Below are 144,179 nucleotides of genomic sequence, written 5' to 3'. Positions count from 1 at the left end.
TGAAGTTGTGTGTGCATTCCTGCAACCCTAATTCCAACAATAAAGGCACCAACCCCCTCATTGTAAAGTTCATAAAAAATGGGTGCCTACATGCCTACTCATTACTCAAGGGTATTATGATGGTAATTCCACTATCTAGGTACCCAAGGCCATCAAGGAAAGACCAGTCTTGCCACCAACTTTGGTGCCAAAAAGAAGCACACCCATGTCTCAAAAGGTGTGGTGGGCGGCCAAAGCAACAACAAGCAAACCAAAAGAACCCTCTCCTAAAAACAGAGAAGCCACAAGAACGTGCTTGCACTCTCAACAACAAGGCTATGCACAACAAGTCATCTCATCATATGCATCAACATATGAAGAGCTCCCACTCAAAGCTTCAGCTTCAACAATTACTCATATCACAACAAAGTCATATGGACCCTTAATGGCATAATTCAAACTATTCGTGGACTCACTTTAGGAGTCGTTGCTAGAAGAAACCCTTCTAGATCATTACTCAAGCCTTAAGATCACTTGAATACACTACAACAAAACAAAACAAAAGGGAAGAGAGGACCAAAAAAAAAGAGAGAACAAATAAATAAATAAAATAAGGATTCACCCCTACTAGTCATGCTTGATTCATATGTCCAGGTTACACTAAAAAGATTCTAACAAGTTATGTGGCTGCAATACTTGGTGCAAAAGCCCATCTCATCACAATAGCCATCACATCAATGGGTAAGCTCATTGGCTTTTACCATTCTTCTTTCAATTGGCTATGGTAGTAGAGTAAACACAAATGTTCATCCACTAGTCAAAAATTTGGACCATAGCCTCGTCATCAACATCCTTCCATCTCCCTGGATAGGGGGGGAGAGGGGCATGGGAGCGAATGCCTAGTCGATGGTATTACCCATAGCAAGCACAAAAGCTGACTACACAAGTACCTCCCTAAAAACATTCCATCAAGGAACCACAACATTGTTGTTGCAGAGACACAGATCTGTAGGAAAATCAGCCCACACCAAGTGCAGGCATCCAAGGCTATTGAAGGCATCCATGCTTCCCCACCTCGTCTCATAGAGATCCCATGAATCATTGTAATACTACAAGATTCTTGGAACAACAAAGCATATAAGGTGAGTGCAAACACTATAATGACGATGAATGAAGAGAGTCACTAGCACGAGCTAGAGATCATATACTTGTGTTTTTGCTTTCCTAAAAGCGCGAGACAGAGGTGATCAATGTTGGAGCTCAAAACTAAGTGTAGGGGGTCCACCACAACGAGATGGTAGTCTTCATTGAGACAACACCAAATACATGTTATTACTGTTGATGAATAAATAAACTAATGAATGTTCAAACATGTTAAGGTCTGCCTCATCTTCTTTTAAACTCTCCGACCCCTACCCTTTGCTCTCACCATGTGAAGGGGTCACCCGCTCTTTGCCCTATGTGTGGGACTACTACTCGTCGTCATGCTTATCATCCTTGGACTAGCTATCATCCAATGTCATCCCCTTCCCACTATGGTCGTGACCTTTTTTTAGGCATTGGTGTCTGAGTTGTTGTGGATAATGGAGGCTCCTCGTTTGTTGATTTCTTGTCCTTTTTCTTCTCGGGGGCCGATTTTGCTACTCGGTGTAGGCTTCTTGCCCTTCTTAGCTACTGCATTCAACCAACATTGAAACTTTAAATTCCTGAAAAACAAGGTTCATACTTTATACACATGATCTAAGTAATACACAATAAACCGTACTCTAAAACTGCTTTGCCTCCCCCTCTGGGTAGTCTATCCCCACCATAGGCAAAGTATCCATGTGTCCTTTCCTCAAAGGCGATCCACTCTTCGATGTACAATCCTATCTCCTTTATCTCAGACAGCACCCGTGCGTTTGAAGGGTGCTCGAGAATATATATCCGATCACACACACTACTTCTCCACCACCTAATATAGAAACATTGAAGAAGTCCAAGAAACCAATATAATAAGAATAGCAACTTCTCCACCATGCAAGGCAAAAAACTAAGAGGTGTGCTACTACATACATGTACAAGAGGCATCGTACTGTGCACAACAGGTGTGGTTGCTGGTATGGATCCAAGGTGGCACGCATTTGCCCTTTCCACCTTATGAACGCCTTCTCAAAATGAGACTTCTTGTAAGATTTCAAGGCATCCATGATACCTACTCCAGAGTCCATTGTGGCTCTCTCATGCATGTCAGCTATACAGCAAGTGAGCCCGCCTCCAACTTTGCATACAATTGTAACGTGTACTCAATCAATTAGAATCAGTACACGTGATGATGGATCCACACAAAGAATGCTATGTCAGATGGCAGAATCTGGGTGTCCCTCATAGCAAACTGGCCACCAGCCAATATGTCAAGGATCCTACATTTCCTACGTCGTGAACAAGCATTATGTTTCTACCTACATAATAAATAAATAAATTAATGCATCAAGAGAGTTAGAGATCTTACTCTCCATTTGAAATATGTGCTCGAGCAATCTCTACTAGCTTAGGAGAGTAGTGAATTTGCTAGCCTTTTTACCTCGGCCTTGGTATAAGATTACTTTTTTGAAAAACTCTTTTTCACAATTGGGGTTGGCAATTTGTGCCAACTCATGTCCCCTCTTAGTAAATAGTGCCTCCGTCTCCTTGAGGACATCTCTGTAGTAGTTCTTGTCAAACATTTCTACATTTAGCCGGTATTCTCTACTCCCTCACTCAAGCAAGCCAATGATCTTGGCTTGGTACGTGGCGTCGAACTCCAACTGAAATGTGTTTAAAAAACTTATTTTGAAATCAAAACATGGCTTTAGTCTGGTTTGAGAAAGAGGCATGCACACACCTTGAAAACTAATTGTGATAGAAGTATCATGGGAAGCTTCAGCCACTTGGATCTGTTAGGTCTCCAATGAGTAAGGTATTTCTAAGCCCATGCATGATTAACATCATTAAACTTTGACAACAAGGATTGTGGATCGGCAAGACCCACATGCTACATCATAAATATATCATGTGTCGTTGTGTTCGGCACGTGAATGGTAGTGACCCTGTAAATTTTGCATGTATATAAAACAAGGTAAATGATGACATATACAATGTTTCTTCATTTGATATAAAAAAACAACGTATAATCCACTTACTTATTGATCATGCATAGCACCAATAAGAACTCCGTCTCCTCCTCCTCAAGGAATTAGACCACTCTGCAATTCACCTTAGGAATCCTCTCTCTTTCAACTCGACTGGTATTTGCCCATTCTTGCCAGGCTTTGAGTCAATGGTTGCCATCCCAAACGACAAACATCTTTCCAACCATGTCATGCCATCCTTCGGTCTCCTCGAGTATTGTGTCAAACTCATCTCACAACGATGGGTTGTAATCGATTGCACTTTGATGGCCAAATGAGTCAAGCTCTTTCCTAATAAGGAATCCCTCAATAAGAATGAATGCCACCATTGTCGATTGGTATGTGCTATCCTCAATGCTTTTGATTAACCCCTCGATCGAATCCTCGTTCGTATGGATTGCTGGGTTTTCAAGGAGGTGACAAAGTGGCACTCTAGGAACGTGGTTATGAATATCGACCAAGTGGTGCTCCACACAATTCGTGGAGATGTGTCATTCAACCACTTGGCTGAAACTCTCTTTTACAAACTCCTCTTCTTTAACAATTGTGGCAACACTGCTAGCCACATGATTGTCAATGGTGTTGAAGAACCAGCCCCCAGACTCAACTGCAATTAAGAGGTGTTCGTTACCTCGCTTTATGTGGCCACTTGTGAAAGGCCCACGCCTTGTGATAGTGAGACCTCGTCTTGATTTTCGGTGAACCCCCCTTTGATTGCAAATGAGTTCGGGGAGGCATTTTGTCTTGAAAGTCATGCGCTTGAAAGATGCCACCTTGAAAAAATAAATATGAGCTTAATCAACCATATTCTTTCTTTTTTTAAATTAAATTTTAAATATAATTAGTAATTAATATACATCCTTTGTTTATTGATATGTAGCCATAATTAAGAATAGTGCTTAAATTAGTCCTTATTCATGATTCATTATTGATCCAAGAAATCCATTCTTTTAAATAAGATGTGATGTAACTCTGTAAATTAACTTTACATTAAATATGCACAGAATTTCTTAATATTTGGTATCTATTATGCCATTTATATTAATCACAAAAAGAATACCTCGAGAATTTGAATGATTGAATTAGCTTGGGCAATTCGAATGTGTTGTTGTAGTGTGGAGGCGCACTTTAATCCATCACCGGCACTACTTAAACATTGTTAGATTCCTCACTTGGATTGATGTGTTAGGGACGAGTTGAGGGAAGAGAGGGGACGATTTAGGGAGGAGAGGGAGCAAGTTGAAGGATGAAAGGGGCGAGAGAGCATTGATGGGTGAGAGGGGCCGCGAGAGGGGCAAGAGAGGGGCGAGGGCGTTGAGGGGAGATAGAGGGTGAGGGCATTCACAGAGAGGGGGGGTCTTGGCAAAGGGCTCACAAAGGGTTTTGAGACCTCCGCTGGCTGTCCAACGGCTTTAAAGCCATTGGATAGCCACATGGCAAGCCACGCAACACACATGTAGCAAGCCACGTGTAATGCCCACACTCGGGCATTACACATGGTAGCCACATGTATTACGCATATAGACTGTGCAGTCCACATGTAATGCACGTGTGTAAATATTGCACGTGGCACCAAGTCATTGGCGCCAGTACGTGCATTACATGTAACTAGGCACGTGGACCGCGTAGTCTACATGGAAGCCACGTGTAATGCCCAGGTGCAAGCAATTCACATGGCAGTGACATGTAGCGTGTGTCGCGTGCCACGCATGTGACACTCACCACACGTCATTGCCTACATGCCACAGGCCATGCCGCATTGGACTATGGACTATGGACTATGGCCCATGCGGCATGCCACAATCCAAGCAACTTGCGTAGCCTACATTCGACAAGCCATGCAACATGGCCTGTGGAGGGCTCACAAAACCCTTTGTAAGCCCTCCACCCAAGCGGCCCCTCCCCTCTCTATCCTTCATTAGCGTGCCTCTTGCCCCACCTCTCCTCCATCGATGCGCCCGAGCTCTCCTCTATCAATGATTGTGTGCCACAAAACCTAATGAGTGTGTTTCCTAAGTATTGAATGTAGTAATAATGCTGGCGCTACTTTATAATGCCAACTTCTTCAATGTAGTAATAATGTTGGCACTACTTCGTAATGCTAACTTCTTCAATGTACTTGTCAAGCTTTTTATAGCTTAATGATGATTATGTTTCTCGATGTTCATCTTGCAAACCATGATGAGGGAGAGAGAGGAGGGCAGGGGGAGAGTAAAGGGGAGAGAGATTGAGGAGTGATGGAGAGAGAAGAGAGGAGCGAATGTAGGGATGCTTTTTTAAAAATTAAATTTTTTGTAATTTTTTTTTCAAAAATAATAATTGTTTTAAAATGGTCGAATAAAAAACGACCAACTTATTTAAGGGTGTTAATCACCATTCAATACTTGTGTACTTGGTACCTGTTGTGTGTCATTCTTTATTGTTCTTGTGTACTTCTTTTTTGTTCCTCTTTATAATGAGCTGTACAATCACATTCCCATCTTCTAAGAAGAATCTAAGTTTTAACACTAGACAAGTTCTCATGAGTGCAAAGTTTTTGTGGAAACAAGTAGCTCCCCACTTATTCTATGGATTGTAAGCCATATTAAATATTGGGTCTCGAGAGTTGCAAATCCCTCTCGAGATAACCTCTAATCATGAGGGGGAGGAGTTCTATATACTTGAGGAATCTCTTTCAACCAATTACTCCTCAATAATTGATGCTTTGTTGAACTCATCTTGAACTATACTTTATGAATTTTTCACTATGTATTAGCCTTGTGGTATTTGACATGAGACTAATCCTATGTGAAGGATTCCAATGATGGGTGTATGTTGTTGAGGTGTAACAAGTAGTGCCATGCTTGACAACTTTATTATGGTCAAAGTAAAACAAGTGGACTATGCTAGACAACTGCACACGCGGTCGAAGTGTAACAAGTGGTTTATGCAATTGATGTGCCATGCTAATTGAAAGTGTAACAAGTGGTAATACGCTAGATGATGTGTATAATGATTGAGTGATGAGTAGTGCGCGTGTCGCACATAAGGGATCTTGTCTATATCATATTATTTTTTGATGATGAGTGCGAGGATCACCCAAGTTTTATTGTTGCAGTCCATGTTCACCCGAGCTTTTGAGCCATGCCTTTGTGCCTCTGAGCCATGCTCAATCAATGAACCTTTGAGTCTCTTTGTGGTAGTCATGCTTGATCAACCTCTGAGCCATGTTCGGACCTCTAAGTTTACCTTACAGGTTATAATGACAATAGCAACGAGCATGATGTTATTATTGTAGCATTTTCTTCTACACAACTGAGGACAATTGTTTCCTTGAATGGAAGAAATGTTTACATGTATATATTTTATCATATTTTTGAGACATAACAATCGTATAAAAATATGCTTGATTTAATGTGTGTAGAAATCAGCTTAATAAATGAAATGTGCACAAGGTTATTATATGTGTGAATGTGCACAAGGTTATTTTATGAGTTATTTTTATTGGCCACATGCCCAATGTTTGTACAAATTATTTATGCTCGCTTATGCATGGTGTTGCTATATTGTTAGCATATATTTTAGAAGAGTTTTGATTATTTACACTTAGTGTGTGAACAAGCTCTAGTGTTTGAGCTTTTTTGTAAAAGTGGAAAAAGCAAGCCCGATTTTGTATGCACAACTATTGTTAGCTCCTTGGGCTATTTATTAAATACAATTCTCAAAATACTCATGTCATAGAAGTGGAGCTACACGCATTAAGGGGAAGACTGCACCTAATAGTGTCTTGATGGTGATGTTGTTCTTTTTTTTTTTGTTTTATGCTATGCTATGCTCTTTCATATCAATTTGATGAATTTGTGAGTTTTTAACTATGTCTTCACTCAAGAAGTACAAAAAGGTCCCATGATATGAGTATTTTGAGAATTGTATTCAATATATAGCCCAAGGAACTAATAATAGTTGTACGTACAAAATTGGGCTTGCTTTTTCACTTTTACAAAAAATAGCTCAAGAACTAGAGCTTGTTCACACACTAAGTGTAAATAACCAAAACTCTTCTAACATGTGTACTAGAAATATAGCAATGCCACGCATAAGCGTGCATAAATAATATGTATAATCATTTGGCACATGGTCAACAAAATAATACGAAATAATACTAATAATTTGAGATGATATAGACAAGATCCTCCATGTGCGACACACGTATTACTCATCACCTATATCATAAATGTAGTTCCAAATAATTGCTATATCCACAACAATGAATCCTAATATGAAACAATTATAAGCACAAATATAAATATACACTCACCACTTATTACACGATGATGAGAGTATCATTATACACATCATCTAGCATGGCATGTATTACCACTTGTTACACTTCAATTAGCATGTAACATCATTTGCATAAACCACTTTTATTACGCTTCGACCGTGTGTAGTTGTCTAGTGTAGTCCATTTGTTTCACTTTGACCACACACAGTTATCAAGCACGGCACTACTTGTTGCACCTCAACAACATACACCCGTCAAGCAAGGTCTCAAGCTATACCAATAATACTAGGAAACTAGTATTTAATGTGGGTTCACCCACGACACCAATTCACGAGCATGGCATACTAGCATTCGAGCATCCCCATTTAGTTGAAGGGTGGACATTATGTAACATCCCTCTTACGTGATAGCTGAGTGAGGATGCAATTGCGTAGAAGACAAGCTAGTGCACCAACATCTGGGAGTTACATTTACAACTCAAAGGTAAGACCCAACGACACTTGATTCAACAAGGCTAAGGTAATCACTTAACTTAAACAAATCCCAACTTAAGTTATGTAGTCAAAGAGATTAGTTTTCCCAAGAGGCCAAGATGAGGAGATCAAAAGAATCCCTAAGGACATGGCATGGGAAGAAAGAAACCCCCCAAGAGTTTATTGAAGTCAGAGGGCCATGACGAGAGCTAGACCAAGTCCTAACACAAGCTATAAAGATAACAAAAGAGATATGTGAGTATCCATTCTATCCAAGGTCACCTTTAACTTCTTTTTTAAACAGTAAACTCTCTTTCTTTGGAACATAATATTAACTACATGTAATCACTCACCTTCATAAACTCATTAGAAACACATTTGTGCATATCCCATTGAAGCCATGGCTTTCTTCCATGGGGAAATCTCATTAGTTAATCCCAGAAATATCTATTCTTTAGCTCATCATCCCATAGTCCTTAATTTTAGCTCAAGTTGCCAAGTTTTTGTAAGATGATTTCATCCTAAATGATGATAAAGATATCTTAGATATTTTTTTACCTACAATGGTTCTAATCTTAAGGATGGAGAGAGGCATAGTCTACGCACTAGCATCTTGTGAATCAGAATAATATTATTTATAAACCTTGTCATTCTATTATATTGTTGCATCTATCACTATAATCAATAGCCAATCTCAATAAAAAAGCTTCTTATTCTTTTGATACATCTCATGTTTCTTATCATATATGTATTATTACACACACACACACGTGTGTGTGTGTGTGTAATATATTATACATATATATGTGTGTATATACATACGTATGCGTACACATACAAATGATGAGGATGATACTCTCTTTGATGATGCAGCATAATTTTTTGAGAGAGTAAAGCCACTGTTATATGCACATTATGTGTGCATATACTAGGAGGCTAACCCACATTAGGCTTGTGAGCATGGGAGCAAGCTCTAGTGGAGCATATACTAGGAGGCTAACCCACATTAGGCTTGTGAGCATGGGAGCAAGCTCTAGTGGAGCATGGGAGCATGGGAACAAGCTCTAGTGGAGCATGGGTTAGAACTAACCTTAAGGGTTAAGGTTAGGATTAGGCATCCAAGGGTCACACATGGGAAATGGAGAGTCAAGAGTCACTTGAGGGCCCTCCTATATAATAGGGGCATGGGGGAGGCCAAGGCTATGTTATCTTGAGGCTTAGGCTATGGTCTCTTGATGTTAGCTTGAGGCTATGGTCTCTTGATGTTAGCTTGAGACTAGGTTATGTTATGCTCTCTTGTGTAGAGGATCATAACTACTCACCTAAAATTTCACACTATAGCTACATGCTATTGGATTGGAGTTATACCTCTTGATGGTATGGGACATCAAAGTAAAGGTATGATGTATTTCATTATATTTCATGTGTGCATTCCTTGGGCTCAGGGGATGGTGGGTGGATGAGTTTATGCCTGATTTATGCATGTTAATGCATAACAATTATGTAGAGAGATCTTAGGGTTGTAACAGTGGTATCAGAGCAATCTCTAGTTAATTGTTGTTGATTTTTCTTTTTTATTGTAATTTTTGGTATTTTTTGAAGTAAATTTTAATATTTACTAATAAATATGTTATTTTGTTGATTTGTGTTGATGATTTGCACATGGATCGTCGATATGGCGATTGGAACGCGTGTTACTACTATTCAATGGGGATGAATCGATGTTGCGGGGAAATTTTGTGAGTTTAATGCTATTTTTCTCTATTTTTTATGGTTTAAAATAAGCATTAATGGAAATTTTTACAAAAATACCACATATTTTACTATGGATATTTTTGGTAGAATGGATTCCCTAAATTTCTAAAATTTTTAAGAAATTTTTTCTAATTTATTAAAAAAATTTAGCATTTATATGGTTAAAAATATATTTTTTATACATTTTTGCGAGGCTTTCCGCAGGTAGGCAATCAAATTTCCATCGATTTTCTGCTGAAATGCAGTAGGGGGCAGCATGTTGATGCATGAAATGCTCTCCTGTGTGCGTGGGACCCTCTTTGCCTCTCAAATCTGATTTTTCTCGTTTATTTGTCTCTCGCCCATGTGAACTTCTCTTAAAAGGGATTTTTTAAAATTAAATATTAATCATAATTAATATTTAATTATGATTAGGCTTAGTTTAATTAAAAAGATTAAGTAAAGCTTAATCAGCCTCCTCTCTAACAGAGAAGGAGAGGGTGGAGAGAGAAGGGAGTGGAGAAGATGGAGAGGAGAGAAGAGTGAGGAGAGATAATCTCTCCTTCTCTCTCATTTTTCTACGCGCACAGGCGTCGGAGGGGGGGGGCAACCCGCCAGTGGAAAAACGATCCGTCCCCCCAAAAAAATTTCATAAGCTTTTACTAAAGCTTATTAAAGTTGGTTTTTTATTATTTTTTTGTTATTTACCAAAAAATGCTTTCGAAATTGTTTCAAAAAAAGCTTGGAAAAAGCCTAAAAATTAGAGAAAATTTGACATTTGAGAAAAAAAAAATCTCTGGAAATTTCTAATTTTTTTTTCTCTTAAAACGTTTTGGCTTTTCATCTTCCGGGAAACCTTTTGGCTTTCCGCTTTCTCGAAACCTTTTGGCTTTCCGAATTCCGGAAAAACTTTTGACCTTCCGTATTTCAGAAACTTTTGACCCTTCACATTCTGATTTTTTTTTTTGTCTTTTCATTTTCCCGAAACTTTTGGCTTTCCGTATTCCGGGAAAACCGTTGGGATTCCAATTTTTTTTGACCGTTCGTATTCTAAATGCGTTCGGGATAAATTAAAAATTTCAAAAAATTCTTGAAAATTAGTGAAAAATTAGACAAAGGTTATTTTAAATTTCTGAAAAATGTGGGGTTGGTGTTTGGCATGTGGTGTGTCCATTCGGGTTCCTTTAAAAATATATTTTTTGACCTAAAAATTTTAAAAATCTATTAAAATTAAAAATTTTCATTGGATTTGAGAATTGTCAGGTGGAATTGGAAATTTTGTGAATGATGGGATTCTGAGGGAAAATTATGAAAATTTCTAGAAATTATTTTTTAGAAATCCTAAAAATTGGTATTATTAAAAATATCAATGGTATTTTGGCAAATTTAACTGGTAAAAATTTTCTGGAAAAATATAGGATTGGAATGCTATAAGATAGGTTTGGTGGAATTCAAAATTATCATATTTTGAGGCCCTATTAAATTAGAAAAAATTAGAAAAAAATCATGACAATTCTTTTTCTCGAGAATTTAATATTTTTGAGGGTTATTTAATGTTGAAGTAGGTTTTCTCGTGCTTGCTGACATTAGATAGATGCGGGTTATTCGCATATTATTAATATGATTATACCTTGTATTAGTAGATATTTCTGTTTATATTAATTCTGAACAATGTTTTCATAATTTTTTACCATTGTTTAGCCATTCTTTTTGGACATATTCCTTACTTTCTTCAATGATGGCTAGAATTTGCATTCAAAGTGTGTTTTACGTTTGACACTTGTCCATGATAATTTATTTTGCACTTGTTTAAGTGTGGTCTATGCTTAATTTTCTAAGCCTAAGACAAATTCTATCATGGGTCAGTTGATCGGTTTGTTTTGGTGGATTTTATTGGATGTTTTCCAAGTTTTATATAGCCTCATCAGGTTCTGTCTAGATCACTTGTATCTAGGGGTTTTTTAATAAGTGCTACACGCATGTGTTTCACTTTCTTACTTTAGAGTTTTGCTTGAACGACACAACATTCATATACTCTGGATTGATGAGTTAGCCACCGATTTTAATACTTCTTTTGGCATGATTAATGACCATTAGATGGCATGCATTGATTTTTATGATCAACTATGGTTTTAATGGATTCGAGGAGCTTTTATGCTTTTATCCATGGTTTTATAAGGATCTTCTGATCCTTTGGATAATATCATGTGCTTTGAAGGTAGCATTTGCCTTTATTTTTTGCATTCATTTTGGAGTATATTGCTTGTACTTTTGTACATATTCCAACTTGGATACCTAGTTGCTTATGTATCTAGGTGAGTTATTTTTCTACCCTAGTTTTATTGTGTTTTGGGTAGTTATCATTTTAGAAAGGCGCCAATAATTCAAAATTCTTTTCTAATGATGTACTCGAAAAGAGTTATTCCTTGATGTGGTCTCAGGAATATAGAGACAGATTTTAGTATGTGAAAGTCTAGGATAAGGCCATCTTATTCCTTTTATATAGGATTTTATTCATTTTTCCTAGACGGCATACTAGGGAGTTTCAAATTGTTAAGGTATGTATGGGTGGTATCATGGTAGTATGGGACGCTAGTGATCCCTCACATATATTATCTTATAGGATAATTTGGGCTCAAGATTATTGCTTTGCTTACATCACTTAGCATGTTGACCTCAACATTAAAAGACAATCTCATTTTCTAAATTCACTAGAAGTTATAGTGTCGGCATTCTCTAGATAAACTTTTTTTATCTATAACCTGCATGTATTGATGAGTGTAATCTCGTCGACATTTTCACTTGTTGAAATCTCTTTCTTTAGAGTTCAGTGAGTTTATCTTGTTGTATTTGGATTAAGGAAATTTGGATTTGTCCTTTGTTGGTATTTGTTTCTCTAATTTCGTACTTTAGGTGATTTATACAATCAACCTGATGGTTTACAGATGGACATATGTGACTCATCGAGACACTGATGACTCTCTATGTTGATATGGGTAACTCGGGACGTCGATTATTTCATGTGTAGATGTGGGTACGTCGGGGCGCCAATGAATCCCTCGTTTTTGCTGTTATAATGCCATGTTTTCCTACTTTATTTTTGAATGGTTTACAACAAGGAAATTACTTTGAGTATAAATTCCTATGATTATTCGCACTCTGATGGAAAAACAGAGCATATGAATCAGATTGTAGAGGATATGCTTCATGCATATGTCTCCGAAAAAGCATCAAATTGGGAAAAATATCTTCCAATGATGGAATTTGGCTATAACAGTTTTAAATATACGGCTATTGGTTTTAAACCGTTCATGCTTATGTATGGGTATCAACCCATGGCACCTATTGATGTCGGTCTTAAGGACATTGAGCTTGATGCATCGAGGGATTTCTTGTGTGATATGTAGGAAATGCTGACCGAAGCTCGGGATTCTATCAGGAGTGCTCAGGATAGGGCACAGTTCTATGCTGATAGAGGACTCTCTATTTGGTCTTTTGAACCAGGAGCGTTGGTTGATTTAAAAGTTCCTAAAGATTTTTAGACTTTGTCAAAAGAAAAATGCTTGAATTTATCTCCTAGATATTGTGGTCAATTTTGAGTTATACATCGGATTGGCACAGTTACGTCTGAATTAAAAAACTACCTCCACATGTTAGAGTTCATCCAGTCTTTTATATCAATAGATTGAAAGGGAAACTGGGAGGTGAGGATAACACAGTTACTCCTCAAGAACTCGTTGAAGTCGAAGAATTATCTTATGTTCTACATGAACCTGATAAAGTACTTGAATTCAGGGAAAGAAAACTTTGTAGTTGACTAATCCCTGAGGTTAAAATTAGGTGGAAAGATAGGAAAATAGAGGATTTGAATTGGGAGTCGGTTGATATTGTTCAGTGTAGTTCTCTTTCTTTTCATTGCAAGAGTGCAATGTTTTGAGAGAGGGGAAGTATGTTATATGCACATTATGTGTGCATATACTAGGAGACTAACCCACATTAGGCTTGTGAGCATGGGAGCATGGGAACAAGCTCTAGTAGAGCATGGGTTAGGACTAACCTTAAAGGTTAAGGTTAGGGTCAGGCATCCAAGGGTCACACATGGGAAATGGAGAGTCAAGAGTCACTTGAGGGTCCTCCTATATAATAGGGGCATGGGGCACACTCAAGGGAGGCTTGGGGGCTTGGAGGCCAGGTCCTGTAATAGTGGTATAAGATCTACAGGCCAAGTACAAGATCTTTTCACATGCTTAGGGAAAGAAAATCAAAGATATGGGTTATGGACAAACCTATTAATAATTGGACTATAGTGCTTTTGCTATTTTGCTGAACATCATTGCAATAGAATCTATGTAAGGTGCTACCTTTCTACTCTTAACTCAATCTTATGATTGCCAAGTTTTATATTTATCATTCAAGTTTATTTTAACTTCAAATAGGAATTAATCTTTTCATTATTATCTCCTTTGACATTAAGGTAAGCACATATATTTAGACTTGTTAATTTGAGCCATTTGAAACCTAAGAATTGCTTTCCTCAAATTTGAGTGATTATTGCTATAAATATATTATAAAGGTATTTATACAAGCCTCATTGAAATTATGCCTTACATTTTGTATAAGTTTATTTTGTTCGGCTTAATTTGACCTATCTTTCTTTTATGTCTTAAACTTTCTCATTTTTCATTCATAAGAGTGAGTTATTATTCAATAGTTAAATTCAAGTTTTTATTTTATTAATCAAGATTGTTAAAATTGTTGCTAGTTATTCATATTTATATTTGTATTTAAACTTTCAATGTATTGAAAAGTCATTTCTATCCATTGTTTATTTATAATATCACATCCTCTCATATAACTTTTCGACACTCAAGGTTAGTATCTATTATCTTGTATCCATAATCAATTTATCTTTCATTGTTATGATGTTAAGTTTCTCACAAATTATGTTCAAGAATTTTATATTACTTATTCATAGAAACCATAACCATTCACATCTCTTGGAGTGTTAAGTTGTTTTGACAGATAATTTCAATCACACCACAATAATGGAGAACATTTATACTCTATTTGTCAATTCTTAAATGGATACCTGAACGGTTTTGTCCCACCTATTCCAACCTCACCCAATCTTACTTTCAAACACGGGCCAGTTAATATGATGCAATTGAGGACAATTGCTATCTCGAGCAGCAGGGATATCACGGTTTGCCCATCCATCTTTTTGTGGTTAATTGGGGATGCCTAATTACCACTATGTTCGTAGCATAGCACTTGGGTGATTCCGAATATTCCATGTGTAGGACATATGAAATTAGGGATAGCTGGAACTAAGTATTGGATTTATTACTTATGTGCTGTCGTGGACTTTTAGCATGTGTTGCTAACTTGTAGTGTGTTTGAATGAATGGACAACCTTGTGTAGGTTGGTGAGATTGATCGGCTTTATGCTCGTAAGTCGGAATGGCTGGGACGTGATGGTGGTGATATGGTGTGAGTAATTACCGAGAAGGGTTTTCTTAGCCACACAGTTGCTTTCTCGCGAAAGAGACACTGATTTGATGTGTTTGATCACCCTCTGGGATCATTGGGGATACCCATGGCTTAGAGAAAACTGGACTTGAGTACGGGTTAATACTCATGATTGCTGTTGGTGTTAGTAGTTGTGTGAGCCGCTAACATTGTGTGATGGTGGACAACTAGTATAGTTGGAGACAGTGTGAGCATGTGTTGCTCATTAGCCAGGGTGAATATAGCATGAATATAAGATAATGGATCGAGATGGTTGATATCTTAACAACCAACAATATCGCGCTTTTGGTATGACGTGTATGCTTCTTATCAAATGTTATTATTTTTTTGAAGAAAAAAAAAAGAAATGTATTTAACAATATGCATACTTTGTTATTGATGGTTTTGGTAGGACTTGCCAAACACATTTTATTGGTATTATCTTGAACTCTGTTATTTTTTATTCATAAGAGAGTTATTATTAAATAGTTAAATTCAAGTTTTCATTTTATTAATCAAGATTGTTAGAATTGTTGCTAGTCATTCATATTTATATTTGTATTTAAACTTTCAATGTATTGAAAAGTCATTTCTATCTATTGTTTATTTATAATATCACATCCTCTCATATAACTTTTCGACACTCAAGGTTAGTATCTATTATCTTGTATCCATAATCAATTTATCTTTCATTGTTATGATGTTAAGTTTCTCACGAATTATGTTTAAGAATTTTATATTGCTTATTCATAGAAACCATAACCATTCACATCTCTTAGAGTGTTGAGTTGTTTTGACAGATAATTTCAATCACACCACAACAATGGAGAACACTTATACTCTATTTGTCAATTCTTAAATGGATACCTGAACGGTTTTGTCCCACCTATCCCAACCTCACCCAATCTTACTTTCAAACATGGGCCAGTTGATATGATACAACTAAGGACAATTGCTATCTCGGGTAGGAGGGATGTCATGGTTTGTCCATCCATCTTTCTGTGGTTAATTGGGGATGCCTAACTACCACTATGTTCGTAGCATATCACGGGTGATTCCGAATATTCCATGTGTAGGACATATGAAATTAGGCATAGCTGGAACTAAGTATTGGATTTATTACTTATGTGCTGTCATGGACTTTTAGCATATGTTGCTAACTTGTAGTGTGTTTGAATGAATGAAAAACCTTATGTAGGTTGGTGAGATTGATGGGCTTTGTGCTCGTAAGCTGGAATGGTTGGGACGTGATGGTGGTGATATGGTGTGAGTAATTACTGAGAAGGATTTTCTCAGCCACACGACAGTTGTTTTCTCAGGAAAGAGGCACTAATCTGATGTGTTTGATCACTCTCTAGGGTCATTGGGGATACCCACGGCTTAGAGAAAATTAGACTTGAGTATGGGTTAGTACTCATGATTGCTGTCGGTGTTAGTAGTTGTGAGCCGCTAACATTGTGTGATGGTGGACAACTAGTATAGTTGGAGAGAGTGTGAGCATGTGTTGCTCATTAGCCAGGGTGAATATGGCATGAACATAAGATAATGGATCAAGATGGTTGATATCTTAACAACAATATCGGGCTTTTGGTATGACGTGTATACTTCTTATCAAATGTTGTTATTTTTTTGAAGAAAAAAAAAGAAATATATTTAACAACATGTATACTTTGTTATTGATGGTTTTGGTAGGAGTTGCCAAAACACATTTTATTGGTAATGTATGATCTAATGTACCATGTGTACAACCCTGCTGGTTTGTTGGACTTTCTTTTGGTCAACTTTCTAGGCTAGGTTTTGCAAGCTACGCAACTAAGGACAGTTGCGTAGCTTGCAAAACCTAGCCTAGAAAGTAATGTATGATCTAATGTACCATGTGTACAACCCTGCTGGTTTGTTGGACTTTCTTTTGGTCAACTTTCTAGGCTAGGTTTTGCAAGCTATGCAACTAAGGATAGTTGCTTTCTTAATCGGGAGGACTGTTATGTGAGTGAACTATCTTTATATTTATTTAATAAAAGTTATAGTTAGAGATGAGAGTACATGAATATCTCTAAACAATTAGAGAAATATAAAGAAAATAAATTTTATGCATATTTATGATAAAGATCTCCAAAAAGTAGGTTGATTTTTGCATACGGTTGAATTTAGCAAAACGGCCTGCGGCGCTGAGTTGTAGAGTAGGCCTATTCCTGTAATTTTAAGTATCAACTCGATTATCTGACGAAAAACTAGAGAGATGGGCTGTACTTGTGTACAGGGAGTCAAGATAGGCTGAGACAGGTAAACGTCTACAGGGAGTATTAATTCTCTTATTGTTTTCCTTATATGGTTTAATTATTTCATAAGTGAGTGTGTGTGTGTGTGTGTGTGTGTGTGTGAGAGAGAGAGAGAGAGAGAGAGAGAGAGAGAGAGAGAGAGAGAGAGATTAAACATGGTTTGTAAGAATTGCAGGTTCCTTGGATAAAGCTCTCTTTTCTTTCTATGTTCTTTTTTCTCCTCAGATGAGAAGATGTATGATTGTATCAAATTACTTCATACCTTAATAAATCATTGAAATACTCATATGTGAGACCGCGGGTCTTACTAAGGGGGGGCAGATTGGACCCAATGCTTTTGTTGTCTTGTGTTCATAAATATTTTTTCGTTTAAGTTTTCCACTTAATTCTTCTTCTAAGGTTGATGTATTAACTTGTAGTTAAAGTAATTTGTAAAATTTGTTAAAATCTTGTACTTGGAGAAAAGGTCCTACAATAATTCCATTATGCTAATGCTACAAAGGGCTGAGCCTACATACATGCCCGTAAAGAGGAGATGAACTTGAGATTAGTTTAGAGTAGTGAAAGCTAGAGACACCCATGCAATAATTAACTTCCCACTATTCCAGCCATCATTTATTGATGATACCATCACACAGATGGAAGAAAGAGTCCATTCTTGGAAAGCAATGCTATAAACGATGGTCACCATGCATTTCTTTAAGATACTGGTTCTCCTTATCAATTATTCAAAGGCCTACTATAAGAACAAGTATGTAAGTAACCTAAACTTCGACCTCCAAGAGGCCCCACACTCGCTAGAATCTTATCTTACTTTCAAATGGGTAAGATAGGACATGTTCAATGTTAACTTCTAGATGCCATGCTACTACTTTTTAAGGGTTACCAAGAATGTCTGGAAGAGGAGACTTTGTGTGCCAAGGGCTATGCAGGCATGGCCAATTATCTCCCATATAAGCTTTCAAGGACAAAATCTCCATCAATAAGGAGGGCATGTAAACCAAATTGTGGTTAAACATTATATATGCTTTTTGTTATCTTTTGAGTCCAAGAGTTGCAATTCCAAATATTTATAAGCCCATTAGTCCATGTAGAAGCCTAATTTTTTATATTCTGGGTGACCAAAATGTGGAATACATGGCCAAGTATATAAGTGACTTCGACAATTGTGTGAACACAATCTTATACATAAATCTAAAACACTCATGGCTCAATCTTGTGTATGAATGAGAGAGAGAGAGAGAGAGAGAGAGAGAGAGAGAGATTTTGTGTGAGGAAGTTATGCATTGTGCCTTTCATTTTCTTGCTTCCATGTGTGTGTGTGTGTGTGTGTGTGTGTGTGTGTGTGTGAGAGAGAGAGAGAGAGAGAGAGAGAGAGAGAGAGAGAGAGAGAGAGAGAGAGCTTTTGTGTGAGGAAATTATACATTGTGCCTTTCATTTTCTTGCTTCCATGTGAGTGAGAAAGGATTTGTCTTTGGAGTGAAGCACCTGAGCAACACATCGAAGGAACAAAGGAGGGAGCAACCAAACAAAAAAAGGTATTTTGGATCTCATACGGGTAACAAGTAAGTTCCCCACAATAAGTTATTCTCATTCTTGCCTAGGCTAGTATTGTTAGTAGCACTCTTAAATTATAAATAATCATGTTCTAATGTTACATATATTTTTTTGACTTCTGCCTCTTGTGTACACAATTTTCTTTGAATGTTTGTCTTTGTTTGCATACTTACCTTATCTGCATTTCCTCATATTATCATCACTTATGGCATGTTAATATGGTATTGTCAAAAGATTGACTCATGCAAGGCTTGTGAGAAATCATCAAGATAGAATCCTTCTTAAATAGCTACATTTCGCACACATGTGCGCACATCGAAAAATGGAATGTTAAAACTTTCATTTTTAAGCTCTAAATCAATCATAACATTCCACACACACACACACACACACACACACACACACACACACACACACACACACACAAAGAGATATATAATTAACTTAATGCAATAAGAGAGCCATAAATGTTCTCTCGAGATAGATAATTAACTTAATGCGATAGGAGAGCCATAAATCTTCTCTCGAGATAGATAATTAACTCAATGCGATAAAAGAGCCATAAATCTTCATGCATCTTTCATATCATGTTAATTCTAAAACAATGATGCTTAGACAAATGGATCTATAAATTTGTTTGCTCTTATTCTCTCTCTCTCTCTCTCTCTCTCTCTCTCTCTCTCTCTCTCTCTCTCTCTCTCTCTCTCTCTCTCTCACACACACACACACACACACACACACACACACACACACACACAAGCATTTTGGCACCATAAGGGGAAGGAGGAACCAAAAGTGACAAGATAAGCTGATAAAATATAGCCTTATTATGAGCACCCAAAAAACATATTTTTATTGTGAGCACTCTTATATGAATTTGGTGCAACTTTTTTGTAATAAAAAAGCATGATAAAGTAAATTGTGCCTTTTTCCCATTTTTTAAGGTGTCCCTTGCTCATACATGATGTATTTAAATTGCATTTCTTCCAATACTTGGCACATACATGTAGGATCCTAAAGCTAGCCAAACACTACCATGCAGAGGCATGAAGGAATGCCTTGACACTAGTTTGAAACCTTGTCCATTTATGGTGATGGTAGGGCTTTTTATAACAAGTTTTAACTTACGAGGATGGAAATTTGTTCTTGTAGGGGCTTGTGAAGAAGGGATGGATTTTGTGCGATTATAAGGAGGAACATTGTTCAAAAAATGACAAATGAAAAGTTGTTCTTATAAGGGCTTGCGAAGAAGGGATGGAATTTTGTGCAATTGAGAGGAGGAACATTGTACAGAAAATGATTGTACCTCTTGTTGCTTTTTTAAAGAAGGGATGGATTTTTGTGCAATTAAAAGGAGAAACATTGTACAAATGATTGTACCCCTTGTTATTTTTTTAAAGGTCAAAATATCCTACAATGGAGCTATTCACATTTTAGTCAAAAATATCATTAATGGCTAATGATAGTATTTCAAAAAGAGCTTTTGAAGAAGAGATGGTTTCTTGTGTTACTAAAAGGAGGAAAGCTGTATACATGATTGTACCCCTCATTGCTTTTTTGAAGATCAAAATGGAGCTATTCATCACAAAAGCTAGTAAAAAATATCACTAGCACCTTATAAGCTGTTCCACCTTTCAATTAAAAAAACTATTGATTGAAAAATATGACATGTAAATTTTCCCTCTTTTATGGACATTTTCTTGTACACATCACTTTTAAGATTTTGTTTTTCTCTCTTTGATGTTTCCTTTTAGCCATTAATGGCCAACTGTATTGGGTGTGTGGACAAGCTTAATAAGGAGAATCAAGTTGTATAGTAATTAGGATATTACATACACCCAACTGTATTGGGTGTGTCGACAAGCTTAATAAGGAGAATCAAGTTGTATAGTAATTAGGATATTACATACAATGACATGAATGCATTCATAAAGACAGTGTGTGGTAAGGAGATGGTTTGTTCCTTGCTCATCATAGTGGTAAGGAGATGGTTTACTCCTTGCCCATCATCATCACATGTCTTGTGTACGATGACATGGTGTATGTTTATAGATGAAGTACTAGAGCACTTCTAAAGAAACACATAATGATATGAATGTATTCATAAAGACATAGTGTGGTAATGAGATGGTTTGCTCCTTGCTCATCATAGTGGTAAGGCGATGGTTTACTCCTTGCCCATTAGATCATCACATGTCTTGTGTATAACGATGACATGGTGTATGTTTATAGAGGAAGAACTAGAGCACTTCTAAAGAAACACATAATTTCCCACACTTGGAATGTTTCACAATGGGCTCAATGCAAGGGAAGTTTTGAATAACAAACTCTCACAACTTGGTTTTTTCCACTAAGCAAGCTTGACTCAATGTAGAAAGAGATTTTGTGTCCACATAAACTATACATTCACTTTAATGAAGTGATGTTAAGGGATAATATTTTTATTGATATTAGCATGATGTAAGAAGTCTTCACTTTAAAAACTATCATGTGAGAATATATTTAAGTTGATATTAAATTCCTTTTGAAAGATAAGAACTAAGAGTGCATAAGGTGGGAAAATTCACTTACGCATGCCCTTTAAATTATTAGAAAGGAAAGCATTAGTTATTATGTATGTGACTAATTAATTACACGAATATGTTAATACATTTACCAATATTTTTATCGATTTGGTTGTAAGGTCACAGATTCAAAGTTAGAACCTTTAAAGCATGCCCTTTAAAGCATTAGAAAGTAAACCATTAGTTATTATGTATGTGATAGACAAGAGATATTGGGGATTTCCACCTACTAATCAATTACACAAATATGCTAATACATTTACCAATATTTTTATAGATTTGGTTGTAAGCTCATAGATTTAAAGTTAGAACCTTTATACATACTCATCTCCTCTTTTTCTAAGACGATGTTTGTCCCAATTGCAAACATGCACATCTTAGCAAAAAGACGTGTGTGTGAAGGTTCTACTTTACTTATAAACATATTTCCTACACTTATGCAAGCATTTCACTTAGGTTACAAGGCAAGGAAAGTTTGACAAACCATATCTTAGGCATACTCTATTCCACAAAACATCCACCTAATTTAGATACTTCCTTGATTCAAGTGATGTTGTAATATTAAGATAGAGGTCTCCACACTACTGAGAGATTAATACTAATATTAACGAGAGGTGCATGGCTTGGCTTGTAAGCACTGCCTATTTGAAAACTCCACTTTAGTCAACTACATAACACGCCAAACTTGAACTTTCCTTAACTCAAACGAAAACAATGCAAAAGCACACCTTTCAAACACTACTACTAATAACTATTAAGATGGAACAATCACACAAAGATCTCTTTTAAAGATTGGTGCCAAGAGTACATAAGGTGGGAGAATATACTTAAGAATTTTGTTTTTTGAATAGTTGAAGGGCAAAGTAGTAGTTGTTAAGCACGTGGACACAAAATAGTGTCTCACAAACTTTCGTACTCATTTCCTTCAATGGCTCTAGATATCGACAAGAATATCACTACTAATTATCAACATTTTCATTGTATAGAGATTTTTTATATGGAAAGTAATCCATTTTTATTGAGTTGAAACAACAAAAGTGGATTTCCAAACGGCCTTAGGATGAGCTAAGGGCCAAGGCAACCCTTCCCCAAACACTGCACGAAAAATTAATTTTATACATATGTTACAAACTTGATTGTTTGTGACTACTCTCACTGTGTGTTGTGTAGCACTCAGGGTTGCCTTTGACAGGAGGCTGATTACGATGGGATTATTCCTAAAACCACAAGTTTTTTTTTTGTGTGTGGAATTTCTCACTAATCTTTGAAGGGCAATCAGAAATATTGGCACTAGAAAACGTCCGAAATAATGTCCAAAACGCCCACAAGCATCCTTAGTAATTTGGAAGCAAATTTGGAAGCAGTATAGCAAGGTCAAATTGTGTGGCACCTAGATTTAAGGGGGAAAAAACCCACAAGAAAATATAATTGTATACATCAATCTTTTTTGAGATTGATCATTGGGTTACCAAATCATATCAACATTCCTTTGGAAAAAACCAAAAAGAATATATTGCTATTTGACAAGACAATTTTTAAAATTTTAAATTTTTTAATCTTTTTTTTTTTTGGCGTGTGTGGGAATTTTCAATTCTCACGAGAGGAAATATGTTTTTTTTTTTTTTTTGGGGAAAGAATTTTTGTTCCATTTGTGGAAGTCTGCTTCTTCTCCGCTTCCCTTCCACACTGGCTCGAGCTCCTCTCCCGCCATAGCCGGCAGCAGCAGCAGAGGTTCCACTATATAGTGGATAAAAAGCTCTTTCATTTTTTGAGCTCCGGAAGTCCTCTTCTGCGTTTTCTACATCATTTGCTTTGGATCGGTCTAGCACAGGTGCAGAAATAAAGAGAGAGCTAGGGTTTCATTCTTCCCTCTGCGCGGACCGGTATGTTTCCAGCCACCTCAAAGCAAAGTGAGACAGAAAGGGCGGCAAGAAAAAGCCATATGTAGGGTTCATTTTATCGTCTGTGCAGACTAGGGTTGGTCAAACATGTTTCGGAAGGGAGATTGCCATCCCTTCTACCTGTCAGTACTCTATTTTTAGGGTTTTCTTAACTGGAAAATGTGTCTACGTTTTTACGGCAGAGTTTTTCAAGGAAGGTTTCCATCCTTTGAGCATAGCAGCATTGCTTTGGCCAGTTAGAACACTGTTTTTAAGGGTTAAAGGAAGCTTTTTTATTTATGAGCATAACAGCGTGCAACTCTTTTTGGGTTTTTTTAATTCCCAGGGAATCTTTTGGGGTTTTTTGAAGGGGGTTTAGGAGGTTCCCTGCATCCTTTTCCAACTCAACATGTGAAGACACATCATCACTGTCCCTGTCACTTGCCACAGTGTTCATCACGGTCGCCCTCTCAGACCCCTCCCCCCTCTCTTCCCCTCCTTCCCCGCCCCCCCCTCTCCAGTGGCCCAGAAATGGTGCACGATTTTAGGGTTTGTATGACATTTCTTCCTTTGCCACTTATACATTTGCATGATGGAGACCTATCTTTACTGTTCTCATTTGTTGGCTTGTTTCAGCTGATCCTGGCCTCCATCAACATCGCCCAACAGCTTCGGGGCTTGATGATGGTACCCCATCTCTCTGATTCAACTTGCTTTTGTTCCCTTTTGGCACTTTGTGCATATCTTTGTAGCCCTTTTGTTTTCTTTATTGTTACGGTGCTTCAATCTGATGGTCTGTGTCATAGCACTAAAGTTCAATATAATATTTGGTCCATGTTGTGAGCCTTGATTCATGAAGAGACATTATAGGCTATCAGACTGGACCTCAGACACTTTTAAATCCTCATCACGTAGCCAAAGGGGGTCATGGCTGAATGCGTAAGAGGGTTAAGGTGTAGGGAAGAGTTTTGTTCGAACCTTGGGGTCTGTGCGGCACTGCCTTAGTCTTCTAACTTCTCGGGACATGCGGAGCATGTTAATTGTGGGCATGTGTATGGATCATATGGGCAGGGTCTATATGGAGCCCAAGGGCATGGCATGATGTTTTGGATCTCGAGCAGGGCTTGTGGAGATCTTTGGGCGGTGCGTGTGAATTTCAGGCCTTGTACATGTGGAAATACTATAAAGGCTATTCGTGGTAACTGTATGGATTCTGGTCGTGTACACAATGTTCTAGATGGCAGGTGGAATCTTAGAAGTACAAGAAAGCGGATGCTTCGGCACCCTGTGGACGTGTGTGCACATCTTGTTTGGGCCTAAAGTTTTGTCTTATGGGTTTTGTAGGTGGTAATTGCCCACAAAACTTGATTTACTACTTTTGCCGTTTTATTACTAAGGTTTATGTTTGACAGGACCAGTTTTTTAAAACACGTGGACAACTTATGGCAAATGTATGGACAGGTTCTCGGAAGTGTTGAAAACAGTCCTGGACAGCCCCTTAATATCTGCGCAAACGCTCTAGAAGCCTGTATGAAAGCGTTTTTGTTTCTGGCAGCCTCTGGAGATGTCAACCAGCCCTGAATCGGCCTGAACCTCAGCGATCAGCCCTAAGCCGTCTCCCTTGAAGATTAGCGCTAGCTTTTTCTGCCTCCAAAAGCTCATGCATATTTATTGGTGCTCGTCACAAATAGCACTAAGTGAGCTTTTGCTCATGCAAAAAGGGGCGCCTATTTGATGCATGCCCTTGTCATGTGCATCACACACTTGGATGCTATGTGGACATATTTGATACCAGGGTGCAGGACCGACAGTGGAAACTGGTCCCATGTGAGCCCCGATTCGTGACAAGTCAGCCAAGGTTCCACTCTATGAGTCCAAGGCCAGGTGCACAAGTCCCGTACATGGTCTTGGTTAGGTGTGCATTGTCCTGCACATGAAGCAGTTCCAGTTTGTACTGTGAGTCTCCCTTTGGAATGATGTCAGGTGTCCTGAGTGTTTGGTTTGCAAGTAGATGCTAGGCATCTATCTAGAAGCATGTAGAAGGGGGGCAGCCCTTAGGTCTACCCTAGGAAGGGATATGTATTTCTTGAGTAGGCACGGGGTGGGCCTTAGGCCACCCATAGGGGCTAGGGAGGCCCATGGCCATTGCCCTCCAGCCCATGAAAGGTTTAGGCCCTGGGTGGCCAACCTTTGGGGCTGGGCAGCCTGTTGGACAGCCCATGTTGGCTTGGCTAACCAGTCGGCCAGCCCAAAGGACTGGGCAGCCAGGTGTGTAGGTGGCCAGGGCATATTGGCTGCCCAACAGCCATGCGCAACCAGTCCGGACAGCCAGCAGCAGCAGGCGGCCAACAACATGGTATGAATGCTCATGAATAAATGCATAAAACAAGTTGCGGGAGCTTTTTTCCAAGAGGCCGACTGCCAGAGGAGTAACCCGACCAGCATTACAAAGGGTTATAACTAGCCAAGCATGAATCTTAGTCAGACATCTCATAATTCACAAAAGGTATTCCAAGGGCCAAGACAGCCAAGGTGAAGAGCGCATGTCAAAAACAGATCATCAGATCTATAGATTTGCATTATTGTACATCATTCTAATAAAGCAAATACACCATTCGTGGTGGGGACCCTATAGAGGGTATTCGGGACCCAATACTATGTCCGACACCCTGTGTGTGCACGCGCGCATCTCTCTCTATCTTGTGTTTAATCTTCGTTTCAAAAGATTACTGAATTCTGAACATTGAAGTTACTACTATTCCATCCACGTGCACATCTCTCTCTATCTTGTGTTTAATCTGCGTTTCAAAAGATTACTGAATTCTGAACATTGAAGTTACTACTATTCCATCCACTAAGCTTTCGCATCTTACAACCCGCTAGGCGTGTTTGATGCTCATACAATAAGTGGCCACAGTTTTTAAAATATTGCTTGGTCTTTTCAGTGTCGCTCCAATCCTCTATTGTTGTATTCCAGCTTGTCATGGTCAACCAAATTCTGGTGGTCGTGGTCGCTAGAACTAGAACTCAACGGTTGCCAATGGGTGCTGCTTGTGAATGCTAGGCACGTGTCGTTGTGATTGCAAGGATTCTAGTCAAAGTTGCGCCAAGCACGTGGTCGCGGTCAAAGCATACGATGGTGTAAAACGAGAATTGGTTGTAGCTTCAGAAAAAAAAGATTCGGACAGTAGAAAATTGACAGGTTTACTTGTATCAAGCTCTTATCAAGTTGCAACAAGACATTTCATAGACAAAGGCTCCAAGTGACTAGTGGATATGACAATGTGACTTGTTCATGTGATTGTTTGACATGAACATTAAAGGTAGAGATAATACTTCAATGCTTTATCACGTATAGTCAACATTTTAAACTTATTACTTTTAGATGCTTCAAAAGCCCAATACAACATATGCATGATCATATCCCTTTTTTCATACGTTTACAAACATTTGGATGAGCAAATGAGTATGATTGCAATTATGTTTGCATGTGAGGATAATCAAAACTTGAAGACAACATCATTCACAATACTTATGCTTCAACATGTTTATAAGAATATTTATCAAGCTCAAACAAGCTTTGCCTAGGTTTGATCCCTCACACAAGAAGCTAGCTCTACTTGTATGATTGCGATTATGTTTTCACTTAGAGGATAATCAAAACTTGAACACAAACATTATATGCAATACTTATGCATCACTAGAATATTATTAGGCATGCCTAGGTTTGATCTCTCATGCACATAGAAGCAGCTTAGTTCTAATTGAGATAGGGTGTCATTAGCTCTAATAAGTTGAGAGGTTAGATAATAAGAAAGAGTGAAAATAGCCTAGCATGGCATAGGCTTTATTGATCTTTCCCTCTTGAAATACCCTTGGGTATTGGGCACTTAATTTGAACCCATATTTACGTGCCCATGTCTCCCTTGGTCAGGTCATTGAGTTTCTAGCCATTGGCTATAACTGAAGAACCTAGTCTTTCTTTGTTTGCCCGCATGAGACTAGCATTCACATTCATAGCTTGCAAGTGGTGACATGTAATCTATGATTGCTTATTAGGATTGTTACAAAGGTTTTTTATGAACTCTTCTTCTTCTTGTTGCTACACATATGCTAATTATTGGGCTTTGCTTCTCCTAATTCTAGGCCTCTCTTTGTAAAGGCATTGGAATCACATCTAAGGATTCAAAATTGTTGACGTGGAGTAGTGCGCAAGGCAAGATGTGCAAGTACAGATGCATCCAAGGATACATGTGCAGGAGGAAGGGATAGATCTCCACGAGTTGTTTTTGCACTAACATTGGTAGGGCTTTTAATAATGAAATTCTAACTAAAGCCCTAGACTAAATCAGACTGACATGTGGCATCTAATTTAATCGCTCCAAACACCATACTATAAGTGACATCTTTTGCTATGGAAATGTCACCTAACTAACATTCTAGTGTCTAATACACATTCCCATTAACTTGTCGGACACAATCTCTCTTTTAATGGAAATGGGAATGCATAAAGTAATATAAAGTCACAAAGTGTATCAATCTTAAAACTTTTTGGAAAGCTTTGAACTTGTCATTCGGAAGAGCCTCTGTGAAGATATCTGCCACATTGTTGAGAGTCGGATAATAGATGAAGTCGATGTTGCTTGCGTGAGGTATCTCTCTCATATAATGATAATGAACTTCTATCTGGTTTGTGATAAAGTTGCACAATGTGGAAGCAAATTATAGGAGAGAGAGAGAGAGCAAAGGAGAGAGAGACATCATGTTATGTAGCAAGAGGCTTTTACAATGACAATATCAAAGGAGAGAGAGACATCATGTTATGTAGCAAGAGGCTTTTACAATGACAATATCAGCCAACAAATGGTGTAGAACATGTGCTTGTGAATAGGTTGGATGGAACAAGTGAATATGGGAGGACCCCTTTTATAGTGATGCAAGGGAGCTGGTCGACTGTCCACGACTTACTAAAAAGGAAAAAATGGATAAAACCTCATAAAATAGGTAATATCCTAAGTACACTGAGATGCACAATTTCTAACACCCTCTCTGCAGCTCATAGTGTGCAAGAGTTTGAAGAAGATAAGTTGATGAAGATTCAACCATGGACACTCCAGTATTGCGCAGTACGGGATACACCTCAGAAAGAGCACCTGCCTGTTAGATTATATCATCTCCAGATGGTCTACATCACCGTTTTCATGCTTGTATTGGCCATTTACGAGGCCCTGCATTGGCATATCTTAGTAGATATTATTCATTATTTTTCTACCATTATTAAGGTATTTTATAGCATTGTTATAACATTTTATGCTACTCTCCTATTGTCGGCCTGCTACAACTGGCCGACCAGCACTCTTGTTAGATCCCCACGGATCTCCTCGTAGAGCAATCCTAAAACACGACTCGAAACCTACAAAACAAAGCCAAACAACGTGAAGGGGGTGCAGGCCTGACTCACCACCCAACCATGATAGCCATGGGCACAAGTCCTGGCTGTTCCCACCGAGCCACGAGCTGAGCTAACTAGCAAGATGCATTGACCAATGTGCAAGCTTGGATGTCTTGCAAGACTGAATGTGTGGAATAATAGTCCTTTTCACTGAAAGGGCTATCAAGGACATGGCCTGTGCATCCCTCGAGTTTTATCTCTTCTGCTCTTGTGTGGGAGCAGGTTCTACCTGAGGAGCTCTTTGAGCACCTCCCCTTTGAGGCATTGTTGGATGTATGGTAAGTGGGTGTGTGTCGTCACCACACATGATGCCCCAAAGCCCTTTGGCTACTAGCAAATTATGGACCATGAAACTCGAGAGAGGGAGTAGTTTGATCCATCCAACTTGTCCTCCTGGGTGAGCACACCAAATACATCTGTAGCATTTTGAGCCATGTCCACAAAATACACCTGCAGGCAAACCAAGCAGCGATGTGCACTGCTAGGCAACCAAATGTCCTGAGCAAATTTTTGCTTGCAACCTGAAGCAAGTTTTAACCTGCACCAAATTGTCCAATTACACACAATGTGTATACATATGTGACAAATCACCGCTGTAATCCCCAATTACATGCTCCAATGTGAAATGCCCTAATTTTTATGCACTGCAATTGCTTCAATGTGTAGGCAATTGCCCAATTTTCACAAAAGCCCCAAATTTCTGCAACTAGAAGAGGCTTAATTTATTGATTTTGGACTTAAATTTGAAAAACCCCCAAATTCCAACCAAAACAACATGTTCGGTTTTTGGCAATTCTGTAGCAAATACTTTGCATGCAACTTTGTCTCCTGCAATTTTCCACGCAAAGGGGAATTTTGCCAAACCCCCAAAATTTGTTGAACTTGCACTAGAATGTCTGCAAATATTTGTTATTTTTTTTTGAAATAAAAGTACCTGTCATTAGATGACTAGGTACAGTAGGCTACATGGCGGTTGTCAGACGACCAGGGTGCAGGGTCCGTTGCAGACGGCGTTGACGGAACGGAATTGCAGGCCGAACGGGAACTGGTTGACCGACTGGAGCTTTAGGAGGAGCCGGATGTTGCCGGAGCCAATGGAGCTTCCTGTGAGTACGGGCGGTGCAGCCGGTGGGCGTGGAGGCAGTGCATGGCGACGCAGTTGACTGACAAGCTGCCTGTCGGACGGATTGGTTGGTCGACGGAAATCCATAGGCGTGCTACCCCACAGGTGACAGAAAAAAACAGCTGTAGCGTTGGAGATCTAGTCGGCCACGACTGAACTTCCAGAGGGGGCTTTGATACCAATTGTTGGTGGACTCACACACTCACACACACCAATGTTTCCCAGATTAGAGTTAGGTGCAGATTAGGGTTAGGTGCAGGAAGAAGAAATTCACACAGAAATGAGAGAGAGAGAGAGAGCCAAAACACCAAATGTGTGGTAGCCACAAAATGCAAGTCAACACTTGCATGTGTGTCGCATCCATATAATATAGAAGTACAAAAGTTATATGGATAGAGTGCCCTTTCACACTTGATATCCAAGGGGAAAAACCACATGGGAAAAAGTGCCCTTAAGCCCTATTCACACATAGCACTACCATAAGTGAGCATATGCCTACAAATTCATGGCTTAACCAAGGGCACTTTTTCCCATGTGGTTTTTCCCCTTGGATATCAAGTGTGAAAGGACACTCTATCCATATAACTTTTGTACTTCTATATTATATAAATGAGACACACATGCAAGAGTTGACTTGCATTTTGTGGCTACCACACATCTGGTATTTTGGCTCTCTCTCTCTCTCTCTCTCTCTCTCTCTCTCATTTTTGTGTGAGCTTCTTCATCCTGCACCTAACCCTAATTTGCATGCACCTAACCCTAATCTACAGGAAACATTTGTGTGTGTGTGTGAGCAGAGAGTTTCTTTGTGATCCACCAATGGGCAGCTGAGCCCTTTTGAAATATGCTCACATGGCGAATCTTTGATTTCTCAGTAAACTCCTCGCCATTGAAAGCAATATCAAATTGGGCAATGAAAGCCATTGACTTACTTGCATCATACTCACCATGATAGGCTTCAAACTTAACATACTTGTCACTTGCCTTGAATTCCTTGAGCCTCTTTACATGGTGATCCTCTTCATCAAGCTTTCTCTTACGCTTGTCCAATGGAACATCATTGGGTGCATGCGCATAACCATGATGGAAAACATGTGGCAAGAAGGCATGTGTCCTATGCAGTAGTGATGTATACAAGGGTGGCCTCCTTTCATTTGCATTCACATTTCCATGCTTGCATGATGTTCTTTCACTATGAGCATACTCAGTGGCATGAGTAGCATGTGATACATGTGTATCCTTCGCTGTCCCACCATTAGACTCCATTTTCAACCCATGGCGAGTCTCTTCCCTTGCTTGTTTGAGGGGCAATGTCTTGCTGCTAGGATGCTGTCCATCATCCTCATAAGAATCATGTGTCATATGTGCATTACCCTCATGTCTGCCATTGTCTTTGTCATGTGCATCCTTGCCCTTTCCTAAACGATGTGGCGTAGAGGCTTGGCGGGAAGTCACAAAGGCCTTGTCCTTATACACATAGGACTTAATCTTGCGAGATATGAGTCCACTAGGCTCTACTCGCGGAGGCTCCTGCATCACCAGTGCGGAGAAGATAAGTGAGGACGATCTCCTTGGGCTTTACACCTAACTCCTTTGCTAGGGAGTCAAAGGTGTGCTCTATCATGGACTCAGCCTTCTTGGCTTCAATACATTTTTGCACGTGTGGATCCTCATGCAACAATTTCAACTCTGCTTCTTTGGCATACAACTGCCTCTTGACATGCTCAATCTCAGCCCTTAACACATTAGGGTCTTCCCCATACATTTTCTCTTTCCCGCGAGACTGCTGTCCCACATGTGTAAAAGCCACTTCATGGGCTGAAGGCATGTACCTATTTTGCAAAGCATCTGATGCATGGGTACCACTTGAATGGCCACAAGAATTTGGCACTTCTTGGCTGTCCATTGTGTACGACGGCGATTTCACATGGTATCCCCAATGCCAAATGACCGTTTCGCCACTAAGGAGAGGGAGATAACGGTGCTCTGATACCACTGTAATACACTTGGCTAGGTGTGAACGTTCCTGGATACTGTCTTGTGAAATAGATAGCACATCAACACTTCAAGCAATGGACGTAGGTGCAACATCTGTCCTAGCTGGTGGGCATGTGTCTTCACCAAGCACAATACTCCTAACCCTTTGGCTACTAGCAGATTACGAATCATAAAACTCCATAGGGAGTAATTTGTTCCATGGAGGTTATCTTCTTGTGTCACGTGCATCCCGCACTTGGATGCCACGTAGACATTTCTGTACAGAAGGTGCAGGACCTGGGATGGTGAACTGGTCCCATGTGAGCCCAGTCCGGGACGAGTCAGCCAGGGATCCATCTCGGTCGTCCGAGGTCAGGTGTGTATTGTCTTGCACATGAGTCCAAGGTCAGGTGTGCACTGTCCTGCACATGAAACAGTGCCAGTCCGTGCTGTGAGTCTCCCTCTAGAATGATGTCAGTGGTTCTGTGTATCTGGTTTGGTACCGGATGCCAGATCACTGAGTAGATTAGGTTTAGGACAAGGGGCCAGCCCATAGGGCTACCCCGGATCTGAGTATGGGCACGGGAATGGTGTAGAACCATCCCCATGAGGGCCAGGAAGGCCCAGGCTGAACCCACCAGCCATGGTGGGGCTATAGGACAGCCCTAGGGCACAGGTCAGGCAATCTCCAGGGGATTACAGCCTTTAGATGGCTGTAGGGCATGTATGGGGAGCCCATACAGGCTGCCCAGCCTTGGGATTGTGGACAAAAGTGGTGTCCAGCCAATCAGAAGCAGGCGCATCACTTTCAGCCTGTTAGGGAAAAAAGGCAGTATTTTTTGGGATTTAATTCAGCATTTACTGCTGAATTTCACCAGTCGTGGGACAATAAGCCGTTTTTCAGCTGGCCGACTGCTCCTGAGGAGGAGTATAAATAGGGTAGGCCTAAATCCCATCATTCATCTCAGTTTTCACCAAGTGCTCAAGCCAATCAAGGGCCAGTCAAGCCAAGGAGATTGCCAAGCAAAGGGGTGGACTTCTGAAGGTCAAGAGCAGGATTTTCCAGCCAAGAAAAGGTCAAGTTTTCTGTATTTGTTTTCAGATTTACATCATTCTAATAAAGCAAATACACCAACCGTGGTGGGGGCCCTACAGAGGGTAATTGGTACCCAATACTGTGTCCTCTCCATCTCCCCCTTCTCTCTCTATTTTTTTGCACATCTCCTTTCAGTTTGTGCGTTAATTTCCGTCGCAAAAAGAGTGCTGATTTCTGAGTTTTGAAGTACCGATCCTTCTCTGAAGCTTCCGCATATTACAGTGGTATCAGAGCCTACTTCAAGGACAAAGATTCAGCAAAGAAAACCAGAAAATTTTTTCGCTCGTGTGGTTGGTTTTTAGACACCGGTGGACTACCCCTTTTGGAGTGACTCCTGTCCCTCGAAGGACGGTTGGTTTTTAGCCTCCGGAAGCCTCCGAAAGTCTCCCACACAGATAGTGGATGGTCAGATTGCGTTTCGGAAAGGAATTGCATTTTCCCGCTATGGCGAGTTTCGGCGACGAGAGAGAACCAGAACCATGGGACCAGAGTGCACCAGGCAGCCCAGCTAGGGCACCCGGCTTGAGTGTCACAGACATGTTCCAGCAGATGATGCGAGCAATCGCAGACCAGACAGCCAAGTTGGATGAGCAGAAGGCGCGGATCTTGGCTCTGGAGGAGCGTTCTCGCTCTCCAGCGTCGCGTTTTCCATCTCCTCCTCCCTCTCCTTCCGTATCCCAGATACCAGATCCTCGTCACAAGGACCCTCTTGCTGGGTCACAGCCGGAGCCAAGCTCCTTGCTTGAGATGCAGATGCGTGCATTGGAGATCCGACAATGAGAAGACGACGCCATGCGACGCGTGGAACACGAGCGTTACCTCAGAGCTTTGGACGCCAGATTGACACCGGCCGCGCCCTCGAATCATTTTCCCGAGAAAATGAATTTCAGTAAGTATAATGGTAAACTCGATCCCACAACTCTTTATTCATGGTTACATCAATTTGAAGCTTACTTTGCCGCAGTTAGGAAAACAGATACTGACAAAGTAATCTTAGCTAGTTGGTACTTGGAAGGTGAGGCCATTCCTTGGTGGACTCAGTGGGCTCATGCCCACACCAGAGCAGGTATGGTAGCTTATGTGTGGGACGAGTTTGTCCGCGACCTTAAGCAGCGGTTTCTACCGCCCCACTACCTTGAGCGACTCGAAGACGAGTTCAGGGGAGCGCGTCAGAATGCGCAACGAGTCCTTGAGTTTGCCAATAAAATTTCGACCTTGTGTCTACAATTAGGCTTATCTGATTCGGACAAGAAAGGGTAGTTTTTGTATGGCTTGGACACGCAAATCCAATGGGAGGTGCGTATGTTTAGGCCAGCCACCTTTGAGGATGCACTCTCGCTTGCGCAGAGTGCAGAAATGAAACACAATGGTGGCAAGCCCAAGACTTCCCAGCCGGCTTCTCCCAAGGCTAACGCCTCGGGGGGCAAAAGCCAGAACCAGACGGGGTCTTCCCCAGGACAGAGCCTGGGAGCCTCTGGCTTCAAGAACTCGAACAATGCGTCTAAGCTTACTTCAGACCAGAAAGCGGAGGTAGGCAAGACAGGTGGCAAGTTGAGTGCTGAGGAGCTTTCTCAGTACAAGGAGGAGGGTAGATGTTTCTTTTGTCACACAAAAGGACATACTTCTCGGGATTGTCCGAAGAAGCCTCCAAAGGCCGCCGCCGCCTCCACAGCTTCCGTGGTGAGCACAGCTCCCCCACAGACCCCAGCGGCTACCCCTAGTTCTTCAACCCCCGGAGCTTCAGTTGGAGCAATTATTAGCCGGGAGCTCGATGTTTGACAGCGGCAGCACGGAGGATGTGGTCACGGAACAGGCCGCTAGGCGTGCCCGTTTCGAGCTGACTCCGGTGGACAAACAGGTTGAGGGTTTTAGCACAGGTATGACAACGAGCGTCAAGTATGAAGCTCTAGGTGCTAAGTTAGTAATTCAGGGCATAGAGTTTGTGCGTGACTTTATGGTAGCCCCTCTTGTAGGAGCAGACATAATTTTGGGTATCCAGTGGTTTCACAAGTTTCTTCCTGATGTCAAGTGGGACAAGCACACGTTCTAGATCGATCGGAATGTGTCAAACACCCCGGTGACCATTAAGTGTGAGCCAGGTATTCCAAACTTTTCGCTCATAAGCCACTTGTAGGCTAAGCGAGCAGTCAGGAAAGGCGCAGAGTGTGCGATGATTTACATCCAGACAGCCCAGACGGTGGCCAGTGCTTCCGAGAAGTACTCGGTTCTCCATGAAAAGTTCCAGAAGATTTTTCTTCGAGACAGTCTTCCTCCCCAGCTCCCCTCGTCCAGACCGGAGGATCACAAGATTGACCTCCTCCCAGGCTCGGAACCCCCGAGCAAGTTTTCGTATCGCCTTTCTAAGGCAATGGAATCGGAGTTGGACCGCCAACTCCAAGAATTGTTGCAAGCTGGCTTCATCCGCCCCAGCGTGTCGCCATTTGCAGCACCGATCTTGTTTGTCAAGAAGAAAGATGGGTCTTCTCGGTTGTGTGTCGATTATCGTGCACTCAACAAGCTGACTATCAAGAGCAGATTCTCGATGCCTCGAATTGACTATATTCTCGAGAGGCTGAATGGAGCAAAGGTGTTCTCAAAATTGGATTTAAAGAGTGGGTACCACCAGGTACGGATTGTTGAGGGGGACATCCCCAAGACAGCCTTCTGTACAGAACGGGCCCACTATGAATTTGTAGTCATGTCATTTGGATTGACGAACGCCCCCGCTACATTTAACCGCATGATGATGCGTATTTTCCGGGAGTTGATTGGAGAGTGTGTGTTCATATTTCTGGACGACATACTGATATTTTCAGCTACAGTCGAGCAGCATGACATTGATGTGGAGAAAGTCCTTAAGTTGCTAGAAAGCAACGAGCTCTATGTCAATGAAAAGAAGTCAGAATTTTATCGGTTCCAGGTACATTACTTGGGATATATAATTAGTGCCGAAGGCATTTGACTTGATCCGGCTAAAGTGGCTGAGATTGTTAACTGGGAAGTACCTCAGACAGCTTATGACATTAGATCATTTGTGGGTATATGCCAGGCATATTCCACCCACATTGACAAGTTTTCTGATCTCTCGGCAGATCTCACCGATCTCCTAAAGGGAGTGAAAACAAGAAGGCAAAAGATTCGAATGACTTCACGAGCGTTGGAGGCATTCCAGAACCTCAAGGTGGCTTTGTCAGAAGCGCCTTGTTTAGTCCTTGCCTCGTGGGACGAACCATTTCAAGTGATCACCGATGCGAGTAACATCGCAATTGGAGGTGTATTGCAACAGAATGGTCATCCGGTAGCTTACATGTCTCGTAAGTTACTGCCCGCCGAAAAGAACTACTAAGTCTATGATCGTGAACTCCTAGCAGTTATACAGGCCTCAAACATTGGAAATATTTCCTGTATGGCCGTGACTTCGAGGTTCGCACCGACCATCAGACATTGCGCTGGATTCAGACGATGCCAAGTGCACAGTGGAGTGATCGACAACACCGCTGGAGTCAGATATTCCAGCAGTTCGGTGGCATGATTGAGTACCTTCCAGGAAAGGCCAATCCAGTGGCTGATACTTTGAGCAGGAAGGGACAAGTATCTGCGATTCAGACCACTAGACTTGACCTTGTTGGTACAGGACTAGAAGACATTTAGCACACGTACGCGGATTCCGAGGAATTCGGTACACAGTGAGAACAGGCATTGGATGCCACACGACCATGCCATTTTCTGATACGCGATGGTTGGCTTTTCTACAAAGGCCGACTATGTGTCATGAAGTCATTCCGGGCAGCTCTTCTCCATGATGCCCATGACGCCATTACAGGTGGTCATAGGGGCATGAATTCGACTCTGGAGAAATTAGAACGGCAATACTATTGGCCAAAGATGAGGCGTGATGTGTTTACATATGTACAACGCTGTGACATTTGTCAAAAGGTGAAAGCTCCTCGTGGAAAGAAGATAGGGTTGTTACAGCCTTTGCCAATTCCTGAGGGTTCTTTCCAGGACATTTCGATGGACTTTGTCACAAATCTGCCTCCCAGTCTGAGTAAGCGTAATACGCACAAATCTGCCTCCCAGTCTGAGTAAGCGTAATACGCAGTGTTTAACTATTGTTGATAGGTTTAACAAATTTGTTATGCTTATTCCTTGCAGGGCCAATGTGACCGCCGAGGATGTTGCCCAGCTATTCATTCGGCATTGGTACTCGATTGGCGGGATTCCTAGAACCATAGTGTCAGACCGAGATGCCAAGTTTACCAATCATTTTTGGAGGGCATTGTTTGATAATTTTGGTACTAAGTTGAATTTTTCCAGTGCATTCCACCCACAGACAGATGGCCAGAGATATACAACCAGTTGGCCTTTGATGTGCTGAAGTGTTATGTCCACGATCAGCAAGGTAAGTGGGAATCGTTTTTGCCTTTAGTTCAAGCTGTTTTGAATGACTCTTTTTCTTCAGCTATTGGCAGGACTCCATATGAGGCAGCGTTTGGAAGACCTTTCCAGTCGTTGTTAACCAGGACTTCGTCTTCAGTACCGAAGGCGAACAGAGTAACGGAGTCTTACTAGGAGATCCTAGAGTCTGTTAAAGACAGATTGGCTAAAGCGCAAGAGGCCTACACTCGACAGGCCAATAAAGACCGAAGGGACATGAAGTTTTCGGAAGGGGATTGGGTGTATCTTCGGATTATGAAGCAAAGATTGAAGCAGGTGGGCAAGCGATGCCCAAAGTTGTCTTTCAGGAGCTTCGGACCATTTCCCATCCGGAAAAAGATTAATGAGGTGTCTATGCAGTTAAAGCTACCTCCGAGTTGGACTATGCACGATGTATTTCATGTCAGTTGGTTAAAGCCATATGCAAGTTCATCCCCTTCAGAGGTCAAAGACGAAGCGGAACCAAACATAGTTGATGAAGCATAAGTAATGGTTCCAGAACAGATCCTTTTGCATCGTTTCAAGCATGGCTCAGGCCGAAGACTACGACAGTTCCTCACGAAGTTTCAGGACCGAGGAACTACAAAGAATTTTTCGAAGACTATCCGGCATTATTGACGGATTATTTGGAGGCTATGCAGCTTCCGTCAAGTTAAGCAGAAGGGGATGTCACGTGCATCCCGCACTTGGATGCCACGTAGACATTTCTGTATAGAAGGTGTAGGACCTGGGATGGTGAACTGGTCCCATGTGAGCCCAGTCCGGGACGAGTCAGCCAGGGATCCATCTCGGTTGTCCGAGGTCAGGTGTGCATTGTCTTGCACATGAGTCCAAGGTCAGGTGTGCACTGTCCTGCACATGAAACAGTGCCAGTCCGTGCTGTGAGTCTCCCTCTAGAATGATGTCAGTGGTTCTGTGTATCTGGTTTGGTACCGGATGCCAGATCACTGAGTAGATTAGGTTTAGGACAAGGGGCCAGCCCATAGGGCTACCCCGGATCTGAGTGGGCACGGGAATGGTGTAGAACCACCCCCATGAGGGCCAGGAAGGCCCAGGCTGAACCCACCAGCCATGGAGGGGCTGTAGGACAGCCCTAGGGCACAGATCAGGCAATCTCTAGGGGATTACAGCCTTTAGATGGCTGTAGGGCATGTATGGGGCAGCCCATACAGGCTGCCCAGCCTTGGGATTGTGGACAAAAGTGGTGTCCAGCCAATCAGAAGCAGACGCATCACTTTCAGCCTGTTAGGGAAAAAAGGCAGTATTTTTTGGGATTTAATTCAGCATTTATTGCTGAATTTAACCAGTCGTGGGACAATAAGCTGTTTTTCAGCTGGCCGACTGCTCCTGAGGAGGAGTATAAATAGGGTAGGCCTAAATCCCATCATTCATCTCAATTTTCACCAAGTGCTCAAGCCAATCAAGGGCCAGTTAAGCCAAGGAGATTGCCAAGCAAAGGGGTGGACTTCTGAAGGTCAAGGGCAGGATTTTCCAGCCAAGAAAAGGTCAAGTTTTCTGTATTTGTTTTCAGATTTACATCATTCTAATCAAGCAAATACACTATCCGTGGTGGGGGCCCTACAGAGGGTAATTGGTACCCAATACTGTGTCCTCTCCATCTCCCCCTTCTCTCTCTATTTTTCTGCACATCTCCTTTCAGTTTGTGCGTTAATTTCCGTCGCGAAAAGAGTGCTGATTTCTGAGTTTTGAAGTACCGATCCTTCTCCGAAGCTTCCACATATTACATCTTGTGACAAAACACCAAACACATATGGTGTAGCTTATGCCGTAGTTGACAAATGCACCACTGAACTACTGTATTGCAAGTACTAATGCCCCAAAAATGTGCTCAACTGAAACTGTTTGATGTACCAAATGACCAAATTCCTGCAGAGAGATACTGAAAAATAAACTTATAAAAAGCTTTTGAAACTTTTACCCGGAATGAACTTGAAGCTTCTGAATGCACTCTGTTAAATGCACAACAAGGAGGCTGGTTTACCGTCGTGTGCTCACAGGTCCTTACTCTCTTGGTGGGTCGTCCCCTGTCGGCATTGGCTTCTTTTCTGACAGCGGCAACTCTTCCAGGTGGCGGCCTCTCCAAGCAGCACTGTTCCTCTGATGACGGTGCTCCTCCCTTTCCCTTCTAGGCAGTGCTGGCAGCCCTGTTGAACCAGGGCGGGCTCTTCACGACTGGCGGCTCTAATGGACTAAGCACGCAAGGCGGATGGCAACATTGCTGGTGTTGACAAAGGTCAGCTTAGAGGCAGCGGACAGTAACTATGGTGGAGCTAGTGGGTATCAGAGCTGAGTAGGGGTGGTGTAAAGCGGGTGGCTATGCTGTAGCTATGGGCCTGTTGCGAGCAACTTTGCACAAGATTAGACCGGGCCACCAAGCGACTTTGCACGGCAGTTCTGGGCGGCAAAGAGTGCAGACAATGCTGCTATAGTACAAAAAGGCGATGACAAGGCTATTGTGGGCAATGGTGTAGATGGATGAGATTAACGGCAATCAATGGACGGAAGGCATCGATGGAAATCTGCAGACAGACGGAGCCTCTGGACAGAATCATCTTGGATGGAATCGCACAGCTGAAGAACTTCCCTTAAACATGACTCGGAGCTCTCATACCAATTGTTGGATGCCGAGGTGAGAGAGAGAGCCCATGAACAAGACCACCTGCAGAATGGAAGAGAAGATGGCGTGCAAAAAAAATAAAACACATGCACACAGATGGTTGACCAGAGAAGCCTTACGTAATTACTTCATTAACCATAATCATTTTTCCTAGTATAACCTTTGAGTAAGTGCATATAGCAAGTCTCCAAACTAATGCCAAGTGCCACTAATGCTATACAAGTGAGTACTAAGGTTTCTAACCCTTTTATTTACTAGCATGTGTATGTGCACCCCTAGCACTTATTCCCAACCCCCTAACACATTTACCACTACTAAATGTGCATATTTGTTATGACCTTTGGGGCCATAACCTTACCCTCTTTGAATGAGTATGAGTATGGCCAGCAGCCGCATGGGTCATTACTACATGTTCACCCAGTTGCAGCATGTGTAGCCTGGAATTGTTTCTCAATGTATATTCCAATTGCTTTGTTGCTCCCCATCTTCCCTTGGTTTATGGCAAGAGTATTCATATATTTACATATAGAATTTGTTAAGGTATGTAAACTACTCAAGAATTTTCCATTACTCATAGCTCTTTGTGTAAAGGTTGGTAGCTTGTAGAAGTCATGGAGTGGTATCATCTAACAAATCAACTAGTGATGATAGACTGTGATATCAAGCTACTCTCTTGCATCCATTCCAATTCAAGTTTCTAAACCAACTTTGTGTGGATTGCATACAGGAGAAAAGCCAGGCTGTTGGTGCAGATATTGAACTGGAACATGAAAATGAGCATGTCGAAGATGACTGTTGTGGTACGGTTCTCACTGGGAAAGTCAGTTGTGATGTTCATATTGGTATTGGCTTTCGTTCATCTGGCGACTCAAAGTGCATGCTTGTTTAGCATCTGACTTCGCTATTGTAATGCGTATGTGGTAGCCTGTACCCAGCATTCTCTGTCTTTTGTACCTCCATATCAAGGGTCTTACACAATATGACTGCATTCTTGCAGCTGTATCTTGGACACGCCTTCTGTCAAGAACTTCTTGATAGCTTCTTGATGTTGTCTGACAAGGCAAATGTTCTTATTTGAATCGGTTATATGGGATTACAGATCTGCAGAAGAAGTCAACTACGCCTGCAAGTGGTCAGTCAGATTTGAATCCAAAATCAGCTGAAAGTGTATGGACTTCTGATTTTTCAACAATGCATGTCATTGTTTTTATGTTATTAGAGTGGTGGTCGTTGCAATTTTTTGATGTGAAGTCTCAAAAACACACAGTCTGCCAGACATGCACCAGAGAAAGGTAGAGGAGCTCTACTTGTGTGAATCAGCGGGGTAGCTGAGACATCTCACTCATGTGAAGACCATATCCAGTTTTCACCCATCCTTTGTCCATTATGTTATGGTGCAAATTTCTTTCTTTACGGCCCAGCTGTGCAGTGTAAGCAAAAAAGGGGGTGCCAGGCGTCTCCTCATTGTCTTGTGGATCATGCCATGTTCAATCTCCCTGGTCCCATTGGAGACTCGTGAGAGGCTGGCCCTTCCAAATCCATAACCGCCATAGTCTCTCTTTGGCCACCTTGGCCGGTGGAGGGTCAATGTGCCACTCATGTGCATGAAAACCAATCACCCTCACCCTCTGCAAGGTGCATCCCCTGAAATCGTGTAAGGGGGGTCTCGGCTCTCTCCAGTCTGCCATGAAGCCCAATAGAGAAGGTGAGTAAGGTTTTTACTCTCATTCACGCCAAGAACTGCCAGAGGTATATCGTGCCTGGTGAACACTCCCAGCCACTGCAGGGGAGGAGGGTCCGGTATTGGGGCCAGCCACTCTAGAGGGATGGAGGAGTCTATGTCGAGGCTAAGTTTGTCTCTGCTCCAAATCCCTATAAGGTCCCTCTCATGGGCCTCTGGGGGCAGCTGTCTGAATTTGAGCCAATCTCCAAGTGACCTAGCAGGGCCCGTGCTCGAAGCTTCCCACGATACGTGCGGGCAAGCCCCAAGCATGTGACCACTTGGCAGACAGATCATGGGGTTCCAGATCAGAGGCTGTTGGAGATTCTCCTTGGAGGCTATTGGAGATGACTGCTGAAGGGCCGGCCTAAGATGATCCTAAGCACGCAAGAGACTGGCTGCAAATTGGTCCTCAAATGCTGGGCTAAAGCCATGTGCCCGCATCTCTGTGAAAATCTATCTCGTGCTCTGAGACCAAGGGCCTCCCAGGATTGGGGTGCGGGTGGAGATCCTAGCCAGGAAGAAGTCCTTCCAAGGCTCACCACCTGGAAGTAGACCTCGAACAATCAACTTGCCCAACAGGGCATGGCAGTGGATGGAGGAGATCTGCTTCCGAAATCAAGGAGGAGAACAATCAGATCCTACTAACGCATCCTAGCTAACGCGGTCGCCTCCTAGAAAGTAAAGATGTTGTCTAGATACTCTGATTTTGAACGAAACCCGTTTGTGTGCCATGAATCAAGTCGGGGAGAAAGGGTTGCAGTCCTCGGCTGATGGCCTTGACCAGAATTTTGTAGGTAGCCCTTGGGAGGATGATGGGTCTCCAGTGCCGAATCTCCAATCTGTCACCACCCTTCTTGGGAATCAAGTGGATTAATCCCTCAGATAACCTGTTTGGTATGGCTCCCGCAATCATTATCTCGTTGAAGGCAGCTCTGAAGCCGCCTTCCATGAGATCCTAATGATAGAGAAAATAAGGAGATTGGAAGCCCGTCCTCATCCAAGCATTTACCCCTAGGTAATGCCGTCATAGCCTCTGTGAGCTCCTCAAATGTAAAGGGGCTCAAGAGGAAAGTCCAGAGAGCGCGAGGAACCACCTCTCTCATATGCCGCCAAACCTGCTCACGTGCATGTAACACTTGTGGGGAAATGGGGGCACCCGTGAGAAGAGGGCTGAAGAGATCTATGGCAATGGCTCTCACATGAGGGGGGTCTGTAACAATGGATCCATCTTGGCCTCGCAACCCGCGGATACCCTCTCTCCGCATGTGTGGGCTTGCAATCTCAAAGAAATCCCCAGTGACCCTGTCTCTTGCCTGCCTCCAAAAAGAGGCTTTGGCATGGTATCTGTATTCCACTCGCTGTTGCTCTATGGATTTGAGCTCTGTACGGGCAGCAACCAATTGACACTCAATCCACGGGCTATCTGGTGCACTCTCGTGAAGCCACTGTAGATAAGCAAGACCCTTGCGAATGCTCCTCTCTTGCTCTTGGAAGCCAGCGAATCTACTCTGCACGGCCTCCTAAATAGACTTCTAATCTCTCCCAACCCTGCATCCAAGGCGCTTGCAGCTCCTCTTGAGTACTTCTCCTGTCGGATATGGAGAAACACAAACTCTCGGGCTTCGTCCAAACTTTGGAAGATGCCAAGGGTCCTGTCCCCTGAGAGCCAAAATCAACTCGTCCCAAGCCGAGTACTGTGTACCGGATACTGTGGCCATGCCACCTCCGAGTCTGTCCTCTACCGACTCTAGCATGTGAAAATTCCTGCACATACACTAGAAATCCGCCTGTGTTGGTAGGAACTAACTAACTATACTCCAAAAGGTGGCCTTGCCTGCTGCACTGTTCGATGCGCATACATTCAGAAAGCCCACACAATCCTCTCCAATCCTAATGGTCACCCATTGAGCTTGTCTGGTGACAATGGTGTTTGTGTCGACCACTGTTGGCAATAACTCCACCTTGTCTCCGGAGGGGCCAAAAGAGTGCGACCAGAAGGTGTGACTCTGGCCCTGCAAGATCTTCCCGCAGCGCCGGGTACGTCCCTCTAAAAGATGGTGCCTTTGAATGACGAGAATGTCAATGGGTCCACCAACTGTTGCTCTGTGGAGCTCCTCTCTAAGGACACCACGCCTTTGAAAGCACTATGGGCTCCCCAAACCTTGGATGTTCCATGAGGCAATCCGCATAACTAAGATCGGTGTGGGAAGTGGAATTGTTTGAACTGCCCTCCACTCAAAGAGTCTGGGGCGTGGGTTTCGATGGAGAGTAATCACTCTCAATCTTGGGGCGAAGCCGCGCCAGATGGGCACGAATCTTGGCCTCCATGTGGAGCCATTCTGTTCGAGCCCCGGAGTATGTATACTCTGGACTCCACCTGTCATTATTCAGGTATTTGGAGGAGGGAAGTGGTACTGCCAGTGAAACATGAAGAAACACAAAGAGCAAGACCTCTAGGTTGGAGGAGGACATCTCCCCTGTCGGATCTCTAAGGCCGGAGCCACCCAATTCCATCCAAGCCAAAGGCCAGAGGTGGGTAAGCACATCAGTGATACGTAGGTCATACAAATGGTGTGAAAGCTCTATGGCCAGCCCCTAAATAGCGGTGGACATTGACTCCATGCTCCAGTTCGTCCCCTGTGCTGCACTCAGTGGGAAGGAGAAGATCATCGTGCCACTTCCTGAGGTGGTTGGTTTGGAGTGATACAACACCACACATGCTAATTGGAGCTACCATCTCCTCAAACATACGAGCTCCTTCAACGGAAAGACATTGGAAAAAGCTGTAGTCAATTGGCTGCCCCAACACCTTGGGGGCGCCGCCTAGTGACTCGGAAGGGAGAGCCCTCACTAGAGAGGCAATGATGGTCATCTCTACTGGCTCCGTAAAACGATGTCTTTGCTCTTGGCGAGAGTGCTTTGGGGAGGTGGCAGGGGGGAGGAGGGGGTTCTGGTACAGCCAGAGTAAAGGGAGCTACGCGGGGGAGAGTCGGAGCGGGAGAGGGGGGTGAGGGGTGAGGCAAGGGCTGAGAAGGGGGGGTAGGGGGAGTCGGGGTCGCCTGTGAGAGGGGAGGAGGCGGGGGCTGAGAGGACGGGCCTTTGCAGGCTCTGGAGGGTTTGCAAGCTTCTTGGAAATCTGAAAGCTTGGAGGCGTATCTCAACGAGGTAATGGTCTCTAGAAGAGGGGGGGGGGGGGGGCATCATCGTCGGGGGGTTGTTGAGATAAATGCTCGTAACGGTTCTATGCAACAACCGTATCCTCCTGGATTCAGCCAGCTTGGTGCGCCTGTTGTGGCACCACTCTGCTCTGGAAGTCGGCCGGCCACCTTGGGTTAGTGGTCTGCCACTCTCTTGCGCTAGTCTCAACTGAGGTTGGGTTTTGATGCTTTGGTACTTGGGGACTTGTGTCCCGCCCACCCTCCTAGGGAGGGTTTGAGCTAGGGCTTGGGTGGGGGTGCGGGGGGGACAACTAGAGGCGGCCTCCTGGACTGCTGACGAGGACAAGCCTAGTGAGGTGTCCCATCTATAGGCATATGAAACATTGGCCTGGGAGGGCAAAGTACTCAACTCCCTACAAAACAGGGTCCCCTTCCGCAAACTAGGTAGCGAAATGGTGTGAGGCACTGACTCCGAAGAGGCAATATAGATACGAAGGGATGGAATCCCAGTCGTCCGTGCAAGAACCGAAGTGGCAGGTTGGGGGGGGGATTCCATCACTCTTCTGATAGCACCACCTGTCACCGAGAGGAGAGGAAGGTATTCCTTTCTAAGACGTGGAAAGCAGACTGTCTCGCAGGAACGCCTGAGACACCAGCCAAAGGGTTGGACACTGGGTCGAAGTCGTGCTGCCACCATGCAAACAAGGCCTGGGCCGTATGCAGTGGGATGGGGCTCAGCTGCATGACTCTGTTCAAAGCTGGAGGTGAATCAAACTCAACCTGATAGTAGCCACGCCCCAAGGGATGAATGTCAGTGATCTTTCTAGGCGTGTTGAGAAGGCTTGCATGTAACAGATCCCTGAACTGTCCGTGTGCTGGGCGGCTACCCACAATCTTGCATAACAAGGTGGAGGCCTCCAAAGAAGTGATTGTCGAAGTGAGGAGGTGGAGATCCTCTTCTAAAAACGAGAGGCAAGGGATGGCAGCCTCGATCGGGGATGACGGAGCAGGTGCCATGGAGTCCTCGTGGGGGTTCAAGACTAGAAGATGCCGAAACTTGCCACAGATTAAAAAACACTCGAAAGCTAAAAGCACCTGACTAGGAAGACGAGGGAGAGGGTGGGGGGTGGCAGGCGGTGAAAGCACGGAAGGATTGGGGGAGGGGATGGTACAAGCTGCGCAGGTGCTGAGGCGGAGAAGGAACAAGGTGAGGGGGGGTAAGGGAGGGTAGCAAAGTAAGAGATGTAGGCCGAAGTGAAGGCGAAGAGGGAGGGGAGGGGGATAGCGGCCAAGGGGCGTTGGCGAGAAGTGAAAGAGGGGGCACAGGTGGACTGGAGGAGAGGTGCTGGTGGGAGGGGAAGGAGAGGCTGTGCAAGGGAAAAAGGGGGGGGGGGGTGCACACAAGCGAGGGAGGGTGATGCTTTCTTGACTCTCACACACACATGGGTTGAGATAGGGAATTGGTGGTTGAGGCCCGCCGATAAGGCGGGTCGGAATGAGATTGGGTTGTCCATGAGAATGGAAGAAGTTAGGACACTCATGTTGGCAAGCACATTGGTAAACCGTGAAATATGAGTGGCTTGCTAGACATCGCAAATGGATCAGACTTCCGCCACGCCTTTGAGGTGAAATTTGGGATTGTTAGGCAATGCCGACCTTGGGCATGTGGCTTTGCTTTGACCTTGTGGGCATCTCTACCTTGCTTGAGTAGCAGAAATGTAGGCAAGTGTTGTGTTGTGAGGGAGATGCAAAGCCTGGTTGATTGAATCACCGCTTTGTGTGAAGATCTCCATGTGGGTGCCCAGAGGAGCCCTCGGCAAGACTGGTGGTTGTTATTCTTAGCATAGTTCGGAGGTTAAGTTCAAGTATTCTTTGTAATTACTTAAGTTCAAATGTTCGGCATTGCAAGGTTGATTATTTTAGTAAATATGTTAACAATGTTTTTATATGGTCAATACAGGAAGATGAAGGGCCAGAGGATGCATTGTTAAAGGGCAAGTTGGAATGCTTGCAAAATGAAGCCGAATGTGATTCTGGCCAGGTAATTTTGAAAGGTTGTGTAGAAGTTGGCTAACGCGCTCAAGTTTTTGAAGTATATTTGTTTGTATGTGTTGTTGGTGACCATTACAAGTAAAAAAGTGTAAACAATTCACAAGGACCTTTTATGATGATGTTTGTCGACCAGTTTTAGATTAGACCCCACATGTAGCTACTTACTAGCACAAATCACAACCATAAATGGCTAGCCAGTCTTTGAGTAGCGCTACCATAGCTAAGGCTGAGTACGGCCACCTGAGCTAAGTCCTACACTGGAGAGCTGGTTGGATTACTCCTACACGAGGAGCAGACAAGGAAGAACATATCCAAAGGTGATGCCAACAGAGGGGACCAAGCCTTCTACTCAAGTGGCAAAGGTTGTAATTCCCTCAATAGGGTTGAGTACAATCTTGTCACACACTTAAACTATTAATACTATTAAACAAGATGAGCACAAAACCAAATGAGATAACAATGCTGAAATTTAAATGACATTGCAATAGGCCCGGAAAGGGCTGACCCCCCCTATAATATGTTTTTATTATCAAGGATTTCTCAAGATACAAGCTTCATGGGCATCACATGCCAGATTTCCAATGGCATACATGCAATGAGAACATTTGCAAACATGTTTTGTTGAAGTAGAGGTTGATTCCACAGCTTTTGTCGCGAAGAACCTCACTGCCCAATCTCTAGTGGCTTGCCACAAGCAGCTATGCTCCATTGGCATCCATACACAAGCATGTGTGTGCCAAGCCGAGCCATAGAAGACCTTAATGGTCAAGCACACGGATGTAAAGTAGGTAGAAAGGATTTGTGAAAGCTCTTACTGCTGAATTTTCTGGTTTTGAGAGAAGAAATCAGCTTTTGATCAAATTGTTGGCGATAGAAATGCGCCAAAGCATTTTCAGCATGTAGATATCCATGAAATTGTTACCAGTCATCTCCTGTCTGTACCATATTACTCACTGAGGGCCTCTGTTGTGGGTGTGCCCGCCTAGGAGTTCTCTCCATTTTTCCTCATTGTCCATTTTTCCCTGTTTTCTGGTTTGGGGGGGGGGGGGGGGGGTTTCGGTTTGCTGTCGGGGCTGTAGTATTACTGGCCGACCAGGTGTGCCCCATCTTATTGCTGGCCGATTGGACCTTTTGCTAGTCGTGGGCATTATTGCTGCTGTCGGCCTGTTTTGGGCTGGCCGACCAGCAGCCCCCCGCCCCCCCCCCCCCCCCACACACACACACACACCACATTTGTACTGAATCTTGTGTATACAGCAGAGTTTATACAGCTTGTCTCTCTCTACTACACTTGTGCATTCATTTTCTTTCTCACAGCAGTTGTCTCATTTTCTGCTACGCATTCCGACATGGTATCAGCGCCCCAGGTGGCTTGAAGCTTGGAGACAGTGAGAGCTTGAGAGTTTGCTGTTTTTTGGTGCTGATTGGAGAATTTCTTGGCTATTTGGGACTTGGAGAAATAGGTAGAAGGCGGCCATCACTGATGGACAGCCACCTTGCATAGTGTTTGCAACCTTTTTTCCCACCCACCCTTCACAAGACCTTGTGAACCCTTGAGATGGCTGAGAAGCATGTGAAGATCCCCACCCTCCCCACATTCCCGATGGATCGACAGTTGGACAGGACCAACTATGGCATCTGGAAGGTAATGATGGAGTCTGTCTTGGAGTCTTATGACTTGGCTGATTTCATTGTGGTTGGTTTTCCAAGGCCAGAGTTGGAAGAGAGGGAGCTTTCACCTTCTATAGGAAAGAGCGGGAGGCTCAAGCACAGTTGTGGGATCATGTCAATGCCCGTGTGCGTTCTTTCATCTTCCTTAATTGCACACCCCAAGTGATCAATCACATCAAACACATGACACTGCCCGAGTGATTTGGCAGCACGTGGCTTCTTTGTATAACATGGTATCACCCATGAAGCGGATTTCCTTGGAAGTGTAGATGTGAGTGATGAATCTCCAGCTTTTGTGCACTTGGAGATTATGGACACCGGAGTTTCATCTTCTTCGAGCAGGGAGAGGGTCGGACTCACTGCTAGGGATACTTGGGAGTGGATTCTAGACAGTGGTGCTTCCAGGCACATGACTCCTTTCCGAGAGTTATTAGAGGATCTTCGCAGGCAAATAGGTCACATCCTTATTGGTGATGAATCCACTATCCCGATTCATAGTGTGGAGATCGTTCCCGATGGCAGAGGGGGAAAGCATTTCCCCAGGTTCTTTATGTCCCATTCCTTGGTTTTCATCTTTTGTCAGTGCATGAGGTTTGCAAGACTGGCATACGGGTGGAGTTTGATGAGCATTTTGTTGCTCTCCGAGACAAAACAATAGGTCAGGTTGTTTGGGAAGGTGGAGTGGAGAATGGCATTTACAGACTCTGAGCACTCTGTCTTATAGGCTCTCAGCTAGGTGATTTGTGGCAGTTTCATCATGGCTACTTGAATGTGAATATGTTGCGGCGGGCTTTCTGGGACCAGATGGTGGATGGCTTACTAGATGTTGGCAGCATGCAGGACATTCCAGTTCTTGCATTCGTCAGTCAGAGGAGCCTTTACAGGGTAAACTATGCTTTGATGTCTCGTATCATTCAAGACAAAGAGCCCACTTCTGTTAAGGAAGCTCTTTCCCAGGAGACTTGGAGGAAAGCCATGTAAGTGAAACTTGAAGCCATTGAGAAGAATAACACTTGGGAGTTGGTTCCGAGGCGGTCGAAACGATCAGTCATTGGTGTTAAGTGGGTCTATAAGACCAAGTATGTATCTGTTGGGTTGGTGGACAAGCACAAGGCTAGACTTGTGGCTAAGGGCTATTCTCAGTGGCTTGGCATCGACTATGAGGATACCTTGCACTGACAGCGAGGATGACCACGATTTGGACAGTTCTTGCCCTTGCCTCTTCTTAGCGGTGGCCGATTATCAAATGGATGTAAAATCTGTGTTCCTTAATGGTGACTTGCAAGAGGAGGTGTATGCTGAGCAACCTCCAAGCTTTGAGGTTCCGGGATCAAAGGGTATGGTTTACAGGTTGCAAAAGGCCTTGTATGGTCTTAAACAGGCTCCCAGGGCTTGGAATCAGAAGATTGGTTCTTTCTTTCTTAGAAAGGGTTTCAAGAGATCAGTTGCAGATCTGAACTTGTATCTCTTTCGGGAACGCGGTATGGTCACCTTGATTATCCTTTATGTGGATGATCTTATTCTCACTGGCGGTCATGTGGAGCACATAGCTGTGACAAAGGCTGCCTTGTCAAAGGAGTTTGAGATGACTGGCTTACTCCATTTCTTTTTGGGATTGGAGATTTGGCAGACCGAGAAGGGGTTCTTTGTTTCACAGCAGCGGTATGTTCATGAGTTGTTGTCAAAGGAGTTTGAGATGACTGACTTAGGCTTACTCTATTTCTTTTTGGGATTGGAGATTTGGTAGACCCAGAGCGGGTTCTTTGTTTCACAGCAGCGGTATGTTCATGAGTTGCTGGAGACCTTTGGGATGGAGAACTGCAAGCCTATTTCTTCACCAATGGACCCGAATACGAAACTGACAGTTAATGATCCTTGTGAGCAAGTTGATGTCTCCTTGTATCGGAAGCTTGTTGGTTCATTGATTTGGTTGCTGAACACCAGATTGAACTTGAGCTTTCTAGTGAGGCTGTTGAGCTCATTCATGCAGACACCTTTGAAGACTCATTAGGACGTAGGATTGCGGATCTTGCGGTGCCTGCTGGGTATGAAGGATCTTGGACTCTTCTATGACATTAAAGGGGGAACGAAGGATTGAGTCAGACTCCAAGGTTGGAGTGACTCAGATTGGGGAGGAGATCTAAACACGAGGAGATCTACATCAGGCTACGGATTTACCCTTGGCTTAGGAGCTATTTCTTGGAGCAACAAGAGGCAGCCAACTATTGCCTTGTCTTGTACAGAGGCAGAGTACCGGGCTGCTTGTGGTGCTGCTTGCGAGGTTGTGTGGCTGCGGACGTTACTTGGCGAGATTGGGTTTCCACAGAAGGAACCCACAGTCATCCAGTGCGATAACCAGAGCTGTATATCTATTGCTTGGAACTTGGTCTTCCATGCCCGGACCAAGCACATAGAGATACAATATCACTTTGTTCGTGAGAAGATTTTGGCTGGTGACATGTTGCTTGTTTGTTGTTCAACGGAGGACAATGCGGCGGACCTCTTCACGAAGTCTCTACCTCAGGCGATGCTCCGTCAGCACTCCAGCTCACTAGGGTTGGTTCCACATCTAGGAGCTGAGAGGGGGTGTTAGCAATCATCTCTTGTCTTTACCATATTACTTAGTGAGGGCCTCTGTTGTGGGTGTGCTCGCCCAGGAGTTCTCTCCATTTTTTCTCATTGTCCATTTTTCCATGTTTTCTAGTTTTTTTGGGGGTGTGTGTGTGTGTTCTGTTTGTTGTCGGTTGTAGTATTATTGGCTGACCAGGTGTGTCCCATCTTATTGTTTGCCGACTTGTTGTTTAGCTGGCCGACTGGACCTTTTGCTAGTCGTGGGCATTATTGCTACTGTTGGCCTGTTTTGGGCTGGCCGACCAGTTGCCCAAGGTGGTCTAAATACTTGAACCAAGACATCAATCTGATCTAGGGTCATGATGTGGAAGTCAAGGTTCTTGCGATATTCTCCCATATGCATCTCCAGGTTCAAAACTGTCTTGTCCCAAATCTTCGGTGCCATGTCCGGTGTGAAATTCACTTGGTACGTGTGGTCACTTGCCATTATTGGCAACTAGAGTTTATGCATCAAGCGAGCACTCGCAAAGTTATGATTGCTGCCATTATCAAAAAGTTCAAGTACCTTCTAGCCCTTGATTAAACTCTGGATCGTGAGGAGATCATGTTGGCCGAATGCCAAAGTACCCAAATTGCATCCTCGGCACAACCTATGTTCTAGGTGGTGGATTTAAATAGTAGAGATATGAGGATTACCCGAGATTTGATGAATAGAGACGGACTTGCTCTTGTTCTTCTTGTTTGGACAAGCCTTGGCCACATGCCGTGGTTGGTTGCACTCAAAGTATGCTCCTGTCTTCTTTGCTTCTGCCTTTTGGGCTGCCTTGCGTTCTTGTCAAGCCTTCTTTGTATTTTGCTAAGGTTGATCAATGAATTGTTGGGGTTCAGATGAGCTTAGTGCCACCATGGGACCAGTTTTTATTACCAAATCCCTTCTGGGATTTTTGTGGAGTGTGCTTGTGACCATGGATATTATTATAGATTTGGGCAAATTTAAAAGCATCCTCCATAGACTTGGCTCCATTCTTGGCGACCTCCAACTTGTAATCTGGATCTAACCCATGCGTAAACATCGTCATGGCATGGAAAGGTTCCACTTTACACTGTGCCAGATAAGTACGAAAAGTCATTCAAGTATCGCTTGAACGTTTTCCCCAACATGCTCAAATCTTCCAAAAAGCATCAACAAACCCTTGCCACATCGTGGGCTCGAGCTGAAAGTCACGCCATTAGATATAAGCTCTGTTCTTTAGGAACATTTGGACTTCAGAAATTCTTCGATCATCGGCCGCACCAATCGAGTCGAAGTAAGTCGTCCCCATTGGTCCATCCAGTTCTAAACTATAGCTTCATCACACTCGTTTTTTATCTTCGAAAAAGGGCATGGACTGAAATTGCAATTGGTTTTGAGGGCCAACGAGCCCACTCAAAGCCTATAACATTGTTTCAAGTGCGGCGAGACAATTGGTCATGGTAGTGATGCTAGCTTGCAAAGTATTAAGAATTTTCCCCATCCAAACTTGGTGCCTGACCGTGAAACGAATCTGTGTGGGATGATTACCTTGAGCATTAGGTTGTGGCTCTTTGGTCCTCCATGGTGTAAGGAAGTGAAAGGTTAAAGAGAGGATATAAGGGTGGATGAGAGGGGTGCAATGAGGGATTGAGTCGTTGGCATAATGATAGCCCACGTTAAGCATGCAAGGCTTGTGATTATGAGCAAATAGGATGGGTTTGGTAGAATTTATAGTGTATGGAGCGTTTATAAAAAGCTTGCTTTAATTTTGTGCTTTTCTATAAAAGTTAAGGCTTAAAATAAACGCCCCCCACTTTTAGCACAAGAAAAAGCCCTAGTGCTTTTTTTCATAAAAAACCATCTCCATATCACTAAACATGCCTGTCCTTGCTTTGTCCTATGCGCTCAGCTCCCTTGCATTTTTTTTGTATGTGCAAAATCTGTTCATTTTTCCTTGTTGCCTAGTAGCCGCCCTATACTATGCCAATGTAAGGTCCACCTAGACCCAGCCTTGGAACCATCTGACAAGAAACCACATAGAAGCGAGGCTTAACGCTCACCTCCTAGCCATAGAGTCCGCCAAACTCTCTTGCGAGCTGGAGGCCATAGCTACATCTTTGGAGAAGCTTCCCTGCAGGAAGACCTAGCGTCCCATACCACCGAGCCACATGGTACAGGCGTCATCGCAGTGAATGTTCTCGATGGGCCATGCTCAACGATGTCAGACCAGACAATCATTATAACTTATGAGCCTAGGTTTCACTTATATAGGCCATTGGGCTCACCTCCTAGCCATAGAGTCCGCCAAACTCTCTTGCGAGCTGGAGGCCATAGCTACATCCTTGGAGAAGCTTCCCTGCTGTAAGACCTAGCGTCCCATACCACCGAGCCACACGGTACAGGCGTCATCGCAGTGAATGTTCTCGATGGGCCACGCTCAACGATGTCAGACCAGACAATCGTTATAACTTATGAGCCTAGGTTTCACTTATATAGGCCATTGGGCTCACCTCCTAGCCATAGAGTCCGCCAAACTCTCTTGTGAGCTGGAGGCCATAGCTACATCCTTGGAGAAGCTTCCCTGCTGTAAGACCTAGCTTCCCATACCACCGAGCCACACGGTACAGGCGTCATCACAGTGAATGTTCTTGATGGGCCATGCTCAACGATGTCAGACCAGACAATCGTTATAACTTATGAGCCTAGGTTTCACTTATATAGGCCATTGGGCTCACCTCCTAGCCATAGAGTCCGCCAAACTCTCTTGCGAGCTGGAGGCCATAGCTACATCCTTGGAGAAGCTTCCCTGCAGTAAGACCTAGCGTCCCATACCACCGAGCCACACGGTACAGGCGTCATCGCAGTGAATGTTCTCGATGGGCCATGCTCAACGATGTCAGACTAGACAATCGTTATAACTTATGAGCCTAGGTTTCACTTATATAGGCCATTGGGCTTTATAATTAGCCCCAATGCTTTTATAAGATTTTGACCCTATAATTACTTATAACTATGCCTCCACTTATCAACCTCTTGCCACGTTAGGGATATCTTCCCACTAGGCACCCAATGTTCGGCGTGCAGCTTGACCCCATGCTAGTGTGCACCTGTCCTGGATGTAATAGTCCCCCTGGTGTCACCAAAGAAGATGTGAGAGAGAGGACTAATGGAATGGACTTTGGAGTGTTGAAGGAAAGCAATAATTTATCACTTGGTCTACTAGCTCTGTAGCATTATTTTTTGCAGTGTGCCGTGTTGTATTTTGTAGGAAAAGGCTAGGTATTTGAGGCGAATGATCTGTGGAAGACAAACTCTTTGTGAACTCAAATAGTTGTAGGGTAACTTTGTTAGTTCAGGTTGTTGAGTTTCCCTTCACATTTTGAGTCTTGTAAATTGTTCCACCATCAAAGTTTTACTGTTTGATGACTGGTGATTGTATGATTTTGTACAATATATATGAGATTAGTGGTTATGCATCATGCTCCTTTTTTTAGGGGTTTGTTTCCAAGAGCAGGACCTGTCATTTTTGACCATCACAATTTGAAGAGCCTGTAGTGCTCGTCACGATTTTATCGAATAAGGTGGTGTTCACAAGCGTGGTTTTAAAAGTAGGGCAATAATGATGCAATAGTCAAGCATGTAAGTGCATGCTGATGATGGCTAAGCCTCTTAATTATGTTGATAGGCAACACTCACCGAGGGTATGCTAGTTTATTTGAGAGTGCCCAAGAGTTCTGAGAGGTTACATACGGGAAAGGTTGGGTAGTTATCGCCTAGGTATTGTGCACCTTATAGGATCTTGGAAAAAGATTGATGAGATTGCTTATAGACTAGAGTTGTCTCCGAATGTGAAAGATCATCTAGTCTCTCATGTCAGTTGATTGAAAGAGATGCTGGGAGCTAAGGATAACATTGTTACTCCTCAAGAACTTGTTGAGATTGAGGACTTGTCCTATGTTCCACATGAACCCAAGAGCATAGTTGTCACGGTATGAAAATACAATACCGTACGATACGATACGGTACGGGAATTTTTGGCACGATATGAAATTTTCGGATACCGTACGATAAAATACGGTTTAAAAAAAAAAAAAACACTTACAACCTATGGAGCTTCAAGCTTGAATGTAAAGGAAGGTTGGGAGGGGGGGAGTCCACAGTGCTTGAGGAACCAGAACATGGACATGTGTCTCTCCCAGTTGGATCTCCCGATTGTCTCCAAAAAAGAACCTGGATGGGTAATACAATACCAAAGGTCTCCTAGTTTAGCGTTTATGACTAAGGGACCGTCCTTGCACAAATACGAGTAGTGCATCTAGGGTGATAGGTTTAGGGACTCCTCTCTAGATCAAAATGGCCATGCCCCAATCTTCTCCCTCGTACATAACTTGAGAATCTAACTGTCTAGCCTACCTATACCAGGGATCTCCAAGTGATGTAGCAAGATTCTCTCATCCTACCAATCAAGTGTACACTACCAGTCTACCTTGACAGATTTTTTAGGTCTCTCAACAGCCCCATATGGAATATTGAGTGGATACGAAAGTTGCGAAGTATTGCGAGCATTTGGGATCTTCATTAAGCAGGGTTTCTATATTTTTTTAAAACATTTGGATTTTTTTTTTTCAAGGGAAAAAATTTGGGGGGGGGGGGACTCGTACCGTACGAACCATATGGTACGAATGGGTTCGTACCGGTACAAGAAACAACTATGCCCAAGAGGGTGATAAATTTCAGGGAAAGGCAACTTAGGAACAAGTTGATCCCTGAATATAAGATTAAGTAGAAAGATATGGCTCCCGCCTCCCCTCTCCCTGCTCGCATTGCTGCACAGCGCCTGCTCGCCCCCCCCCGTCTTCCCCTCGCTCCTTCCCCCCCGCCTTCCCTGCATTGCCCGCCGCCTATCTTTTAGCCCCCCTCCCCCCCCCCCCCCCCCCGCGCCTGCTTCCGCTGCTGCGCCCCCCCCCCCTTTTTCCGCCTGCCGCCGCCTTGCTCTGCTCGCCTTCCTCTCCTCCCCCCCTTATCTTCGCGCCCCCCTCCCCTCTGCAGTGCCTCACTCCCCCCCTCCGCCAGCTCGCTTCCTCCCATCCCTCTTGCGCGCAGCCCCCGCCTCCCCCTTTTTTTTTGGGTTTTTTCCTTTTTTCTCCTTCGCCTACTCCCACCCCCCCCCTCCTTCCTTTTTCTTGCTTCCGCCCCCCCCCTTTTTTTTTTCGCTCCGTATCCCGCCTCTCTGTGTGCAACTCGGTTCCAGCAGGATCCCGCCTTCGCCTCGCCTTCGCCGTAGCTTCAGACTCTGATGGAGGCTCCTCCCGCCCCGCCTCAGAGGGACTCATCCGCAGCCCCCTCGCCCGCCCCTGAGGTCACCCCCATCAGGCTTTCTCTTTCGCCGGAAGAGGAAGCGAGCCTCACCGCAGAGGTGGAACGCCTCCAGGCTCATTCCACCATCTGCCGTATAGTCGGCACTCGCCCCAGCAGAGGGGAGATCAGGGATCTTCTTCAGGCCCGCCTTCTTGCAGATGTGGGCAAGATCCTGGATGTACAGCTCCTGGGCCGGGGACATTATCAGATCGAGTTCGAGGCCGCCCAGAGCGTTGCCAAGGTCCTTGCCATGAGTCCCCTTGACATCAGGGGTGCTCGGGCTTTCTTCGGGCCTTGGCAGCATGGATTTGACCCAGCAGCGGCGGAGCAAGGAGAGCGCCTCTTCCATGTTACAGTTTGTTTCCCTGGTCTCCGCCGGGAGTATCTTCCGCTCCTCTCCAGGCTCGGAGCATTGGTGGGCTCGGTACTAGAGACGGGCCCCTCAGCAGCTTCAGTGGTGGCCAGAGCAGCTGGGCTACCTTCGGTCAGAGTGTTGGTGTCTGACATCTCCTCCCTTCCTAAGGTCATTTAGCTACCTAGGATAGGGGGGGTGGATAGATCAGAGAGTGGAGTTCTCGGGGCTCTTGAACCAGTGCTTCATTTGCAGGCAGGTCGGTCATCTGGCCAGGGCCTGTTCTCGCAGGAGACCCCGACCCTCACCACAGCAGCAGGCTACTGATGGCCCGCCCACAGATTCGGCTCGGCAGGCTGCCTCCGGGACACCTGCTCAGGCCACAGAGACCTCGGAGTGGCAGCCTGGACAGGGGCGCCGCCGAGGGAGACAGCCACAGCAGCACGCCCAGAGACCGCTGCAGCAGCAGCCACAGTCTCAGCCTCACTGGGTCCCCGTGAGGAACAGCTTTTCTCCCCTCCAGGAGGAGACCCCCGCGACGACGACTGAGGACCAGGAGATGCCAGCACCCCCACCTTCACCCCCCCCCTCCCCCGTCCCCTCCCACCGCCTCGCTTCCACCATCGCCTCCTCCCGTCTCCGCTCCGGTTTCGGCAGCGGCTCCCTCTCCACCTCCCTCGCCTCCCTCTGCCCGCCTCACCTTCTCGGGAGGCCGTGGCAGTTCCCTGGCGTTCACCTGCAGTCCGGAGAGCGCTGAGCACTGACCTCGCTCGAGCATCACAGAGGAGACCTATGCCGATTAGGGCTTCACGGATTTCATCTATCCGTAGTCGGCTGAGTCGCCTTGGCATTAGACAGCGCTCGGAGGCTTTTGATTATACCTTCACACGGCTTTTTGGAGCAGAGGGCCCTCCATGAGCCAGCACCCATCCGAGTTCATGTAGTGATACCTCCGGCCCGCGGGGAGGAGGCACTAGACTCAGCGGTGGCCTTCTCGTTCCCTCTATGTGGCCCTTGCGACCGGGAGTGGACTCTAGAGCTCGCTCTCAGCACTTTGAAGACTCAGGCAGTTGAGTTTTCTCATCACATGAGCGATCTGGAGGTGACAGATGTGATAGGCCGACTTTGGGAGTTGGCTCATTTTTTCTTGGATCCCGGGAGTGTGGATACCTCAGGGATTCGGCATTTGGTCGTGCGCATAGTGGCAGACTTAGCACGCGACCCTGGATATGTGTGTATACACGAGGTTGCTCTGTAAGAGCGGGAGGCAGTCGCCATGGGCCACAGCCACTGGCGCTTGATCCGGGATTCTTGCAGTACACCGGGTGGGCAGATTCGCAGCCGTTCGGATGGGGACTACTCTCCATCCAAGCCGCTTGCGAAGGCCCGCCGTACGGCTGAGACAACATCCACCTCAGCAGGGCATCCATGAGGATCATCTCATGGAATGTACAGGGCCTTGGCGGAGCACACTTTATACGCTATCGTGGTCGCTTGAGGCAGGAGCTTCAGAGATGCCTGGTTGGAGGCAGCATTGATATTTTGATGATGCAGGAGCACCACTTCGGTGAGAGCAGGATCCGGAGATATGGTTCGGTGATGCCTGGTAGATGGGACACTTTTTGGTCTGAAGGGTTTGGTCCTTTGGGTGGACAGGGAGGAGTATGCATGGTCATTGCAGATGTATGGCGGCAGGCCATTGTGGATCGAGGGATCATTGTGCCTGGTAGAGCACAGTATGTCATTCTGAGGATGCATGATGAGCTATTGGGTGTGCTCAACATCTATGCGCCCAATCATGCTAGTGCCAGAGCAGAGTTCTGGACTCAGGTTACAGATGCACTGCCAGAGGCCGCACATTGGTGTGTCGGGGGAGACTTCAACATGCTTGAGGACCCGGCAGATAGGGTGGGAGGCAGTCATGTTACAGTGCACGGCACGGAGCTTGCAGCTTGGGACCGGTTTTGCATGTCACTGAGGATCACCGATGCATGGCAGCATGGGGCTTTCTCCCGGTCTCAGGACAGTCTTAGTTTCTCTCGGTCGGATCGCCGGCAGGGAGGGACTAGTCTATCACGGATTGATCGCTTTTATGTGGGCGACTGGTTAGGGGAGCGAGGGGGCTCCATCGGCATTCTCGCTGGCACCTCATTTTCAGATCATGCGCCAGTTATATTGACATTGGAGGAGGGGACACGGGAGCCCAGCTTGCAGTTGAGGATCCCAGAGAGGGTACTTACAGATCCCAGTCTCGCTGAGGACATTGAGAGGATCTGGCATGATAGTCAGTGCTCTGACCAGGATGCAGCGGGCCAGTGTGCCCAGGGACTCATCGATCTTAGCTCTTTTCTACACGCTGCAGCTTTGACACGACTGGGAGAGATTCGCGAGCGGGAGCAACGGCTGAGACGCAGCCTTGCTTCGCTATAGCGCCTTCAGGAGCAGCAGCCTGCATGTGAGTGGGTGGCGTCCCAGCTGAGCCAGGCACGCCAGGAGGTTAGAGAGGTAGAGGAGCAGAGACATGAGTTTTACTATCGTCGTCAGGCCTCTCAGTGGACGCAGCTTGGTGATAGAGTGACTGGAGAGTTTTTTGAGATCACTGGACCCCATCATGCACGAGCAGGAGTCCGCCAGCTTGGTAGACCGGATGGATCGGTAGCTACTGAGCTCGGGGAGATCAGAGCCATTGCCACTGCATTTTATAGTGACCTGCTTTCAGCGGAGCCAGCCACTGAGGATCGAGATGTTTGCAGACAGAGTGTGTGGGCCCATGTGCAGAGGAGGGTCACAGACCATATGCGTACAGTTCTAGGTGCGCCTCTGTCAGAGATTGAGCTTGCCGAGGCCTTGAGGGTCCTGCCGCGACATAGTTGCCCAGGGGAGGACGGACTGACGCCGGCCTTTTTTATGCGCTATTGGGACCTTTTGGGGCCAGGCCTCCGTAGGGGCTTTCAGCATGTTTTGGACACTGGGGTGATGCCGCAGAGCTTTTCAGAGGGCTTGATCTATCTTATCCCCAAGGGGGAGGGAGTATTAGATGATATTCGGCATTGGAGGCCTATTACGATCCTCAATACTGTCTACAAGGTCTTAGCAAAGGCCTTGAGTTTGAGGATCGAGCCCTTCCTGGGGGAGTTGATTCATGCTACTCAGACAGGATTTGTCAAGGAGCGCAGTATCCTTGACAACATCTTTACTTTCTGGGAGGCGACGGCCCGAGCTAGATTTCTTGGCGAGGACTTGGTCGTGATGCTTCTCGATTTTGAGAAGGCATACGATAGAGTTGATTGGGGTTTCTTAGAGGGCACTATGCTTCGCCTGGGCTTTGAGCCAGGATGGATCAGAGGGGTGGCAGCTCTGTATTCCACAGCTCGCAGCCAGGTGCTGATTGCAGGAGGACGGGGGCCGAGTTTTGAGCTGACCAGATCAGTCCGTCACAGGGGTGTCCTCTCGCCCCTTTCCTTTTTCTCTTCTTTGCGGAGGCTATGAGTATGTATTTGACGGCAGAGGAGGTTGGTTTGAGAGGACTCCAACTCCCAGTCCGGGGGGAGGACCTGCTTGATGCTGAGTTTGCAGACGACACGGGCTTATTTTTGCATGGCCAAGAGGCCAATCTTATTCGGGCTGAGTAGTCGCTCCAGGTTTTTAGTGCAGCTTCGGGAGCATTGATCAATTGGTGCAAGACAGTGGCCTTTTGGATCAGTAGTGCTCCCACTCCGGCATGGAGCCCGGACCCCGGTTTTAGATGGATTCCTCCAGGCACAGCAGTGCGGTATTTGGGATGCCAGATTGGCCTAGATTTGTCACCTGAGCAGCAAATTGCCCCGCTTCTTCTGAGCATTCGGAAGAAGCTATTGTATTGGAGTACAGCTTGACTATCCTTGGCTGGGAGGGTGGTGGTGGCAAATCAGGTGCTGTTAGCGACCATGTGGTACATTACGTCTTGCTGGATTTTCTCGAGCTCTTGCATCAGCCAGGTACAGAGGCTGATCAGGAACTTTCTGTGGTCTGGGCGGGACGGTCAGCTAGCTCGGGCAAAGGTTGCATGGGCAGTTATTACACTTCCGTTGGCTCAGGGAGGTTTGGGCATTATAGATCCAGTCGATCAGAGTAGAGCCTTATTGGGGAAGCTTATTGTTTGGGGGTTGCTTCCAGGCGCTGAGCCTTGGAAAGAGCTCCTCTTGCAGCGGCTGCAGGCTCGGGCGCCCCCAGCAGGGGGTACTTGGGCACCAGAGATTCGCTGGATCTTCATAGAGATGAGGAGGACAGGCCTCAGTAGAGGATGGGAGGACAGATTTGCTTTGAGTATCCTGAGAGCTTGGGAGTTGCTGAGACCGGGGCTCTCTCAGCGACCTCCTTCTTGTGTTGAGGAGCGGGCCAGACAGCCGCTCATCTGGAGCCCAGCGGTTCGCACGGAGCAGGGTCATATGCTGGGTTCTCGGCCTCGTCTAGCCTGGGGACCTTTAGCGGCAGGCCCAGCTCGTAGTTTTGGAGACTGGCAGGCTTTCTGCAGTCTACCAGAGGAGATCCAGGTGGAGAGGCTGAGTCACTTCAGAGGGGGGTTGATTATGAGGGATGATATTCAAGAGGCACTCACAGAGGAGTGGTTCACGCCTCTCGAGCCAGTGGCCCCACGGTGGATGGGAGCCTTTACACAGTTGGAGATCTTGATTGCTGTCAGAGCTTGCACTGAGGATGGCAGATGCCTCTACTATGAGATTCAGGATGACGGCAGACTCCAGAGAGTGGAGGTGGAGTCGCCTTTGGTTGCAGAGTGCACCTTTCAGAGGATTCGGGTAGTGGCCGCCGCTTCTCGGAAGTGGCATATTGACCCCGACCCTGCTGATGTGCTCCCGGATTGGCGCATATGGGCATATGCAGCGCGCCCCTTGGCCCGGCTACAGTGGGACCCCGGGGAGTACGAGTGGCATGATCCTTATGCATCCCTTGAGGCCACAGAGATCACCTTTTTCCAGTATACTGTTCGGCTAGGGCGGCATATTTTGACGGCGAGGAGGACGGTTTCTCCAGCGGCAGCGGGGCATTGGCGACTACAGGGACTCTCACAGGAGTTCCTGGAGGATTTTTGGGCTCGGCTCTGGGCTAGTCGACAGGCCCGCAGGATCTCGACTTTTCAGTGGCTGGTCGCCCACAGGGGCTCAGCAGTTGGCACTTGGCTTGTTTACAGCGGTCTTCCGGCGGCCTGCGTCCGATGCGGCCACCCTATGGAGTTACAGAGACATTGCCTTTGGGATTGCCCTCAGGCACAGCAGATTTGGCTGCGGATGCTGCGTATTCTGGCCCCCCTCTCTCCAGAGGGTATGCTTACGTGGGGTGCCGCTGCTTGGTCGACTTCGTCAGGGCCTGCTATGGGCTATGAGATGGAGCAGGGCAGTCAGGCCATCAGATTTATTAGGGGCCAGCCTCGCCTGGTTCCGACACCGGATTTCTCGTCCGCCAACTGGACACAGGAGAGGGATTTACGATGGGAGCTCCTCAGCAGCCTCACCATCTGGTTCACCTGGAGGGCCCGATGCTTTACGGCCTTTGAGGGGAGATTGGAGCCACCAGCAGAGACTGTACGGGGGATTTGGCAGGAGTTGATCCACACCCTGCGCGGACAGTACGACCGCATCCGGGGAGACTCGGATGAGGCGATCTTACGGCGCCAGGCCTTTCACACCACTTGGCGCTGTGGCCCTTTCTACACCTTACACACGGGATCCCCCCGTTGGCACTACAGGCCACCTGTTTGGCTCTCCCCCCCCCCTATTGTATGATTTAGCCGCTCAGTTCTTTGTACTGATGCTTGTATTTTGCAGCACCTAGGGAGAGTCTCCCGGGCTGCCTTGCTGTATTCACTGCTCTGTCTCTCTTATGAGCAGGAGAGATCTTTTGTAGCCCTACGGGCGTTTTTATATAACTAATGAAAGGATCTTTTCTCGGAAAAAAAAAAGTAGAAAGATACGGCGGATGAGGAATCAACTTGGAAGTGAGCAACTAGTTTAAGCAAGCGCTTCCTTGATTTCATTTAAGAGTAAATGCTTGAAGAGGGGAAGTATGTTATGTACCTAGACACTAATCTATAGGTTAGGGACCTAATCCAATGGGGTTAGGGGGCCTTAGGATTAGGGATTAGCAAGTAGTTACTTGGCCAGGGTTCCTAGATTTATAAAATACGTGTCATGTGCATGCACATGTACATGCTAATCCCAGTGTTAATCCCTGAAGGGGCAGCAAATAAAGACGAGATTTTGGATCTTCAGAAACTATAAAAGGCATGGAAGGCAAGGTGTTGGACCAGGTTCTTGTCAGCCAGAAAATGATGGATTGATCAAGTGGTGTCAGCTGCAGGAGGATTATTCCTTGTCCAAGAAACTAGTCTATAGTAGGTCGGCCAATCCACATGCTCTTCAAGGGCCTATTTAAGGCAGCCGCTTGGCTCATTGTGATCATCTGACACTTATTTGGTGTTAGGTCTAGACATAGGACCTTGAGGTCATAGAATAGGACATAGATTAGGTGTTTCTACCTTTACATGGCATGGGAGACGTCCAATCAGAGTACTCACCATGGAGGACATTGAGGATATCCGCCATCGACCGATGAGAGACATCTTTGGATAGTGATGTATATGATGCTTACCTTTGTTGCTGGAGTTTTCTTCCCAGATGTTATCCATTAGGAGCTCCTAGTACCTTACTTTTCCTCATAGTTGTTTCAGTTTTAGTTAGTTGTTTAGTTGTTTTTAGCTTTTCTTACATAGACATTGTATCAAATCCACCAATTGTTGTAACCTTTTTAGTCTCATAGGTCATTTTGGCCTTTTGAAGACGTTAATATATCATTTCATTTCTCTCTTCTTTCCATCTCTTGTATGCATTTTTGCATCTATGTGTTCCTAGAAAGGTGTGTAGGGTTGAAAGAAGACATAGAGCTTCCACGCATGTTACAATGGTATCACACCTTTGCCTTTTGGTAAAGAGATTCAGCCAAGAAGAAGAAGATTTTTTTTCTCGCTTGGGTCGTTGGTTTTCAAACACCGGTTGCACGCCCTTTCTGGTGTGACTCTTGCCCTTAAAGGACGGTTGGTTTATAGCCTCCAGAAGCGACCAAGAATGCCTTCCACATTCAAAGGGGATGGTGTTATTGCGATCCGGAAAAATCCTGACCACTCCCACTATGGCAAATTTCGATGATAAGAGAGAGCACCTGATCCCAACAAAAACTGTTTCCTCGACAGAGAGTGCTTCTAGAAGCTAGGTCATCATTGATGACACGAACGCCGTGTTTCGAGAATTTATGCGAGTCATTGTGCAACAAGGGGAACAGATGGAGAAATGCACGGCTTCTGTACAACCCTTGGAGAACCGCTAACAACGGCACCAACCGAAGGTGTGGGAACTTGAGGATCAACGACCTGGTGGGAGGCTCGCTCACCACGGTAGCTATTGAGGCTTAGAGCAACCATGACCAAAAATATGAGCGTAACGAATTACTCAAGACCTTTGGCTACGTAGGTGGTGGTCGTCTTGTTTGACATTGGTAGTACAGAGGATGTAGTCACGGAACATGCTGCTCGGCAAGCCCGGTTTTCGTTGACCTCAGTAGACAAGAAAGTGTAGGGATTTAGCAAGGGCATGACAACTAACATTAAGTTTGAAGCTCGCGGGGCTAAATTAGTCATATAGGGCACAGAATTTGTGCAAGATTTCATGGTTGCCCCTCTCATAGGAGCAGACGTAATCTTAGGGATCCAGTGGCTTCACAAGTTTACCCCAGACATTGATTGGGACAAACGATTACCCGAAATGTGTCAAGGGCCCAGTAGTCATTAAGTGTGAACCCTGGATACCTAACTTTCCGGTCATTAGCCATCTACAGGCTAAAAGAGAGATTCAAAAGGCACAGAGTGTGGGGTGATCTACGTTCAGACCACCCAGACCATGACTAGTGCTTTGGAGAAGTACAAGGCCCTACATTACCGGTTCTAGAAGATTTTTCTTCAGGACAATTTACCTCCCAGACTCCCCTCATCTAGAGCAGAGGACCATAAGATTGAGCTCCTCCCAGGTTCTTAAGTCCCTAGTAAGTTTCCGTACCGCCTGAGCAAGGCCATAGATATTAGCACATATGCTATGAGTAGTGCCACATGTGAACATGGGCTAACCAAGGGCACTTTTTTCCCTTTGGGTTTTTCCCCTTGGATATCTAGTGTGGAAGGACACCACCACTTTTATTGTATTTTGATATTATGGAGTTGACACCCTAGCTCCACACATTCCAATGCAATCCATTGTGTGAGCATCAATCACTATCTTGCTTGTTGCTGCTGATTTTGTGTGTGTGTTCTCTGTGGAACTCTAACCCTAATCTGCGAGACAAGCCCTAGGCTAACAATGGTATCAGAGCCAGTGCATTCCATCCGCCAACTGTGCAACCCGCTCCGTCTCTGGTGACAGGGCAACCCGCCGTTCCATCCGACGCTTTTGCTCGATTCTGGCGCCTGCAGCCGTCTTGGCGTTTCCAGCTCGTGGCCGCCCGTTTCCATCTCCCCTCTCGGCGGCACTAGTGCCCACAGGACCACCGCTGCCCCGCCCATTGACGCCTTGAACCCCACAAGAACTACAAAACAAATAAACTCTCTTTTATGTATAAAGGCCAAGAGCATCTTATAGATGCAGGCGAATCGGGTGACACTATCCCGTTGTATCACATGTACAAAGCAATAAAGCAATGAAAAAGTATGTTTCTTCGTACTTGGTTTTTGTACGTGATGATGTGGAACATAGCAATGTGCATGTAGATTCTCTTACTCGTGATAGGCTGGATTTTCTAAGAGTATAGAGATTGTTTTACCAATGCATTGCTGAGTGAAAGGTCTCCTTCACGGCCAAATGATCACGGTATTGAATTGGTGCCTGGTAATTCACCTCCTAATACACATAGTGTCAAAAGGTGGCGTGTGAATGGATCCTGCAAAGATCCAAGCCATTAAGGATTGGCCTGAACTTAAATCCATACATGAAGTTCGTAGTTCCTTGGTTTATGCTCATATTATAGGAGGTTCAAATCTCATTTTGCAATGACAGCCTTGCCATTGCATGAACTTACAAAGAAAAGGGCTATGTTTAGATGGTCAAAATCTGAAATAGACTTGTCTTAAGCTCAAGAGTGCCATTACATCGGGACCAGTTTTTGTGATTCTTGATTTGCAAAAGCCATGCAATGGTGAGTGTGATGCATGTGGCAGTTGCATAGGATTAAGAAGGACATGCCGTTGCCTATGAAAACAAAAAATTACTTGATGCTGAGCTTTCTCTTGTCATCAATGAGAAAGAGCTATTGGTTGTAATTCATGCTCTTACAATATGGAAACGCTACTTAGTGGAAGCTGAATTTACAGTCAAGATGGATCACCAAAGTTTCATGTTTTTTTGGATGCAAACTAAGCTTCCAGAGAAGCATATGAGAATGGTCGATTTCCTCTTTATGTTTCATTTTCAGATTTTGTACACCCCCTTGTCTCATATGTGATCAAAGAGGGTTATCTTATGTGTGGTGTCAGACATGAGGCAAAAGGTTTTGGATGAGTGCCATGCTCCTCCATATGCTGGTCATAGAGACATAATGCCTACCACACACATGATTGAGCGGTATTTCTTTTGGCCAAGTATGCGGAAGGACATACGGGCACATGTACATGCGTGTATCACCTGCCAAAAGGTGAAATTTGATAGGCAAAAACGGTTTGCTTTAGCCTTTGCCAGTTTCAAACCAGCCATGGAAAAGCATTGCCATGGCAATGATGAATATGGACTATTGTGGACAGGTTTAGCAAGCAAGCTCACTTCTTGCTTGTCAAAAAGACCATAAAAGTTGAGCATATGGTCATAATGTTTATGTCACAGGTGTTTAAGCATCATGTTATGCCCAAGTCAATTGTGGGAAACAGAGATCCCAGGATAACAAGTCTCTTTTGGTGAGCTCTTTTTGACATGATTGACATTAAGCTGAATTTTTCATCGGCACATCATCCTCAAACGGATGGACAAGTGAAGCTCCAAATTCAGCCGTATTAGATTTGCTTAAATGCTATGTGGCCGATCTGAAAAGTTATTAGGAGAAGTATTTGCCATTTGTGGAATCTACATATAACAACACAGTGCATGCTTCTACAAGAAAGGCCCCCTTTGGGATCATGTATGGCAAAGTGGTATTACCACCCATCCTTCGTACAAAGGATGAGATCTTTGCCGCTGCTGAATTTGTCAAGGACCTTGATATTTCCTTTGCACAGGTATTGAGTGTTCTCAAAGCATAAAAAGGCTGCAGATAAGCATAGAAGGCAATTGGACATCAAAGAGAATGATTGGGTATTGCTGAAATTTGAGAAACCTAGACTTAGAAGGCGGCCTGGATAAGAGGGAATGTGTCCTAAGCTCTCTACTAGGTACTATGGACCATTCAAAGTCATTAAGTAGATCAATGAAGTGGCTTTTCGATTTGCTTTGTCCACTCCATAATGCGTTTCATGTAAGCCTTTTGCACATATATGTGGGACCGGAGCCTAAAGAGCCGGTTATGGAAGATCCACTTGAAGTGGATGAGCTGGAACAGGTGTTACAACTAGGGCAGATTTTGTTTCACAAGTAGCATAAGCTTGCAGGTGGCAAACTTCAAAGACGCTACCTTGTGAAGTTCAAAAATTCCTCACCCATGGATGATAAATGGATGGATGAGGTATACTTCCAAGAGTATCCGCAGCTCCTAGAAGCATACTTGGAAGCTTTTGAGTTGCAGTCAACTGTTTAGAAGCCAGCGGTGATGTCACTAGTTGGTACGCTTCCGGACCTATGGATGGGCTCCATAGTGTGTACATGACACCTCGTGGTAGAGGACTTACATCTACACCAAGGGTCATGTGGACTGGCACCTCATGGTAGGGGACTAATGGCTACACCAGGGGCCAATAGGTTGGATATGAGAGGTGGTCCACGTCCATGTCCAGATTACGGTATTCCGGTTGGTCTAGGGATGTAATATCTATGCCCGGAATGACCATTTGCTACAAGCTTAATGAAAGGAAGATTGACCAATACATTCTTATGCATGGCATACTTGCATGCTTGGAACTATTTTCGCGTGAAATGTTTTACTGCCTACAAGATCCGCAAGGGACCCTCGCTTATGAACGGTGTGCTTGAATTTGTATTTTGACCTAGCTTGTGGGTTGTAGATAGGTGGTAGGTGTGCCTCTAAAGTCTATGTTTCTTCATTCAAGAGTCATGGTAAATTTTTTGTTTTGTAGGTCCACACCTCATTTAAGTGTAGACCTACAAGTTATAAGTGAATTTCGTTCACACTTTTTTAAAGTATGGGCGGACAGCTTATAAGCGAGTTTGGGGACTCCGGTCGGTCACACTAATACACAAGCACCCAAATTATTAATGTGGGCAGGCACCCTCCCACTTATGGGAGAGGCATGGCCTATGATGAGGTTGACCGATGGCCAGCCTTTATAAGTTTGGAAACCTCAACTCTCTCTCTTTCTCTCTCTCGGAAGTGGGCCCCAACTTCTAGTGTGCATAAGGGAAGTGGATTGTCAGCAAAACCAGTCCAAGAACTTGCATTTTTGCTTGGTCTCTTGCCTCTCTAGCTCTTGGAACATCCGGCAATGGATACCTCACTGCTTCCTAGCCCTTGGGAGTCCTTCTACACTGCGATTTCGGTCAGAATGCACAACGGAAAATGAGACAACTGCTGTGAGAAAGAAAATGTAGAAGTGTAGAGAGAGAGAAGCTGTATAAACTCTGCCATATACACAAGATCGAGTACAAATGTAGTGTGGGGGGAAAGGGTAGGATAAGAACCTGTAACTATTTGGCCCTCCTAGCTCTATTTCACATGATGAAACTCATGTGCAGACACCAGACAGGTGGAAGAAGACATGGGCACTGGGTCCATAAGGTTTGTTCAAGAAAAAGCATCAATCTTGGACAAAAAGCAAGAAACAACAAAAAGTCAAACTGGGTTGACCACGAGCCAAGGGCACCATTGGCAAGGGGAGACTGAGTCGGACAAAAAAGCAAAAAGCCGCTTTCTCAAAAAGCAGCTCTAGGGCCAAAAAGCAAGGTCCTAAAGCTAGAAAAGCAGAACAAGAACTTTGATTAAAGTTGAGCAATACTTTATTACCGAAAGCTGAAAGAGGAAAAGCAAAGTAAAGAAAAGCAAAAGCCAAAGCCTTATTAGCTTTTTTGGCAAAAAGCAGGACCTCCCTTGGGTATAAAAGAAGCATGAACCCCTCATGTATCATCATGGACTATGTGTGAAGATCATCATAGAGGAGTAAAAGTTTTCGGAAGGTGTGGAGCTTGTCATCTTCTTTGAGAACATGGAGGTGAAAACCATCTTCTACATCATCACCATCAACGAGATTACCATCTCTTTGCACCGCCTGCTGGCTAGAGCTGTGCGCCTCCACCTGCTATCTCCACTTGAACCGCCAAGCGCCACTGTCAATAGCCCGTGCTACCAAGTGATGAGCCACCGCTGTCTTTTGGTCACCGACTGGCTGCTTGAATTGACATCGCCAGTTGTTGACCTGAGCGTCGCCCATTGAAGAACTGCCTGAAACCGGCCTCTGGTAGAAACCAAAGTGCGGTAGACCAACAGTCACCCAATCCAATTGTAGTCCAGCTAAAAAAACAAATAAACAAGAGCTAGAGTGCTCCAAAACAAGAAAGAGAACGACACCTGTTGGCCCCAAAGCTTGGCGCCCCTTTCGGTATTTCTTTATTCAGTTTCAATGGAAAAGATTTAGATGATTACGACATGGCCATCCATGGCTCGTATGACTGCAAGTCCAATCTGCCAATCCTCAGGACCTCTTAGCATAGAGGTTACACAGCCTTGTGTCCCAAGAACACCACACTGTTATCTCCTCTAAGCTGCTAAGTCTGTACATCCATGAGGCCTTAAATATGCATCTGACTGAACCATGCACATAGCCATAAACTCAGCCATGAAAACAGTCCACAAACTCATCCAAATCAGCTCACAGTCTTGTCCTGTTTCCACCCTCTGAACTGCCTAACCCTTCCTCTCACAAAGGGCTAGAGAGAACCACTCTAGAACAGTCTTGAGCCAGTGAAAAGAGAGACTCCATAAGACATCACCTGCAGTCCCACTTGCTCACAGAGAGAGAGAAACTTACAGTCGTTATGTCGCTTTCCTTAAGAGAGAAAAGACACGAGGAAAAGCCCTGTTCTGTCCTGCCCTCTTGTCTTGCAGCCGGGAGAGAGAGAGAGAACCAGTGAGAGAATCTGTAGGCGCCTATATGCTCTGCATCCAGCAGCCAACCTGTTCTTCAAGAGCTAAAGAGAGAGGGAGAGAAAGAAAGGAGACCTATATCCCTGTTATGTAGCACATCACAGCAGCCGGTCTGTGTGATTCCCCTCATGAAACCAGCCCTGAAATCTGCGCTGCCCGCATACAGTCCTTCCAAAAAGCAAGCATAAGAGAGGTGCAGCCCTGCAGCCTTCTGTATGCGTTTCTTTTTTAGAAAAATCCCTCTTCCAACCTGTGCTACCCGCCAGCCTCCTCAAGGATGAAGGCGCCTCAGCGAAATTCTGCAGTCTCTCCAAGAGCAAGAGTCGAAGAAAAAGCCCCACGCCTGTAGCTCTTGCCCGACTGCTCTCTTTTCCCCAAAAGCAAGAGATAGAGAGAGAGAGAGGGAGGCATGTACTCTAAAACTTTCTAGGGGCCACCCAAGGTTATAAACCTTATGAACTTTAATCCCTTGGTCCCCCTTCACACTTGGGGTTGTCCACACATGTTACCTTTTTGTCCGGCCACCCAAGCATGAATCTTAAAATTTTTATCTTGCTCACAAACCACCATGTTCACACTTACGCTGCACCCATTTCATAGGGTCATGACACTGCCACCCGCCGGCGCTGTCCGCTCTCTACCCCGCCATCAGAGCCATTGCTTGGCTGTACTGCAACCGCCGCCACCGGTTGTTTTGGCCAGCTCTGCCTGCACTGTTGGGCTATGGCACGTGAAGCACCGTTTGCACCACCTTCAACCGTCGTCTGGCCATGTTGAGTCTCTGCTCACTCCGTCCAAGCCATGTTTTCTCAGTAGCGTAACACAAAAACAATCCCAACAGCCATGCGCCAGCTTCTGGAAACAAATCTAACAGCTTGCAGCCCTGCAAATGCAGTCGGCCAGCCCTGTAGAAATGAAATGAAATGAAATGTTATATTAACGTCTTCAAAAGGCCATAATGACCTATGAGACCAAAAGTTACATCATGGTGGATCTGATACAATGTCTGGATAAAAAAACCCAGAAAATGAAAAATAAAGATGATACCACGTGCTCGGAACGCGCAAACGGAGCGCGGAACGCCCAGTAAAGTCGGAATGTGGCGGAACGTTCCCCGGAACGCCGGAACGTAGGGCGGAACGCGCGTTCCAGGCGTTCCGGGCGTTCCGGGCTGTCTGTCTCTGCACGGCGGCGGCGGCGACGTGTTTTGTTGTTGCTGCGGCTGTTTTTTTGCCATTTGCTGAAGCTTGCTGCCTGAGTGCTCTCCCCTTTGCGGAGTTGCAACTTGCTCTCCCCTACCACTCCACCCTTCCTCTTGGCTGCCCCACACTCTCCGTTCCACCTACTACTCCACCCTTCCTCTTGGCTGCCCCACACTCTTTGTTCCACCTTGAGGCTTGAGCCTTGGCTGCCCCACGCTCTCCCTACCTCCTCTTGGCCCCTCCTCTTGGGCCTTGGCCCCTTCTCTTGCTCGGTTGGCTGCCCCACAGGTGACAAGCCATGCTACTAACTACCCACACTACCCTCTTGCCACTTGGGCCGGAACAAGGCTCTACATTTTGACGCAATGAACATTGGAATTCATATGTCATTTTATGTCATGCTGACATGTCATATGACGTGGCGTTCCCCGACGTTCCCGATCCGCTCCCGTTCCCGTTCCCGCTCCTATTCTAGCATCCGACATTCCCGAAACGTTCCCGTTTCGCGGTAACTATGCATGGAACACCTGTCATCATTCCAAAGGGTGACTCATAGTACGGATTGGCATTGTTTCATGTGTGGGACTTGCACGCCTGACCAAGACCATGTATGGGACTTGTACACCTGACCTTGGACACTTAAGAGTAGAAACCTAGCTCACTGGTCTCGGACTAGGGGTCACAAGGGACCAGTTTCCACTCCAAGTCCTACAGCGCATGCAGACACGGGGATTTATTCATACCCTAATCGAATAGGGTGTTGTTCGCAAAGACAAGGAACGTTATGTCCACATGGAATCCAAGTGCAAGATGCACGTGACATCCCCTTCTGCTCAACTTGATGGAAGCTGCAAAGCCTCCAAATAGTCCGTCAATAATGTCGACGAAAAATCTTCGAAGAAGGTCTTGTCAAGCCACACCGCTTCGTGTGTCCCTCGGTCTTGAAACTTCGTGAGAGGAATTGTCTTTCTTTTCAGCTGGAGCCGTGCTTGAAACGATGTACAAGGATCTATTCTGGAACCATAACTTCAGCTTCGTCCACTATGTCTAGTTCCTGTTCATCGTGGACATCAGTGAGACTCGAGAGAAGGTCCAATATAAGGCTTCAACCAACTCACAACATGCATGATCCAAGTGGGTGGTAGCTTCACCTTTATGGAAACCTCATTGATCTTCTTTAGAATGGGAAAGGGTCCAAAGCTCCAGAACAACAACTGTGCATCGCTTGCCCACGTGACCGCCCAATTGCGAAATCCAATACAGTCATCTGGGCCATTTGGTCGCAATGATTGCCCGACTGTGAAATCCAAGATGTCTGGCATCGTTGCCGTCCAATGGGTCATCTGGCATCGTTGCCTCCCATATACTAATCTTGCTCCTTGGGCTATCTGGCATCGTTGCCACCCAACTAGAGCATGTCCATGCAGAATAATGATCAATTCTAGTCCAATATATATACAATGAAAGAGAGCTAGAGACACAATCCCTCCCTCTTGAATCTGTCTTGATCGTAGGACGTCCATATGTGTACTTCAAATATATCTGGACTAACCACTTCCTCATAAGCTTGAAGTATATCTGGATAGTCCTTGAAGTACTTCCCTGGCACCTATTTCGCATCTAATAGCGAATAATTCTCGAAGTCCAAGAGAAACTTCCTAACCACTGTCTTTCCTCTTTTTCTCACAAAATGAAACTCAATATATTATGGCTCTTCCACCCCTTGTGGATCCTTCAAAACAAGTTCCTCTGGGGATAACCTGTACATGGTTTCAATAAACTGTCATGGAATGCATTATATATCCTCCAATGATCTGAACGGTCCAAATGATAGCATACACTATTGATCTTCTTGGTAACGTGAAAAGGCCATGTACCATCATTCCTTGACTTTGGCAATCCAAAGATAAAATCCATAGCAATACTCTCCCATAGAACATCCAATGGGTGCAATAATCATGTTGGTGTTCAAGTTGTAATTGCAATGGAGCACTATGGTCGGGACCGAGACCGGAGGGATGATGTGATAGGAATAAGGACATTATTTTCTTTACAGAGACACACCAGAGCCCTTAGAGAGGTCTGCCACGTGTAACAGGATTCCAGTGGGAATCAGCTTTCAAAGGGAGCACATGGAGAGCAAGTAGAGCTAGAGGAACTGGAGGAGTGGCCATTCTATTTAAAAGAGAGTTTCAGTCGAGGATCAGCATTATCAGCAGAGACCCACAAGCCCGTTTTATGTGGGTGAGATTTTAGCTGACAGAGGCCAGGACTATGTACATTGCTATGTGTTACTTTTGACCTGACACCTCACATTATGCCACGAATACAGAGGAGATAGAGGAGGAGGAGAGGGAGGAGACTGGAGGAGCTACATCACCATACAGTGCGCTCTCAGATGAGATTACACAATACCTCAGATTGGGAGAGGTCTTACTAGTGGGAGACCTCAATGCCAAGACGAGGAGCAGACAGTGCATTGCATATAATTTTGAGGGAGATCCCATACAGCTATCTACTCTAGAGGACGAGGACTCTGGATCACGGGGGGTGTCTGCAAATACTAAGCCAGTCAAATACTATGGATGAGAGCTTCTGGAGCTAGGATCACGCCAACGTCTCCTCATTTATAATGTGATGGAGAGATGGCCACAGTCAGGATGACTTACATGCTTTCCACGTTAGCACAGCGGATTACATCCTAGGCTCTCGGGAGACAGCTCAACTCATACATGATTTCTCAGTACCCCCATACCCATCGGAGCTGACATGATCCATAGCACATAGAAACGTGTTTCTGGATTGAGAAACTCCGAAACCCCAAAACGGCCGAAATGCCAAAAACACGTTTCAAAAACGGAGATTTTTTTTCGTATCTAAAAAAACAAATTGTCTTTTTTAAAAATTTTGTCTAAATGTTTTTTTATAAATATTGGGCTCTCTCTCTCTCTCTCTCTCTCTCTCTCTCTCTCTCTCTCTGTGCGCGCGACCTACAAGCCCAAACATCCTCTCTTTCTCTCTCTTGCACACGATCTGCAGTCACCTCTCCTCCTCCTCCTCCTCTCTCCCAATTCCTCACAAATTCCCCAATATTCCCAATTCCCTAAATTCTCAATCGCCCAATTTCTCATAAATCCCCAATTTCTCACAATTGCCCAATTTCTCACGAGTCACGATTCCACAACCCCCAATTGCCCAATTGTGACCACAATTGCCTAAGCTTTTACCATATTTTAAGTGCCTAGCTAGCACTAGGTAGGCCTACAAATAATTATACACACTACAAGTTCTAAACCATTTTATTATATTTACGTAGAAAAATTTACGAAACCTTTGCGTTTCTTAGCTGAAAGACCAAACGTTTTGTCCTGCAACGTCAAAAACCCCGAAACGTTTCTGGTGACTATGCATGGATCTCGCGGCACCTCTGGAGATACTCACATAACAATTGACTGATCTACTCCACTCCTTTGCCATTGCCAGCTTCCCTCATACCACCCATACCCCCTCTAAAGCTAAAGTAGGGATGATGCCTCAAAATGGTTGGTATGACGACGAGTGTCGTGAGACTCGTGCTCGCCTCAAACGATAGAAAGAACTAGGGGAGATTTTTGAGCGTGAAGCTCAAAGATTAAACCGAACTTTGACTTGTCAGAAGAGGAGGAAACACGAAATCGAACAATACTGGGAGTTGTACCAACTATTCTTGAGCATTGAAAGAGGCTTGGAGATGGTTTCGTGAGCCACGACCACCCACACCCATCATTGATCCGACCACCTGCCATGATTATACAAAGTCCGTCTACCATGTCCTAGATCAGTCCCCTGTTACCCTCTCCACCCGAGGATTGTTACCCTCTCCACCCGATCCTTGACCCACCACCTCTCACTTCGAGTATGGTAGAGAAAGCTCTTAAGAGGCTACATCATGGGAGATCCACAGATCATACAGGGAACGAGGTGGGCACTTCACTTATGCCTCTACCACCATAGCTCCTTTTGTAACTGCTCCCTATGGGAGGCCTACAAATCGGAAGACAAAATACACATCTTTTAGATCACTTAACTAATACAAACACTGGACATTATTAGCAACATTAAAACTGAAAATGACAAAGAACACTTGACACCACCATTGGGGCCGGAAAGGGCCGCCTCCCCCCTCAATACAGATTGTATTTCTTGGAGTATTTATATGTACAAGTGCTCATGGGCCTCAAGGCCAGATTTCTCCATAACATGGAGTGAATACAACTGAAAAAAAATAAAATTTTGTCGATGAAGAATCATTTGTAGTAAAGTACCCAACTTGTTATTTCCAACTGTACTCAATTGCTTATATACTGCTACCTGCCTACACTAGTACCAACTGCTCCCGGCTGTTTGTGCTCACTTGCAAGTACTGTACTTGTTGTAGAAACTGTACTTGCCTGTTGTCCTTGCACCCGACTGTTGATGTACTGTACCTGCTACAGAACTGTATCTGCCTGCTATACCTGCATCTATACCAGCAGTTTTTGCTATACCTACTGTATTTGTTGTACAAGCAGTACCTACTATACTTACTGTACTTGCTATACTTGCATCTGTACTTGTACTTATTGTACCTGTTGTACTAGTTGTATTTGTTGTACGTGCAGTACTTGCTATACCGGCTGTACCTCTTTGTACCTGTTGCTTGCACCAATTAGGAGTACATTAAAAGGGGATGATCTTCTCTCCTGAGATCTCAATTGAAATCTTTGCCAGGTACTTGTTGTTACATCCTTTTTAAAATTCAGATAAAATTAAAGTTAAATGTAGTTTTTACAAGTTGTGTGTAGACAAACATCATTCCCAATTGCCTTCACCATGGAAGGCCACCGGGATAGTGAATTTTTCCCATGATTACCCTGATCTCGCTCTCTCGTTGAGAGGAGCCAGTGAAGGTCATGTGGGTATAAGGAAAACTGGGAGCAACGCTGACTTGGGAGCACGAGGTAGTACCCTCCGCGGTGCTTCACCTTGCCAGGTGTTAGTACGGGCATGCCTATTGGTGCACGGTCTCGGAAGACCAGTGAGGACAAGTGTACACCCAGTGAAGGTGGGAGATTACTTTTGATTTGATCTATTCCGACAAATGATTCTTCATCAACAAAATTTTGTTGTTTTTTCAGTTGTATTCACTCCATGTTATTGAGAAATCTGGCCTTGAGGTCCGTGAGCACTTGTACATATAAATACTCCAAGAAATACAATCTGTATTGAGGGGGGGGAGGGGGCGGCCCTAGTGATGGTGTCAAGTGTTCTTTGTCATTTTCAGTTTTAATGTTGTTAATAATGTCCATTGTTTGTATTAGTTAAGTGATCTAAAAGATGTGTATTTTGTTTTCCGATTTGTAGGCCTCCCATAGGGTGTGATTACACCTTTCCTTGCACGTCTCTTCCACAGGGCACTTGTAGAGGGCTTCCCACACACATGGAGTATAAATATCATTACCCCTATTCACAAATCAGGTGACCTGATGGACACCGAGAACTACAGGACTCTCGTGGTTGGCCATATTATGGCCAAGATATATGGATGAGTACTTGAGTCAGAGCTTAGCTCTCTAGCCGAGAGGGAGGGTCTTCGTGCTCCAGGATAGGCTGGGTTCCGTAGTAACTTTTGCACACTGGATCATATCCTCACCTTGAGGAGTAGGCCAAGTCAAGGGAGCCGCGACTCTATTGTTGCTTTGTGGATTTCCGCAAAGCATTTGACACAGTGCCACGGGACCGGCTTCTACAGAGATTGCAGACTCTTGGGGTGCCTTCAGATATGATTTGGGGGATCAGTGCTTTATATGAGAGGGTGACGGGACGAACCAGATGCCCAGGTGGTCTATTAGAGGAGATACATAGTACTATGGGGGTGAAGCAGGGCTGCCCACTCTCCCCAACACTCTTTGGCCTGTACATAGATGAGGTCACGGACTTCATAGACAGGGGAGGAGGGAGTGGTGCATCACTCTCAGGAGTTTTGGTCACTTTACTACTCTCTGTAGATGACATCATTTTGATATCTGACTCGTAGGAGGGATTGCAGCGCCACATGGACACGTTAGATGATTTCTGTACACAGAGAGGCCTTTCAATGAACCTTGGGAAAATCAAGGTCATGATCTTTCATTCACACTTCCAGACGGGTTATGAAAGATACAATGATCACATATAGAGGCAGTTAAGTGGAGGTGACAGAATCATATGTATACTTGGGTATTACCTTCACTAGTAATGGGAGCCGTTTCTCCATGAGACATGCATCACAGGATAGGCTCACCTGAGGTTATGTTGCCCTTGCATTGATGGAGCGACAATGTCATTAGGCTCACTTCCAGGAGCCTCGCACCAGAGGATGGCTATTTGACACCTTAGTCACCCCAGCAATGATGTATGCATCATTGGTATGGGCCCCTAACCTCTCCACATATGATTGGCGTCGGATGGAGAGACCACAGATCCTCATGATCTCCAGGATGATTTGCAGCAAACCATCAGTACCACATGAGATCGTCAGAGCTGAGCTTGCAGCGCCCCCCATGCTGGTAGAGGCTCTACACTAGACGCATCAGAGCCATGGGTCCAGAGAGACTACCCCACTTAGCCATGGAGAGACCACAGATCCTCATGATCTCTAGGATGAATTGCAGCAAACCATCAGTACCACATGAGATCGTCAGAGCTGAGCTTGCACAGCGCCCCCCATGCTGGTAGAGGCTCTATTTCAGACCTAGCCTACACTAGACGCATCAGAGCCATGGGTCCAGAGAGACTACCCCGCTTAGCCATGGAGTCCTCACAGAGTATTTTCATGAAGGGCCATCACCATCATGGTATGCTGCAGTAGATGAGTGGTTCTCAGTACATGGGGTCGACATGGATAGATTACCGCCCTTTCAATATGATGATGACTCCCCATACTTTACACTCTTCCAAGAGGAGAGGAATAGAGTTCTGAGTTTTTGATCTAGAAGCGCACCAAGGAGACTTGGTTTGGTCCCCTTCCCACGAAGATGCAGTACTACAGAGATCATTTCCTTAGATTCACAGAGGATGGACTTGTCAGACGACCAGGCTACATGGATGTACACACATCTCACGCTATGAGGGTGACTATTGGTCAGATCAGAGTTTCCTCTCACACTCTAGAGATTGAGGTAGGGAGAGCAACACGGACCCCTAGAGAGGATAGAGTATGCAGATTATGCCACAAATAGGTAGAGTCAGAGGAGCATTACATATGCAGATGCCCCGTATATTATGAGATCAGAGGAAGATACCAATGCTTGTTTAGAGGGGGTTTTGGCCCACTTACATGCATAGTTGCAAGCATTCTTTGCATTCGTGCATTCGCATTCGAGAATGCCGAGTTTGCAAAAGAATGCATCGAGGGTGGATGCATTCGCATTCGTGGCGGGTAAAAAATTTATTTTTTTGGGCATAAATAGAATGTTCAAAGTCAATGCTTGAAAACACAATGAAAAACTTGAAAGCTTGATACTTAAAAGATGTTAGAATTTAGAACTTAAGACTCAAGACTCAAGAGTGCTGGAAATGTACTCAATACTCATATTATCGCATAAAGAGTGAAGTACATAAGTCAGAGTACTAGACTGTAGTCCCAAGGCAAAGAGCCCAACACACTAAAAGTGTGATGGGGAGAAGGAACCTGAATTAGGGTTTAGAGATCATTCATGGGAGACATACACAGAGAAGCAAGGGAGAGAGAGAGAGAGTTGTGGGGATAAGTCAACTCATGAAAAGCATGAGTGTGTGACTCCCCTATCACACATGTATATTGCACTAGTACACATAGTGCACTTAGTACATTAAAAGTACTAAGTGTACTATGTACTATAACTTATGGGCTTGTACACACTATAAGGGTGGGCATAACGCCTTTACCCCAACAACCTCCCACTTAAAGGCAAAGTGCCCTTAAATGAAGGAAAAGAAAAATCAGCATGTACATGATAATATACAAGGCCATATCAAGGCTGAAAATGGCCTCATCCAATGCCCATCAAGTGTCTGCAATGAGCAAACCGCTCCGGAGGCAAACTCTTCGTCAACAGATCAGCCGGGTTGTCATCCGTGTGAATCTTAACAAGCTGAATTTGCTTGTTCTCTATCACCTCTCTGATGAAGTGATACTTCACATCCACATGCTTTGTCTTTGCATGAAAGACAGGGTTCTTTGCCAACTGAATGGCACTCTGACTGTCACAATGCAACAATGGAATATCCCCTGTATAGCCCAAATCAACCACTAACCGAGATAGCCATAATGCCTCCTTGCAAGCCTCTGTGGCTGCAATATACTCGGCCTCTGTAGTAGATAAGGCAGTGCACTTCTGCATCCTGGATATCCATGACACAGCACCTCCTGTGAATGTAAATACATAACCGGTAGTAGACTTCCGGTTATCTGGATGACCGGCATAATCCGAATCCGTGTAACCATGCACTAATGCATCCTGTTTGCCAAAGCAAATGCACAAATCCTGTGTGCCCTTCAGGTATCTCATGACACCTTTCACTGCTTCCCAATGCTTCTTGCCAGGGTTGGCCATGTATCTAGAAACCACTCCCACTGCAAATGCAATGTCCGGCCTAGTAGCAACCATGGCATACATGAGACTGCCACAAGCTGAAGCATACGGAATCTTGGCCATATCAGCCCTGTCACTATCCGACTGTGGGCTGTCCATAGCACTGAGTTTCACATATGGAGGCAAAGGAGTACTAGCTTTCTTCCCCCGTCCATATTGAACCTCTGCAAGACTTTGCCAATGTATTCCTTCTGAGACAAATACAACACATGCTGATTTCTGTCCCGAAGTATCCGCATACCCAAAATGTGATTTGCATCACCCAAATCCTTCATATCAAAGGTTTCATGCAGCCTCTTCTTCAAAGCATCCATCTCTTTACGAGATTTCCCGGCAATCAACATATCATCAACATACAAAATGAGAATCAATAGACTGCCATCCAAAGCTTTCTTGGTGTACAAGCAGTGATCTATGTCACTTCTCCTGAATTTCTGGGATTTCATGAATGTATCAAATTTGTGATACCATTCCCTTGGTGCCTGTTTTAGCCCATAAAGACTCTTTTTCAGCTTGCATACAAGCTTCTCCTTTCCACTCACTGCATAACCCTCTGGCTGCTGCATATATATCTCCTCATGGAGATCACCGTGAAGAAAAGCAGTCTTCACATCCATCTGAATCAAGTCCAGATCATCATGCGCAACCAAAGCCAACACAGCTCTAAGTGTGGTCATTTTGACCACTGGAGAGAAGATCTCCTCAAAGTCCACACCATATTCCTGCTTGAAGCCCTTAGCCACTAACCTGGCTTTGTATCTTGGCTTTGCATCTGGTGCAACTTTGAGCCTGTATACCCACTTGCATGGCAAAACCTTCTTGCCTGCAGGCAAAGGCACTAACTTCCATGTTTCATTTTTATGCAGAGAATCCATCTCTGACTTCATGGCACGCTCCCATAGAGCTTTGTCTGCCCTCTGTAAAGCCTCTTTGTAACATGAGGGCTCTCCACAGTCAGTAAGCATCAAATAGTCAACCCCTGGAACAAACCTGTCAGGGGCTCTGGAGGGTCTAGTGGACCTCCGTACCCAATGACCATCATTTGCAGGTTGCTGTCCAGCCTGCATATCACCCATTGGTGGCTCCTGTTCCATGCCATAAGGCTGAAAAATCATGCCCGGTATATCCTCCAACTGTGGTATATCCATAGGGATATCTTCTGCCATGTCTGGCTGTCCATTTGGACCATTTTCAGCACCATTTAAGGGCTGGTTTTCCTGCTGTAATGGCTGATTTACAGCCCTTTGTTGTTGTCCATGATGTCCATCATCATCAAAGATGACTCTGCCAGGCTCCTGTTGCCTTGCAGGCTCCTTATACATGCATGTTTCATCAAAAATGACATCATTGCTGCGTATGATCTTTCTATTCATGGGATCCCAAAGTCTATACCCCATTTCACCTCTGTCACCATATCCTAGGAATATGCATTTGTGAGACTTGGGATCAAGTTTGGTGCGCATTTCCCTGCGTATGTGCACGTACGCAACGCAACCAAACACTCTCAAGTGCTTGTATGACGGAGGCTTCCCTGTCCATACTTCTTCTGGCACTTTCCCACCAAGCCTCGTGTTAGGTGACCTATTTATAAGGTGTACGGCTGTCATAACAGCTTCAGCCCAAAAACCATGAGGTAATGCAGCATGTGACAACATAGAACGGACCTTCTCCTGTATGGTCCTGTTCATCCTCTCTGCTGTCCCGTTTTGTGGAGGATCATAAGGAGTAGAAAGCTCCCTCTTGATGCCTTTAGCATCACAAAAGTCCTGAAACTGTTTGGACATATACTCTCCACCATTGTCGGAACGCAAAGCCTTCAGTGTTTTGCCAGTTTGATTCTCAACAAGAGCAACAAACTTCTCAAACACTGAGAATGTATCACTCTTCAAGCGAAGAGGATAGACCCACACCTTGCGTGTGGCATCATCAATAAAAGACACAAAATATTTTGCCCCTCCCAAAGAAAGCTGAGGCATCTCACATACATCTGTATGCACAAGCTCTAACTGAGCATCTTTCTGTCCAAGAGCTTTCTTGTGGGGGCACTGTAGTTGCCTACCATATATACAATGCTCACAAAATTGAAAACTTGAAAACTTGAGAGAAGGCAAGTAACCCAAACGAGATAATTGCTCCATTCCTTTGACACTCATGTGTCCCAACCGGCTATGCCACATAGAAATTTCTGGCAGCTCGGTTGCATTTACATTAGCATGGTGACAAACACCTGCATGCATGAAATAAAGAGTGTCCACCTTAGAGCCTCTGGCAACAACCAGTGAGCCCTTACTAATCTTCCACTTTCCACGACCAAATGTGGTAACATAATCAGCATCATCAAGCTGTCCAGTAGAAAGCAGATTCTTCTTGATCTCAGGCACATGCCTGACATCATGGAGCATAAGCTGTGAGCCATCTGAAAATACAAGCCTCACATCACCTCTGCCAAGAATTTTGCATGCATGGTTATCACCCAAATAAACTACTCCTTCATTGCCAGCAGTGTACCTGACAAACAAGTCTCTGCAACCTGTGACATGAAAGGAGGCACCTGAATCAATGATCCATGAGTGCATACCATGACCACCTGTAAGAAGTGAATGGGCATCAAGTGAAGACATAAAGAGGACCTCATCCTCACTGCCACCTGCATGTGACACATTGATTTCTTCGATCTTGACTCCACTTTTGCCCTTTGGCTTTACATCTTTGGCTTCATCCTTCTCTTTGTCTTTGCCTTTTCCCTTTTCTTTCTGATCATTTTTCCATTTGTAGCATTGCTTTTTAATGTGTCCCTTCTTGCAACAATAATGGCATTCCAAATCCTTTTTGGAGCGAGACTTGCTCCTTCCCCTTCTCCCACGTGCATTCATTGCATTGGACTTTCCCACAGAGTTGTTTTTCCTGTTCATCTCTTCTTGAAGAAGAGCACCCTCAACATCTGCATATGACAGCATAGCATGCGAATTGCTAGTGGCTGTCCTGAATGTGTCCCAACTCTCTGGCAAAGTGCATAACAAAAAAGTGGCTTTGAACTCATCGTCCATTGCCAACTTTTGATTTATAACCTGGCTGACAATACCATTAAACTCATTTAAATGGGCTGTCATAGAAGCCCCTTCCTTCATCTGAAGGCCTATGAGTTTCTTCAACCAATACACTTTGCTTGAGGCACTTTGTTGGGCATACAAGTCCTGCAATCTCTGCCACATTCCCCAAGCTGTCTTCTCTTCACGAATGCTGAAAAGTAATGAGTCTGACACAGACAACATGATAGTAGATCTTGCCAGCTCATCCATATCTTCCCACTCTTCAGCTGTAAGAGAAGCGGGCATCACACCCCTTTCTTTGATAGGCTTGTGCTGCTTTTTCTGGAGCAACACATTGTAGCACTGGGTTTGCCAAATATCATAATTATGCGAGCCTTCAAGCTTCTTGATGTGAAGCAATGAAGAGCTCTCACCTGTGATTGCCAGCATGCAAATCAACTCAATCGGCACAAAAGCCCCTTGATTTGCACTGCAATTTGCTGCAATTTGCTGCGATTTTGCCCAAATGTGCGATTTTTCACATCATACAGCATGTATGAGTGTTTAATTGCACATTTACATCAAAAGCCCCAAATTTCAATGCCCAATTTACTGCCAATTGACTGCAAATGTGACCAATGTCACCGATTTCCTGCCAATTGACGTGGGATGTGACCAATGTCACCCAATTTTGCCAATTTTGCTCAAAAATTGAGCAATTATGCACCTGTACCTGCTCAATTAATTGAATTTATGAGAAATTCCCAAAATTGAAGCAAAATACCTCTGATTTTCTGATTTTCGGGCTGAATTTGAGGTTTGCAGGAGTCGATTTTGATTGATCCTGACTTGTGTGTTGATTTCTGATACTTGCAGGTGAAAGGGGGGGCTCTTGTTGCTGACTCGTTGCTGGTTGTCTGGTTGTATGTTGAGGTTGATGCAGAGGTTACCTGGCTGTACACCCACGCTGCAGGCTGCCTACGACTAGTAGCCTTCGCTTACTTGTAGAAGACCTACACAGCCATAGTCCAGTCAGCGCAGCCCGTCTAGGTGATGTGGCGCTGCCACGTGGCACCTGCGACTACTGCAGAGGCGGCTGATGGGCACAGGCGGCAGGCATGGCACGGGCGGGCAGTCCAGCATGCGCACAAAACGGCGATTAGAAGAGCCGGCGCACAGAACAGCTGCGAACCCGAAAAGTGCTACACGTGATAGCCGTCGACCAACGCAACGCTGCCTTCGTGTTTCCGCCCACCTGCCTGCAACTTTCCTCGCTCGCTTTTTGGACCACCTGCCTGCAACTTCTTCACTCGCTGATGTGCAGCCCGCCTGGCTGCTGGGCAGTCATCGCTTGGCTGCTGGGCAGCTGGGGCAGCCCACGCCTACTGGCTGGGCAGCAGTTGAGCCAGCCCACGCCTACTGGCTGGGCAGAGACTAGAAAAAATACAGCAGCATTAAGAGAGATTCAGCAGGCGACCAGGAATCAGCAAAAGGGGGGGGGGCGGCCAGCAGAGCAGAAGAGGTTCTTCGCGACGGAAGTGCTTCACCAGCAATAGGGAAGGCGGGAGCAGGAACAACAACTTGCTCTGATACCAGTTGATGGGGAGAAGGAACCTGAATTAGGGTTTAGAGATCATTCATGGGAGACATACACAGAGAAGCAAGGGAGAGAGAGAGAGAGTTGTGGGGATAAGTCAACTCATGAAAAGCATGAGTGTGTGACTCCCCTATCACACATGTATATTGCACTAGTACACATAGTGCACTTAGTACATTAAAAGTACTAAGTGTACTATGTACTATAACTTATGGGCTTGTACACACTATAAGGGTGGGCATAACGCCTTTACCCCAACAAAGTGAAGTGTGCTCACACGGGAAAAAACCCTTGTCCAGCCAAGGGAAAAAGTGCCCGTGTGTGAGAGGTCATTTACATGGTGAATCGTGATCATTCATCATCTTCCTCTTCAGAGGAAGAAGACGAAGTAGCATCCTCATCTGTCTCAACAATATCAGCTTCAGCTTGCTCAGTACCAACTGCATGCATGTCCTCTTCTTCCTCATCCTCCATAGACTCACGAGCTCTTGTAGAGAAACAAGTCTCTCATCATCTTTCTCCTTGTTGATCTCGAAGGCTTGAAGGCAGGAAGTCCTTCACTTGGTAGTAGAGAGAAGCTCGGGAGTCGGAAGCTCGCGGGTCGGAAGCCCTGGGCCTCGCCGTGGGTGAGTAGAGACGCGCAAGGGAGCCGAGAGCGTAGGCGTGTAGTGCTGGTCGACAGCGCGTAGGGAGCGGAAGTGTACGCCAGAAGAGTCATTATGTTAAAACTGCCCAAAATTGGCTGAATTTGTAAGTGTTAAAAAAATTGCAGGCAAAGTTTGCAAAGGGATGCAAACTGCAAACGTTTGCAAAGCCTTGCATTCGAGAATGTTTGCAACTATGCTTACATGGGTGATGGAGTATCCTGATCAAAGATGCCTAGGCCCTTTTTCTCCTTGAGATACATCGACATAGAGAGAGGCTTCTACAGGTGCAGAGCCAAAGATCCCAGCCACAGATCACCAGCTTCTACGGGCCTATCAGCGAGCCACATCCTCCTCCCCCTGTATCATCTACCTCCCGATGAGGGCTCACACTACAGAGCCTCGGAGAGATCAGAGTTGCAAGGGGACTGCAACTACCCGGACGCAACCCACCACTACTCCATCAGGCCCAGTCTGCCCAGATCCAGGCCCGATACTCCAGAGCTATGAGAGAGTCTAGAGGCTACACCTGGGCACAATAGATGTGAGAGTCCTCCTTGCTCCATGCCCCATGTATGATGTACTACACCCCACCATCTCCACTGGGTGGAATTAGTAGTATAGTAGTATACCACTTATCATGATTGTACATCTATAGCATGCTAGACAGTGATTGCATAGTGAGCCGCATATGACTAGGATTAGCTTTTCATTTCAGTGATACTCAGGACATGGACTTGTTGTATACAGATTTGTCTCATAAGCCAATGTGGCCTTCCATAGATGTTAATATATCTTTTCATTTCTTTATTTCTTTTTCTCTCTTTGTCTTAATGTTAACTGGTCAGCGGTAAGAACAGTATTCGATGGTGGCCCCAACAATGCAATGGTGGAGATAGAACGCTCATGTTTATTTCATTGTTGGGAGCAGAACCTACAACACACAAGGAAATTTTTGAAGGCAGATGTGAGGAATGAGCACCTAGTAATGTGTGAAAGATGGAGATTATGCTAGACAAAGGAGGAGGCCAATAACCAAAGCAAGCAAATCAGACAATTGTGGCGTGAAATGAGCATCAATGTTCTTAATTAGGTGTGGGGTTGTGGATCATTACAGCAAGGTTTCCACGCATGCAACACCTGTGGGGTTTGAACTCGGGACCTCCCCCTTCACGGTCACAACCCACACTGCTAGGCTGCACACCCATTGTCTACTTTTCTTGATGCTTACATTTGGAAATTTTTATTCTGGATAATGGATAATCTAATGCTCTTGATTTAATGATTATGTTCTGCAGGAGTGGGGATTGGATAAAAACCTACCTCCGATCAAAACCAGACGAGAGGGGCAGTCATGTGATTATTCACCTTCAGATCTGTCCCCCCCGTCACCAAAGCGGATGCGGCAAGGATCTAAGGAGAGGGAGGACCAATGGAATGGCCTTTGGAGTGCTGAAGGAAAGCAGTAATTTATCACTTGGTCTACTAGCTGTAGCATTATTTTTTGCGGTGTGCCGTGCTGTATTTTGTAAGACAAGGCTAGGTATATGAGGCAAATAGTCTGTGAGAGACAGTGACTCTTTGTAACTCAAACAGTGGTAGGGTAACTGTGTCAGTTCAAGCTGTTGAGTTTCCCTCCACATTTTGAGTCTTGTAAATTGTTCCACCATCAAAGTTTGACTTTTTGATGACTGGTGATTGTATGATTTTGTAAAGGATATATGAGATTAGTGGTTATGTTCTTTCTTTTTTAGGGGTTTGTTCCCGAGGTCAGGGAGCTGTTGTAGAGATTTTTTAAATCTGAAGGTCAATGTGAAGCATGCAAAATGTGGTTTATCAGAACATTAATGCAAATGAACAATTGTGCCCGGTCTTATATCCGTTCACTCACCAATTATGGTTGGTCTTGGATCACTAGTAGCCAATGCATGCGTCATTTGGACCACTCAAACTTGAGTGTGTTATGAGCTTAATAATCTCACCATGGAGACTTACGTGAGGCTCGTAAAATCTTTAATTAGGTATTACAGGTAGTCACTCTTGGGATCTGCGTTACAAAAGCTGGTGTTTTGATGGTGTTCACAAGCCTGATTGTAAGAGCAGGGCAATGTCGACACAATAGTCAAGCATGTAAGTGCATGCTGATGATGTCTGAGCCTCTCAATTCACACACAATAGTGGCCTGATGCACACAATAGATTAGCTCGATGTTGGCCGATCCTAGCACACCAAACTAAATGAGTGATGTAAAGGGACAATCCCGTGACACATTGCAATCAATTGTTCTGAATCTTGGGGAAAAACTGGGCTCTAAGAACAGGTGTCACCAGTGATGGTTACAATGTTATGTAGAGGTAGTTGTGATAAGGCATGGTGGTGGTGGTTGAAAGGACAAATGGCTGCAACTTATTAGTAGGGTAGCATCCACAATACCATTTGAACACAAAAATAACAAATCCCTAAACAAAACATGCTTTTTCCTTTATCCCCTCAATTCATAAGCATGTAAAAATTGATGCTTGTCAATGCAAAACGCTACAATGTTGCAAGATCGTTCTCATAAGTAGGATCTTTCACATACCATTTTTATGAGGATGTTCTTTCCCAACATTGGCTTTAAATTTAAAATTGCACAATAATAAAGATGGAGATGCAATGCAATTTTATTTTTGTTTTTGCTACAGATAGATGGTTGTAAGCTCAAGACCCATGTGGTACTTTGAAAGGGGTTGCTATGGTTGATCTCAAATTGCTGAGACCGAGGCTAAATTAGTTGTGGTTGGCCTTGAGACCACGTTGGCCCTAAGACCAACATGTTTGAGCTTGCTTGTTGGAGACCTCTCCAAACATCCAAATTCTAGTTGTGCAAGGAAAAAAGGAAGGGCAATGGATAGAGACACATACCTTCTACTTTGTTGAAGAACAGCAAGGGTGACTTGCAGAGAAAAAGCAAGATGTGATCTCCTTTGCAATGTTATCCTTCTGTTGTATGCTTTTCTCCTTATTTTCCTTTCATCTTGGTAGGGGTGGCTAAGGATTCCTACTTCATGCTCTCCTGGGGGCTGAAGTAGAGGAAGAGGGTGGGATCAATAAATCCTCACAAGTAATACGTCCTTAACTTGTCTTAGCTAACTTTAGTCCACATCTGACAGACACTTAAGACCTCCCATATCACCTATACAAGCATTTATCCATTCATGTTCCCAACATCAGACAATCCCCATAAAGCTGGTCTCTATTCAAATCATACATGCATGCAACACATCTTTACAAGCTTGGTGGCATTTGTCACCATGCCCACGTTTGCAGCTTCTTGTCCCTTATTTTTCACAAGGTCCTCGTAAATATGGTAACTATGACAACTCCTATTCTAAGAGGAAGCCCTTTGAATGATATTGTCTAAAGTGAATTACATGCTTTGTATTCTACCCATGAACTTGCTACGCACCTAACATTGTATGGCTTAGAGAAAGATAGGCTAAAGTAGATAGTCTATGCTTGTATTCAGGAGAATTCAGATTGCCCATGAAAGCACATGTGAAATGTAAGAAGGCACATAGTAGATAATTATCCATACTAATTATTATTCACGCAAATTATTGTAGCTGTATTAATTAAATGCCACTGATGTGGCATTGAATTAAGGCTTAGAGAAAGATAGGCTAAAGTAGATAGTCTATGCTTGTATTCAGGAGAATTCAGATTGCCCATGAAAGCACATGTGAAATGTAAGAAGGCACATAGTAGATAATTATCCATACTAATTATTATTCACGCAAATTATTGTAGCTGTATTAATTAAATGCCACTGATGTGGCATTGAATTAAGCGTATCTTAGTACATGAGCCCCCCTACTCCTTGTACTCCCTCTACTTGTAGAGAATGAGCCCTTGAGGGCGTTTATAGAGAATTGTGAGACCTTAAATAGAAAGGACATGGGTGAATGCATGCAAATAGAAAGGGCAAGGAGGGTCATCATTTCTTTGACTTTTTCAAGCATTAATCATTACATGCTAAAATAAAACCTTAGATAAACACTATTATCTCTAAAAACCTCACATATATTTAATGGAAATGCAAAACAATACTTTGGTAGCCTATTAGTGTATATGATGATAACTAGAAGCAAAGGGTAGCTGGAAACTATAAAATATAACCAATTCACATAAACGTGTATATATCCTATTAATTAAGCAACCCCACAATCTCCTCCTCCTCAAAGACATGGGAGGGTGATGTTAGTATGCAAGGGAGATCTCTTTTGCAAAACAATTGCGCGCGAGCGCGCGCGCGAGAGAGAGAGAGAGAGAGAGAGAGAGAGAGAGAGAGAGAGAGAGAGAGAGAGAGAGAGAGAGAGAGAGAGATCTACGAGCTCTGTCCTCTACACAAAAGCAAAAGTATACTTGCTATGTATGGGAGATTGAGCCTACTAAAAAAACTTTCTCAAAAACCTTAGGAGCTTCAATTTTTTGTGATGGAATATACTTCAAAAAGCTATGTGAACTCCAAACAAACAAAATGGAGGATCTATTAGTGTCTAGTGTGTCTCTACACAGATAGTTAATGTGCGATTATTTTGAAATGGATAATACCACAAATATTTGCCATCATCTTAATTTCGAACATTTTTTCACAACATTATCTTTTGTTTGGTTTGAGGGTTTGGAATTTGATTTGGGCTTCCCAAAATTTATAATCAGAGCTCTGCCTTCTGTTAAGAAAATGAGTACCTTAACAATGACCCTAATTATAGTGATTAAGAAATCCTAATCTTATGGTGGGGTGCAACGTAATTAATAGCATAATGACAAACCTACTGAGCTAATTAAGCTTGACTCAAGCACAATTAGGTTACAAATTGAGACTTGTACTCATAGAAAGGCTCGAGAGCTTGCTTCATATTTCATTGCTTGAAAATGACGCCTTTTATATGAGGTGGTAAATGGGTTTCCCTGGGCTCACTTTATGGGATAATTCCATCTTGCTCATGTGGCTTATTGCTAGGTTTGGTACATGTTTAGGCTTACATATACTGACTCCCTACCTTCCTTGTGCTTAGTGGCACCACATTTCTCAACACGTCCATGGTAGATTGCTCACTTACATGCTTCTCAAGCTTCTCCAACTTTGGCTAAGTTCAAGCACACATGCTACACCCAAGCCATCAAGATTTCTTTTATCCCAAAATTTTGGGAATCTTGCAAGCTTTCTTCCACCATTGAGGTGAACTTCTTAAAATTGGTAATATATGGGGTTGCCAATATCTATACTCGCCAAAAGCCTTTAAAGCTTGTTTGACTCTATATTAAATATCCACTTCCTTAGATATCCACTTTATATGTTATTTTAAAAAATAAATTAGTATAATGCCAAAATATTAAAGCACATAATAGGTTTCCACTTATATGCTTACTTTAAAAATATCAAGTAATCACACAAGGCTAAAAACTTTTGCAACTGCTTTGTCTCCAAAATGAAGCCAACCATATCGTGTCTACTTCTTTGTCCCTTGATGCATGGGCCAAATACTTGGTATTGTAGATGTTTGTGTCCACCTTTCATGTGTGTTTATTCCATATTTCAAAGCCACACCATTTCATATTAGGATGCTTTCCATGTGTCTACTTCTTTGTCCCTTGATACATGGGCCAAACACTTGGTATTGTAGATGTTTGTGTCCACCTTTCATGTGTGTTTATTCCATATTTCAAAGCCACACCATTTCATATTAGGATGCTTTCTCATGGAAAAGAAGCTTGGTGCTATGCATTACATACTCTATGCTTTTTGTGTACAAATTCTACAGCAAACCATGCATTCTTAAATTTTGGTATCCAATATTTCAATTTAGTGTATACATGTTAAACTTGTTTAAATAATATAATACTTGATAGCTTTTGTGTATTCCCTTTATTGTTTTGATAAATTTGTGCCATAAATTGTGGCTATAAATAATTTATACTTTTGAAAAATCTAAGTACGATGTACCCAAAGAGTTTGATACTTAATACTAAGGTTACATAATGCATTAACTTTGTGTATGATTGTTAAAACTATTAAGAATTATTTAAAATATTAACAACTTAATACTAAGGTTACATAATGCATTAACTTTGTGTATGATTGTTAAAACTATTAAGAATTATTTGAAATATTAACAATAAAGGTACTTTTGTATGCTACTTAATACTAAGGTTACATAATGCATTAACTTTGTGTATGATTGTTAAAACTATTAAGAATTATTTGAAATATTAACAATAAAGGTATTTTTGTATGCTCTTTTAAAGTACAAGAATAATAAAAAAACATTTTGCATAAGACTATATTTAAAAACAAATATTTGATTATTAATGTATCATGAGTGCTAGGACTTTGGTGCTTACCAAAATTTTAAGAACCTCCACAAATTTTAAAACCCTTGCTTAAACTTTAGAAAGCTTGCCAAAAACTATTTGAAGAAAAAAAGTTAGATTTGGCCACAAAATCCTTGAATAAAAAAGCATATATCCATTTGAACTCTTATTAAAAGTCATTCTTATCTTTAAAAGTCATTGTAAGCAGTGTTTAATAATAACAACTTCTATATTAGGACTCTCTCAAATACTTAAAATTGAAATTTGTTTTATAAAAAAGTTATTTTAATAAACTTAAATTTGAATTTTAAAGACTCGATTTAGATTTTAAAGAAAAAGGTTAAACCAATTTTTTCTTAACGACTCTATTTGAATTCCTATTTCCTTAATCACAATATGTTTAATATCAACTTTATCCAAAACCATCTCCTTGATTACTTAGTTTATTGAGCTTAGATTTATAATTTTAATCTATCCAAGAAGCTAGTAAAAAAGGAATTCTTCTATCAATGCAAGAGCCCTTAGTATTTGTTGTTCTTATGCTATGGATCGCTTGAAATGGATGCATCTTTGTTGGTCATAACCAATTCTAAACCTAGTTTGTAATGTGATCTTCTTAGGCTATATGTTTTTGTATACAAATTTTGGGAAACCATGCATTTATAAATTTTGGTATTTATTATTTCAATTTAGTGTATAAATATGAAGAGTTGTTTGAATCATAGGGTTCTATAAATTTCGTGCTACAAATTGTGACTAGAAAATAATATATACTTTTGATTAAAAATCTACGTGTGCCCTTGAAAAGATTTTTAAAAACATATTTTTAGAAAACAAGATTAAAATAAAAAATAAATCTTTTTGTGTACAAGAATAATACACAAAAAATGAATCTTTATAACTATTGGTGCTAGAATGAGGTAGTTACCAAAATTTAAAGAATCTCGCCAAAATTTAAAAATCCGTGTGTAAACTTTAGAAAGCTTGCATAACCATAACCTATCCTTAATATGTGTCCTTAATAAGTACTTAATCTTAATATCACCTCTTAACCCTACCCAAATCTATGCAACATATATGAGTTCACAACTTGTAGTTACCATAATCTATCCTTAATATGTGTCCTTAATAAGTACTTAATCTTAATATCACCTCTTAACCCTACCCAAATCTATGCAACATATATGAGTTCACAACTTGTAGTTACTATTCTCAACCACCTAGGTGGAGAGCCGCTCACACTACGTTGTATAAAAAGGCATTGGAAGCTCCATGCATATATATGGCCTTCTCTTGCAAACTTTCACCTTGCCTACTTCAAGCTTGCCATTTTTATACGATGGATCAGGGAAACATTTCTTTGCTAAAAACTATATTTGTTTTTTTTTCATGATTGAAATGTTTAATATATAACCATGTGTTGAATATAACCATGTTCAATATATGTTGTTCATTGGTCTTCATGCATGCAAGAATGTATTCAATTTTGTTAAGAAATATATTTTTTTCCTGTAAGAATGTATTCAATTTTGTTAAGAAATGGAATTTTTTTCTAACTTTAAGCATCCAAAGTTTATCTCTGTTAGAAAAGAGTTATAGCTATGCCATTATAGGCAACCTTTTGTTGTTAGAATGATAATTTGAAAATCCTTTTAAATAGGCATGTATATACACACATACATTAGATTTCCCCCTTTAAATAATGTTGATGGCTTCTACAAATTTTAACATTGTAGATATGCTTTGAATTTGTTTGCTAAACTATATATATATATATTTTTCGTGATTGAAAGGTTTGATATTTAACCATATTACATATATAATCTTCATTGGTCTTGATGCATGTAAGAAGATATTCAGTTTTGAAAGATTTAAACCTAGACTATAAATCCCATATTCAGTTTTGAAAGATTTAAACCTAGACTATAAATCTCAATCATAAGGCTGGATCAATTCATCTTAGCTTAACCCTAGCTTTGATTAATATAGGTGCAAGATAAAACACATAATTTTATATTGTATCCTAAAATAATATATCTTCAATAAATCTAAGGCTAATGTGTTAGATAAAGGTCAATTAATTCTCTATTTTGGGATTTGGTAGAGACCTTATCCTTTCTATTTAAGAAAAGTCTCAAGGCTTAAATCTAATTTATATCCCCTTAAGAAAAAAGGGTCAATTCAAACTATTTATGCCTTTCCGACTTAATAAGATCATGTCCTAAGGTGTTAATAGTTCTACCTAGGTTGATATGCATTAATAGTCCTAAGGTGTTAATAGTTCTACCTAGGTTGATATGCATTAATAGTCCTACCTAGGGCGTTATGTATTAATTATACTGAGAATTATTAATCTATTTATTCAAATTGAATTAAATTGATTAAACCCATTCATATGCAAATATATAAAATTTTAAATATGGGTGTTGATTGTACCTCTTACCCTAGCTTTAGGGGTTGGAATAGAGTTCAAGAGAAGTAGATATACTGCACATTTCCTAGAAGCATAAGAATTTCTTTGTAGCTTCACAAGGTGCTACAGTACTCCCCAAGCTCTTGTTAGATGTGCAAATGAAGTACTTGAGTGCAAAGTAACCATTATACTAACAAGCGTAGGCACTAAAAATGATGCAAAAGTACTCTCATCTTCTCTTAGAAAAAATCATGTAGTTCTAGAGGGCTAGGGGGTCTTTTATAGTTGAAAATGATGAATGGGCACTCTATACACTTATGTAGTTAACTTATGATTGTTTGGCCACCATATCTTATGTAACCATCCACTTTTTATGTAACTACCTCTACCTCATGCAACTGACTCTTACACTTAGTGAACTAACCCTTCTCATGCATGGTTCACTTCAACTAATAGTTTTCACCCTTATCTCTTCGTGTAGTTAATTTCCCTTACCTCAGAATTTAACCTTAGCCTGTTTACCTTACTCATTCATCCTTAAGAAAATTATTGTACACATTCCCATTTACAATTGCCAAGACCAATATTTTACACCCACGCATAGGTTGCCCCCTACAGTTGGCATTGGCCCATACCAATATTCATAGCCTTTTTCACATTATTTGGCCCATTATTTATCCTTCATATGTACATAATATGCGATGGGCTTTAGCGGGGCGCTTGTGCCTCAGTGTCTAGGCCAGGACTAGATTGGGGGGGAACCTTCTCCTGTGGATGCCCATGCTTCCCATATCATTAAAACCATCCCTTATTCCTCGAAACATGCATTATGTCAAAGACGTAAAGCTCCCAACATTAATCCATGTACAAAACTATCCAAGAGAGCATGACTCAGCTTAATGGCTTCAAATCTTCATGTAGTGCTCCCCGACAACCTTTAAAGCATAGTACTTAATAGTACATAACTTATGTGAAGTGCAGATTTGTTACCAATGTAACCCTTAACTTATCAAAGGCGCTTTGGCACATAGAGGTCCATCAGTGGAATGGAGCATCCCTTTTTAGAAGTGTAGTAAAGGGAGAAGCAATCTTAGCATATTAGTGGATAAAAACCTGATACCATCCTATTAAGCCTAAAAATACCATAACTTTCTTTACCATCTTTGCCTTTGGCCAATCAATTATAGCTTGCACCTTTGCGGGTTAGCTTAAATTCCATCTTTGCCTTATGCCAATCAATAATAGCTTGCACCTTTGCGGGTTAGCTTAAATTCCATCTTTTAACACTATGAACCCTAAATATCTAATACGATTAGTAAAAAGGTACCTTACTCTTCTTAGCAAAAAGTTTGTGCTTCTTGAGGGTCTCTAAAACTTTGAGCACATGCTTCTCATTGTCAGAAACACTTTTAGAATAGACCAACATGTCATCAAAAAGGACCAAAATAAAAATCACCCATGTGCTCTCTGATGATCTCTTGCATTAATCGATTGAAGGTAGTGAGGCCATTCATCAATCTGAATGGCATTACTGTAATTTCCTAATGTCTATATCGGGCATTGAAGGTAATCTTTGGAATATCCTACTCCTCAATCCTAATTTGATAGTACTCTGAATTCAAGTCAATCTTAGTAAACATCCGGGTACCATGGAATCGATCTAAAAGCTCATCTATCTTGGAAATGGGTGTGTATTTTTTATGGTTATTTATTGATTAATTCTTGATAATCAATATATGACCTAAGATTTCTATCCTTCTTCTTCTGGAAAAGCATGGGCACACCCCATGGGGATACATTAGGTTATGCAAAGCCTTGCTCCAATAGTTGCGCAACTCAATTGTTCCTCGAGTTCAATTCCTTTTGGAATATCCATCTTATACACCCTCTTTGTAGTTAGACAAGCTCTAGGTATGAGCTCAATCTCATGATTCACGAGCTGGAGTGTTTTCAGTCAAGTCCATCATCATATTCACATAGCCATTCAGGTTAGGATTTAGCTTAACATAAATTGTGTGCTTCTTCCTAAGTCCCTTCAATAGCTGAGATGCCTTTACAAGTTATAAGGTAAGAGCTCTAGTTATTCCAATTCCTTGCACCTTGTTCTCATTGTGAAGATCCACAAAAGAAATAGTTTCTTTGTTGCAATAATGGATGTCAGGCTAATTTTTGGTAAGCCAATCCATCCCCAAGGATTCCTACTCCCAAGGGAAAATTTCTAAACTTACACTCGGTCAGGTGTCCATCTAGAGAGAACTGAATCATCTCTCTCTCATGGGGTGTAAAAATAATTTTCCCACTAGCTACTTTTGGGTAAGCCAATCCATCCCAAGGATTCCTACTCCCAAAGACTAAACTTACACTCAGTCAGGTGTCCATCTAGAGAGAACTGAATCATGTCTATCTCATGTCTATTTTCCCACTAGCTAATATATATATATATATATATATATATATATATATATAGATGAATCCAAGAACGTGCCCAAATTCACCTTATAAGAAAGTGCAATTTATAACCTCATGGCAGTCATCCACAAGACAATAAACCATTAACTCCATCATGTATAGTATGGACTAGATACTATGGCATCCCCACTAACGTCTTCTGTGCCCAATACCTAATTTCACTTACATTGGTTTACCTTCCCTCTCTTTTCAATTACTAATTTACGCAAGCATCCAAAATAAATAAATGAACGAGTGCATCTTGAATCAACCAACATCTTAAAATTATTACCTTGGTAACTTACTAGGTTGTGGATTATGAAAAATTACTGATTCAGACCCTAATTCTCAATGGAAACATGATTCCTTCTTTCTTATAGCAATGGATTTTGAATCGATTTAGATACAGTTGACTACCTTTGGAAATTTTCCTAACAATTATGAGGTGATGCTCCTTAATTACTATACACTGAGGCTGTAGGCTTTTGGTATCAGGGGTTCTTGGGACACTTTGTGTTGGAAAAGTGATGACATAAAAAGTCTTCGGGGAATTAGTCACCATATGTCTGAAATGCCTAAATGCTGGCATCTATAGCAGCCCAGTTAAGTTCTCTCTTGGGTTGGTTTAGAAATTGTGATAATAATTTGGATAGAAATCGTGTCTCCTAGGTCCTCTTGTTTCTAAGCCTTGACTCCGATCTTATCCCTTGGCTTGGGTAAACTGGAATTTTTTGCCAAGGCTGAAGTTCTCTTTGGGGAAGGAAGTAGCACGGACTTCTGTCAAGTTGTCTCCTTCGAAAAGGCCTAGGTAAAATCGCCGTCTTCACTACTTTAGATATAGATGAGGGGAGGGTTCAGCAATTTTCACTAGCCTATCCACCAATGGGGGATCTAACATTAAGATGAAAAGATGAAGAAGATCCTTGAAGGGGAACATTGTCATGTCATCCTTAATCAAAAGCCTAGGGAGTCTTGATAGGTAAGGCCTCGCCATCTACTGCTCCACGTGAAAGAGAAACCTAGAAAAATTTTATAAGTTTCAATTTTAAGTCGTGAATCATGCAATAAAATAATATCCTAAGATTGTATCCTCAAATATCAACCTCTAATACCAGTTGTGTGAGACTCCTACCCCTCTATCTACATAGTAATTTGGTAGCTGAAAACTACTCTAAGGGTAGAGTGACTCACTTGGGGTCTCATATTCCAATGTCCCAACACTTGGCTATCCTAATAGCTTTCCAAAGTCTAACTGGAACAATATCCTTATGTGAGAAAATGTGTATGATTCCACCAGGTGTTTTCCTTCATTATTCTCAAAAGCAAGTGTCTTGACTCAAACTTCTCTATCCTTTTCATAACGTTTAATCTAATTTATTCTCCCCAAGTTAAGTCGTTTTAAGATACTGTTTTGTTTTGTTTTGGAAATGTTGTGATTAGTGTGATATTATATCAGGTTATGGAAGATCGAATATCATGTACGAGCGCTTCCTTGAAGATGTCCTTGTCTTTAAAGTTTTGACCACTTCCCATCATGTTAGCTTATTTTCAGCTGAAAATGTAATTTGAGTGTAGAATGCCCGAATCTTGTCCAAATTCTTTGGTTTTTGGCTTGATGGCAAGGTAATGATGAGTACTACCTACTCCCAAGAGAGTTTGCTCAAAGTCAAAGGATAAGTATTTTTGTTTTGACTTTTTTCCAAAAAAGTCAACTATGATCGTTGACCAACCAAATAGTAATAGATCAAAGAGTTCATTGGCTCTTCTTGAAGCTCTAAGGAAGTACTCTCAAAATATGTAAACACTTGAGCAAGATACAAAATAGGCTATGATTGAATTAGAATTTCTGCTTGCAGTTGATCTTGCCGATTAAGATAGCAAACATTTCCAATTGTATTTGCCATTGCTCCAATGCCTAGCTTAGCCTTGGATTAACCTAGCTTAGTATGATTAGCTTATGATTAGAGAAATATGAATAGTGATTTTTATTAGCAAAATGATTATCATGATTAACCAAAGATAAAGACCTATATTGCCTTATATACTAGGCCACCCATTCATATTACACTTAAAAATCCACGGACATGCCCAATCCTAGTCCTAACCCTTGGACCCTTTCACATTCCCTTTATCCCTTGGCCTTGGACCCAAATTGACTTAAACCCATTTTTACTTTGTTACATGAGGTAGAATCAACTCACTCTAGCCCCCCTCCAAAAACCATGGTGTATCCCTTGTCCTTGGGCCCAAATTGACTTAATCCCCTTTTTACTTTGTTACATGAGGTAGAATCAACTTAAAGGCTAGCCCCCTCCAAAAACCATGGTGTGCAATTAGAAGAAAACGAACTTCTCATAGCCACCAAAAAAAAAATGATGGTAGCCAAAATAATACTAGAACCTCACAATGTAATATGTAGCTACTTTGGCACATCATCTTTGAGCTTCCTAAAACAACACATTCATATACATTAAAAGCCATTTAGTGTGCACAAAAGCAAATAAACTATGACAAACAAGCAATATGGTTGCACATTAAAAAAATGGGTTGCCTTTGCACATGGGAAAGATGGCTTCCTTGTAGGCCTTGTATGCATATTCCATTATGTCAAGATGCTTTTGACTTTTATTCTTGATGTTTTTGTGAGAGCTTGAGAGGGATAACATTGCGCTTCAAATCTAGTATTATTGATGAGCAAGAAAAGTGTGGATATCACAGCAAGCTCAAGTCAGCTTGAAGAGAATGTGATTACTTTAGAAGACCGGGTCCAATAAAAGCCTTAACAAAGTGGAAGTGCCTTGAATCTTGTAAACCAAAAACATGCTCAAAAAATGTGACAAAATCCAATAAAGCTTAGCACTTAAAAGCCATAAACAAGAGAAAAAGCCTTGAATCTTGTAAACCAAAAACATTCTCAAAAAATGTGACAAAATTATGATATCATTGCATGCAGAACCAAGTGAAAATGAAACTTGATAGATAGCACTTAAAAGCCATAAACAAGAGAAAAAGCCTTGAATCTTGTAAACCAAAAACCTTCTCAAAAAATGTGACAAAATTATGATATCATTGCATGCAAAACCAAGTGAAAATGAAACTTGATAGCTTGGCTATACTTCTTTTACATACAAGGCTTTGTTAAATAGTACTTCTATCTATGATAAGATGGAAGAAAGAGGGGATATAACTTTGAGTGCTTTGAGAAGTCCCAACTCAAGTATACATCAAGAGGTCAAAAAGTTAGTGGTAAGACTTGGCAATGGGATAGATAATGGGAAACATAAAGCTTTGATTGGGCACCTAATGGTATAACCCAAAGGTTAAGGACCCACGTGAGAAACTTAAGATTGGATAAGCTTAAGAGTAATTTAGCATTGGTTGGATAAGCTTAAGAGTAATTTAGCATTGGTTGGACAAGCTTAAGAGTAATTTTTACTTGCAAACCATTAGGGGTAGGGTGCACCTAATATTTATGATGATTTAAAGAAGTTGATACCCATTTACAGCATATAATTAGGGGCAGTACATCCGGAATAATACCGGAACGTCACATAGTGCACCATCCAGAAGCTGCTGTAGCACGTCATCTTTGAGCTTCTTCCCAAAACAACACAGGCATTCCTGCCTGGCCTGCTCCATTAGGCTCTTGGCAACATGGCACTTCTTCCCGCTCGTGTACTTTAGGGCCTCCATGGCCAGTGTGCCCGCCACCTGCAACGTGAACAGGCTGCCCGGCGAGCAGCACCTCAAGGCCTCTACCATCCTCACTGCCGTCTCAAACCAACCATCACCTCCACCACCGCTCATGTCTACCCCTTCCCCTTCGCAAATCCATCTTTCCATAAACGCTCCGCTATACACAGCCAACGCCCACTTCTTCTCTAGCCCTGTCATGCTTGTCGTGCCGTTCACCTTCTTCTCCATGTTCTTGAACATCTTCTGAAACTCCTGCAAGTGCTCCAAGGAGAGACCCTCCTCTGCCACTGAATCCATAGCCGCTGCCTTGAGCTCAGATCTCCATCTCTGAAGGTGACATGGGTGCAGCCTCTCCGCAACACAGCGCTTGCAGCTGCAATGAAAGCCCCGGCTCTGGCAGAGGCGTTCTCGCTCGTCTAACAGACGGAAAGTAGGGGATGGTGATCTCTTGCCCTGCCGGGATGTGTGAGGCAGCGTAGACAAAAACAGCCTTCCCAACAGGCAAGCAGCTGGCATTGGGAACGCAGGAATGGTTGATGAACGACAGGTGCAGCCATAGCCCGACGAAGTTGCTAAACTCGATGCCTTTGTCCGAAGCGGATGAGGAAGCCAGGCTCCCAAAAGCATTCAAGGCCACTATACCACGGATGCGATCTTCATTGAGCTGCAAAGCTTCGTTGTGATCAAAGGTTTTGGGTACCGGAGTAAATAAGTCCATGGAAGGGCAGGGCATGCCTCTTTGGGAGGTAGAATGTGCCAGGCTGTGCAGTTGGTGTGTTAGCTTGGGGGATTCCAGGCTCGAGCTAGTAAGCTTGGCCACAAGCTCTTCTCTTGCCTCATTGCTTAGTCTGTCGGTGTTGTTCTCAGCGGTGGAGATGGAGTTCATCAGCTTACAGGCAGCTATGGCGTTGCTGACAAGGAGAAGCTCCCCAGGCTTCAAGTTTCTGGTAGCAAAAAGCCCTCTTCCGCGCTCATCATCGCCCATGTGTTTCACCGCAATAGGTCCGATGTAATCAGCCCAAGTCGGAGCAAAATCTCTGCGAAGCAGATAATCGGACAAGGAGAAAGGGGGCTCCAGGGCATGCCTCCTGCCCATAGCCAGAAACGTCTGCACCTCTGTGTTCTGTGGTTGCTGGGCAAACAAAGCATCCAAGCAGGAGAACGATTCCTCATAGCGCTGGAGGCCATAGAGCGCTCTTCCTTTGCGGAACCAACTCTTGAGATGGCGAGGTGCGATGGCGAGGGCGGACTCTGAATCCGAGAGTGCTTTCTCGCAGGCGCCAAGTTTCAAGCAGGTCTCGGCTCTGTTGGAGTAGGCCGACAGAGTGAGCCGATTATCGTCCACAGAGATACCTGAGACCTTCATGGCACTGATGAGGGTGAGGCAGACGGTGTACATGGCGATTGCGCTGTTCCAATTCTCGTTTTGGAAACAGCTGTTACCCCTGGCCCTGCACCGGTGGATTTGGGCCAACATGGTGGCGGCGTCAGGTGGAGAAGGGAGGGATGGACTGGGAGAGCACTGCTGTTTGGAGGAGGAGACGGGCTGCACTGCAAAATGAGCTGGGTTGTCCACTCGGATAACGAGCTGGGAGCCCCCTCTGGAGTGGCTGAGGCAGGGATGCTTGACTGCCACGCGAGAGCCCTTGGGGCAGACGGACTGCGCGAGCTGAAGGGTACAGGTAAAGCCAGCAGAAGTAGTGTCGTAGACGGCCAGCCTGACGGCCTTGCTGGGGTCTTCCTCGTCCTGCAGAACCGTCATGATTCCAATGAGCACGAAGGCGTCAACGCAGAGAGTTCCAAACAGCACCCTCCCATAGTGAACCACGCCCACCTCCAGCTCTGAGATGGAGATGAGCTGCAGGCCATCCAAGGACCTGGTGGAGATGGTGGGCGTGAAGTTCTTGATAGAGGGACGCGTCTGCTGCTGCTCGGCCATGGCTGATGGGTCGACGATGCCTTGAGCTTTGTTGGAGCCAAAGGCGTTGTAGGCCAGCTGGTGGGCGGACACTACAGCCCCCTTGTCGAGCTCTTCAACCTTTCGGCCCTCGTCGTCTGAGTGGATCAACAGGCCAGACATGAGATGATGAGGGTCATGAGTTTCCTCCGCCATAGCTCGATCAAAACAAGGCGGCTTCACAAAGGATGGGCGCGCCGCGCCATTTCTTGAACTTCACTCGAAAGGCAGTACACAATAATATTTACAAACGTGCGCCCATTTATGGTGTAATCAAGTGACCTCAACTCCCTCATTCCGGGTGTGAATCGACTCATTCATCGTGTGTGCAAAACTTCAAAGTGTGCTCAGTTGTTAAGGTGTAGCTCAGTTGTTAAGGTGCTTCGTTGTCAAACCCAGGTCATGGGTTCGAACCCTGCTGGCTACCCCGATTGATGCCTCACCCTTGTGTACCGATTGAAGCTTGCCCCTGCTTTGTGGGATAAGGGGGGTCCCATGGGTACTAAGCCCGCTTCCTAACGCCCAACTTTTAAAAAAAAAAACTTCAAAGTGTGCACTCTGTAATGGGAGCTTTCAAAGCATCCATCATCAATGTGCATATAATTCCAATTTCCACCCAAGCCTTAAGGGAGTCTATATATTAGTATATTCTATGTCGAGAAAGTGGAATAACCCATCGGCTCGCACAAGCAACCCCCTGTCGTGCAGCTCTCACAGGCATCGAACCCGGGCCCTCATCATGAGACCCGACCGTTCTACCACCTAAGGGAGTCTACATATTAGTATTCTACGCCCCATAAAAGAAACATTGGTTACATATTAGTATCCTATCCCCCATAAAAGAAACATTGGCTATGGGAAGGGGTCAAACAAGCACTCGGTGTGAACATTTGTAAAGACACATGAGAACAGAGGTGTGTCCCATGACCAAAACACACACACACACACATGCACATGAGTGTTGTTGATGAGACTTTTAATATGTCATTAACAAGCAAGATAAACGTATATGAGTCATATGACGACACTAAAGTGCATGGAATGGGTCTTGAGTGTGAGATCTCTAGCATGCATAAATGGCTACACAAGAGAGAGTTAGAGAGAGAGAGAGAGAGAGAGAGAGAGAGAGAGTATTTATGAAGAGAACATTAAACACGAGCTTTGGGCTTTATGAAGGTTCAAGGAATTATTAATGAGGTAGTTATTAAATATTACATGGTAAAAATAATTATTTTTTTAGTTTTTCAAAATGGCTTTTTATCAGCTTAGAAAGGCCTTAAACATAATCTACTACTATGGCCTACCAAGGGCTTGCTTGAAATAACCACATGACCAACAAATAGGTAGTGAAAGCTCACAAACTAATAAGGATGGTTATCAAACTCAAAAATTACCCTCACATATTCACTTTCTACATACATATTCACATAATGCATGCTTATTTTTTACATGAAACAATTAATGAATATTGAGCCCCTTAATTAATATAAGGTATAAATTTTCTTTAAATCATCTTAGAATTTTATTGGCACCTGTGACCCTTTTGTGCCCTCCCTCACTCTTCTTTAGGCTTATGTTCATACTTCCATCAAATGATAACCTTGGTCCCTTAACCACCGCCTCCTTGCCATGGTGGGAAAGTATATCTCACAGACACATCAATTTGCATTAAATTTTTGCTTCTTTAATTTAAAAATATCAAGCTATTGCCACATAAATAACCAGTCCCTTGCTCTACTTTGGGTTCCACATCCTTACTTCCATCAAATGACAACCATGCTCTCTTAATCAGCACCTCCTCCCCATGATGGGAAAGTAAATCTCACACACACATCAATTGGCATTAAATTTTTTATTATTCAATTTTATAATATCAAAATGTTGCCACATCAATAAAAATAAAATGAAATTTCAACTAAAGTTACCAGCTCTTAACACAAATTTTAAAGCAATGCAATTTTGCCACATTGGCGATCTGGGAATGCTCTTTGAAGGCTACTTCGTCGGCACCATGACGAAGTTACTTTTTAAAAGCTTGGCTTTGCGTCCACTTTGGATGAGCTACGAGCTACCAGCTCTTAAGACAAGTTTTTAAAACAACACAATTTTGCCACATTAGCACTCTTGGAATGCTCTTTGAATGTAAGGCTACTCCATCAACACCATGAGGAAGTTACTTTTTAAAAGTTTGGCTTTAAGTCCACTTTGGATGAGCACAATAGCCATGAGTTAACATGTGGAATTTGTTTCATATGTCTATTCTCTACATTTTTCTTTGTCTCCTGACGCATGAACACACATCAATACCCTTATTTTTCCTTCATCAACATATGCAAAAACTTTATCAAAGCATTAATTCTAGAGCTAGCAAAACAAAAGAGTAGCTCATCTAATTTACATGTGCACACACACACACACATGGTGCACTCACATGCTTGCACACATGCAAAAACTTTATCAAAGCATTAATTCTAGAGCTAGCAAAACAAAAGAGTAGCTCATCTAATTTACATGTGCACACACACACACACATGGTGCACTCACATGCTTGCACACACACCACCCATGTGCACACACATACACATGCATCGATGCACATACATGCATGCACATAAACACACACTCATCCATGCTCACACACACACACACGCACATCGATGCACATGCATGTATATATATAAACACATGCATGCTAAACTACTATATGTGCATGCATGCACACAAACACATACACACAAATACACACTCACACATATATGCTAAATTACTATGTATGCATGCATGTACATAGTAGCTAGTCAATTAACAAAATAAACTTAAAACTAAACCTTATGCTTTTAGACTCTACATGTTTGTTATTGTTAAATACACAAGCATCACCTTGAAACACTAACTTGAAACACTTTTGTGGATTGAATGGTAACATTACTAACTTAGGAGAAACATTTGGGATCTTTGAAAGATTCTCATAAAAAAGAGCAATATTTTTACATAAATTAAAAATCTCTTTACTCATGCATAGAGACTTTTAAAAAAGAGTAAAAAAGTAAAAAATTTCTAAATCTCAAACAACAACAAAATTCATGAAAACATGATTTTAGGGATTAAACAACTCCAAAATTCATGAAAACATGATTTTAGGGATTAAACAACTCCCATGGCTTGCTGAAACATTTACAAAGTGCACCCATTTATGGTGTAATTAAGAGACCTTAACTAGTTACCCTAACAATTTATATAAGAAATCGACTCATTCATGGTGTGCACTTGTGAACTGGAATGAAGAGACCTTAACTAGTTACCCTAGCCCTTTATATAAGAAATTGACTCATTCATGGTGTGCACTTGTGAACTGGAATGAAAAGACCTTAACTAGTTACCCTAGCCCTTTATATAAGAAATTGACTCATTCATGGTGTGCACTTGTGAACTGGAATGAAAAGTCCTTAATAGCCATTTATATAAGAAATTGACTATATTATTGACGGCATGAAACTTCAAAGTTCAAGGTTTCTTTGAGCACTTGTGATTTGTGTAACGAGAGCTTTCAAGGCATCCATAAATGTGCATATAATTCCAATTTCCACCTAAGGGAGTCTACATGTTAGTATCCTAAGCGAGTCTACATGTTAGTATCCTAAGCCCCATAAAAGAAACATTGGCTCTGCAAAGAGCTCGAATGAGCACTCCTCTCATCGAGCATTTGTAGAGACCCTAAATCTTATTCCATCATGAGAACACATTTGTGTCCCATGACCATGGAGCTTCTGCTTTTGCACCCCTACAATCTAAATGTGCTTTATACCTAGACCAAAAAGGCTATATAGAAGGGTATTCTAATTCCACATGTGAACCTCCATAGGATTCACGAGCTTCTAAACAAGTCTCTGTAAGGACAATGAGTGGACCTACAATGCCATTGTACACACTACGTGCCACATCAAGTACTTGAGAGCTAGAGTGAGGATAATTATGCTTTCGAACTTTATGAGTAAACTAGGGAATGAAGATTCGATGCTTATGTCTAAAAGTGAATGGAAAATTGAAAATATAAATAAACCTAAGACATCCATGATGCCATTTGGGGAGTCAATCAAAGTTTGGCTAGATTTTCCATTTAAGGAGTCAATCAAAGTTTGGCTAGATTTTCCATTTGCTTTAAGATATAAGCATTGAGTCTTCATTCCCTACTTTACTCATGATTCCCAATGGAAAAAACTATTGAACCAAAAAAAGTAGTGATTAGTCCTAAAGCCAGTCACAACATCGTCTCCAAGGAAACTTGGTTATCTTTGGGATAACCAGTAACCAGTAATTAACCTTAGACACATTGTTGTAATAGATGCTAATGGGGAATACAATCAAATTTGAGGCTATTGCCCTATTCTTATTAAGGAGATAAACATGGAATGTAAGTTCTAAGTTTCTCAAGATGACCTTAAAGAAATCATCTTGGGTGGATTTCGGATAAGTATCTCTCACTACTCTATTGAGAACACCTAGTGATTACATTCACATTGCTCTTATGAGAAGAGGAGTGTGATTAATTTTACAATGATCTCCTAAGAGTAGTGTGATTACATTTACACTGGTCTTACAAGAAGAGGATCCATTTAATAAAAATGAGATCTTCTTAACCTAAACCCAAGGAGCTTGAATCTAAGGAGCCGTTGTGGGGGCAGAAATGGGATCTTCACAACCTGCACGTTTGGAGCTTGAATCTATAGTGCTTAAACTTGAACTTGATCTTAATCCTCCTAGAATAAAGGTTAGGATTGAAGTGCTCATGTCTATCAAAACAATATAAGCTTAACTTTCCCTGTGGTGTGAACATAATCTCATGACCCTTGATTTGTGAAATCTTTAGGTTGACTTACACTTCTTGAGTGGATTTTGCCTTCACAATGGACATGACCATGCCATGATTGGTGTACTTTAAATAAACAATGTATATGCAAACTAAGCCCCTGAATTGCAAGTTCTTTGTGCTTAAGTATGTGTTGAAAGCATATTTAATTATGGGATATGGATGGATTGTTGCCACCACGACCTGTAGTACGAAGCCCATGCAAAAAAGGGGCATCCTATGCATTGTGGTGGGTTTTACATCCTCTAGCCTAGTTTTTTTGTAAATTAGACTAAGGTTTTGCATTTGCTACCCCATAGCCCCTAAAATCATAGTAGGTAATAATACGGACAATGTGTTTATTATCCTAGTTTATGTTCCTGCTATATGCATGCACAATCATCATCTACACTTGATCACCAAAAGAAGGCTCTCAAAACAAGGTTTAGATCTAGCACCATTAGTGTACATTCTATTTCAAATTTACTAGAATAAATGGGTTGCACATGCATTAGTAGTGGGGAAAATGATAGAAATATGATATCTCGTAAATAAGGAAAAAACCAAGAATATATTTTGAGAACCAAATTGTACAAATAAAAATGTTGTAAATCAAGCATTTGAAAAGAAAGTATATCAAAGGGGGGGAGGGTGGGGTATCTAATTATTTATAAGCCTTCTTTGATTATGTCACTAAATTGCTTACATCTTCTCTTAGCTGTAGGAAACTCTTTAGTGACAACACTTTGTGCTAGATCTTGGGGGAACTTCTCATCAATAGCTTCTCCTATGGATATGGTTACTAAAACTTTGCCCTGGTGGTTACCTTACAAGCGTTTTTTTTTTCATGAAAACTTTGTGAATATATATTGGCAAGGATGCTTGTCACACAATGTACCTAAGGAGAGAGAGCTTTCAAAAAAACCAATTATGTGCTTCTATCTCCAGAGTGAACTTAACATGGAGCACAATGAACTCACCCATTGGTATATGGATATGGATGCATCTTTTCCAAAACTGGTATGGCCTCTCTACATCATAGCGTGCATGTACATGTCCAATATGACCTATGAATAAATTATCATAATTTAAGAAGAGATTTTAGGATGCTATATACATTTTTAGTGATTTTAGCATCAACTTCTGATGTGTTGTTGAGGTCAATGGCCCCAGATTGGTTAGAGGGATGCATTTATAACCACTCGCTCTCTTAGTATCAACTTCTATTGTGTTGGTGAGGTGAATGGTTAAGTAGTCCTAGATTGGTGAGAGGGATGCATTTATAACCACTCAAGATACTTGCACTTCTTTAAACTCCTCCACTCGGAAAGACCGTGAGTCATGCCAGCTCCACTTCCATATTAGAGGCAAGAGACATACACAGATTTGTTTGGCATGTCATCCTATGTATTGTAAAGTGTCTGCTAGGATGGATAAGGCCTCATCTTCTGTAAGATTGAAGATCTTCCCCACATTATGGAGGTACACGTACTCATCCCCATGGACAAAAAAATCACTTAGTTTTAAGAGACCTGGATATACATTTGGGCCTTTATAATAATCATTAGTAAAAGTAGCCTGCCCCTCGCCTCCTTATGCTTTGGGCTAGGGCTCCACTAAGATAATATCCCTCTCCAAGTTCTTAGGATTTAACTTGTTCCTATGCTTGGTTGATTGCTTGGATCTTAGTCACATGTTTAAGAAAACCATTAATTTATAGAGAGCCTCATGTGTCTATTGGAGAAAGCCTCATTGAGAAATAGAATACAAGTTATTGACCATGACAAAAAATGTCTGCCTACATTGCTTATATTCAAATCACGCCTACCCTACACATTAATACTTAACAAATAAATTTCTATAAATTAAGCTAATCATTTGAAAAAAGAGGTAGAAACTTAGCATTACTAGGGAGGCTCATAGCAAGCAATAAACATCATGATTAAATAAGAAGAAATCACTCAAATAAAGATTGAATAAAATGTAATCAAGACACTAATCACATGATGGTCATATTAATCAAGCTCTTAAAATTACATGATTTTATAGCTCTCACAAGAAACCCTTATTCACAAGATACATGCACCCTAGTGTCATCCACCATGTGCCAATAAATGTCCACACTCCATGTGCCTCTTGTGCTTTCCATGTGCTAGCATTTTGACGATTGACTTTGCCTTCTATGGGTAAACATACAAATCAAGCTTTGAGTTAGGAACAAGACCCTTATAATTTCTTCCTTTCTAATGTGCATGCTCTCCCCCTTGTTCTACTCATGTTTTATCCTCACACATTGCTATTTTAACAAAAATTAGGGTGTAAATTGATGTAGGTTAGGAGGTTACATGTCACTCAAATCCTCCTTTCTAATGTGCATGCTCTCCCCCTTGTTCTACTCATGTTTTATCCTCACACATTGCTATTTTAACAAAAATTAGGGTGTAAATTGATGTAGGTTAGGAGGTTACATGTCACTCAATCCTCCTCACTTGATGGTAAATGCATAATGTATGGCTTGATAAATTTTTAAATATAATTAATATGTTCATGGAGATTGCATGCATGCCATGAAATTATGCTCCACAAATTGATCTCCTGGTTTGAATACCACAAAAAGTTAATGGAGATTGCATGCATGCCATGTATTGTGCTCCATAGATCGATCTCTTGGTTTGAATACCACAAAAAGTTATTCTCTATCCTTAAAATGCGACCTTGCTAAGAACTATGAGAATTTATCATAGGCAATAAGAGCCATGGTAATCTGATGGTGCAATAGTAGTAGCTAGGAGGGTGGTGGTTTGCAAGCTAGAGCTCTAAGGAGGGTTGCTTTGAGAGTGATTTTTTAGATGAGGTGATTTTGGCCCTAAAGTTCCCTCTTTTATAGATAAAAAGTTAAAGGCACATTCACACCATATTTCAAAGAGAATAAGATAGTAAACAAAAAATAGATGAGACAAAGGAAATGTGACAAGTTATTTGATCAAAATAACCAAGATAGAAGAGAGAATAAGATAGTAAACAAAAAATAGATGAGACAAAGAAAATGTGACAAGTTATTTGATCAAAATAACGAAGATAGATGAGAGAAAATAAAAACATTATATTGATAAAGTTTGATAATTTTGTTTATAAAAGGTTGTGCACTTATTATGACAACAACCGAAAAAAGAATGACAAGCCAATGAATATAACAATTGAGAAAGAATGACAAGCTAATGAATATAACTTCAAGCTATATTGCTTTGTGCATTTGCAACAACCCAGAAAGAATGACAAGCCAATGAATACAACTTCAAGCTATATTACTTTGTAAGATAACATCACCATCGGTCCATTGATTGGATCTTCAATAATTTCTCCATTCATTTTCCAACCTTAAAAACCAATCCCTTAAATATTAGAAATAAATTGAGGTGAACATAACAACAAACATATGTAATTATTATGTCGTAACATCACTAAAACTTTCTACCAGTGCCTTTTAAATTTACATTTTCTATATCCATCTCCATCACACCCATTAGGATGCACATTAAGTAAATTCCATCAATTATTCATAGAAACACATTATGTAGCTCCATCTGGCATTGTCACTTGCAGCTTAGTTAGGTGTATCTATTTTTTTATTAGACCCCAAGGGTATCTGAGGGACACCTTTCTTCATTCAATGTTAATAATAGAAACTCGTGCATAATTAAGTAACAAAATGGTAAACTTGAAAGTGCCACTCTAAGATCATACACATCACCCTTGAGCACCCCATCTTCCTTATCCCAACCTTCTTCAAGAAAATCTATCATAAAATCCTTAGTAGTATTTTGGAAAATAAATTTAGATGAGTTATGATGTGAATTGATTATTTGAAAAAGGTAAACAAAAATGTGTACATGTACTGTGCTACAAAGATAGTTAGAGATACCTTCTTGCAAAAAACACCTCTCTCTAAATAGTTGCAATAGAGAAGCTCTTATTAATCTAGCGCATTGCTCAAATATGAGCTTCTTGAGTCAACTGGGGTTGTAGTGTAGCTGTTGTTGCTATAGAGATAGCTGGAGCTACCTTCTAAAATACCTCTCTCTAAATAGTTGCAATAGAGAAGCTCTTATTAATCTAGTGCATTGCAATGAGCCTACCCTACCCTAAATAGCCCTAAACCAGGCTCTGATACCAAGCGAAGAATTAGAGGATCTATGGAGGCTGGCTCAAATCTAATAATTAGCATTATGATTAAGAGATAATAAAATCACACCAACAAGTAACACTTACATGGACATAATAATATGCTTAGTCAAGAGGTTACTTGCATTGCCAATCTTCCACTCATTCCATTAGATAAAGGCCTTTATTTAGGCTTGAGTACATCGCCATTAGCCACTAATTGTGACTCACAACTTGATTAAGCCATCTTCTAATCCTACCACTAATTGTGACTCATAAACTTGATTAAGCCATCTTCTAATCCTGCCTAGATTTGAGGATGACCTCCCTTGAAGTGAGCACCCACTTGGGCCTTTTCTCACCTAATTCAAGGCACCTTCTTTTGGGCACTCTTTGGGCTGGATATTCCACATTCTCGTTCACATTTGAACCTCCTTTGGGCCTTTGAACTGTAGTCATATGACTAGTACATTTGTTGCTTCATTTGAGGGCCACATAATACTCCCCCTTGCTCCTAACATTCACCCGACATCACTTGCTATTTTCAATAACATGTAGCTGATCTCTTAATTGGGAACTAGAATTTAATGGCTAATAATTGAATGGATGCCTTTATCCTTGATTCCTTGGTATATCATGCTCCATGTATATAACCTCGTAGTATTAGTGATGATAACAATACGTTGGTCTCATGTCTTAATCTCCATTGTCACTACAGTTTGCCAATAGAGGGGGTAGATGAAGGTTGAAGCACAAAAATCATTCTTCTTAATTTCTTGACAGCTGTAGACTTTGTTAGTAGGCCAACCGTGGAGATACAAACAATATCATGCTCCACGTTTATAACCTCGTATTATTGATAATAACAATAAGGTGGCCTTATGTCTTAATCTCCATTGCCACTACGAGTCTGGCAATAGAGGGGGTACATTAGGGCTGAAGCACAGAAATTAATTTCTTCATAGCTGTAGCCTTTGTTAGCAAGCCGGCACCCCAGATACCAACAAAATAGCCTTAAGAACACACTCTAGAGCCCAAATTAATGCAATGTAGGTTGACTGAACAAAGCAGAAACCCCAATAATTTTTGTGTGCCATAAGCCCATTGTTTTATGTTTCAACCGCCCACTGCACAAATGTGTAAAGGTGTAAAACCACTGAGGATCTGTATTTGTAGGGACAGGATGCCAATCGGAAACCTTATTTTCTCACAGGCGCTCGTGTTCAGCCCTTCACCGTGAATCTCTCTGCTGTAGTTAGTAGCCAATCTATCACCACCATGAGTAAGTGCTCCAATCTTCGTATGCTGTTTAGCAGCTCCACTTCTGTTGCATTTTTTGAATTTGTTTGTTGATTGGGGTTTTCCTGTTTTGGTCACGGTTTTCCCCTACTCTGGTTCTATAGGGATTTCTCAGTCTGTCCATGATTAGGGTTTTCTTCTCTTCTGTGCTCTACGGGTTTGTCTATGGATTTGGGGTTTCTGTTTCTGGTTATAGTTTTCCTTTATCATGTGCAGGGAGTTTTTTCATTTATGTAGGGATCAATGGCCACCGGTTCTGTTTAGGGTTTTCCTGTTCCGCGTGTACAAGGGTTCGTCTCATACTTTCGTGTGCGTGTGTGTGTGTGTGTGAGAGAGAGAGAGAGAGAGAGAGAGAGAGAGAGAGAGAGAGAGAATCTCACACACGCAAGGATTGTAAAGGGCGATGGGAATTTTGAACCCTAATTCTTGAGGGGCATGGTGCGGTCCACAGTAACACCAAAATCATGGTTCCTCGACACAATAGGAGCCCTAGTTTACGGGCAAGACAGTGCCAAACATGCATTATCTCTGATCTGTCTGGAATTTAATTTTGTTGGGTTCTTAAGAGGCTGCAGTTATGTCACAGCCTGCCCTGTCTTCTCTTGTAGGTAAAGTGCACGGATCTCTGGCCCGGGCTGGTAAAGTCAGGGGCCAGACCCCTAAAGTGGCCAAGCAGGAGAAAAAGAAAAGACCTAAGGGCCGCGCCTACAAGCGGATCCAGTACAACCGTCGCTTTGTCACAGCGGGTAAGTGTCCTTGTGTACCCCTCCAGATAGGATTATGGAGCTACTAGTCCCTACATTTTCTGCTCTAGCACTACCTTGTTCCACTATATACATACATACACTGTGTATATTCGACTGCATTTGTTTACATACATGCTTATGTATAAACACTGCGCCTGCTTATACACATGCGTTCATACAGTTCCTTTCATATGGTTGTGTATACTTGAATATATGCTATACATATGTATATACTCATATGTGCTTATAAATGAATTTACATGGGGTTTTCGTACACACGTACATGCCTATGTACATACATGTGTGCATACTCATGCTAAACAATATCTCTGTGATTTTGCAGTTGTTGGTTTTGGAAAGAAGCGAGGGCCAAACTCTTCTGAAAAGTAGAGTGCCCTGGCTTCATATTTGACAAAGTGGATTCCCTAGAGGCTATGGATTATTGAGAAAAAAACTGATTGCTACTTGTAAGGGATAGTTATGTAAGGCAACTACTTTTTCATGGGGATGGCTCCGAATCTTAAATTGCTGTCACTTGTCTTTACTGTTTTGTGCCTTGCTTTTATGTAAGGGAACCGATTTTGTGGCATTACGTGCTTTCTTTGACCTTAGTTTCAAGGAAGGAAGTGGATGTGGGGTTAACCTGTCTTGAGGATCTTTGAAGATTTCATTTCACGGGAGGTGTGAAATCTTGACCGTATTTCCCTCTTGTTTCTAGCTCCATTGTTTTGTTGTGCGTTGCCAGTGCAGCTGTAGAAGGGTTGTTTTCAATTAGTGCCCCCAAGAAATGCCTTAAAACAGTTCAATGACTTTGTGCCTCAAATTGAACTTGCGTATTCCTGCATATATTTTCAGTAGAATCCGATTTTCTTCTATGTTATTTTCAGCCACCTATCAGGCCCTCGAATGAGGTATTGCAAGTCACAGGAATAGCTGGTTATTGGAGACGGTGGTTCTGGTTCGTGTAGCAATCTATCAAGTCAGCTGCTTCCCTGCTGCCCCTCCTCCCCGCACCAAAAAAAGAAGAAAAATTTGCTGTGCTGGCCCATTCTTTACAAATTTTTGTGTTTCCTTTGATTTCGAAGGGTGAGGACAGTCAAGAGGGCTGCATTAGAAAGGTGAGATGTGTTGTGGACAAAGCTAGTGTTAATGCCCATTTTATGTAATGAGCCATATTGCCTTGAGCTGTCCAGCCTTATTGTTTCTTTACATTGACGGTTGTGGAGGATATACTGTAGAAGTGAAAGTCTCATCATAACTTACCATTTTTCATAGAAGTGCATCACCCTTGGTTGCATTCTAAAGTGCTTCTAAAGTGCAATCTTGCTCTTTGGGTGTCTTGATTTTTGGGTTTTGTGCATAGAATTGGAGGAAGAATCACTTTCTCTTGGAATAAGCAGTCTGCATGGCCTGCCAGAGTTACTAGGCGTGCATATGAACACTTTTTTTGCTGTTTTATGCATTGGTTTTGTTGCCAGGATTATCCAATGAGACGCTTGGCACATGTGCAAACTGCCCTTATTTTGGAGCTTGACTGTTCCAATCCTTGATTTTCTATGGGCTAAGAGGGGAGGCAGAGAAATCTTTACGGGCTGAAGGTCTTTGACTGGCCTGTGTACTTCAGTTTTTTAAGCGGTACATGTTATGATTGAAAAGGCTTCCCCAAGTGATGCGTCACCATTTTTTTTTGCGACCAGCAGTTTGCTTTTTGATAATTGACTTTTGTGCTGAAGGTAATTCATATGGATCAATTGTACATGAATGATTTCTGAGTGTTATTCTCTCTCAGGTTATTGTTCAAGCTGCTACCTTATCTTGTTACTCAAAATCCGCGCAGGTTGCACATGACGATGAGAGAGGCTATTTACTACACGGATTTGCCTAGAGCTTATGAGGGAAAGTCAGTTGTGTCCATAAAGGCAGGGTTTTCTCTAAGGCCAATCCCCTACTCTTTTTATATTGACACCACAACAGTACATGCTAGTGTTTTTAAATGGATGGTCATGTTCAACCAAATCGAACAGCATGGCACACATGCCTTCCCTTCATGGTGCGCTAAAGCTGTTTGAATGGAGAATTTGTCTTTCCATTCCCCCAGCGAATCATCTTAATTATGTTAAATTACAAATGTCAAAAGAATGGTTAAGACCATGAAGGATGATGTTCACATTTGCAGGCATCAACAACCAATCAGCAAGTTACATGGATTCTTAAGACTTCCATAAAAACACTGAAAGCTTTTAGAATGTAGCTTAATTCCATGGCATTACTCCATCAAGAAACAAAAACTGTTGGTGGCTTAATTTCATGGCATCTCTCCAACTCCATTACATGAATATTTCAGTGGTTGCTTTCAGGCTTACCACCCAGCCTTTGGCCCGTTGGACAACTGCTGTGACCAAAGATAGAGGCCAATGCCGACTATGCGTGTCAGCGAAGCTTGATGTTATATATTATAGAGGCTGCACTGTCAGGTTCTTGACCTCTTGGAAATGAATTGCACGATTTACCCACTTAGTAGAGGTTTTTAAGAGCCAACAAGAGCACTCTCAAGTTACAGTACATTTAGCAAATGCCCAACCAATCAAATATTTGGGTGTATGATTGTAGTCAAGGTATGACGAGTGAGGGGGGAGGGCCAGTTGCAAGGATGGTATCAAACCCTGGACTAAGGTGGGTAAAAGAGGGTGGAGGAGGGTGTTACTTAAAGTGAGGCAAATATTTTTCATTTTTGTATAAATGTTGGGGCTTGCATTGCTATGGTAGACCTTGTGTTCTTCAATTTATTATTCAATAGAAGATTTTTGTTTTAGTGAACATCCACTCACCGCATGTAATGTTCTTCTTTGCCATTTCTATCCAATTGCTTACCCTTGATATTTCAAGCTTTCATATTCATCTTCTATTTTTCTAATATTTGTTTCTCTGTAAGGAAGGATTATGAATGTTTTACATTGTAGGCAGGCATTTGTGGTTGCAAGAAGGGACAGTTTGCTTGTAGCTGGGGTAGCTTTTACTCACATACCCTTGTTAGTGGGACGGAGGGGAAGGGGTGAGCTCGATTTGAACTCACGTTGTGATAGGTAGAGCTCCCAACTCTACCGTTGAGCTATTGTCCCTGCCCCTCTGATGGTGCCTCTTTGTGCATCCACACTTATATGACCTCGAACCCCTCAACTTTTGACACCTCTAACATGTCTCTCTATTTCTTGGACTCCTCGAACCTCCTCAACTACCATCCTTGAAAATTCATCAAACTACTCGAAAATACAATGGCTCTTTATCACAATTAGCAACAGCCTAGTGATGGCAAGGAGGGATGATGCGTTTGAGAGGAGCAACAAAATAAATTCTCGAGACACCTAATGGGTCAATTAAACAAAATTTAACATGACTACTGTCTACTCGCTACAAAGAGTTCATTAGTTTGATAGGCCACTCAATAATACTTTTTGAGAGGACTCCTCTTGGATATATATTTTGCGACTTATATTCATTCAATTCAAATATAGTGAGATTTTAATTCAAACATTGTGTTGATATCCTTAGTTTATCTTGGCTCTTCATGGCTTTGTTGAATAAACACCATCTCATTTTCCTTGATGGATTTAATCATGGTTTATGATCCTATAGAAATTGCTAAAATGGTGTGAGGTTGGGTTTAGCTATAAGGCATATTAGACATTAGGTGTTAGCTTAGGAGCGGTAATAGTTTTGATTAAGGTTACTTCACACTTCTTGATGATACTGAAATACATGCTGCAAGGCAAATTTGAACTAACAACTTCAAATATAGTGAGATTTTAATTCAAACATTGTGTTAATTCAATTCAAATATAGTGAGATTTTAATTCAAACATTGTGTTGATATCCTTAGTTTATCTTGGCTCTTCATGGCTTTGTTGAATAAACACCATCTCATTTTCCTTGATGGATTTAATCATGGTTTATGATCCTATAGAAATTGCTAAAATGGTGTGAGGTTGGGTTTAGCTATAAGGCATATTAGACATTAGGTGTTAGCTTAGGAGCGGTAATAGTTTTGATTAAGGTTACTTCACACTTCTTGATGATACTGAAATACATGCTGCAAGGCAAATTTGAACTAACAACTTCTACTTCAAAGGTGTGGGTGCTACCACTGAGCTAAAGCCCATGAGGTATTCTGCCAATGTTCTATAGTCAATATCTGAATGTAAGGAGTTGTGTGCTAGGGTGGGGTAGATCAAGCTTTGAGCTATCATCCTCCTGCATCGATGTAATGCAGCAGGAGGCGCTTATCATTAGGTAGTGAGTCAGGCATCTCCACACAGCAGCTTGTGCAGGATAATTTATGGTTACTTCATAGATTGATGGGTTTGTGGATCAAAAGTTCTTACGATTCCAGGTATATTTACCTAGGCAGGGTCCATGTGGTGTGTGTGAGCTCTCATGGCATGACCTGAAACATGTTGCGAAACAGGGAAAAAATTCCTAATTTCTTTTTCGTCTTGAGACAGTGCTCGAAAATAGGTTTTAGGACCTCCTCTTCCATCTGGGAAGTTACTAGCATGCACTTTTTCTAGAAAAATATCTAAGGTTCACGTATGTATAGTGCCTAAGCTAATTAAGACGAATGGACACTCGCGTGACCCAACGAAGAGAACGTCAGGCCTTTTGAGGTTGTAAACGGGCTATGAGAAAATATAAAAAGCAAAAAAAAACACGTGTGCTCATTAAGGAGCAAATAGGCAAGGAAACATGGCAACGATAGAGGGATTACCAGGGATCACATAAGGACTGAACCCGATGTGACTGACATCTTCGAGCCATTGAGATCTATGCCCCAAATGCACCTCCCAATACCATTGGCCATGTTTATAACAAGCGTATCATTGGGTTTTACACCCCCTATCACTTCGATCCCATCGGGATTTGGTCCCTTGCCTAACATTTTCACAAATCCTATAGGTACCAACCCTTTCCTGGATGCCCACACCTTGGATATACTGACTAGTCTAGGAAGGGGGGTAGCCCAAGGACTTAGTGAGTCTCTCCCAACAAGTATTCAATTCATACAAATGTTTGAATAGAGATGTGAAGCCCTTGGAAATCCTAACTGTCCCATCAAGGTACTATGCTTAGAGGGAAAAACTAGTTGATGGTTCATCACATTGATGTCGGCGAGATCAAGACTAACTTCAAAACCTTGAAAACAACCTTTATCCACAGTTTTTCAAGACAACGTGATCGGTGGAGTGCAGCAAAAGAACTCTATTCAATTGAGCGTAAACTAAACGAAACCATTAGAGACTTTATCCTACGGATAAAACTCTTAGACTCACGATGTGAGTCATGGAAAAAATTAAACGATTTTCAATTGAATAGATGTTTCATGATGGGCTTAAAGAATAACAGCTTACACAACTTGATCATTGTATCCAATCCGAAAATATTCGATCAATATTGTAAAGAAGCAATACGTTTAGATGACAACATGCTGGAAGATGATCATGCTACGAGGTGTTCCTCATCTACACCAAGTGAAGCAATGGCAAAAGAAAGATCGATCTCGGAATTGTCATTCCCCGAATTCTATGCAGCCTTGTTTAAAAGATTTCAATCGACATCTCTAAGAGAAGATGAGCTCCTTCAAAACCAAACATCCTTAATGTCGAAATGGTCAAAAATTGACCAAACTGATTTGGAAAATTTTAGAATCAGTTTGTTTGGTTAGGAGCTCAATTTTTCCTATAAATGGAAGCCTACCCCTTGTTGAAAAATATATAGTGTTTATGCATCGTTACTCTACTCCACCTAAGCCAAGAACTGTGAATTCATTAATAATTCACTAGTTTTTGGAGCTTCCCTCTTTCTTCAATCCCCATTGGTAGCTCCATCAACATACTTAATCAATTGATTGGTTGGGGGCCTCTACCGTGAACAAAGAATCAAGCAATTTGTAAGGTAATTAGTGAATTTTGATCATTTTCTATAATTTCTCAATGTTTCTCTCTTCTCAACCCCTCTCAAGCTTGAGAAGCTTAATTAGAATGGTTTTTGAATGTTATTGAAGTTAATTGATGAATGGTAGTGAAGAGTTACATAATTTGATGAATGCTATTGACGTTAATTGATTAATGATAGTTAAGAATTACATAAATTTTTATTTATGCTTAATTCAAATGATTTTTATGAAATTTCTCTCTCTCACTCAAGAAATGGTCATACTCATGATCCATTCTCAATCCAAATGAAGCTTTTCATAAAGCTTTTTCTTAATCCAAGATTAATCTATACTTGAGGTCAAATTAATAGCTTTTTTCTATACTTTTAGTATATGTATTTCATGAATATTAATGATTCAATCCATTATGGATTATTGATCCAATTAGGGATCATTCTAATTAATTCTTAATGATAAGCTTTATCCCTTAGAAAAAATTGAGATTTATCAGTCATAGCAGCGGAGCTATGGTAAAATTTTTATAAAAATTACGCATAAAATAATTTCATTCAAAGCATGAAAAGAGGACTTCCTACCATATTCTAGGAATTATCATCCTCCTAGATTAATTGAAGATATTCATAGAGAAATTGATTTTTATATTATGCATAATTGATTTTCATGCATAGAGGTATGCATAATAGATTATTATTTTAACATAAAGTGTTACTTTTATCATAATTAGATTTCATGCATAGAGGTATGCATAAAAGATTATTATTTTAATGTAAAAGTGTTGCATAGAAGTATGCATAAGAGTTGATTATTTTATTATAAAAGTGTTACTTTTATCACAATTGAATTTCATGCATAGAAGTGTGCATAAGAGTTGATTATTTTATTATAAAAGTGTTACTTTTATCTTATTTGGATTTCATGCATAGATGTATGCATAAAAGATGATTATTATATTTGAATTTCATGCATAAAGGTATGCATAAAAGTTGATTATTTTATTTTAAAAGTGTGACTTTTATTATATTTGGATTTCATGCATAGAGGTATGCATAAAAGATATTTTTTTATACTAAAAGTGTGATTTTCATCATAAATGGATTTTATGCATAACTTAGATGCATAAGAGAAATTCTTTTATTCTAAAAGTGTAATTCCTACAAAATTGAATTTATGCATAAGAAGATGCATAAAAGATTGATTTTTACTTCGAAAGTATTAATCTCGTTAAATAGAATTTATGCATAAATAAATGTGTAAAGAAATCTTATATCAAATATAAGAATTCTCTTGTATTCTATAAATAGATATGAGATGTGATAGGATGTGAGAAGAGGTGTATAAGATGTGACAAGAGGTGATAAGATGCTTATGAAATAAGTTATGAGGTGATAAGATGAATTAAGATTTGATAAGATGTGTATGGGATGAGATAAGAAGTGTATGTGATAGGATAAGATGTATATGGATTGTGATAGGGCGAGAATGGATGTGATGTAAAAGATTAGATGTGAAGGCATATGGGGTTATATGAATGGGAATGTGGAAATGGATGTATGTATGTGGATGTGGAGATGGGAGTGTGGATGTATGAATGTGGAAAGGGATGTATGCATGAAGATGTTTATGCATAGATGTGAATGTGGATGTAGATGTGGCTGTATAGATGTGAATGTGGAATGTGGATGTGGATGTATGTATGTATGTGGATGTATAGATGTGAATGGGAAGGTGGATGTGGATGTATGTGAATGTGGATGTAGATGTGGATGTATAGATGTGAATGTGGATGTAGATGTGGTTGTATAGATGTGAATGTGGAATGTGGATGTGGATGTATGTATGTATGTGGATGTATAGATGTGAATGGGAATGTGGATGTGGATGTATGTATGTATGTGGATGTGGATGTATGAATGAGGACGTGATAGTAGATGTATGCATGTGGATGTGGATGTATAGATGTGGATATGGATGTGTGTATGAATGTGGATGTATAAATGAGGATGTAAAAATGGAGGTAAGCATGTAGATGTGGATGTATGGATGTGAATGTGGATGTGGATGTGTATGTATGAATGTGGATATGGGATGTGGATGTATAAATGAGGATGTGAAAATGGAGGTAAGCATGTAGATGTGGATGTATGGATGTGAATGTGGATGTGGATGTGGATGTATGGATGTGAATGTGGTTGTGGATGTGGATGTATGGATGTGGATATGGATGTATGGATGTGAATGTGGATGTGGATGTGGATGTGGATGTGGATGTGGATGTATGGATGTGAATGTGGATGTGGATGTGGATGTATGGATGTGGATATGGATGTGAATATATGATATGTGATGTGAAAGAATCTGAAGTGAAGAGATGGAAAATGATGTGATTGGATGAGTACACATATAAATGGAATGTGGAATAAGTAATGTGGATTAATGAGGGATAATGTGGAAAAATGAGAGTTAATATAGAAATTGTATTTGTAAACTATTTGTAAATGCTGTTTGTAAATGGCTGTTTTATGTCAAGAATGCTAGGGAAGCATTTTGACTGTCTTGTGATTAAGGTCGTGGAGACCTAACTGATAAAGTTGCAACTGCTGCTGACGGAGAGTCAATGGAGGATGTCTCGCGTAGCAAGGTCGACCGAGGTCTTGACCAGCCTCAGTTCGATTAAAATGGTGAGCTTCCGATACGGTGGATGAGGGACCAAGGAAGCGGCCTATGAGTGAAGCGCTAGGTCACCTGCAAAGGATCCTAGAGGGTGCTGACCATACGGTGCTCGGGCTCTGGGTCGCCTAGGATACCCACGCATGCGTCGAGGAAGATATTGGAACAAGGAGTAAGAGTTGTTTTCTGAAACCGGGCATGGATCTGGTTGATTGACCTTGCTGGTCTTCAATGGATGAGTCCATGGCTCTTTTTATGGATCTGTTGGTTGATCTTGCTGATCTTCAACGAGAGTCCATCTTGATTTTTATAAGTGATTATATTGCCGAGTATTATGGGCTAGGAACTATTGAAAAGGCCCCTGAGTGGATAGGTGGTGAGCGTTCTAGTTGCCAATGATGCCATAGATACTCTGATGAAGGAATGATGGGAAATTATGAATCAACTGGATAAATTGGAAGATTGTGATCAGTGGTACTATGGTTTCATTAAAGGATTGTTTTAAAGTTAGCTGATGCTAAGAAAAAGGCAATTTCATAATTGTGGGTGTGTAAGTGGTGTGGCTAGTTTTATGTTTGTATGAACTTCCGGCTAGGGGGCCTTGGAACTCTTTTCCTTGGTACCCGGGACAAAACCTAACCAAATTCCAAATTGGATCCCATCACTACAGTGGTTGGGCGATTGGCTAACCCATGGGATTGGTGGATGGGGTTAGGCTGGACTGATGGATCCATAAATCGAGACTCAACTTTTGTTATTACGATAGATAAAGTAAATCCCGGACAGTAATTGTTCTATGGATAGGAATCAACGGCTGTGCCTCTTGAATGGGGAAAAAAGCGTTGATCCCAATGATCCAAGTGCAAGTTTCTTCCTTGATCCGACCAAATATCTTATAGATGTAATTGGATCAGTTTGATCAGAAATGATCTTGACTACGTTAGAGTAAAAAGTTATCCTGGTGGAATCGCCCGTGCTTTCAGGTAAAGGAAGTTTTTCCGGGTTCGGTTTTGGAACAACCGACGGATTAGTCTCTTATCCGGATATCCGTGGGTGAGGCCCCGAGTGTGGGACCCTTGTCCCGCGCGAGAAGTGCTACTTCCGCTGCTAGTACCCCGAATTCGTTGCTCGGTGGGAACATGGATCTCACAGTTGGTATCAGAGCATTTGGCTAATAAAGATCAACTGAGAAACCAAATATGTCAAAAATTTATCAAGAAGCACAAAAAGGTTATAATTGTGTGATATAATTCATACAATTTGATATTCAAACTGCAATTCGTAATTTGGTAATTGGGTCTTCAGATGGAAATACCGTAATTATATAGAATCCCTGACTTGCTTGAGGCCCAGATATGATGGTATTTACCTTATAATTCCAAGGGCCGTGACTACTCGTATATACCGAGAGTATACTGCAGCTCTTTACTGACAGTATATACGAGTAAATCTAAGACTTGAAATTATAAGCGTTAATGCTATCCAGATGATGAATTCGAATGTGGTTGATATGATTTTTAATTCTGTTTGGGAACTGATGAAATTGATTTGGATTCTGATTGAAAAATGATGATTTCTGAAATTTAGTTAAAATGTAATAAGCTAAGCGAAACCACAATGAGGATGAATGGGACGAGTCCCAATGATAATATTCATAACTGGAATGATAATAATGATTTCAACAAATCACTATGAGTTTAGTGGATTGTGTTGTTAGATTGCTACTGTTAACACTTGAGACGGTAGATTAAGTTAAGGGATGACAAATTGAGAACTTGCTTAACTAAAATTCCTGTGGAGGAATGTTCAGAAGGAAAATTTTCAGTCTAATGGACCATTATCGTGTTAAAGATATGAATGATATGATCTGAATGAATTGTTATTTAATGATGAGTTCTATATAAGGGATAATTATCCCCGTATTCTGTTGGGTTGACCAGAATATAAGGAACCCCAGAATAAATTGGATCTTAAGAAAAAAAGTTGTCCTCTACCTTGCGAGATGAGGACATCTCGCACTTTTCAAGTGGGGTAGAATGTAAGATTCTCCCCCAGCCTTCGAGGTATACAGGAGTAAGAATCTCCCTTTCTGATCTTATAATTATTCTCTCTCTAAAATAAAAGAAAGATTCTGTTTAAAAAAGGAAGAACCTTTTCCCTGAATACTTCTCAAGAGTCCCACTTGTTTTAAGGATTCAGAACAATGAGTTCAGAAGTGAGAATCGATGTTTTGGATATCAAGGTTTTGGTCTTCATTCGAGTACGGCCCAAAAGAAGTTCTTTATCTCTTGGGAAGTATAAGAAGTTATCTCCCAGATATTGTGGACCAAAGAAAGTAGGTGATTTAGCTTACGAACTTCTTTTATCTCCTCATCTCAAAGTTCTGAATGCCTTCTATAGAAAAATATGCCAAACCCAAATCATGGAAAGACGGTAAAACTTCAGTGGCAAGTTACCGTTGGCTTCTAAGTTACGCTAGCTCCTTCCTTTATATAAGTCGTAACTTTTACTTGTCGTTCACAGTAATCTTACTCCCATCGATCTCCTTTCTTTCTTAATCTCCTTCATGGCTTGGCAGCAAGAATTAGTTTTATCCATAATGATTCCTCACCTTCAAGACGCAAGTGAGTCTGTGAAGAAGGATTTTATAGAACAGTATGAGCGCTCACTTTTCCATCACTTGGGAACTTCTGTAGCTCAGACCAAATGGCGGACCTATCAAGACATAACTAGGGTAACACCCTGGGGTCAGCAGCACTTTCGTAACAATGTCCGCTTAGCCATGGTTATTGAAGCTTTGGGTTTGGGTCCCCGATACTACTGCGTCATGAGATCAAGGCATCTTGGGTTTTCTGAGCGGGTCTTCTTACTGGCGTGTTTTCTTCCTCATGAGAAGATATGCCTTTACCCTGTTTTTGGCTTGCCTCTCAGAGGTCCTTTTGTTAGATCACCTCATACCACTGAGATAGGTGCGGTAATAACCAACAGAATTATTCCCATAGATGAGTTACCTTATACTTGTGCAGCTTGTGAGTGCTGCTTTTGTGACCATATGATGGACGGGCTTATGGAAGTGTAAAGAGTTCTTCTATCTTTACTGTATAAGTTCCGAGAATGAATAAAGTTTAAATCTTGTTCTTATCTTGCTCTCTTTGAGACTTTTCTTGGTGGTTAATCTTGATTAAAATTTTTCTCTAAGTCTCATATTCGTGCATCTTGCGAAATTACCCTAGTTTGCGAGATGAGGACATCTCGCGTTTTTTAAGTGGGGTAGAATGTAAGATTCCTCCCCCACCCCCTTTTTTATGTCTAGTATCTTTCCCTGTAATCAATCCCTCTTCAGAAATATAAAGACCTTGTTTCTAACTATTTTAATCTAGAGAGAGAAAATATTCTAGAGAGAGAATATTCAGATTTTGAATATTTTTGGATAGAAAAATATCTCTTATAATTAAGATGAATTCCCCTGAAACAGTAATTCAAAAAGAATTTTCCAATGTGCAATTGGAATTAATTGGAAATGTGTATAAAGGACCTTAGTCTAAGGGTCTAGATTTTCAGAAATTTTTGGATTATGGTCCAATTAAGGTTCCTATGGACCAATAGCATCAATCCATGTGTAGAGAGGAGATAAATCCAATTTGTAAAAGAAGATACCCAAAAATGAGTAAATGCTCACATAAGATGAAGAGTTGAAAATGTACAAGGTTTATTAGTAAAAAAATATGAGCAATATTAAAAATATGAGATATTTTGGGTATCCAAAAATGAGTAAATACTCACATAAGATGAAGAGTTGAAAATGTACAAGGTTTATTAGTAAAAAACTATGAGCAATATTAAAAATATGAGATATTTTGGGTATAATGATTCCATTTTGACACATATGTAAGGAAGGGGAGTTCTTTAAAGGAGGTGCATATTTCACATAAGATGAAGAGTTGAAAATGTACAAGGTTTATTAGTAAAAAAACTATGACACATATGTAAGGAAGAAGAGTTCTTTAAAGGAGGTGCATATTTCACATAAGATGAAGAGTTGAAAATGTACAAGGTTTATTAGTAAAAAACTATGAGCAATATTAAAAATATGAGATATTTGGGTATAATGATTCCATTTTGACACATATGTAAGGAAAGGGAGTTCTTTAAAGGAGGTGCATATTTCACATGCTTGAATGAGTTTAAACTCATAAAAATTGAGATATTTCATCTCTCCTCTCTCCTCATTCAAGTCTAGTTCCAAAAAGTTAGCTTAACTGACCTAAAAATGGTCAAAAATTGACCAAACTGATTTGGAAAATTTTAGAATCAGTTTGTTTGGTTAGGAGCTCAATTTTTCCTATAAATAGAAGCCTACCCCTTGTTGAAAAATATATAGTGTTTATGCATCGTTACTCTACTCCACCTAAGCCAAGAACTGTGAATTCATTAATAATTCACTAGTTTTTGGAGCTTCCCTCTTTCTTCAATCCCCATTGGTGGCTCCATCAACATACTTAACCAATTGATTGGTTGGGGGCCTCTACCGTGAACAAAGAATCAAGCAATTTGTAAGGTAATTAGTGAATTTTGATCATTTTCTATAATTTCTCAATGTTTCTCTCTTCTCAACCCCTCTCAAGCTTGAGAAGCTTAATTAGAATGGTTTTTGAATGTTATTGAAGTTAATTGATGAATGGTAGTGAAGAGTTACATAATTTGATGAATGCTATTGAAGTTAATTGATTAATGATAGTTAAGAATTACATAAATTTCTATTTATGCTTAATTCAAATGGTTTTTATGAAATTTCTCTCTCTCACTCAAGAAATGGTCATACTCATGACCCATTCTCAATCCAAATGAAGCTTTTCATAAAGCTTTTCCTTAATCCAAGATTAATCTATACTTGAGGTCAAATTAATGGCTTTTTTCTATGCTTTTAGTATATGTATTTCATGAATATTAATGATTCAATCCATTATGGATTATTGATCCAATTAGGGATCATTCTAATCAATTCTTAATGATAAGCTTTATCCCTTAGAAAAAATTGAGATTTATCAGTCACATAGCAGGCGGAGCTATGGCAAAATTTTTATAAAAATTACGCATAAAATAATTTCATTCAAAGCATGAAAAGAGGACTTCCTACCATATTCTAGGAATTATCATCCTAGATTAATTGAAGATATTCATAGAGAAATTGATTTTTATATATGCATAATTGATTTTCATGCATAGAGGTATGCATAATAGATTATTATTTTAACATAAAAGTGTTACTTTTATCATAATTAGATTTCATGCATAGAGGTATGCATAAAAGATTATTATTTTAATGTAAAAGTGTTACTTTTAGCACAATTGAATTTCATGCATAGAAGTATGCATAAGAGTTGATTATTTTATTATAAAAGTGTTACTTTTATCACAATTGAATTTCATGCACAGAAGTGTGCATAAGAGTTGATTATTTTATTATAAAAGTGTTACTTTTATCTTATTTGGATTTCATGCATAGATGTATGCATAAAAGATGATTATTTTATTGTAAAAGTGTTACTTTTATCATAATTAGATTTCATGCATAGAGGTATGCATAAAAGTTGATTATTTTATTATAAAAGTATGACTTTTATTATATTTGAATTTCATGCATAAAGGTATGCATAAAAGTTGATTATTTTATTTTAAAAGTGTGACTTTTATTATATTTGGATTTCATGCATAGAGGTATGCATAAAAGATATTCTTTTATACTAAAAGTGTGATTTTCATCATAAATGGATTTTTTGCATAACTTAGATGCATAAGAGAAATTCTTTTATTCTAAAAGTGTAATTCCTACCAAATTGAATTTATGCATAAGAAGATGCATAAAAGATTGATTTTTACTTCGAAAGTATTAATCTCCTTAAATAGAATTTATGCATAAATAAATGTGTAAAAAAATCTTATATCAAATATAAGAATTCTCTTGTATTCTATAAATAGATATGAGATGTGATAGGATGTGATAAGAGGTGTATAAGATGTGACAAGAGGTGATAAGATGCTTATGAAATAAGTTATGAGGTGATAAGATGAATTAAGATTTGATAAGATGTGTATGGGATGAGGTAAGAAGTGTATGTGATAGGATAAGATGTATATGGGTTGTGATAGGGCGAGAATGGATGTGATGTAAAAGATTAGATGTGAAGGCATATGGGGTTATATGAATGGGAATGTGGAAATGGATGTATGTGTGTGGATGTGTGGATGTGGAGATGGGAGTGTGGATGTGTGGATGTGGAGATGGGAGTGTGGATGTATGAATGTGGAAAGGGATGTATGCATGAAGATGTTTATGCCTAGATGTGAATGTGGATGTAGATGTGGCTGTATAGATGTGAATGTGGAATGTGGATGTGGATGTATGTATGTATGTGGATGTAGATGTGGATGTATAGATGTGAATGGGAAGGTGGATGTGGATGTATGTGAATGTGGATGTAGATGTGGATGTATAGATGTGAATGTGGATGTAGATGTGGCTGTATAGATGTGAATGTGGAATGTGGATGTGGATGTATGTATGTATGTGGATGTAGATGTGGATGTATAGATGTGAATGGGAATGTGGATGTGGATGTATGTATGTATGTGGATGTGGATGTATGAATGAGGACGTGATAGTAGATGTATGCATGTGGATGTGGATGTATGGATGTGGATATGGATGTGTATGTATGAATGTGGATGTATAAATGAGGATGTGAAAATGGAGGTAAGCATGTAGATGTGGATGTATGGATGTGAATGTGGATGTGGATGTGTATGTATGAATGTGGATATGGGATGTGGATGTATAAATGAGGATGTGAAAATGGAGGTAAGCATGTAGATGTGGATGTATGGATGTGAATGTGGATGTGGATGTATGGATGTGAATGTGGATGTGGATGTGGATGTATGGATGTGGATATGGATGTATGGATGTGAATGTGGATGTGGATGTGGATGTATGGATGTGAATGTGGATGTGGATGTGGATGTATGGATGTGGATATGGATGTGAATATATGATATGTGATGTGAAAGAATCTGAAGTGAAGAGATGGAAAATGATGTGATTGGATGAGTACACATATAAATGGAATGTGGAATAAGTAATGTGGATTAATGAGGGATAATGTGGAAAAATGAGAGTTAATATAGAAATTGTATTTGTAAACTGTTTGTAAATGCTGTTTGTAAATGGCTGTTTTATGTCAAGAATGCTAGGGAAGCATTCTTGACCGTCTTATGATTAAGGTCGTGGAGACCTAACTGATAAAGTTGCAACTGCTGACGGAGAGTCAATGGAGGACGTCTCGCGTAGCAAGGTCGACCGAGGTCTTGACCAGCCTCGGTTCGATTAAAATGGTGAGCTTCCGGTACGGTGGATGAGGGACCAAGGAAGCGGCCTATGAGTGAAGCGCTAGGTCACCTGCGAAGGATCCTAGAGGGTGCTGACCATACGGTGCTCGGGCTCTGGGTCGCCTAGGATACCCACGCGTGCGTCGAGGAAGATATTGGAACAAGGAGTAAGAGTTATTTTCTGAAACCGGGCATGGATCTGGTTGATTGACCTTGCTGGTCTTCAATGGATGAGTCCATGGCTCTTTTTATGGATCTGTTGGTTGATCTTGCTGATCTTCAACGAGAGTCCATCTTGATTTTTATAAGTGATTATATTGTCGAGTATTATGGGCTAGGAACTATTGAAAAGGCCCCTGATGAGTGGACAGGTGGTGAGCGTTCTAGTTGCCAATGATGCGATAGATACTCTGATGAAGGAATGATGGGAAATTATGAATCAACCGGATAAATTGGAAGATTGTGATCAGTGGTACTATGGTTTCATTAAAGGATTGTTTTAAAGTTAGCTGATGCTAAGAAAAAGGCAATTTCATATTGGGTGTGTAAGTGGTGTGGCTAGTTTTATGTTTGCATGAACTTCTGGCTAGGGGGCCTTGGAACTCTTTTCCTTGGTACCCGGGACAAAACCTAACCAAATTCCAAATTGGATCCCATCACTACAGTGGTTGGGCGGTTGGCTAACCCATGGGATTGGATGGGGTTAGGCTGGACTGATGGATCCATAAATCGAGACTCAACTTTTGTTATTACGATAGATAAAGTAAATCCCGAACAGTAATTGTTCTATGGATAGGAATCAACGGCTGTGCCTCTTGAATGGGGAAAAAACCGTTGATCCCAATGATCCAAGTGCAAGTTTCTTCCTTGATCCGACCAAATATCTTATAGATGCAATTGGATCAGTTTGATCAGAAATGATCTTGACTACGTTAGAGTAAAAAGTTATCCTGGTGGAATCGCCGGTGCTTTCCGGTAAAGGAAGTTTTTCCGGGTTCGGTTTTGGAACAATCGACGGATTAGTCTCTTATCCGGATATCCGTGGGTGAGGCCCCGAGTGTGGGACCCTTGTCCCGCGCGAGAAGTGCTACTTCCGCTGCTAGTACCCCGAATCCGTTGCTCGGTGGGAACAGGGATCTCACAGCATCATTTTTAGAATATACATCGGTTGGATATCAAGGCTACATTCTTGAATGGTGACTTGCATGAGTAGGTTTATGTATCTCAGCCTCATGGTGTTGTTAAGAATGGGAAAGAATCTAAAGTATGCAGGTTAAGAAAATCTTTATATAGCCTTAACCAGCCTCATGGTTTTGTTAAGAAGGGGAAAGAATCTAAAGTATATAGGTTAAGAAAAGCTTTATATAGCCTTAGTGCATCAGACCTAAACCAGTATTCTCACTTAGTGATCATTCTTTTATATTTGTGTTGTTCCTTCCATCCATTGAATGGTGTAGTTGGTTGCACTAAGCCATGAGCATACCAATATTAGTTGCTCTTCCATTATTCTTACAAGCATCACACACTTTTCCATCCACATGGCTATATTTGATGGTGATGTGAACCTTTAAATACCCTTCATCCTTTGCAATGTTGGAGTGAAAACTACATGCTCTGGTGTTAGTTTGTTCAAGTTTAGGCCACAATTTTCCATGTTTTATAGGATAATAAGTTATAACTTGTACCTATATCTATTAAAATAATGCTTGAGGTATCACTACTACCTACATCACCAATCACTTTAAATTTTATCCTTGTAGGCTCAATGTCCACATTGTCATCCTCAAGGGTGACAAACTAGCCATGTTTATGTTAAAAATTTTCCCTTGGAAGCACATCTTACTATGTACTCTTTTATTTTCTCTTAGGCTTGTTTTTTCGTCATTTATTTTGTCTTTTTCTCTTGTTTCTTTTTATGGAATTGGGATAGCATGTCTTGGGTCACAATGGCCTGTAGTAGTTCTTTAATTTGCTACCATTGATATACCCTTGGGTCTTAACACCATCAAGGGTTTTAATCCTTTTTACAGAAGCTTGTGGGGTGATTTTCATGATCTTGAAAGGTCTCATTCCCCTTAGTTTTAACCTCTTTTAAATAGAAGGACTAGATTTCCTTCCTTAAGTTCCTTGTCTTTGATATTTTGGTCAAACTACTTTTCCCACCTTGAACTTTACCACCATTAGGACATGCATAGCCATCAACCTACTTTCCTCCATTTTTTCTAAGTTAATTAGCATATGAGCTATGGAATTCTTAGTCATCCTCTCTTAGATTACAATCCTAAAGCTAGGTATTAAATACTCCATTGTTAGAATCACAGTATCAGTGTTAACTATAATGGTGTATAGCCTAATAGCTTTGTAGACACAATGTCTTGTTAGTGCTCTTGGTCAAGCCATTCACATGAGCGTCGGCTTTTTTAGTGGCTCTGGATTTTGCCCACTTTATGAGATAGTCTAATATATTGCTTGGGTCTTGTGGGCGGTGGTAGGACTTATGAGTCCTAGGAAGTTAATTCCCCATTTCTCAAAAGTTTTCTTACAAAAGTTTTCTTAAAAGGTTGTCGCACTACGATAGGTGTGAGTGGCATCCTATCTTTTTGCTATGGAACAATAAATCTTTGACATTCATCGCAATCTTTAACAAACTCTATGGCATCATCAAATAAGGATGGCCACCATAAGCCTACTTATAACACTTTGCATGTTGTGACCTCTACAATAAAATGTCATCCAGTAATTCTAGAGTGTGCATCATCAAAAACATGCATAATTTTATCCTCACACACACATCTCCATATAGTCTTTTCCAAGCTTATATGGTTGTCTTTTCGCATCTTATCTTTCTTTTAGAGGGTGATCTTTTAGAAAACTATAAGCAAGGTATTGTGGTATTTCATTGCTCCAATCAGGTAGTAGCATCTCAATTTTAAATATGCGTGCATCTGGAAGGTCACCATCAATTCTGGTGGTGGGTTCTCAATTAGGAATTCGTGACATGTGATCTACTAGAACATGTTATGATCCTTTCCTTATAGTGCTGTAAAGTCAAATTCTAGAAATAAAAGTAACCATCATGTAATTCTTCTCGTGGTGTAAGGCTTGTGGACAAGATATAACATGGCACGTGGTGGTCCACCACAAAGAACACAAACTTATTGGCCATAGTAGATAATGTATGTACTTTTTCACAGCGTAAACCATGTCTAACCCTTGTCTTTCTCTCAGTTGTTGTTGTTGTATTATTGAGTTACATGTTAGCAAATCAAATAGGGTAAGCTAACTTGTATTCCTTGGTTGTGCCAACACATAATGGAAAAATTTGAATCATCAATGCACATATAAAAGATTGTCTGAGTCAATAGTATGGCAATTTTTGTATAAAATATGATAAAACCATCAATAGTACTCTATATGTCCCATAAAAAACATTATACTTCCTTGTAGTCTAAGGGTGGAGGCAGTCCCAAAATTAGTATGACTTTTCTCTCATCTATATATACCCTATTTTGGACACTATGTGTCCTAATACAACTCCATTCTTTACCTAAACTTTTTTGGAATGAGCACATAAGTCATCGAGATTTCTGTAGATAAAGGCCTTAAAGCTTATACACACACATCAACAATTAAAATGTTCTTTGAGGCTTTGTTACTCCAAAGGGCATAACCTTGTATGTAATGTAGCTTTGTGTTGATCTTCAAGAGTAATAAACACTTGGCTATAACCTGAGAAACCATCCAAGAAGCTATAAGATTAATCTCCAATAACTCTGTTGTTCCGTGTAAAGTAAGGGGTACTGGTCGTTGCACGTGGCCGCATTGACATTATTTAAATCCACACACACTCAACTTCCCATTCTTCTTGGGCACAATGACAATGGGTGAATTTCATAGATGAACCCTATTGTAACGAGTTTATTAATTTCCTCCTTTACAATTGCTGAATATTTGGGATTCATTTGGTAAGGTCTTTGCTTGGTTGGCCTTGAACCTTAGATAGAAATAGTATATTGCACCACTGTTGGTGGTATTCCCTTTATGTCCGTGTATTTCTAGGAAAATTAATCCTTATAAACTCTTTAAAAAGTTTCAAATTTTTTTCTCTCTTCATAAGTCAAGTGTTTAGCAATGAGCACGGGTTTGGGATTCTCCCTAGGTTTAGCTAGGTTTGCTATTTTATAAGACACACCTTTATTTCTTTTCTTCTTTGAGCATTGGCGCTCTAAGGCAAAGGTTGGTCTTATAGTTGATGTTATAGGATTTGAAATGCTTAGGGACCGGTTGTCTTCTTCTTCTTATTCTTTCTGGGCCATGACCCTCTGCTTTATTTCTTCTTCACCTCTAGGCTTCCTTTTTTGGGCCATTACCCTCTTGGCTTCCCTTTTTTCTTCAGCTAAGGCTCTATTTCTTCTTTGCCTCTCAGTCTTGGAGAGAGATTATCTACTGATAGGGCTACTTCTTGGATGTCTTGTCCTTGGTAACAAATTTGTTTAGCTCCTCTTTCCAATTATTGATAAACCATGAAACTTAGTGGCTTCTAGATATAGCATCAGTCGTTGATTTCTTACATAGCATGTTATTACACTTGGCATGATAATGCTTACACCTCAACCATCTTCTAAGATTTCTTCCTTTAGATTGTGCCTTCGTATCTTAATTTTTTGATCTTGATGATTCAAACTTTGTATCTCAATTGTTTGTTCTTGATGATTCATATTTTGTATCTCAACTATTTGAGCTTGTTGATTTAGATTTTGTATCTCTACTATTTGAGCTTTATGATTTAGATTTTGTATCTCAAGTATTTGAGCTTGATGATTTAGATTTTGTATCACTCTCAATTATCTCGATGCTCATTATAAAGACTAAGGTCAATGAACGTTATTCTGTTACGTCCATATTCAAATACTTTTTGTACCAAAGTACATCGATGGGGTAGATAGCACGTGTACCCAGTTTTCACTAAAATCTATGGGAAAGGTATGATGCATACATCATATCCTCATCATATTTCATGTTTGAGGTTTTTGTTAACCCACACACTAGTACTGAAGTGGTTTTCTAAGTTATGACAGAAGAGATTGCCTTCCATTGGATGGCTCTTCCACGTTCAACTTGTAGAACTTGGGATTCTTTTCACAAATAGATTTGGTCCAAGGCCCAATCATATCCCGACTTATACTTCTTGATGAAAGGTAGCCAAGTATTACAAATCCGATTGGCATAAGAATTTTATCTCTATAAAGGTGTGATGGTAACGGAACAAAAAGATCTTTAATCTCAATTGTTGACTGTAATAAGTCTTGCTTATGTTCCATCAACCATCTTCATAATGAGATATGTTCATTCTAAGGTAAGTTTTATGTATTTTTCCTAGCATTTATTGGTTATAATGCTCACTCCTACTCCCTCATCCAAGATATTAGTAGTATCCATTTACGAGGGATAATAATGGTGGCATTCATATCATTATTCTCTCAAATTAGTATCCCAAACTGATTTATTAGGATCTTTATGAATTTAGGAGTAGTATTTTCTTCCCTTGTTTGATGGTAGCAAGTTTTTTACTTTGGGTTGTGCTACCACTATGCCCTATTAGCTATATGGTTTGGGACTTTGATCTTCCCTCCACCCATTTCTTAACATCTTCCCAAAATAAGGGCCCTATTGGCATTTTCACCTCACATATGATGTTCAGCCATTCCTTAACATCTTTCCAAAATAGGATCATTATGGAGCAAGGGACCTATTGACATTTTCACCTCAGATGATGTAAGGAAAGCTCGCCACATCATATGGTCTGCTTATGGTCTTAGGTTCTTCTACAATGTTTGGTGCATTCAATATAATCATGTGATCTAGGAGAATATAATCCATTACCTTTATAAAAATTCAAACAATCAAGTAGTTGCATGAATCACAATTAGAGCTAGTTCTTCCTCTACTAGCCTTTAGTCTCTACTCAAATGTCTCTTGGGCCTCTTGAACTCAGGCTTTTATTGCTTTAAGTTTATCAATTTCCTTCTCAGTGTGTGAGGATACTCACCCATCCCTCTTGGTGTTACTCACCTTTCATAGGTCTTTTGTGTCTCTCTTACCACTTTTTGTACTAAAGGAGTTATCCTCACTAGATTGAGTTGACCCTATATCTGTGGTTCCACATCCAACCCATCTTGTATGAGAACCACTGAGTCACCCTTACCCACTTTCTTCCCAAAATAAGGTTGTTATGGATCAAGGGCCTTATTGGCTTTTTCACCTCACATATGATGAAAGGCATTTTCACCCATTCCTTAACATCTTCCCAAATTAGGATTGTTATGGAGCAAGGGTCCTATTGGCATTTTCACCTTAGATGATGAAAGGCAAGCTCGCCACATCATGTGGTTTGCTTATGGTCTCAAGGTTCTTCTACAATGTTTGGTGCATTCAATATGATCATGTGATCTAGGAGAATATAACGCATTACCTATTACAAAAATTCAAGCAATCAAGTCATCGCATGAATCACAATTAGGGCTAGTTCTTCCTCTTCTTGATCATGAAAATAGGTTTAAGAATTTCAACTCTTCTATCATGCACAAACTCATCATCATGTAGCTATATAATGTTTTTGTGGCTTTATTAGCCTTTAGTCTCTACTCAAATTTCTCTTGAGCCTCATGAACTAAGGCTTTTACTGCTTTAAGTTTATTAATTTCCTTCTCATTTATGAGGATACTCACCCATCCCTCTTAGTGTTACTCACCTTTCCTGGGTCTTTTGTGTTAAATTTGCAGCAATGTGATGAGCTATGGTGGATCAAATGCTAGAATCAACATCATTAAAAAAGAGATTAGATGATAATTAAGATGTGATTAGTGAGTAATTAACTGAGAGCTTAATGTAGGCATGGATAATAAAAAACCAGCAAATTCTCATTAGACCAATGCCTCAATTTATAGAGTTTACATCCAAGCATCTAATCCCACTGATCTCTCCTTGATTCACTCCACCTCTTTTGCTTGATTCTCTCCACCTCTTCCCAGAATATCTCCACACCTCCTAAATCTTCTCATGCTACCCTTTATTCTCTCCCAGTAGATACTTGTCACCTTTTCATAGCTTCTCTCACATTTACAGATTCTCTTTTACAGCCTCTTGCTAAGGGCTTGTTCCTGCACACACCCTATTCACTTGTATATTTCAACACCTCCCCTCAAGTGAATGATCCTAGCACACTTGGACCCTATACCAAGTTTCCCTCTTACTTGGTAGTCCGCGACCAGTGCCTCAAGTCCCTAAACTTATAATCCTTGACTCTCTCTCTCTCTATGTGTCCAAGGCTACTACAAGTGCCTGTGACCTTGACTAAAGTGCTCACACATACATCTACCACATGGCCTACATCATCGGTGGCTCAGAGGTGGTTTTACTCTGTTGGGACAGGTTACATTCGGTTGTGGGGTCTCTCTCTCTCTCTCTCTCTCTCTCTCTCTCTCTCTCAGAAAAGATGATCTGACTCCACTTCCTTAGGAGCCTCCATGAAGTTTGTCGATGTTGTTCCTTCTCCACTGGGTTTGCTGTGGCAGTCTCTTGCCATGTGTCGTGGCTTTCCACAATTGTGGCAAGTGAAGGTCCTTCCTCCTACTCTACCTCTTCCTCGTCCTCGTCCTCATCCTCGAGAGAATCCTCCTCGGGTGAAGAATGCTTTTTCTTCTCTAGCTGTTGAGTCCAGCCATTTCTTCTCTTTGACTCTGGTCTCTTGCTCCAGTAGGGCTCCTTCTATCTCATGCAGCTTCAATTCGGGTACATTCTTTAATGTTGCTACAATGTTTTCATATTCACCTTTGTCCACACTCTTCAGAAGCACTGCTAGTGCCTCATCATCTTCTATCTTCTTGCCAATGTCAGTTGTTGCTTAATGCTTTTATATTTGTTCAAGTGTCTGATTAAAGGTTCACTTTCCTTCATATCCAGTTTGTAGAATTGCATTAACAGATTTATTTTTGAATTTTTTGCTTGAGTGCCAAATAACCTAGTCTTGAGATAGCTATCACGAAAAGATTGAGTCCAGAAGACTTATTTTTAGTGCCTAGTCTCAAGATAGCTATCACAGGAAGGTTGAGTCCAGAAGACTTATTTTTAGTGCCTAGTCTCAAGATAGCTATCACAGGAAGGTTGAGTCCAGAAGACTCAGAGAACCATAGAATTCAAAAGGTTGCTAGAATTGGAAGAAGAAAGGTTGTTTAGGGCCTAGACAACTGAAATAGTGTAAAAGAGAGGAGGAAGCTGCAAGTAGACATGAATAACAAGTTCAAAATCTTTATAGAAGGAGACACAATCCTGTTATTCAACTCAAGCATCTTGGCAACAAACTAAAGATGATTGATTGGTGACAAAGATAGTAGGGATGGATGTGATGTGATCTGATGCAAGTCAGAGGAGGATGGAAGCTCTATGGCCACAATCTATTGATGGAAAAAGTAATCCTACTGCATGCACCTTGGATTTTATCAAAGAGGGAGGGGATAAAAGTGAAGAAGGTGATTGCATCCTTCCGCACACCAAAATGTCATATGCATTATCTTAAGAGTGCCTTCACAAAGAATAATGTCACGTTGTCTATAGTGATTGCATGAGGGCTCGACCGGGCTCCGAGTACCCACACCAGGTAGTAGGCGCGGAGAGTGAGTCCGGGGTTCAGGGGTGAGACGTTCGGGTTGTAGCACCGCGAGCATCGTGGGCAAGTAGGCTACTACATATAGCCCATCTGACTGGGGGACTCCTCATTCTGCTCTACGGTTGGGAGGTGAACTAGAGCCATACCTTCTTCCTCTCCGTGTAGTACGACAACGTAACATTGGTATCAGAGCGTAGGTGTCATCCTCACCGCGTGAACGGGGCCAGGCCCACTAAGGTTTTTGAACCATAGAATTGGATTTTTTAAAGGGAATCTGATCTTATCCTCGACGGGCGACTGTATGTGGTGGAGGAGAAGAAAGCAGCCTGGACTATGGAAGTTTGAGGGGCTATCTCTCTCTTTTTCTCGTCTCGTTGGAACTGGGGGGCGCATAGAGTAGAAGAGCTCTCTCTCTCTCTCTCTCTCTCTCTCTCTCTCTCTCTCTCTCGTCGTCTACTATAGCCGTCAAGGAGGAAAAGAGGGGAGCGTGCAAAAAAGCACCGTGCGCAGTAGGAACCACAACCGGCGGGTCAAGATAGCACCACAATAATGCGTGTAGAGCATTATCGTCTCAAGGCGTAGTTGGTACACACAGCAGGCTTGGGCACCGTGCATTCGGCAACCACGCAGAAGGAGAAAACCCGCCACATAGCAGGATAGCAGCGTAAGGGGCCAACACGGCCCACACAACCGCGCATGCCCGCCAGCCTTCCCCCGCACTTCATTGCCAAGGGGAGGAGAGCGAGCAGCCACACAGCAGAATCCGGCAAGGAGAAAAGGTTGGGGGGGCGCAGCAGGTAGAATCTCTCCCTCTATTCATTGTCGCAGCGCACGCCACCTCGACTCGAGCCGGCACAACTAGGGAAATATGTCGGGCAGTTTTACCCTACACTACATCTTTTTATTTATTTATTTTCCTTGAATATTATTTTCCACATATTTAAAAAACATTAATATATATATATATATATATATATAAATACAAATGTCTAGTGGGGGTAGTCTAGGAGTTTTTTCTCGTAGTCTAGTGGGGGTAGTCTAGGAGTTTTTTCTCGTATACTATTCTCCATTTTTCACAGGCTGATCTTAACCACATGCGCCAAACAGTAGCACGGCTCGCCAGATCGATACTTTATCTTTTCTCTCAGTCTTACGTGAGACTCGGGATGTGTCCATTGATTTAGATCCCATTGCGCCCCTATCTGTAAATAACCCCGTGGGTTGGACACCATGAACTACCAGTCCGTAGAGGTTGGCGGTGCTTGTGACCACTTGGAGGATGACCTCGTGGATGAGGAGGAGTATGGAGATGATGCTCTCCACACTCATTCCATGGATCGAGATGAGTCAGATATAGATATCTCGAGAGCGCCATGTCATAACTCATTATAGGAATTTTTTGGACCCAAAGAGGGCCTCATCCCACTTCAAGCCTCTCAGAAGAAGAAATTATGCCTATTGAGGTAGCTGTGATGATGCAAAATGGATGGATTGAGCGAGTGGCAGCAAGCAAGCATTGGAGCCTAACAGACCTGCGTCAACACTTTAGCATCATGGGCTTTAACAATGTGGAAGAGTCAATTTTCGAGTTGATGAGAAGAAAGGTATATCTGATTCCACTGCATGTCTAGAGTTAACCCTTACACTTTCTAGTTATTGTAGGAGGCTTGTAATTTTGTAGCAGGCTCTTTTTTAACCAATCTTTATTTAATTAAAATCTTAATATTTTTGCAAACTGTAAATTTTTTTGTCTAGCGGTCTAGTGTGAAAAGGCCAAACTTTAAATTTTAACTATAAATAGCCAAAGGTGCCTTCTTTCTCATTTTCACTATCTCTTTGCATTCACATGGCTACCCACTTTGACAACTTCTGTGAGTTCCTCTCCACCACCCTGTGGGCGGGTAAGAGCGAGCTCTTTGTCATGTTCTCTCGTGAAGTCGACTTTGAAAAGTCGCTCGCCCTTGCGTCCCAACATTATGAGACACAGATTGCATAGATGGAGCAATACTTGGCTCCCCACTCCATCTCCTTTCCCCATTGCCCCAATGATCGATGGGTGCCTGTTGAGCTGCTTAAGTACATTCAACAATATGCCCGCCCCTACATCCAGCGCCTTGAACGCTTCATTGACATCTGCATCCCCGCAGGAGCTTACTGTACCTTCAATAAGCAAGAGGTGAAGAGGTTGGGGAAGGGCAATTTAGGAACTAGGTTCCTCTCGTGGCTCGCCACTTTTGCGTTCCTCATCAGCGACGATGAGGATTCGGATGAGGAGGTAGAGATGCCTGCATTGCAGTTGGCAGGGTATTTTTGAGGGATGACAAGGAAGTGAAGGCAGTAGGAACGAGTGCTGGTGTAGAAGAGCAGCTTGCATCAGAGCACTTTTCAGAGGGTGCACAATCTGAACAGCCCACTGTAGTAGAAGATGTGGGGCCATCTTCCCCACACGAGGAGAGCAAGGTGCTGCCAGAGCTTGAGATCAATCTTTTGAGCACCATTGTGGTGGAAGGTGAAGAATACTTATTTCTTCATGACCTTGAAAAGACAGCTGGCTTGAGAATGGATGAATACTTGGACATTATATGCACGCGATGTGAGGTGGACCTTGATACGTCCAACCTCGGTCCCCACCTAGATAGTGCTATATTACCCCTTGGAGAACCTATCGTCGCAGAGACAGTTGCTTTGGTCAAGGAAACTGTGGTTGAGACTGCAGAGCAAGCCCTAGTTCCAAAGGAGGAATTCACAACCTTACAAGAAGACAAGCTAGAGGCTGAAAAGGATACCCTTGCTGCTGGAGTAATGGAGGAGACCAAAGCACCAAAAGAGGATGAGGCTAAGTCCTCGATTGACCTCTCCGCCCCCACCAGCACTTTGGCAAAAGAAGACATTGAGCAAGAGGTAATAATCGACCTTTTACAACCTAGAAACATTTGTAATTATGTATAGGAAAATATTTTGATTTTTCCTTTGATTGCAGAGGGTGGTTGAAATTCCTGGGAGAGACGGCGGCAGCAGAGACCAGGCCATAGGTCCATGGACATGATGCTGCGTTGGCGCACTATCTTGGTCGACTTCCTGTTGGATGGCATCCCCATTATCCACAAGGACTACACCCCTCAATCTGCCTTCACTCTCTTCTTTTTGAAAGCCCTCTCTAAGGTGCTCTGTGTAGCCTCTATGGCACAGAGCACCAAATGTATAGTTCTGATTAAAAAATCCCTTGCCTTTGATGTTTTTGGTTCTGGATTTAGGGGTAAGCTTCTTGCTCGTATAGGTATAGCCAAAAGCATAGACATAGAGGATCCTCAAGAAATAGCCCAATCACTCCTTGAGCACACTCTACCCAATAACAAGAGAAGGAAGCTCAATATTGTAAGAAAGCTTTTGTAAAGATGATGTATCATTTCTTATTATGAATACAATACAATTTTTGCAAACTTATTTTCATCAAGTATATCATTGTTTTTTCTAGTTTGTACCATCAATGTTTTTGTGAATGCATCAGAAATGACCCTGGGAGCCTGAGGGAGTAGTGCCAGAACAGTGCGAATTTTGAGCCTGCACCGCTGTAGAGCCCAAATTCGCACTGGCACAGCTTTCCCAGCCCTTCAGGAGCAATTCTGATGCATTGGATGATAAATAATGTATTTTTACACATGATTAAAGGTATTTTTATCTTGTAAATTATTGTTTCTCATAATCAATGTACTCAAATTGATTATAAATGCATTAAAAATGATTCTGAGTGGTTGGGGGAGCAGTGCCAGAACAGTGCGAATTTCGAGCCTGCACTGCTGCTCTGCACCACTGCTGTAGAGCCCAAATTCGCACTGTTCTAGCATAGCTTCCCCATCCCTCCAGGAGCAATTCTGATGCATTAGATAACAAATAATGTATTTTTATACATGATTAAAGGTATTTTTATTTTATAAATTACTATTTTTATAATGAATATACTCAACTTCATTATAAACGCACTCAACTTCATTATAAACGCACTCAACTTCATTATAAATGCATCAGAAATGATCCTGAGTGGTTGGGGGAGCAGTGCCAGAACAGTGCGAATTTTGCGCCTGCACCGCCGCTGCATAGCCTAAATTTGCACTGTTCTGGCATAGCTTCCTCAGTCCTCCAGGAGCAATTCTGATGCATTGGATGACAAACAATGTAATTTTACACATGATTAAAGCTGTTTTTATCTTATAAACTATTATTTCTCACAATTAGTGTACTCAACTTCATTATAAATGCATTAGAAATGATCCTGAGTGGTTAGGGGAGTAGTGCTAGAACAGTGCAAATTTTTAGCCTGCACCGTCGCTGTGCAGAGCCTAAATTCGCACTGTTCTGGCCAGGAGCAATTTTGATGCATTGGATGATAAACACTATATTTTTACACATGATTAAAGGTGTTTTTATCTTATAAACTAATATTTCTCGCACAATTAGTATGCTTAACTTCATTATAAATGCATCAAAAATGATCCTGAGTGGCTGGGGGAGTAGTGCTAGAATAGTGTGAATTTTGAGCCTTCACTGCTGCTGCAGAGCCTAAATTCGTACTTTTCTGGCATAGCTTCCCCAGTCCTCCAGGAGCAATTCTGATGCAGTGGATGACAAACAATGTAATTTTACACATGATTAAAGCTGTTTTTATCTTACAGACTATTGTTTCTCACAATTAGTGTACTAAACTTCGTTATAAATGCATCAGAAATGATCGTGAGTGGCTGGGGAAGCAGTGCCAGAACAGTGCAAATTTTGAGCCTGTACCGCCACTGCAGAGCCTAAATTCGCACTGTTTTGGCATAGCTTCCCCAATCCTCCAAGAGCAATTCTGATGTATTAGATGATAAACACTATATTTTTACACATGATTAAAGGTATTTTTATCTTATAAACTACTATTTCTCACAATTAGTGTGCTTAACTTCATTATAAATGCATCAGAAATGATCCTGAGTGGCTGGGGGAGCAGTGTCAGAACAGTGCAAATTTTGAGCCTGCACCGCCGTTGCTGCAGAGCCTAAATTCACACTGTTCTAGCATAGCTTCCCCAGTCCTCAAGGAGCAATTCTGATGCATTGGATGATAAACACTATATTTTTACACATGATTAAAGGTGTTTTTATCTTATAAACTACTGTTTCTCACAATTAGTGTGCTCAACTTCATTATAAATGCATCAGAAATGATCCTGAGTGGCTAGGGGAGAAGTGCGAGAACAGTGCAAATTTTGAGCCTACATCACCGTTGCAGAGGCCAAATTCGCACTGTTCTGGCACAGCTTCCTCAGTCCTCCAGGAGTATTTCTGATGCCTTGGGTGACAAACTGGCACATGATAGACACTCCATGTTAAACAAACATGATGACATCGAGACATTGTTAGAGAAACTTAAAATTTTAATTATCAAATGAAAGCCAGATAGGCTTGTTATTTACAAAGGGAAGGGGGTTTGAAACAAAAGAGTTGCTTCAAAAAAAAGGTTAACATCTAAGATCTCTAGATCGTGTCTCGCTCGCCTCGAATGCGCCGAGCTAGTTGCATGTCCTTGGCAGATATGGTAATCCTCTTTGCATGTATTGCAAGGAGGTTGGTGTCTTCAAAAAGCCCAACAAGGTAAGCCTCGGAGGCTTCTTGCAATGCTTCAAGGGCAATCCCCTGCACACGAAACTCTGTTCAATATCGTTGGAGAATCTCCTTCACTGTACGAGCAAAAGGGGCTCTTCTTATCAGCAACTCAGTGTTCCTCTGATAAAACTTGATTTCTTGTAGAGCCCTATGCCCTTGGCACATCCTTCTCCTTGGAGTTCTCTGTGTTGTGTTAGTGCGTTGGTGAGGTTGGGACTTCCTTGGCTTGAAGAGCTTGACCTTTCTACGCTTGCGCGCACTTGCAGGAACCTCCTCTTGGTCTCTCTCATAGTCTGAATCCTCATCCTCCTGTTGCTGTGGTACCTGTGTATCAAGTTCCTCCCGGGTAGGTAGACCGTGTCCTGGTAGTAGGGTCTTGCCACCTATGGTGCTGCGCAATGTAGGAATGTTTTCACCAACCCAGTCGAACCGCTCATCATTGGCCTCTCTGTCTTGATCTCTGGGGTGGCTGCATTGAGGGGTCTTCTTCACAGGCTTGCTTCCACT

General features: G+C 42.2%; 3 protein-coding genes across 4 annotated transcripts; 2 read left to right on the top strand and 1 right to left on the bottom strand.

The window, feature by feature from the left end:
• Positions 1 to 23,259: 23,259 nt before the first annotated feature.
• LOC147625225 (uncharacterized) lies at positions 23,260 to 87,188 on the top strand. The gene is made up of 7 exons (XM_086818492.1): positions 23,260 to 23,390; positions 23,758 to 23,848; positions 24,024 to 24,074; positions 40,838 to 40,910; positions 41,210 to 41,277; positions 46,952 to 47,032; positions 86,744 to 87,188. The coding sequence occupies exons 3-7, from the start codon at positions 24,069 to 24,071 to the stop codon at positions 86,912 to 86,914; spliced, it is 399 nt and encodes a 132-aa protein (XP_086674618.1). The 5' UTR covers positions 23,260 to 23,390; positions 23,758 to 23,848; positions 24,024 to 24,068; the 3' UTR covers positions 86,915 to 87,188.
• Positions 87,189 to 100,672: 13,484 nt separating this feature from the next.
• Positions 100,673 to 102,472, bottom strand: LOC147625224 (methyltransferase FGSG_00040-like). The gene has a single exon (XM_086817958.1). It carries the CDS (start codon positions 102,470 to 102,472, stop codon positions 100,673 to 100,675), a length of 1,800 nt encoding a protein of 599 aa, XP_086674084.1.
• Positions 102,473 to 112,451: 9,979 nt separating this feature from the next.
• LOC147625223 (small ribosomal subunit protein eS30z/eS30y/eS30x) lies at positions 112,452 to 113,957 on the top strand. 2 transcript variants are annotated; one of them, XM_086818491.1, is made up of 3 exons: positions 112,452 to 112,605; positions 113,231 to 113,368; positions 113,712 to 113,957. In XM_086818491.1, the coding sequence occupies exons 1-3, from the start codon at positions 112,602 to 112,604 to the stop codon at positions 113,756 to 113,758; spliced, it is 189 nt and encodes a 62-aa protein (XP_086674617.1). In that variant the 5' UTR covers positions 112,452 to 112,601; the 3' UTR covers positions 113,759 to 113,957. The 2 variants fall into 2 exon arrangements, with proteins under 2 accessions (XP_086674617.1, XP_086674616.1); XM_086818490.1 differs by lacking the exon at positions 112,452 to 112,605 and adding an exon at positions 112,735 to 112,912.
• Positions 113,958 to 144,179: the final 30,222 nt, after the last annotated feature.

Source organism: Cibotium barometz, chromosome 24, assembly GCF_041138505.1.
Source record: "Cibotium barometz isolate CiBa-2024 chromosome 24, ASM4113850v1, whole genome shotgun sequence".
Taxonomy (NCBI): domain Eukaryota; kingdom Viridiplantae; phylum Streptophyta; class Polypodiopsida; order Cyatheales; family Cibotiaceae; genus Cibotium; species Cibotium barometz.
The sequence above is the reverse complement of the archived record's forward strand: the minus strand, read 5'-3'. Positions and strand labels throughout refer to the sequence as shown.

What these genes read in the sequence shown, in the direction of transcription:
- LOC147625225 (XM_086818492.1), top strand. An exon ending in ATCCAAAATCAGCTGAAAGT is followed by an intron (nt 41,278 to 46,951) that starts GTATGGACTTCT and finishes TGGTCAATACAG; the next exon opens with GAAGATGAAGGGCCAGAGGA. An exon ending in CCGAATGTGATTCTGGCCAG is followed by an intron (nt 47,033 to 86,743) that starts GTAATTTTGAAA and finishes TATGTTCTGCAG; the next exon opens with GAGTGGGGATTGGATAAAAA.
- LOC147625224 (XM_086817958.1), bottom strand. Translation starts at nt 102,472, where the DNA reads ATGGCGGAGGAAACTCATGACCCTCATCATCTCATGTCTGGCCTGTTG.
- LOC147625223 (XM_086818490.1), top strand. Translation starts at nt 112,831, where the DNA reads ATGTGCAGGGAGTTTTTTCATTTATGTAGGGATCAATGGCCACCGGTT. An exon ending in CCTGTTCCGCGTGTACAAGG is followed by an intron (nt 112,913 to 113,230) that starts GTTCGTCTCATA and finishes CTTCTCTTGTAG; the next exon opens with GTAAAGTGCACGGATCTCTG. An exon ending in CCGTCGCTTTGTCACAGCGG is followed by an intron (nt 113,369 to 113,711) that starts GTAAGTGTCCTT and finishes GTGATTTTGCAG; the next exon opens with TTGTTGGTTTTGGAAAGAAG.